Here is a 116,595-nt window from a genome sequence, read left to right on the forward strand (position 1 = left end):
AGACTTGAATGGACCTAACATGAAGACCTGGCATGGATACATGAAAATCCTGAAACGCAGCATGAACGTAGCAGACGACCGTACATGGAATGACCACATAAATACACACGAGGGTGACGAGGGAAAAGGAAACACACGGGCAACACAGCTGGGACGAATTAACATAATGACTGGACAGGAGGAAGCAAACTGAACACACAGAACATGCGACACAAGACTGTCAAAGTAAAACAGGAAACACGCAGAGCTAGGGAGACGTAAACACAGGGGACTTGTCACACTCGCACGCCGAAGACAAGATACTACCAGCATAGTGGGGAAGACACGGGCGAAACCTAAACCCAAAGAGCACTAACTGAGCTTAGAACATAATGCAGAGGGCATGAACACGAGGAGGGGAACATGAGAACAAAAGGACAAGCACCTGCATAAACACCACACATACTGAAAGGGACACAGAGGACGAAGACACAGGGGGAATCTAATAACCGATCAATTACAACAGGGCAACCTAGGACAACTAAATGAACTTAAACATAAACAATAAGACATCAAAATATTAAAAGAAATTCAAAACACTGGGTCAAACGACCCGGGACCATGACACTTACTGATCATTTAGAATCAGCAATTAACCTAACCACACTAACTCCATGTCTGTGGACTGTGGGAGGAAGTACCTGGAGAGAACCCACGCAGACACAGGGAGAACATGCAAACTCCACAGAAGATTTGCTCAGAGCTTCCAGACCTGCTGTCTGTTTACACTCAGTGGTGCAGCACCAATGCCAGGAAGATTATGAAGACTCTCCCACCCCAACGATGGACTCTTCTCACTGTTGAGGTCAGGGAAGTGCTTTCGCTCGCTAACACGCTAACACAGGGAGGAGCTTCTTCCCCCAGGCCATTCGGGCCGTCAACCAGACGTAGAACGGGATTGAAACCCGTGAGGGTTCAGATAATCGCATGTGAAGTAATACTTACATATTAGCACTTGATGTAGTGATAATCATTTTACTAATTTGACGACAGAGAAATAGAAAACAAGAGACAGGCCAAGTTATCAGGCACAGCTTATTCAAAACCAGGTCACAGAGGCAGCACAGGAGCTCAGTTCTTATCTAGTCCCTCCAGCTCCTTCCAGGAAATGAATATATACATAACAGACACAACTTTACGACTATCTGCCTTCCAAAGATCCCTTTCGATGCTAACAAAACTGCACTGACCATTACTGCGTGACCTTTCAGGGCCGGCGGCGCTGCTTACCACAGCACCCAGAGTAGATTGTCTGGGTGTCTGCTTGATCTGCAATCATTTTTAGTGGTAACATTCACATAAATTATCCAATTTTTCCCTTGGAGAAGTCTGAAATGAAATGAAAAATAAGCCTTCACAACATCACAAACCTTCAGCGGCTTTATTGTTGTGGCAGAACAGTGTATGACATGTCGAGCGCTGTGTGCAGTGTAACGTCCAGAGGAGAAAGTCGAAAACAGTCTTTCATCTTTTTGTTTTTGCACTAACTTCTCGGTGCGATGGTCGTTTGCTTTGATGTGAGTAAATGACCTATTACAGACAATCACCTGTGAGAAAACATAATTGTCTGAAGAATTCACGGCGAGTGAGTGGGCAGCAGAGTATTGACACTAGTGAGAACTTGTTTGAAGTCTCCTGTTCTGTGTTACACGTGAGAAAGAAGAACTTCAAGTTTTGTCTTTACTTGATTTTAACAACACTGTGAAGTGTTAGCGCGAGACTTCAGGGAAATATGGTATACCAAAAAAACCCCACACCCAATGAGCTCTGCAGAATAACAGGATTTCCGAGTTATCGGTCCAGAGAACGGTTTTATTTGCAGGTTTCTCTTCCATCCTGACTTGGCTTAATGCGAACCCCAATTTGGTCTTGCTTAAATTTAATGCCCAGAAGTAAATAACAACAGCACGTTCATTACCAAATGGTGTAATGCAAAATAGCAAAGCAGAAGCTGGAGCTACAGCGTGCTCACACTACTGGCAGGTTCAAGAGGAGCTAATAATTACAGGATGCAGCGGTGTGATTCTGTGTTGTGTTTGGTGGAAGAAGGGCGGATTAATGCATGGTAGATAAAGCTCAGACCTCTGGCACACAGCACACCCTTTTACCTTCATTTTCACTCAAACAAATCTCACACCAATTATGGAAAATCCTTTAAAAATCCTTTACGAAAAACACGCTTAACATTCAAGGTTTCAGCACCAATATCAAAAACCTCAGGATGCAACATAAACTTTACATATCTGAGCTGCCACCCAGACCACACTGTTAATGGATAATGACACCGACCCCCGATTGTAACCTGGAAACCTGGTTTAAAAAGCATTGGCAGGAGCTTCCTGCAGCATCACTGAGATCCATACCTGTGCTTTTAGACAACTGGCGACTTTGTAATTATATTATCAATTATTTCCAACAGAGAGAGAGAGAGAGAGCGGTCAGTGCTGGTAAATAACACTCTGCTTTTCAACAGCAAAGACAGCAGAGCTGTTACTGACAGTTACTGTAAATGTGTTACACGGGTGCTGATCTCAGCTTGCATCCATGGCACTGTCAGCAGAAGCCCCACTGTTTCCTTGAGTCAAAACTTCACATTTCAACTACAAGCATACTGTAAGAATGTTGGATAAAAGTATTTCCAAAATGAATCATTAAAAAATTAACAAAAAAACCTCATAAATAATTAAATTCATTACATTAAATAAAAACAAAACATAAGCACGGTGTTAGCACTGTTGCCTCACAGCAAGAAGGTCCTGGGTTCAATTCCACCATAAGGGCGGGGTCTTTCTGTGTGGAGGTTGCGTGTTCTCCCAGTGTTTGTGTGGGTTCTCTCCGGCCTCCTCCCACAGTCCAAAGACATGCGGTTGGGGGGGTTAGTTTAATTGGAAACTCTAAATTGCCCGTAGGTGTGAATGTGAGAGCGAATGTCTGTGTCCTGTGGCAGACTGACGACCTGCCCAGGGTGCACCCTCCCTCTCACCCTAAGTCAGCTGGGATAGGCTCCAGCCCTGCCGCCATCCTGAACAGGATAAGCGGAAGAGAATGGATGGAAATAAAAGAAATAAAATGAATAACATGCATGCGTAAGAGAGTTAAAAACAAAACATGCCAACAGGTAAGATTTATTATCCCTTAACCTGCTGTGGTTACATAAATTGCTACATTTGAACAGGACTTTCCGTGTTTGGGCGTTCATTAATAAAACAAATATCAACAACACAGACAAATCTGAGATAATAATTGTGGGATTATATCTAAAAATGTAGGATATAATTATGGAGGACTTCAGACTAAAGTTTTTCATTATTTTAATCCATGCAGCATAATCACTATAGACAGTAGCAGGATAATATCTGGTATATTTAATGACAATAATTGTGTTCTATTTCATTTAAGTGTGGCACATGGGCTCTAGATGACCAACAGTCTGATATAATGCTGTATTACACCGACAGCTGTGATCGCCCGAAGAAGAAACCTGCAGACCCTTTTTTCTCGTTTTATTTGCTGACTCAGCGTAGCGTGATGTTTGGATGCCTTGTACTGTTTCTTTTAAAGTGTCAACTCCAGGAAGAGGAATTGCTTTTAAGACCAGTATCAGTACCAGTATATTTTAAGCAATGTCAGCATCCAAACCCATTAAGCTAAACTACAGGTAACCACACACGGCCGTGTATTAGACACCGAATGTAGTATTGTACTATAAACAGTTGTTGTACTATTATTCTAATATAATCCAGATTATTTCTGGAGATCATACATTTAATCTGTAGCAGCACATATTCAGACATCATTCATATTTTACATTCATAATTCCTTTCATTCCACATTTGAACACACCAAAAAAAGTTGACCCCTGTACTATCTGACAGCATATTTCAAGAACACAGCTCTCAGTGTGCCCCTCTAATGTGCTATCGTTTATCTCATTTCTCCTTTACTGTGCAAATTAATGTGCAGTATGTTCAGTTTGATTCAAGAAGATTTGAATTGAAAACAGTGAAGGTTTGACTTTAGGTGTTACAATGTTTCTTAAAAAGAGAAAATGTATTATTCAAATCATCATATTTTAGATTTTACATTACGTCTGGTCACATTGTGCCTAGGGCTCCGTCTCTGTAATCAATGTGTCCTATATTTGCATATGAAGAGTCATAAGTCATAAAAATGACCTGAAGGCAAAGGAGTAGAAACCGGCCGATGTGGTCAGCACTGCCTGCAGAAACAGATGACTACACTTGTAGCATGTTCGTGTCTCTTCTCCTTGTTATGACGCATTTCCATAAACCATAAAGTTTGCCCCGGTCTCACTAGTATTTCCATAGCATGCATGTAGAGGGGATCTTTATCACACCTCTCACTAATATAACAGAAAATCAATCCCAAGCCCGTCCTTCAATCACTTCATCAGTTCTTGCACAAAGACGCGAGCCGGCAGCTCGGCATGTTCATTACTCTCAATTATGCTGCTCATTTTTTTCTAGTTATTCATCTCTGTCAGCTCGAGCCCTGTGAGGGTAATCTTTCAGTCACGGACACAGAGATGAGGAAGACAGCATCCATTTGTGTATTCACTCATTAAATTAATGACCAAGATTATTTATAACATTCATTTAAAGGATGTCAGAGTCTAGAAGAGCGAGACGGAGAAACGCAGAGAATTTCAGAGGAAAAAAAACAGCAACACATAAGATTGAATATTTATAACTGGACATTTAAACGGACTATAAACAGTGTGTGGCCTGCAATACAATAACGTTACAGAGGCTAATAAGCAGCATTTGGATGGTTTATTGAAGTCTTTGAATATTTACAGTAGTCTTATAGCCTGAGAGCGCGTCTGATCCCAGAAAGTAAGCAGGGAGAGGCCTGGTTAGTACTTGGACGCGAGACCATCTGGGAATACCAGGCACTGCGAGCTTGTGGGCAGTGAAGGCTCAGGAGGTAGAGTGGGTCATCTACAATCAGAAGATCAGTAGCTTGATCCCCGGCTACTGCACTCCGCATGTCAGAGTATCCTCGGGCAAGATACTGAACCCGAGTTGCTCCCGATGCGTCCGTGTGAGTGTGTGCATGTAAAACAAGGTGCTTAGGTGTCCAAAAAAGTGCTAATATGAATGTGTGACACTGGGTGAATGAGGCTCGTGGTAAAACATGCTTTCAGTGCTCAGTGAGAGAAGAGAACCTATAACAAAGACATGCAGAGTTTAGCAAAGTTTCCAAGTTAAATTCTCTCTTAAAAATTAGCAGCATTAATCAAGAGTTGGCAACAATGTTTATTATAAGCTCGTGGTGAGACAACTCCGCACAGCTGAGTAAATACCCCCTCTGGATGAGAGCCATGTGATATGACTCATAGCTGTTTTGTTGTAAACACAACAGAGTGTCTTTAACAAATTACTGACAAATTCTAATGCACGAATTTGACAACGAAAATGCAAATATCATAATTAAACATATAAATACTGCAATTAGGAATTCTTACTCCAGATTTCTTTCTCAAATATGATCTCAAACTAATGCAACTTCCTGTTGGTCCACCATTAAACGCCAATTCCATTAAGCCTGTGGAGCTGTGGAGGAGCTGTCCTGCAATAGCTACAGTATTGACCAGGCTAGAAAAAGTCTAAGAAAATCTTCCCAGTGAAGATGATGCAACGATGAATGTAAGGGTTTAATAAATAAATGAATGCTACAGGAAAAGAAGGAATGAAGGTCTGGTAACTATGGCAATAGCAAGAGAGTGATATTGCATGTGACGGGAACATGTGAAGATAAAGATCCAGCTTCTTAGCCCAAAGTGGGAACGTGGAGTGTTTCTCTCATTCACATTTACAAAAAAGAAATAAATGAAAAATTACAAAGTAAAACTCATAAGTACGCATGCAGCAGCAGGGACACTGGTAAAGGCAACAAAAGCTTTTTCATTTTCCTTTCAATTTTACAAGAAATTGCTGCAGATAGGTTTCCCGCTGCCCTTGCCTGTGTTTTCTTTGTGTCTCAACAGTATTTTTACTACACAATCTCCTTTTTGTGTTTTTGCTCTGTCATGTTTTCCTCCACCCTCTCTGCATCCTGGCCCTGCTGTGGATTCGAGGTGATGCAGGCCTGGTTATTCTTGGCTCTCGGGACCTCGGTCCTGCTGTGCTGTCCTCTACATCTCCAGTACCTGCTGTGCCCTGATGGCCCTGACGCTCAGCCTAATTGCCACTCCAAGTTGGCTGTGCCTCACACTCCTTTGTCCATCCCCATGTCTACTCCTGCTTCTGCTGGCTCCGTTTTGTATTCTCAACATTATTTTTCTAGTTACCACCACACACTGGTTACAGGCAGCTAAGGTTAGCATAGGGAGGTTCTGCTGTTTTTGCACCCAGTGCATTTGTGCTGCCTGAAAATAGTGTCTGTTCTGTACTTTATTCAAAGACACTGACAAAAAGAAACCAGAGAGCTGACCAATGCCAGGATTCTAGGGGAAAGCTCACTTCAAACTTGGTTTGTGGATACCACTGTGAAGTCTTTAAAGCAACTAGAGCCAGCCTGAAGTAAACACTTCAGGGGTTATCTTGGGTTCACAGAGTAGCTGAAACGCTGCCAGAGCAAACCAGAATAACACTCCACCAGTTTTATTCTCCAAGTGAGTAACTGGTTTATGTGACAGTATAGTTTGGTTGAAATTCAGAATTCATGCATTCATATTTCATGCGGTTTCATCCCAGCTTTATCTTCAGCACATCCCTCCTTCGCATCCTGTGATGAGTTCACGGTGCAGCCGTAAAGTTGTGGCCACTGTACTTAACTAGCTGCCAGTTTTAAACAACGTATAACTTGTTATTTTTTTAATTCAGTGATCACGCTACAGTTGCAGTTAATCGTTAGGTTCATTACAAGGGTCGGCAAGTCTTCAGGAGTGGAGGTGTGGATATTATTTTTATTTTACAAAAGGATGAGAATCCCGTGGTAAAGTGTGTCTGGGACAGAAACCACTGGGTTATGCTACTAACACAACGCAACCGTTTGCACAGAGTGATGATGTCTCCAACCTCAACCTGTCACAGAACTTCAGCAGGTCAACTTAGAGCCTCCTTTCCACCTGTTCGTGTTTCTATGGCAGAATCGTCGTGGCGATGGCTTTGAAGTCTCTTTGGGCTGTTTTTCAACTTTTTTTGTGTTGTAAGTGTGTCGTCATTAGGACAGGGATTTGCGTTGGTGTGTGTGACTGTAGCCTGCAGGTTTATATTGTTAACTGGTAATTATGAGACAAACTGTGTGAGTTCATTTTACAAAATAACGTGAAAGTTGTAAACGAATAGTGTAACAAATTACTTTGTCTGGTGAGTAATTAAGTAAGGTGCTGCATTACTTTTAAGAAAAAACACAAAACAAGGTAATGTGAAATGCATTACAGTTTTTGAGTACCAACCCCAACACTACCAGCTACTGAAGAGGAGCAGGCATGAACAGATTTTGTCATGAACCTGCTGTGTGCCGTTAAGCAGACTTAAACTCAAAAACACAGCTTTATTGCTGGCGTGCAGGTGATACAAAATGAAAATAAACTGGAATTCCTGAACCTAAACATACGGAGAAACACTCAGGAACAAGGGATGCGAGACTTTCACAATAAAACAGGAAATAAAGGAACGCAAAACTGACACGAGCTTGACACGGGAGCGGAGGAAAGTGGGACAAGACAGACATGACAGGCTGGGGAAACATGGGATGACACACAAGGAGGGGAACATGGGCACTGAAGGAGGAAACAAGACACAAGGACTCGCACAAACATATAGATCCAGACACACAGAGAGAGACACCAAGGGCAAAGACAAAAGAGGGAATCTAACAATCAAGGAACTAAACAGGGAATATAGGAAACTCAAAACAGCATAACTAAGACTACTAATGAACCATAACACAAAATGTTACCAAAACACAAGAAACTCACAATGCTGGGTCAAAAGGACGCAGAGCCGTGACAGATTTCGGTGGCAGGTCATTTAAAATGCAACATCAGCAAGCGCACAAGCTGTTTCTGTGCAGTTTGTCACAAAACGTGAGCTAAATTGAAAAAGTTCATGTGTGAAACACAGACGGAGACGATGTAAAAAAGACAGGAGAGGAAGATGACAGCTTATTTTCAAAGGTGAGCACTGCTCATCAAGCTTACGTGTCCTCGTTCGTGTTAGATCAAATTAAATCAGATATTAGAGACGATTTGCAGCTGAATTATGTTTTTACGAAACATCTTGCAAGACAAACTGAAGTATGCCAACTCAGTGTTACTCAAAGGTTTCAAGAACACGCACGGCACTTCAGTGATAGTTTACATTGATCACTTACTGAATACTTGTCGTACTAGTTTTGTAGTTTCTAGTGGTTTTCTAAGTAATTCTTTTCCCCACGCTGTACTAGATGATCTCAGGGCCCCCCCATCTGCTTTACCCCTCGCCTGATCAGAATCAGTGATTTCCTTTAAACGGCTTCTAAATTTCCATAGACTTGCTTTTATAAAATAAAACGACACATGACTTTACGTGACGTCATCTGTTGTGTTTTGACTGTCTGTTTTCAAGCTTCTAGTTGTGTTGTTTATTATAAATGCTGCCTAATTTTTCATTTTTTAAAATCATCCTCCGGCATATTTCTGTGTACTTGGGTGTGCGCGCTTCTCCTGCGACTTTAAAAGAGGATTTACAAAGTGTTTTGACAGACGATTCAAAGGGAAAATTTAAACAGAGCCAAACATTAAAGGTGCTCTTAATATAAAGCTTATTACTGAATCATTGTTATGAAAATGTTGCTACAATTTTTTGCACTTCTAACACAATTATGTTCAAAGCTTACAATAAGGCAACAAATCTCTCCTCTGCTATTGAATTATTTATGTATTGAATGTTAGCAGGTAATTCCTCTTTAAATTCATTACTTGGTTTTATTCTCAACAGAAGAAGAATCCTTAGAGATGGATGGCCACTGTCACATGTTTCTACGGTGACACAATACCTCCGGGCTATTCAGTGCATACAGTGTATGTTGTAGCAGTTCTCAAATTAAACATTGATCTAAGAAAAACAAGAAGAACACACAAGAAGAAACACTCTCTCCTGGGGATTTATGTTTAGACTTGCACAGCCTCGACGCTACACAAGAGGAAAAAAAATCAGCACAGATATTAGCAGCAGGAAACTTATTATGCTTACAAAACACAAGTCTCTGCAGATTTGTCTCTCACCCTGGAACTCCCCAAAACAGGGATAATTGGTTACTGGCATGCCCCTTGTTTGCATGAATATAAGGGTTTTTGTTTTGCTTTTTTAAACCAATTCTTTGGTTCAAGGATATTTAGCAGATGCCTTTTCAGCCTGAGAGGGATCTGCCAAGAATATTTGACCAACTCCCAAAAAAAGCCAGGACAAATATAATCAGTGTCACGGAGGAAAAGAGATGCCAGTGTGAACAATTATGCTGCTATTTCTTAATTAGCCACAAAATAAAAGGCTGCGCAAGTAAATGCACTTATGCATCATGGAGAAGTTAAACCAACCTTTAATTTTATCCCATCTGAGACCAAAACTGAGCCCTGCCATGGAGCTGCACATGGAAATAATCCATAATGCAATTAAAATGACAGCATGACAACTGGCTGGGTGCAAGGCGGGGACCAGGGGGAAAAACATGTCGTGGAACATGTTGTAGAGCAGCACAGCTGAATATGACGCATATGAAGGGAACAGTAGTCTTGGGTCAGGCAGTCCCGAGACATACTTCTTCTTCCTCAATGACAGCTGAGCAGGTGCAGCAATTTCTTATGCAGACTGGAGCATCTTGATATAAAGGAGCCTAAATATATATAGACGAGGAAAAACTCTGCAGGTGTGAAGCGAGTCCGGTCAGCAAATCTTCACTGGGTGCAGGGTCACAAAAAAAGTTTACTTAAAAAAGTTGCAATGTGACATCAGGTTAGTTTCTGGTGTTCTCTGGCAGGGGCTTATATGCATTTTCAGTTTTAGGTTTATGCACAATAGATGACACCGATGCAGCCTTTCATGGATCTTCACGTTTTATCTCAAAAAACAAAAACAAAGCAGGTAATAGGAAACACTATCATTTCTACCTACTTAATTGTGTTGATGAACACACTGGTGGCTTTACACGTAGGCCACGTGTGCAGCATAGGCCTCATGATTTGATTTATACTATGATTTTTATTAAATGTGGCTCTGCCATTCTGAACGATTCCAACAATTAGCTTTAAGAAAATAAGCTCAGTGGAACTTCCTACCACCAGTGTTGGTCAAGGAACTTGAAAAAAAATTACATCGCCAAAAAAGTAATTCAATTACTTTACTGATTACTTTTTTCAAAAGTAATTAGTTACTTAGTTATTTCTCAAAACCATGATACACAACCTGGATATGTTATAACGCAAAGTCTCGGAAAGTCTCTTTTTAAAAATAGTTTTAATCTTTAAATTTTATGCACATTGCATCAAACAAAAATGATATGCAGCCGTCTTTGACTTGAAGAAATGTGTTTAACATTTAAACCTATTGTCTGCATATTCCAGCATAAAGAACAAAATCACGTTTTGTGTTTACACTTTTTCAAATTGATGCAAATAAAACAGCAGAAATAAATAAAATCAAAGATTCAGCAGCTCTTAAATCTATTGTCCCCTTTTAGCAGGAGTGGGGCGGGTGGAGGTTTGCCCACTGCGGTCCTGTCAGTGGGAGGATCCGGGGGTTTCTCTGTGAATGTCACATCCCAGCGTGCTCGCTGCTCACTCAAATTCGATGCGTCTGTTGCTGCCACGGACGTCGCACGCTCGTACGTCATTGTCATGAGACACTCTCCCAAACAAATCACAACGGTTTAGTAACGCAGCATGTTTATAGGAAAGTAACAGTAATCGAATTACTTCTTTTTTCAAGTAACGCGTAATGTAATGTTACTTGTAATGCATTACTGCCCATCTCTGCCAGTCCAAAGGCTGCTGGTAGTTTGCTGGTGAGTCTAAATTGCCCGTGGATGTGAGGAAGGTAAAGTGTATGGAGTAGAGCACTGTATCCATATATGATTAAATGTAGGTTTGGCTTTGAGCTATCAGACTAGAAAGACTGGAACATTGGTGCATTATTGCCAGCCTACAATATTGTTTTGAATGTCTAAATACAGACTACATAGAAAATGTCATTCATTGGGACGACCGTGGGGGTTGGGAAGCGCATCTGTAACCGGAAGGTCGCCGGTTTGATCCCCGGCCTCTCTGTTGTGTCGTGTCCTTGGGAAAGACACTTTACCTACCGCCTACTGGTGATGGCCAGAGGGGCCGATGGCACGATATGGCAGCCTCACTTCTCTCAGTCTGCCCCAGGGCAGCTGTGGCTACAACTGTAGCTGCCTCCACCAGTGTGTGAGAGTGAATGAATAGTGGTATTGTTAAGCGCTTTGGGTGCCTTGAAAAGCGCTATATAAATCCAATCCATTATTATTATTATTATTATTATGTCCAGTAACCAGTTTTAGTCGATAGTTCTCTGCAGGTACACATCTTTTGGGATCAGACCTCCACAGAAGGGTCATATATAGTAGAGATGTAGAGATAAACAGACAAACAGACCCATCAAACATGAGCTGCAATGTCCCTGCTTCACCTTCACTCGAGAACTATAAGGAACCTCTTTACTTCCAGCTTATTCCTGACTTCTGCTTTACAGAAACAACACCTATCATAGTTGTAGCAGCAGCAGACTACAAGTTAGTCTCAAGATCCCTTGAGACCAATGCTGCAAGAATCAGCAAAACACGAGTTGAAGTGTGTAGTCTGACTTTGTAAAGCTATTTACTCACCGTGCCTGTTGCCTGTTTACTGTGTAAGAGGTGAGCTGTGATCTAGGGCATGTGTCAGCTGGGTCTTGTTGGAAATGGATTGTGATGCCCAGAGCTAATCAAAGAGTACCTCTGGAGTCAGGGTGCTGTATGGGCACTGAATTACTGCGAGTTAAATCCTGCTCGTTCTCCTATGTTGTTGTCTGACAGCCTGAGCAGTCTCTGTTTTCATCTGCAAATGAAAATGAAATAAAGAGGTGAGCGGATGGATGCTTGTTGAAAGAGCTGTTATTCTAGGCAATGGTGCTGATGTACTGTGATCATATTGTGTAGCTGCTTACTGGGTGAATGTATAGAAGATGATTCTAAGCGGGCTAATTAGCCGGCGTGCACACTGGGTGAGAAATTACTGAATGCACAATTACTCCAGTTAATATGAAGAAGTTTTATTGTGCATGGAAAGCCCACTGTATAATCCACATCGTCACCATGCACATCAAGGTTGCCACATTACAAAGTGTTCGCTGCGGGTTAGTGTAACCAGTTTCTACCCTCATAATGATGCTAATTAAGAATTTGTAGATACCTCGAGTCAAAATCAGAGCTAGATACACGTGCTGAGGTGCTGGATATGCCGGTGCCTCTCCACTAGGGTTGCCAACTCCCTGAAAAATAAATAAGGGACACCTCGTGGCCAGGGCCGGGCGACCCAGTTGTCTTCACCCTTCCCAGTGTGGTGAATTTTCTAGCTCTTTTTTTGTGTGTGAAATTATTTTTTTTAACCCTTTGACTTGAATTTGATTTAAGTAGATGTGTATTCTTTGTGATATGAACACATGTGAAACAAATGATCATTTAGCCATTTATTTTTAGCTCAAAATGACAACATTAACACAGTAAAACAGGTCTCTTTCTTAAACAGAAGCCTGTCATGCTTAACTTTTGAGAATATAAGTAAATCTTTCTTTAAAAGAACTATGTCCTGCTTAACTTAAAATAATAGAAAACAATAGAAAGAAAAATATTCTTGTAACAGTGCACATTTAGTGCATTTAGTACAATTGGCTTCAGCTGAGGTATTATTTCAGCTTTTCTAATGCTAATCAGCTGCTCCTGTTTGTAAACCCGCTTGTTCCCATGATTACGCATCTTAACTCATCATCATTATTCATCTATGTATTACTTTTATGTATTAGTGATCTATTTGTTGTAATCATCTATCCTTGCAGTCGTTTATTACACAAAATAAATTATATTATCACACTTCTGGCCACATAGCGCTGATATTCACTGCACATGCCCATATTAACTTTTTCCAGCCAGGTGTTTTCCTTTTCCCATTCTTCCCTTTCTCTGAGGGGAACAAACATTGCTGCTCTAATGCTGGGCTCACACTGTGCGATTTTAGGCCCATTTTGAGCCGATTTTTGAGTGATCGGCCCGATTTTGGCCTTCATCGTGCGTCGTGTAGTATACGTGGGGTAACGAGAAGTGATTAACACCTCACGACCAGCTCCCGATCATCAATCGCTCGTGAGCCGCTCACACTGCTCGCGCGCAAACACGTAAACGCCGTGAAAAAGATGGAGCAGCACAGCTGTGCAGCGTGTGATCTGGACACAAGCGATGGAGGCACAACTTGTAGAACTTTGGAAAGCTCATCCGAGCCTTTTCGATGTGGCCTCACAAAATTATCACGACCACAACAACCGTGAAAATAGTTGGATCTACATGCTGCTAAATCACAGCTGCCTGATCATGTTTTTCATTAGCAATTTAGCAAAGTTGATGGTGGTGGTGTGTCTGTGTGAGTGAAAGACAGAGCGAGCGACAGATTTTCTGTTATAACCTTCATGTTATGGAGGCACAGTGTGAGCACTCAGGTCGCATCAGAGCATCGGGCGGTATAGTGTGAGACCTGCATCGTGACATACGAACTTCTAACCCCTGCGAGTCAATCGTGCAGTTTGAGCAGGAGCTGAATAACGCGACTGAAAAAATCGCACAGTGTCTGCCCAGCTTTAGGTGTACTGTCGTCCGAGACTTGCACCGCAGTGTCGGCGTTTGTTTCCCTGTTGGCCATGCTTGTTGTTGTGGTCATCGGTTGTCTTCCGGTATTTTCTCCGTAAGCGACCTTTCCTCGACCAATGAGATGAGCGGTAATCTGAATTGTCATACTCGAATTGTCATAAGTGTGCTGTCAGCTCATTGGTCACAAAGCAGGAGAGGGGCTGGGAATTATGTTTTCAAACAAAGCGTTAATTCCATTAACATTTATAGACTACTTTTGATTCTCACTGTATTACGGGACAAAGTGCGTCCCTTATTAGCTCAATACGGGACGTGTACTTTTGTTTCGAAATACGGGACGATTCCGTATTTTAAGGGACGGTTGGCAACCCTACTCTCCACTAAAGTCTGCTCAAAGATCAATGTTTTTTCCACATTTGTACATGGTGTGTAAGCCAACAGATCGATAGAGCCCAGAGTTTTGGATGGAGCAAGTCAAATGGATGAAACGCTGCTACATAGTTCACCCATCCAGTAAGGAAATGGCAGCTACAGAGAGACGGATTAAAGGTGAGGGAGGTGGAGGCATGAAGACAGGATAAGAGAAACAGAGTATCAGGGCATCTATAGGGGGAAGAATCCGAGATAAAAGGCCAATGAGAGAAGAAACACACCTGCCAGTGTAGCATGTTGACCTATGTTTGTATCAGCCACTAGATGGCACTGTGTTGCTGCAATGTGTGTAATTCACTCGCGAGCAAGAAGCTCCAGAGGAAATGGAGAAGTAGACGAAATAAAGTGGAATCGGAGCAGAGATTGGTGTGTGCGTGCAGTTAGTAAGAAGCTCGGTATACATACAAAAACAACACATGGTGTCAGAGTAGCGGATTCTACGCAATCCCTCGCCGTCGGACAGCGCAGACATGGAGGCTTACGGCGTTCCCACACCGCGTATGGATTGGGACTCTAGCAACCTGCCCGAGGCATGGCGGCGTTTCAAGCAGCACGCCGAGCTAATGTTCGCTGGTCCTCTTCGGGGGAAGGAGGAGGCAGATAAATGCAGCTACCTTCTTCTATGGGTCGGTGAGAAAGGACGGGACGTCTACAACACGTGGACGCTCACCGCAGACGACTCCCGAAAGCTTCAGACGTACTACGATAAGTACACTGATTACATCATACCGAAAGCTAACCCAATCTACGCCCGATATAAGTTCCATGAAAAGATGCAGGGTGAAAATGAGACATTTGAACAGTTTATTACGGAACTGAAACTACTTGCTAAAGACTGTGGGTACCCAAATACAGATGAAATGGTCAGGGATCGCATTGTATTTGCCACTAACTCGCCACACGTCCGAGAAAAGCTACTCAGCCAAGGCGCAGAGCTCACGCTAGAGAAAGCTATAGATATAGCACGATCACACGAGCTAGCAAAGCAGCAGCTAAAAACTATGGGTCACTCCAGGGGCCAAGAAACTGTGCACGCCATCGGCAGGAAATCGCACAGACAAGAATATCAAACAAGAAGCGTGAGACCAAAAGAACACGCTAATGCAACACTAAAACGTGCAGCTATTGTGCCGGACAACACAGTAATAAAGACATCTGCCCAGCAAAAGGGAAGCAATGTGCAAAATGCAAGAAAATGAACCATTTTGCGAGAGCATGCAGGTCAAGACTCCCTTCGCAGACAAAAGCCCACCTCAAATCAGTACACACTGTGAGAGAGAACATAGAAATGTCAACTATGGACACAGATGAGGACCAAGACTGTTTCTACATTGATAGCATCACCATAGAAAATGAAGGAAGAAATGATGAGCAAGCATATGCAGACATGCAGCTTGGTTCCCCCCCACAGACAGTGAGGTTTAAAGTTGACACTGGGGCGCAAGCAAACACAATTCCAGCTAACATGTTCCAGACACTCTTCCCACACGTGACACTGAAGCCTGTCACACACAAGCTCACAGATTATGGGGGACACTCACTCAGCGTGGAAGGAAAATGCCAGTTAAAATGCAAACACAAAGACAAGACCTGCACGTTGGAATTCCATGTTGTTAACACAAGCGCCCCACCTGTATTAGCAATGAAAGCTTGCCGTGACCTTAACCTGGTAAGGATTGTGATGGCAGTGACGGAGGAAAGAGGCAAGACAACCAACAGTTCACAGGCAATACTAGACGAATATGCAGACGTATTCAAAGGGATAGGAGAATTTCCTGGTGAATGCAGTTTCCATGTAAATCCAGACGTTGCACCCACAGTCAGCCCACCTCGTCGGATTCCCATTGCTCTGCGAGCCCGACTCAAAGACGAGCTCGACAACATGGAAAGGAACCAAATCATATGCAAGGTCACAGATCCTACGGACTGGGTGAATGCACTTGTTGTCGTGGAAAAACCCAAGACAGGCAGACTCAGAGTATGTCTGGACCCCAGACCCCTCAACAAGGCTATACAAAGACCCCATTACCCTCTACCCACCTTGGAGGATGTCACCACAAAACTTGCTGGGGCCAAGTATTTCAGTGTTTTGGACGCCAGATCAGGCTACTGGGCCATTAAGCTAAGCCACGAATCATCTCTGTTAACCACATTTAATACTGTGTTTGGCAGGTACCGCTTCCTCAGGTTGCCATTCGGCATAATCTCAGCTCAGGATGAGTTCCAGCGACGCGTGGACGAGACCTACGAGGGCCTGAGGGGCGTGGCAGCCATTGTGGACGACGTACTGGTCTTCGGAGAAACCAAACAGGAGCATGACGACAACCTGAGGGCCATGCTGCAGCGCAGCAGAGAGAGAGGTGTAAAACTGAACCCTGACAAGTGCACCATCTGCGTCAAAGAGGTCAGTTACTTCGGTCACACATTGTCACACGAAGGGCTGAAACCAGATCCACAAAAAGTAAAAGCAGTCCAAGACATGGCGCCCCCACAGAACAGGGCGGAATTGGAAACAGTGCTGGGGATGGTTAATTATCTAGCAAGATTTGCCCCACACCTGTCAGAGATAAATGCTCCGCTCCGCCAGCTGTTAAAGCAGGACAGTGAGTTTGTATGGGACAAGAACCATGACAGAGCCTTTCAACGAATGAAGGAGCTGATCACTAAAGAACCAGGCCCAGTTCTCTCCTTCTTCGACCCCAAGAAAGCGCTACGACTCCAGGTCGATGCATCCAAAAGTGGCCTCGGTGCTGTGATGCTGCAGGACGGCAAGCCAGTTGCCTACGCATCCAAGTCACTTAACAGCACTGAGCAGAACTATGCCCAAATAGAAAAAGAGCTGTATGCTGTTCTCTTTGGTTGCAAGCGGTTCCACGAGTACATGTACGGTCGACATGTGACCATTGAGTCGGACCACAAGCCACTTGAGTCCATACTCAAAAAAACACTAGCATCAGCACCACCACGGCTACAGAGGATGATAATACAGCTGCAAAAGTACGACATCAGCATCATCCACAAGCCAGGGAAAGACATCCCGGTAGCCGACACGCTCTCCCGGAAATCCATAGAGTTTCACGACAAATCACTATGTGACGGGATGGATGCGCAGATCCACTCAGTCCTCAGCAACATGCCTGTCAGTGATCAGAGACTCTCAGAGATAAGAAACGAAACAGCCCAAGATCCTCAGCTCAACAGCCTGAGACGGACCACATTGAGTGGATGGCCTGATAAACGGTCTCAATGTCCGCCTGACATCCAGGAGTTTTGGAACCACAGGGATGAGATCTCACTGATAGACGGGATCATGTTTAAAGGAGAGAAAATGATCATCCCAAAAAGGCTCAGAAAGGACATGATAGAGCGGATTCATTCCAGCCATATGGGTATAGAAAAGAGCAAAAACAGAGCCAGAGACCTTCTGTTTTGGCCAGGCATGGGAAAGCAGATTGAGGAAGCAGTCGGAGCCTGCAGCACATGCCAGGAGAGACAAGCTGCTAACCCCAAGGAACCCCTGTTGTCACATGCAATACCAGAACGACCGTGGCAGGTCATAGCCACCGATCTGTTCACTTGGAACTCGGAAGACTACATCATCATGGTAGATTACTACAGTAGATTCTTCGAGTTGGAAAGACTGCACAGCTGCACTGCAGAAGCAGTGATCCACAAACTAAAGTCAGCCATGGCTAGGCATGGTATTCCAGAGTCGGTGATTAGTGATAACGGTCCGTGCTATGCTTCCAGTAAGTTTCAACAGTTCGCAAAGTCATGGAGTTTCACCCACACCACTACTAGTCCCCATTACCCACAGAGCAATGGTCTAGCCGAGAAAACAGTCCAGACAGCAAAGAAACTTCTGGACAAGGCCAAAGCGGAACATAAGGATCCCTACTTGAGCCTATTAGAATACCGGAACGCCCCCGTGGACAACTTAAAGTCGCCTGCACAACTACTCATGAGCCGGAGACTTCGCTCCATCCTCCCTGCAACACCAAAACAGCTGGAACCCCAAGTAGTTTGCCAGCAAACAGTGCGTGAAAGGAGAGAAGTCTGCCAGCAGCGCCAGCAGACTTATTTCAACAGAGCCGCCCGACCTCTGCCTCAACTATATCCTGGCACACCGGTCCGGTTCCGGCAAAAAGACGGTTCCTGGAAACCAGCTGTGGTCACAAGTTGTGCCGACACGTCCAGAAGCTACAACATAACCACAGATACAGGACAAGTTTACCGGCGTAACCGCCGACACCTCCGCAGAAGCAGGAACAGCGTAGGAGGTGAGGAGTTCATTCAACCAACAGGCATCCGCGATGACAGCCCTGTGGTATCTCAGCCCCCGCCTGTGGAGCCCCCTGATAAAGACATTACAACATCTGGATACACGACTCGTTATGGGCGTGTTACCAAACCAAGACAGGTCTTGGACCTGTAATATTGTAAAGGGTGCAGGCGGATCGCTGCCCTAGAAAAAAAAAAAGGCTGTTTATATGTTTGTTGTTCCAATGATGTCACTAGATGCATCTGTTTATTATGTTTGTGATATAGCCAGTATTGAGTCGAATGCTATGTTATCAATGGATGTGCTCAGGATGTTATTCCTGTAATTTCAGTTGCCTTAGAAATTTTACAAGCCTGAGTTGTGTTTTTTTTTTAAGAAGGGAGATGTAGCATGTTGACCTATGTTTGTATCAGCCACTAGATGGCACTGTGTTGCTGCAATGTGTGTAATTCACTCGCGAGCAAGAAGCTCCAGAGGAAATGGAGAAGTAGACGAAATAAAGTGGAATCGGAGCAGAGATTGGTGTGTGCGTGCAGTTAGTAAGAAGCTCGGTATACATACAAAAACAACACAGCCAGTAAGCCCATCAGTACATTGATTTTTGTGCTTGTTCACAGTTTTAGCTCCCAAAGAAAGACACCTGTCAGGTTAGGATCTCCCCAGAGTTCCTATTGTACAACATCTCCATACAGCACGGACCTTAAAAAACCCAAATATCCACATCTGCAGTGCTTCTTGACATAGAATAGCCCTTTACTGTCACTGTACATGTGCAACGAAACTGAGTGCTCCACACCAACTGTGCCGGAGTTAAATATAAATAGTAGACAGCAGGAATAAATAGCAAACAGGAGAAATATGTACAATTGATATAGAAAAACAATAGAAACAGAACATGAAGACGTGAAATGTCTGTAACTGATTCAATAATAACAGATTCTGAGTTCACACTTAAACTCTAAGCTGCTGTTATTCAGGATGAAAACAGATTTAAGATTTTTGTCCTCGTGGCCATTAGCTGGAAGTTTTGCCAGTGCCAGCACGAGGGGGCGTTCATTCTTGAGCGTAGAACACAGAGGAGGGACAGTTAATGCTGATATAATGAAATCCAGAAATTAACTCCATTGACAAAAAGATCCTCTGTGAGGTTGTCTCACAGTGGCAGAGACTGAGGTTGTTGTGTGATATTGTAAAAGCCACTAAGAACCAAGATGTCTGTGCACTTGTCATTCTTCCGCTTAAGTTTGGCATTACAAATGGTAAATGGACTGGCACTTATACAACACTTTTGTACCCTTATTGAACACACAAAGCACTTTTTATTACAAGCCTAAGTGTCACACACACACACACACACACACACACACACACACACACACACACACTCTTGTCTATGCCTAAGCAGCTTGACTAACACTCGCACACACTTACACAGATACATGAGGGGCAACTTGGAGTTCAGCCCAAGGATACTTTGTCATGCAGGTTAAACCAGCAACCTTGTGACTGGTAGATGACCCACAGATTAAAAAGCTATTTGTTCATAGAAGATTATGTATTCCTTTGTTAGAGCTTCTGAGGGACAACTGAACGAAGGGTCGTATTTGTTTAGGATTTGCAAATAACAAGGGTTCCTGAAGTTTGGCAAGAAAAGCAACAGCTCTGTGCAGTGCTGGAAACCAAAGTGTCAAACTCAGTGACAGGCAGGTACGTTGACAGCTCTCCAAATGTGGGAACATAGTAACGTAATCCTCATGCAAGAATGGAAAATTCATCTCCGTCCCGGCTGAGTGCAGGGGTTGTAACCGAACAGCTTTAAAAACCATTCAGAGAACAATAAAACAGTCGTGCACTTTTCTCAGGCTTCTCAACTTGACCTGTGTGCACTCTTAGGGCTAATAAGCACTTTTGACAGCTGAGTCTGCTGTGGATGATTTTTATAACAATGCTGCAGACAGAGCTGTGACACCAACACGTCATTTTAAATCACTGACACTAAAGCTGGTGAGCAGGTACCAATAGGTGACAAAAAAAACGCAACATATTGTCGAGGGAGGCTGGGTCACGACATATGTGCCCGTTTCAATTGAGATCTGGTGACTGTGGCAGCCTTAGGATATGATTCTCAACCTTTTCATATTCATCATGTTGTCCTGCGGATGGAGACACTGTCAATGGCATCGGGCTCACATGTTAATTGGACGGTTGGTCACCCAGAACAACTGACCCATACAGGAACATGCCGCCAGTTTTGAAGCTTCCTTTTCATGCATTTGTAGCTTTTGGACCCAAAAGTAAATACAGATCAAAAGATGAAAACTAATTGTAAAACCTCACATAGGAAATGATTTTATGTTAAACGCACAAACTTAAGCCTAAAATCCCTTAAACTCTTATGTAAACACCTTAATTCTATGTAATATTTATAACACGACTCAAAGGGTTGAGAGGACGCAGCTTCCTATGTTGTGATAAAAAGCAGGTGAAACACCTGAGATCACCGCCTGGGGTTAGGCTGAACTTGTCCATGTATTAAAGGTGACAGGAGACAAACAAAATCCACATCATCGATCTAAAATCACTTTCATTCAGTAAAAATCATGTTCAGCGCTGCTAGTTACATCAACACAAACGACATCGCAGATGTTTAAAGAAAAAAAAAAAAGCACAGTAAATCCAATGCGATATGATAACATTCATAAGCGTCCCGATTACCTTCTTCACAGCGCATCCACACGTGGGGACAAAGGGAATCCCGGCGCCTCTTTGCGCGTTGTTTTCGGACGAGATCCGCTGTCACTACATCGGAAAAGGTTTTTTATTCCGTCTCAGCAAGTGTTCTCGCCATCCTCTGCTGGGATATGTTCGCTCTACAGCTCTTATCCAGGCTCTTCGCTCGTTTGTCTCTTTCCCCCCCTTTCTTTTATTCACATGATCAAAGGTCTCTGGTTTACCCACTTTTTCTGAGATTTAAACAAAACTGTAACAAACCCGAAACGCTTGACCAAACTGGTTACCTTTGGTCTCAGTTGCATATCCTGTCGTTTAATAATTCGGAAGCTCCGTTCCCAGACCGAGCTGCTTTATGTGTTGATAGGGGAGGTTGGAGAGCATGTGCGAGCTTTCGCATCTGAAATCCATCTGAAAGCCAGTGCGCCTCAACGATCATCCCTCCCTCCTCAGCCTCAGCAGACACGGAGCGCGGACCAATTGAGAGGCAGGAAGAGAGAGAGAGAGAGAGAGAGAGAGGCGAGATGAGAGCATGGCAGTCTGGTGTGGGACCAGGGACGTCAAACACGCAGGGATCAGCAGAGTAAAGCACAGATAAAAAGACAAGGAGACCGTTTGGACACATTTTTAAAGGATGTAATAAAATAAACGTTGTCACCGTGTAACTTCTATATACACAAAGGAAAATCGAATTCAACATAATAAATAATGTCTGCTTACAAATTCAAAGAATTCATAGACATGAGTTTTGTTAATGAAAACCAAAAGACATAAAACAAACCCTTTTGGAGTCATTCCTCCTACAGTAGGTGTCCTCAGTGACACATGCACAGACCAGCCTTGTGAATCATCACCAACTATCACTATCTTATGAGTTATAGAAAGGCCACGGCTCTGGTACCCAGACATTGTCTTAGCGCATGTTAGGAAAAAAAGTCGTTTTTGGTGCATGTGCTCCACTAGATTTTTTTTTTTTTTTTTACCTGGCTACAGTTGCTCTTTTAAAAGCTTTAATTAAAATGTGTAAATGGTTTTACATTTCTGCACACAGACCTTTGTTATAGCTGAGCTGATAGGTGTCCTACCTGGTTGGGTTCAGGTTAAACGCGTTGCAGACATCCTCGGCAATCTGGTGAAGCTGTTAGCACACTAACATCACAACCCTGAAAGACACAGCTTCAGGTATGTAAGCAGAGATGTGGATGTTTGGAGGCCTCCCTCCAAAAATTTGTTTTGGACCTTCATTTTTGTGCTCTGATCCCTGGGACAGGGGTGTCCAACTCCAGGCCTCGAGGGCTGGAGTTGGACACCCCTGCTGTAGCATGTACAAATCCAGTTTTAATAAAGTTGAAACCCTGTATAAAATGTAAGTGCAAACAGAATACACCCAGATTTTAATCACATTCACTTTGATGGCAGCAACATGTCCCAAAAGTCAGACAGTCCTTCTTGTCTTTAGTCTGGAGGACTTGTTGTCCATGTTAATTTCAAATGTTGATTAATCTGACCACGGAAGCATTTTCCACTTCGTCTCAGTCCATGTCCGGTGAGCTTTGGCCCAGCGTTTCTGGATCACGCTCACATATGGTGTTCACAGACGGTGGTTTCTGGAAGAGCCCATGCGCTGATTTCCATGACAGAATCGTGCCTCTCTTTAATGCAGTGCTGCCCGAGGGCCCAAAGATCACAGGCATCCAGTATTGATTTTTTATTTTCTCCAGATTCTCTGACTCTTTTGATGATATCATGTACTGTACAGGATGAGAGAGTTAAATTCTTCACAGGTTTATGGCGTGAAATTATTTCACAATTTGCAGTCAATTTGTTGCCAGTTAATCTAATTGGTTAAAATGATCATCCAACTCTTTCTTTTTAGCGCCATCAAACAAAAAATTGACCTTTTGTTTTCCAGTCCTGGCTTTTTAACTTGTTGCTGCCATTTTCTCATCTCTGTTGTAGATAAAATATCAGATTATGAATTATATTGTCTCTTAACCCACAACAACAACAACAACTCATCATCAAGTTTGGTGATGACACCACGGTAGTCTGACTCATATCAAAGGCAGACGAGGCAGACTGCAGAGAGGAAGTCCTGAAGATGGCAGCCTGGTGTTCAGAGAACAACTTGGCCCTGAACACTAAGAAAACCAAACAGGTCATTGTCGACTTCAGGAGGCACAGCGCTGACTTAGCCCCCCTATACATCAACGGGGAGTGTGTGGAGAGGGTCCAAACCTTCCGGTTCCTTGGTGTCCTCATCTCCGCTGACATCTTTTGGACAGACAACATCACAGCGGACGTCAAGAAGGCCCAGCAGCAGCTGCACTTCCCGAGGGTCCTCAGGAAGTACGAGCTGGACTCCAACCTGCTGCTGACCTTCTACTGCTCGCCCATTGAGAGCCTGCTGACATGCTGCACCACAGTATGGTACGGCAGCTGCACTAAAGCTGACAGAGTGAGGCTTCAGAGTTGAGTCAAGGCAGCACAGAAGATCGTCGGCTGCCCTCTCCCCTCCCTGATGGACATTTATTCCTCCCACTGCCTCGGCAGAGCATCACACATCATCAAGGACAGAGCCTGTTTTTGACCTGTTCAACCTGCTTTCCTCAGGGAAGCGCTGCAGGTGCATCAGACACGCAAGAATAGTTTCTTCCCAAAAGCCACGACCAGCCTGAACTCACACATGCACTGACAACACAGTTCCTTCATCCCTCCAATCCAAGGACTTCCCTCTATAAACCACCACTGTGCAATTCACGTACTTATTGTACATCTGTACAGTGACAATAAAGGCATTCTATTCTATTCTATTCTAATAACAAAGAGATGAAACAGTTATTTAATCACTAAGTCTCTTTCTTTTGTGCATCTGATGAACTGTTTAATGATGAGTCAAAATAATATTAGTTAAACATCAAACTGTTCTTTACATTTAGCTGAGTGATTTCACGCTCCTCCTGATTGTTTTGATGGACAGCTTACAGCTGCCGACTGTATGAATATTCATATTCATCGAGCTATTATTAACCTTTCAGCAACACGATCCCACAGAATTCCCAAATTCCCTCTTTTTTAAAGTTCCAATCACTTTTGAAGTGATTCCCATGTTGCAATAAATAATCTTTGTTTGTAGTCAACAACATGAAGAATAATGTGGGGACATTATTATTTTTACTCTGCTGTGAGGTCGTGAATCTCTGATTTTGGCGTCCGCCGTTATAAATCTGCGACTAAACCGTACGCAGTATGTCACTATATCACGTTACGCGTGTGGTTTCCGTCTGGCTTTGTTTATCAAACACCACCAAACTGTGCTACACAGACCATTTATAGGTTGATTTGTACCCACGAATATATATTATTTGTCACGAATGATTCAAGTAGTCCACGAGAGCTTTTGCTGACCTAGATTAATCAAAATAATTTCAGAAAGAAAAACTCTTCCTGAGCTCTTCCAGGCTTTCAAGCAGCAAATCTCATAATCTATATACTGTCAAAACACAGCTACAATTTATCAAAGAGAGATAAAAGCCCAACGTTATTGTAGCTGAACATCACTTGATAACTTTCTGCTGCTTTAAGTCGAAAAGATTTCTTTTACATTTTATTTGCAGCGGGTGAAAATATAAGTAAACTCCAACAGTCGGCCTTAAATTATGTCGCAGAGTGAAAGCTTTAGTCGTGTAAAGAATTTCTACTCTAATCCAAGTACAAGAGCTGCGTTTCATTTCAATCCAATAGAACAGAGATTTTAGCTATGCAAAGCTTCCCGATATGAAACTCATATTATTGCTTTTTACCGTTTCCCCTTCACATTCAGCCTTCAGTTGAATTTAGAGTGACTCAAGTGACCGTGAAATGGCATTTCAAACTAATATATCGTTGCTCATGACTTATTTTTCCCTTAAAGGTTTGTTTCTTTCCTTCTTTCAATACCATCACACAGCATGTCTAATCTTGTCTTGCAGCTGTGCAGGTTTCTGCTCAAACTGTTAGTTTTGAAAAGAAGCAGCAGCCCATATATAGCAAATGACAGTCAGCTATAAATGCAAAAATGTACTTTTTTCTGGCAGCACATTATTGACCCTTTGCAACCTCTTGTGTCAAGTATCGTCCACATTTTATGTGGGAGAGAAGACGATCGTGCATGTGGGAGTGCTTAGCATCGAGACCGAGTTATGCAGATCAGTCGGTTTAGCATTGTGAGAAATCGCACGATAAGATGTTGCGGTTTTAGGTCTCGTGTTGCGCTGCCAGTGGCAGAGCCGTTTTGTCTAATGATGCATCTGGAGCGCTGTTCAGTGTCTGTATTTCACAGCTTTACAGACCTCAGAAACATATTGATACGAGGACAAAAGGGAAAGGTGAAATCACTGCTGCGCTGTTTGTTCAGAAAGCCAAAAAGGCCCAATTTCTCTGCAGCTTTATTCAAAAAAAGGCTCCATCTGCCCCACGCCATCTCACACTGTTCATTACTTATTAGTCTGAAGAGCTGTTATAGACTTAAGGTCAGAAATTTTCATTCAGCCTCAGCGGAACAATTCAGAAGCTCATGAATGAGTCAAATGTCCTTAAAGAGAACTGATTTATTCATTTTGCCCAAAGTGGTAAAAATGTCTATCGGTGTGCCTGCGCAGCCAATAACATTTAATTTGGTCTGAATATTTTCACTCTATAATAAAAGTATTCAGGGCATGATTTTAGTCTGTTTTCACATCTTTGGATAAATGCTCCAGCAGCTTTCCCTTTTAGCTCACTGCCACCTTTAACCGCTAAAAAAAAAGAAAAAAAAGCAACTGACAAAATCACAGGATTAAGAATACAATAATGGTGACGTCACCCCGGTGCCTGATGGGCATCCATACCATAATATCGGCAGTGTTATGCAAAGGCTTCATGGAAACAGTCTTCCTCTCAATAGGAAACCTTGTTATGTGCAAACCTGCAGTGATGTTTGTAGAGCAAATTAAAAGCCTCAGCCGGACATCTAACATAAACACTTTGTCAGGATGAAATGAAGTGGAAGGTGGAAAATTAGCCCATTACCTAATATTAGACTAACATTTTCCAGCCTTCAACATGAGGCATTTAAAAAGTCTTTTTTCTGCAATTTCTTATTTAAAGGAAGAGATAAGGTGTTTATTTTGGGAGAGTTGGATGGAAATGTTATTACTGCTCTCATGTAGAACTGGCAGCAATCTGTACTGCTTGTTTTCATTCGTGTGATGGAAACAAAGGAGAAAAATTCTCTCTGTTTTTACAAATCCACCTATTTCTTAAAAGGCTTCCTCCCACAGTCCAAAGACATGCAGTTAGTGGGGTTGGGTTAACTGGTCATTCTAAATTACCTATAGATGTGAATGGTTGTTAGACCTGCGACAGACTGGCGACCTATGCAGGGTGTCGCCCTCAAGAGAAGCTCAAGAGAATAGATGGATGCATTTGATCTGTGCAGCTTGTATCATTTTGAAAAGCTGTATATTTATTTTATTTAAGCCCACTGATGTGTGTGTGTGGGAGCCAACAGGAAGTCAGGCTGCTTGGTCGGTCAGAGTGACTCTTATTCATGCATGATCTCCAATGGCTCAGTCACACTAGAGTAAAAATAGTATGACAACCTCCTTATGACTATAGGGAAAATGGGCAGTTGTCTGATGATTGCATTGAGTTTTTTCTTTTTTTTTTCTTCATTCAGTGGGCAAATGCAAGAAGTTGCAGTGACCAACTGGAACACGCAAAAACAACGGCAACTGCACAGGTCGCCTGGTGGGTTTTCAAAACATTTTGCACAAGCTGTTCAATAATTACAGCCAATTTCATGCATAGTCCACCATTTTTAAAAGTTCCAAATTAATGGGACAGGTAACTGACAGGCAGGTGAGGCCTGTAAATGCTAGATTTAACAAAATGCTGCGAAACTCACTGGACAGTGCTTCATATTGCAAATGGATTTATCCCTTATTAAATGCAAAGCTGAGGGCAGAAATACCCCCAGATAAACAGACACTGAGGATGAGGAGGTCGGAGAGCATGTCAAGGGAAAAAATGCACCATTTATTTGATTTTTAAAGGTAAGATTTTCAAATTCATTTTGAGCCTCTGAAAATGCAGAACTGTGTATAAAAATGACTTCGGCAGCTTTAATGGGGACTGTGCCCAGATTCCCTGATGCTATGCTACACTAAGCTAATTGCTTTTAACATTAGTAAGGAGAGTGGTATTGATCTTCTCACACACCTCGGGAGAATAACGCACACTAGCAGCATATACCCAAAGCATTAAAATACTCCCTTAAACGTGCATCTAGAACTCTTTGGAAAGTTTTCTGTGAGAATCAATTTATGTCACTGCAACTCCCCCTGACTTCTGCTCCGCGGCTGCTGGGCAAGCCCTCATCTGGGACTCTCCTCAGCTCTTACTGGGACAGTGGCGCGGCTGCCCCTCTGTTGGTCTTCCATGGTCTCTTGTGTTCTGGGGGCCTCTGGATGTCTGGAGTTTTGATCTCCTCCATACCCACTTCACACCCTGGAGGATGGGGCTGTGGCCCCCCCACACTCCCTAGCAGATCATTACATGGAGAAACCTTTGGAATGCAAGCATGCTGATCCACACAGGTATGCACACATGGGTATTCACAGACGCGGACTAAAGCTTTCTTGGCTGCTGCCTCAAAGCACACTGTGCGCTGTCTATCTTGCGTGCTGCACAATATCGTTTATTATTTAGTAAATATTGATATCTATGACTAGCTAGTTTATTGTGATGGTGCTTTGTTTTCTCTATTATTATGTTGCTCTTTGTTGTTTGCTGTCTCCTCTGTTTGTTTTTTTTGTTGTTTGTTTGTTTTTTTTTCTCCATACAGGTGACCCAGGAGTTCTTTTTTTTTTCTCTCTCTTCCCCCCCCTTCTCACCATCTCTTCTCCCCTTTGGTTTTCTTTCTTTCTCTCCCCCTCTTTCTCTCATTCATTCCCCCTGTCCTATTTATTAAAAAAAAAAAAAAAAAAAAAAAAAAAAAAAAAAGCAGCATTATAGCATTTTTTTGTTTGTTTGTTTGTTTTCAAGCTAAAAAAAAAAGAGAATCAATTTATGAAATAAAGTCGTGCTGACAGCAGTTTATGCTGCCAGTGAAGAAGAAGCAAATCCGAAGCAAAATACTTGATTCCAGTGAATCTGAGATGTTTGGTCTTTCTAGTGAGCAGAAAACCACAGAGATTGCAGCCTTCCTTCATTTCTATTTAAGCCTCTGGGAGCTCTCCACACACACTCCCTTTTCTGTGTCTTCACACACAGCTGCACGCACAGAGCTATTTAAACCACCTGCGTCCGCTAGCTCAAGCTTTACAGACATTTTCTGAGACTATTCCATCGAGTTCAGGGTAATAGAGGAGCAGGGAGACGGTGAACATGTGATCAGCCTTTGCCTTGTGGAGTCACGGATTGTGAACGCACAACACACCCAGCGATGAGAAATTCAGCACCACCTCCACAGCAAAGATCTCATCTGTCATACTGCAAAGAATAAAGTCCTACACTGAATAGATATGCTTACAGGAGATAAGCATTTATGTGTAAGTGTTAGCTCTGTGTGACAACAGATTGAGATGACAAATCCATTTAGGCCTATTTATACTCTGAAGCTGGGCTGCATTTTATTTGCAACCCAAGAGGGAAGAAAAGGATTTCGGTGAATTGAAAATGGAACAAAAGGTGGAAGTGAATGCAAATCAATTCAGGCTCAGCTCTTGGATCCGAGAAGATTGACTGAATTTCACATGCAAACAAGCCGTCACTGATTTTAGCTATAATATCTCTTTAAATACACCTTGAGGCTATCTAAACTGTAGTAGAGATCAAAACAATGCCACTACTGCAATACCACGAGTCATATTTTTCACGAGCATCCCCGCTGATCTCATAGCCTTTTCTTCTACTTGTCAAATGCAGGCCCTGGGCTTCAAGACAGATACGATTGGACTCCACAGCTATCATTGAGATGATGCCATCATGCATGACCAACTGCATTTGTTCAAATTATGAAACTGTGCATTTTGTACTTCTAATTAGATGCAGAGTCTCCTGTGATGAATCCCACTCGACCCGCATCCTCCGACCAATCCGAGGACGTCTGTTTGCGTCATCTTATTTAATGGTGAGTGCAACACGTGTGTATGTCACCGCAAGGTTAGGACATCATCATGTGGCGTGTGTGTCTGTGTTTATCTTGGTGTTTGCATATGGATGAACTTATGTGTAGAAAGTGAGCAAATAAAAAGATTGTCACATGTGTGTGTGTCTGTTTGTGTTGGGTTTTTTCAACCACGGGGATTTACTACTTAAGTAATGCAAGCATGATTAGGAAACATTGCCATCTGGTAGTTTGAGGGGGTGCTGAGACACATGCACACGAGCATGTGCGCTTGCTCAAACAAACACACAACAATGCACACATGCAAACAGGTGCACGAGACGAGACGCGCTCAGAAATGCCATCATGTAATAAATAATTCAAATAAACTGAGAAAAGACAGCTACATCCTTCACTGTCCTCAGATTCTCATCAGGCAATCACACGCCTACAGTATGCTCACAAAACACATACGTAAACATTGCTACTGCGCCACAAGAGGTTTGTCTGTGTCGGCTGCTGATTTCACCGATTCTTCCGCTAATATAAAGCACGGTGCACAGGTACACTGCAGATTTACTTTGATTATCGTTTCCCTTGTGAGAAAATATTCACCATCTTTTATCTCAGGTGAGAATAAACTCACTGTGAGGTCTGCAAGCAAAAATAGATCATTCCCAGGTGATGTTTCTTTAAAATCCCTTTCTGGATTACATTTAAAGCTATTTTATGTCACTTTTTCTTTTTTTAAACTGCTGTCTCATGTGCTAAACAATTGCTGTTATTCATGTGCACAGCAGCTTGGATCAGTCTGACCTTGAAAGCCACAGAGCCGAGTGGATGAACCAAGCTCAGTTGTGGGGTGACTGTTGTTTTTCTCCATGATTATAGATATAATACTTCTTGGTGGTCAGATTTTTTATTGTGATAAAGGTGTCAAGAAATGATACCTTTGGATGGTAGGCAGTAAACCGAGGTATCAGTCTTGACCTCATCTGGGAAATTTGTTGCATTTATTTAATTTCTTAATAAGCAGTGGAGCAAACTTGATTATCACAGCATCTTTAGCTCAGAGACGACCTTTCCCCTTTTCTGCCAACGTGGCTGCTGATGCCTAAATATCCAGTTACGTACATGATTTGATGTCATTTTAATCAAATAGCCAACACATGATTGAAGTGCAGACTTTCAGCTTTAATTCAAGGGATTCAACAGAAATACTGCAATAACTGTTCAGGAATTACAACATTTTTTATACACAGTGCAGAGGCTCAATATTAATTGAACAGCTAACTGACAGCCAGTTTTATGGCCAGGTAAGGAAGCAGACGTAGTACCTGAAGTTGATTTAAGGTGTTGCATTTTTATTTTACAGCTTTTCAATGTAATGAGGATGGAGGGAGGCTATAATTAGTCAGGAAAGTAAACTTATCAGAGAGATAGCAAAAGCTTTAGAAGTTGGCAAATTGAGAATCGGTTACATTTTTATAAGGAAGAAATACAAAAAAGCCTGAGAAACCACAGAAACGATCTTTGGATGATGACGGAATAGTTTCCATTGTTAGGAAAAACAACTACACAAAATCCATCTCGTATCTCCGGACTTAAATCTACAGCAGAAAAGTTGGGAAGAGTTAACTGTGCTTTCAGACTGCTGCTCAGGAAAGTTCATTTGAAATTGCTAATTTCACACTCTTTACCCTGATTACCGATCATGACAGATCATGTTCTCTGGGACCAACTGCGTCACACTCTGATTTTTTTCATAAAGCGACATTAAACAAATATGAGTGTAGTGCTGTATAAATAACTGCTCTTCACACATATGCTCATGTCTCATTTAGAAAGCGCGCGCTGTTTTACTTTTCGGTGTGTGAGGTGTGCTGAGAGGTGCTGCCTACACACTGCTACTTCACTCTCTCTGAGTTTAACTGTCAGTCCTCACAGCAGGATTTCCAGACATGACTCACTGGCATAACCCTGCATGTGTGAACGTGAACACACACACACACACACGCACGCACCACTCATAATTGCTGGCATCAATACAGGTTATACAAGTAAATGTGGGGGCAACACTTTAGTCATTTTTATTCCTGCTTGATGTTCAGTCTAAGCTTAGATGACTCCACACAAACAGAGAGAACCAAACAGTGTGGGACACAAAACTTTCTTTCACATCTGCACTGAAGATACTCACAAAAACAAAATTGCACCTTCGTGGAGCCTGACTTATTCATCAGTCACACATCCAGCTTTTTACAGCAAAGAAATGATCGAACAAATACAAATGTCCTTTTTTCCTTACCTCTTTCAGAAGGGCTGAGAACATCATGAAAAAACGTTACACACTCTGTGCACCATCTGTTTAAGCTCATCATGTCAGGCAGGTGCCTCAGGTCAATCCACACACACACACACGCACGCACACACACAAACGCACACAGAATAAAAACAGCTTGAAAAACAGACATTTCACTGTCTTACATGTTATTTAAAGGGCTGTGTAATATTTAATGAAATACTTCATTTAAGACTTCACTATTTGTTATATTTAACACTCATGTTGAAAATGTTAAATAGAGTGATCTGAGTCATTCGTTTGCTATTACTTACTCTTTTTTTTAAATGTCACTACGATCCTTTTTTCTTGGTAAATAAGTATAAAGTGTAAATGCACAATTTGAGGTTGTTGCAACTGAATTTCCATCATGCTTGGATCTTAAATTTGACCTGGAGTGGTTTGTGTGCCATTCTGATTCTGCAGACCTGCAGTCTGAGAGAGCAAGTAACCATCCAAGAGCCTGACAGGTTTGTTATTTCAATCAGCAGACAGTTTGTCTGCAGCTCCGGGTGAGCACAGCGATGCACAAATAGTTCAGTGGTACATACATGAAAAAAAAATTACCCATATAGTCAGTCACTCGCATGTTTTTACAAACAATTTTGAATCAGGTTAAAAATCACACACTCACGCAGCTGTAGTGTCACCAGTGTGCGCTGGCCGTGTGGAGTGGAGAGTTGTGGACCCAAATGCAGACAAATCACACGCGGAAACGTCGATACTAACAAAAAGCGAGCCGTTTGAAAAGGCTGGTGAAAATAATACAAAACAAAACGTTAAAGGCAAAAGAACATGAAACTGAACAATAACCTAAACTGGGAAAACTAACATAAAGCAAACAAACTGGGAACACGGGGAGACGCGGAAGGTTAACAGACAATCTGACGGACCGAAAGACGGCTAAACACCTAAATACACACGAGGGTGACGAGGGAAAAGGAAACACGGGAACGCAGCTGGGACGAATGAACGTGAAGACAAGACAGGAGGAAGCAATCTGAACACACAGAATGTGGGACGCAAGACTGTCAAAATAAAACAGGAAGCACGGGGACAAAGACACGCAGGCTTGTAATAACATCAGGGAAATAGAAACGGGAGGCAGAGCACGGACATAACTAAGAAACAAATACAGAGAACCTGATGGCCTGCTGACATGAAGGGAGAAAAAGACATCACTGAGACACACAGAGGACGAGGGAGTTGTGGACACGGGGACCTGACTTACAGACTGCACACACAACACCAAAACCAACATAGGGGGGAAGCAGACACAAGGACACACACATGAACAGAGACAGGGACACAGTGGACAAAGACACGAGATGAACCTAATAAACAAGGAATTAAACTGTTCATAAGTAAATTCAGAGACGTAATAAGAATGAAATCTTAACTAACCAGTTACCCAAAAATAATCATAATAATAAACACAACAGACACCAAAACACAAGAAAACACTGGGTCACATGACCCAGACCCTGAACATGCTAAAAGGTTCCTACAGAATCAACCCTAAACTCTTGCATTAGCCTATAATATGCTGCTAATCCAGCATGCTTTACTGAGATCATGTGCGAAACACTTTATAGACAGAGAGTTACACCGCAGCCAAGTTTTAGGCTGTGTGTAGATTCCATTAAACCACTGAGGGAAATCATACTGCGCTGTCTCTTTATTTATGCCTATAAATGTTTGTCTTCATGAATGCCAGCGGTAGAGTGAAATGTAATGTGTGTTGATGGAGTTCATGTCACGGTGGTGGAACGGACTCGGGCGCAGACTGAGAAAGCACGGTTCAACAATACTTTATTAATCCCACTGGTGCGCTATGTACACATGAAGGGGGGGAAACACCAGGGTCCCGGGGATCAATAGGCTGGGGAAACACTTCTTCGCACTTGCTCCGCTCCCTGTCCAAACAATCTCCACACAAGCAGCCCACTCATGCTCACGGGGTCCAGGGGTCACAAAAGGGCTGATCCAGGTAAACCTATTAACACAGACGAGGGTAAGTCGGAGGCAAGCACGGGAACAACAGAATCGCAATGAAGCCAGGCAATGCTAACGAGAGTTACTCAATATTCCAGCGACGAGTAGCTTAAGAAGAGCTGCAAACCACCGGAGATCAGCTGCAGGTGCGTGGGCCAAGGGCGGGAGCCCATTCAGAGCTCCGCCCAGGCAGACAGGTAGGAGAGAGAGAGAGCGCAAGGCCACACTGTGGCCACACTGGGCTGGCCGGGGAGGCACAGGGACCAGGACAGTTCAGTCCTGTTTTTGTTTTATCTATGAAAAGGCTCCAGTCCAGTGAAAGGGTAAGTAAGGTCAGGTATCCTTTATTGATCCTTGCAGGGGAGCTCGTTCTCTCCATTTATTCCATCAGCCCGTCCTAAATGTTAAGAATAGTGGAGTCATCATGGAGCACCTCAGGGCCTTGTGCCTTGGTCAATAACAAAGTGACATTAGGATTAACCTGAAGAGCCTCGCTGTGAGGCTATAGTGAATTTTTTATCACTGCCTCCATCAAGGAGGTTTTTTTCAGTTTGTGTTCGTGTCATTCTGTCTGCAAACACACAAAAAGGTCAACTTATAACTTATAACTTAGAAACTATGACTCTTACAAGTGAAGTGTGCATTGTCAACATATAGAAAGCACCATATAAAGATTTAAAATATTATAGCACCAACTCCATAACCAAGAAGGCCCAACAGCATTTCTACTTCCTGCTGAAGCTGAGAACAGCCCATCTCCCTCCACCCAGTCTCACCACCTTCTACAGAGGGACATCATCACCGTCTGGCTTGGTAACTGCAACGTATCGGATCGCAGTACCCTACAATGGATGGTGAGAGCAGCTGAGAAAATCATTGGAGCCTCCCTCCATCACAGACACTTATCACACCCTCTGCATCCTGCTGCCTTCTGGCAAGAGATACAGGAGCATCCGGTGACCCGAATGACACACACACGCTTTCATGCACCAAGTGAATTTTTGCACAATACTCAGTCTTTTGCACATTTCTATTGCACTGTTGTGTCTGTATCGTTCTGTCTGGTGTTGCACTGTCTTTGTTTTGGTTTTTTGCAGTTTTTGACATTGCACTTTATGTCGTCCTGTGTTGATTGTCTGTTATAAGTCATCTGTAGCACCGTGGTCTGAAAGGAACGTTGTCTCATTTCACTGTGCACTGTAGCACTGCACATGGTTGGAATGTCAATAAAGCTGCTTGCCTTATAGAAGTTTGCACTCTCAGCGTGATCCTTGTTTTATATCAAACAGCTGTTTTAAATGTTCATTGCAATGAATGTGGCAGGTGTAGTCTGCTCTGAGCGTGTTGAGAGAATAGCTAACAGCTCATGTTTGTGCAGTTTGTTTCTTACAAGCTATGTGAATGAAATAAAGTAGCTTTCAGTTTCTTTAATGACACAAAATGTAATGCAAATAGATAAATAACATTAGAGTCTTGTAGCATAGAGGCTTTTTGTATATAAGACAATGGCTACAAAAGTAATGTATATTGATAGTTTCAGGATTTTATTTTATTTTTTTTATTTTTTATTTTTATTTTTTGTCAACATATTATTTACATGAAATTGTGGGATCTTTTTTGACTGTAATTAAAAAAAAAAATCAAGCAAATGCAGTAAGACCTACGAGGCCGATGGGTCTCTTATAAATCTCATAATGAACCACATTCTGCTTTTCAACTCCAACACAACAGCTGTTTTTCTGAAGCTGCCTCTTTCTCCTCTCCGACATGTCGCATTAACATCTGTGTCAGTAAAATATGTTCCTACAATTTCCTCAGGTTGATTGACAGTGCTCTGATGAATGAGTGTTCAGAGAGCAATCGTTGTGAACTCAAACACTCTGCATAAACAGCATTTACAGCACAGCCTGGGAGTGTCGACCTATGACAACGGATGGAAAAAAAAGGCACTTTGTCCATACAAGGAGGCTGGAAATTAATAAGTTCTCCTTTCCTTTTCAGCCTCTTGCATTTAGTCACTAGGATGATGAAATTGTTAAAAAAATATCCAGGCTGATGATATGAAAATGTAAAGGTTAATTTTAGCTGGTTTTAGAGAAAAGTGTGAATTTTGCAGATTTGTTTTTAGATGTATTTGCCATCTGAAGTTCCTGCAACTCGTCTGAATGAATAATATCCCAAATGATAAACGTACAGTAAAAAGAGAACATTGCATTAAAATGGGTAAGCCGCACCTGCTGAGAAGAGTCTGTTTTAGTAATGAATGAAAGCTTAGGTAGGATATTGACATTGGACATGAAGGACATTGTCATGGCAATAAGGAAAGGTGGTTATTTTCAGCTCTCATGAGACAGGAAGACGAAGGAGTTACAGTAAAGTAAACATAAGTGTACTGTACGTGTGCGGCTGTGTTTGTGGGGAGGCGTCTGTTCTACATCCAAGTCAACAACAGCAGCCTGTGGGGTTAAAAACGTGACCTTTAACCTGATCTGTGTGTCTATCCCTGTCTTCCCATTTCCCTGCTGTTTCAAACCTCAAACGAGGTCTAATTCTATCGAGTAATGTCTAAAATAAACACTTAACAGAGCTAAGACTGCTTTCTGTTTATATCACACTAAACGTTGCACCCATCTACACTAGCTAGGAACATTTATAAACTTATCTACCATCACAAATTAAAAATCCCATGTCACTGTTGTTCAAAGCATAATTTACCCCACTGAGATCATAAGCTGACCAAACGAGGAAGCTCTTTACCGTGCATGGAGGGTTTCACCCAAAATCCAGCACCCTGAGACAGCAAACAGCCATGTACATCAGGAAGATGGCTGCAATTAACTACATGCTTAATGAATACTTCAGACAGCAGAAACCTGAGAAAGGAGAGGAGCAGGGAGAAGAACCATCATGGAAGGAGATGAAGTGGCAACATCCAGAAGTCCAAAGCTGGACTGAAAGACACCACAGATGCACTAATCATGGCAGCACAGGAACAAGCTCTGAGCACAAGATCCACAGAGGCTGGGGTCCATCACACCAGGTAAGACCCCAGGTACAGGCTGTGTAAAGATGCCCCCGAGACAATCCAGCACATAACACTTGTAGTGGATGATGTGTGTGCAGCTACCAGCCGAGAGCTGCAGCAGCGGAATGAATAAAGATGTCTCAAAACTGTGATCTGGACCCGCTGTGTCTCATTCACACCACACAACTATTCAGAGGAGACTGTGTGAATCAGGCCTTTATGGTCAAACAGCTGCTAAGAAACCACGACTAAGGAAAAGCAACAAGCAAAAGAGATTTGTTTGGGCCAAGAAACACAAAGAATACACATTAGACCAGTGGAAATCTGTGCTTTGGTCTGATGACTCCAAATTTGAGATCTTTGGCTCCACCTGCCGTGTCTTTGTGCGACACAGAAAAGGTGAAAGGATGCATGGTTCCCACTGTGAAGCACGGAGGAGGAGGAGTGTCCTGTTGGAGATTGTTGAATCAATCCCCAACAGTGGTGACACTGTTGGGGATTGATTCAAAATTGAAAGACACATGAACCAGCAGGGCTACCACAGCATCCTGCAGCGACACGCCATCCCATCATTTATTTTTCAACAGGACAATGACCCCAAACACACCTCCAGGCTGTGTGAGGCCTATTTGACCAAGAAGGAGAGTGATGGAGTGGCCTGGCCTCCACAGTCACCTGACCTAAACCCAGTGGAGATGGTTTGGGATGAGATGAAGCGCAGAGTGAAGGCCAAAGGTCCAACAAGTGCTCAGCATCTCTGGGAACTCCTTCAAGACTGCTGGAAAACCATTTAAGGCGACGACCTCATGAAGCTCATCGAGAGGACGCCAAGAGTGAGCAAAGCAGTAATCACAGCAAAGGGCGTATATTTCAAAGAATCTGAAACTTAAAACATGTTCTCAGTTATTTCAAACTTTTTTATTTACTACATAATTCATTATGTGTTCATTCACAGTTTTGATGCCTTTCAGAGAGAATCTACGACGTAAATAGTCATGAAAATAAAAACAACATTAAACCCATTAACCATTAGCTGCAAACTTTTGACTGGTAGTGTGTGTATATATATAGATATATATCTGTATATATACCTATTGATTTGTCATGGTAAAAATAAAAGCTAGTCTGCTACCAAATTAGCTGATTTCAGTGTTTATGTTATTCTGGGGGGAAAAGCACGCTGCATCAATCTTGTGTCTCTGGTGGTCAGACCAGACACCATTATGCTATAATGGTAGTGTTATTGGAGGAGGGGATGATGAGGAAGATTAAGATGACCATCTGTTGCCTGACAGTCAGCTCAGATCAGCATGTGGATGTACTGACTGCTACGAAGCTTATGCTGAAATGACTAGAAATGGGAGCTAAATGTGTAAAGAAAAAAAGTGTGTATAGATAGATAGATAGATAGATAGATAGATAGATAGATAGATAGATAGATAGATAGATAGATAGATAGATAGATAGATAGATAGATAGATAGATAGATAGATGATACTGTATGTACCAGCAAAATACTGTGAGGCAGCCAACAGGGAGGCTGGGTTTGCATAAAAACGATCTAATCCTCACTCACCGACTGAATAGAAGAAATGAATTATTGAATAACTGAATGAATCAGCGTATTGCTGAGTTAACCTTGAGGTCTCTTACTTTTTTCAAAGGTCTTTAGAAAAGCAATCATTGCTTTACTTTGATTAGAGCAAAAAGATCTTAATTTTAAGACTAACAGCTACAACGTTAACATAATACATACAAAATGTCTGTTACACAAACTTCTCATTAAAATAAAGTCTGATTTCTTGAGCTATAACTACACAAAGCTGGACTTGTGGCATGTTTAACTTAAAGTCACTATATTGTACAATATTCATGTTTAATACATCAGTTTTGTGGGCGTTTTATTTTGCTCCATTTCACTAATCATAAATTAAGCAAAGTGGACTTTAACAAGTATCTGCATGTGCTTCCAAGTCTGACCTCATTTGTCGTTCACATTTTATATAACTACTCCCAAAGTCTTTAATTCATGTTTAGCTTTTGACCTGATATGAGTGATTACTGCATACTTCCTGCCCCATTCAGCGCCTCATGCCAATCTGTCGTCTCTTAATCCAGCCCCTTTACTTCTTTCTATATCCATCTTTGTCTTTTTAAGACCCAAACTCTTCTTCCGATTCTCAGCTTAATCCTCAGTTTTGATTTCCATCTCAGTCGCTGCACAGTTAATCCCTCTTTTCATGCCCCTTCATTCCTCCCGCTCTTTAGGTCAACCTGCTTCTTCTACAAATCCAGTTAGGAAAAAGTTTGAACTCTGTGTCAAAATGAGAATAAAAATCCCCAAAGTGCAACAATTTGCAAACCTCATACAGCCACATTTTATTCACAGAAGAACATAATAAACATATCAAATAGAAAATGAGAAAATGTACCACTTAGGGAAAGATTTTAGCTTATTTGAGTTTCATGACAGCAACACCACGGCGTAGCATTCCCTCTTCTTCAAACAGCTGTCCAGAAACGTCCGGTAGCCATGGAGACCAGCTTCTGGACTTTTGTGATGTTGCTCCATTGTTGTCTGATAGACGATTCTAACTGCTCAACATTCCTGGGTCTTCTTTGATGTAACATCTGGAGTGCAAGCAAGTCACCTAAGCACCCACACTCTTCTACTATGAAGCTGTGCTGTTGTACTAGATGCAGAATGCAGTTTAACATTGTCTCACTAAAATGTGCGAGAGCTTCGCTTGAAAAGAAATAGTCTGTATGGTAGTATATGTTGCTCTATACCACAGGTGTCCAACTCCAGGCCTCGAGGGCCGGAGTCCTGCAGGTTTTAGACGTGTGCTTGATCCAACACAGCTGATTTAAACGGCTAAATGACCTCCTCAACATGTCCTGAAGTTCTCCAGAGGCCTGGGAATGAACTAATCGTGTGATTCAGGTGTGTTGACCCAGGGTGAGATCTAAAACCTGCAGGACACCCGCCCTCGAGGCCTGGAGTTGCCCACCCCTGCTCTATACCTTTCAGCAATGATGGTACACTAAAGCACCTGCATGCTATCAGAGATGCAGGTTTTGAACTGAGAGCTGATAACAAAGGACACAGTTTCACTCCTCTTTAGTCTGGAGGACAAATTTCACATTTTTATTCTGACCACAGCAGTTTTCATTTTTAAATTCTGGCCTAAAGTTTTCTGGCTCTTGTTCACAGATATCTTCATCCTAGCAGAGCTTTAACCTACATTTGTGGATGACACAGTGAACTGTGTTCACAGACTGAGATTGGAAGTGATCCCAAACCCAGGCGCTGATTTCCACGTGATGACAGAACCGTGACTCTTTGAAATGCATCCTTAGGCCCCCTCATAAGGAGCCGATTGATGCATCAAGAAATGTTATGTTGACAAATATTATTCTGCAATTTGTAAACGTAGTTGTGAACCCCCGTCCATCTTTACTTCTGAGAAAATCATACACTTGTTATACCTAATCTTGTTATTGATTAACCCAATTATCTGCAACCTTTCCCTCCAGCTCTTTCCTTATAGTACTACTAACCTTTCCAGCTTTTTGTTGCCCGTCTCAACTTTCTGAGATTTGTTAATTCCATCAAAGTCAAAGTGTTTGTGGTATACTGACCACTCTAAATGTCCTGCAGAGCCACTGACTCTACAAACTGGCCCAGATTTGACTAATCAGTTTACAGGTGTACAGTTTGAACATGATGCTTGTGTCAAACTAAGTAGGTCGTTCCAATCAAATAAGGATCTATTTTTGGTGCATATAAAAGTTGCTGTTGCAGAAAAAAAGGCAAACCTGAAATATACAAAACTCCTTTGTAATGGTAACATAATCTCACTGGATAGTTTTTACTTCAAAGAAGCTTCCCAGTGATCTGAATAGTTTTTATCTCACAGTTAATGCTTCTATAATACTCATTTCTAGAGATGAATAACCGGTGTGGCTTTTTCAGATTTGCTCCTGTAAATGGTGCGAGCTGTACCGCTCTAAGGTCAAAACTTGAGCTTATGAAAGGTCAGGGTTATATCGTTTTATCAGTTGGTTACTTGCTGACATGAGCTCAGAGACAGTTGTTGAGTGCGTTTATGCATTTCAACCTGGGACAGACAATACCGAGGATGTAACTGTCCTCAAAAGAAAAGGTCCAAAAACTTCTTGTTTGTTACACACTGGTCATATTCAAGGAGCTGCAGCCGAGACGGTTGGATGATATTTGAACATGCTGGCGTTTTAATTCAGCATTTAAAGTTCCCTCCATGCTGCTGGATGTTGCTGTTTATGGAGTTTTTCTGTTATAAAAAGACTCTGTTGTTAAATGCTTTAACAATTCAGCCCAAACCATCAATGAATGTTTGAATGTAAAATCTGATCAGTCTATTTTTATTAATGGGCTGTGTGACCGAGGCCTTTAAGGTAGCACTTATTAAATCATTACTATCATTTGACTCAGCTGACTTAAAGAACTTTAAGAGGCAGTTTGGATTGCTACCTTAAATGATACTAAATTACCAGGACTCAATGATGATTTAGATCTTTCGCCATTTCTCTGATTGAGCAATTTTTTTATATGTTGTGCAGTTGTCATATTGGTATTGGGATATATTTATTTATTTATTATATGCTGCCTTAAATAGGAGCAATGACCTGCTGTTTGTTTGTGTGTTTTTCATGAATGTAACTGTCCATTGTTCTATATTTATTAGGGCTGTCATGTTAACGTGTCACGATTAACGCAATTAAAGGTTTTTTTGTTTTTTTAATGAGAGACATTAGTTTACAATGACAATACAATCTGTTCCCCTCACATATTTGTTAGTTTTTCTTACATGAACAGATACAATAATACACACACACGCGCTTAAATAAAATTGAAAAAACAAACAAACAAACAAAACAAAACCTAAGAAGAAACCCAAAACAAACACAAACAACAAACCCCAAAACACACACACACAAAAAAAAAGGGGGGGGGGGGGGTGATATTAATCAGCTGGTAGAGCCAATTAAAGTTTTTAGTGCAATCAACCCGTCTGGAGCGCAGGACGGACAAACTTTGGACAAACTAACCGAAATGAGTTGACAGAGGAATTTCTGGGATTTTGAGTCATTCTGCGCTGAAGATGGGTTGATTGTGTTAAAAATTGTAATTGCGTTAATCATGACATCGCCGCATTAACACGTTAATGTTGACAGCCCTAATATCTATATATTATATATTTTTTGACGGTTTGTTTGTTTTTTAGGTATAGCATTGATGTATTATTATTTTTGCCTATATACATAATTTGAAGAATTAAGTACTATCGGTAATCATCTCCCTTTATTTAGTTATTTATTTATTTGTTTAGATAAATAACAGCAAACCTTTTCAACAACATAATTAGATTCAGTGTTAGTTATTGGTAGAGTCTTTGTGTGTTAACACACAGCACATCACAGCAATTACAGGAAATGGTGAATACGTCTCATTTCAGTAAGCTGATGGAGTGTCTCTACCTGCCTCCCTTCTCATTAAATCCTTTGAAAGGACATTATTTGTGGTAATGAGCAAAGCTGCTGCAAAAATACAGTTTGCAGTTTAATTTTGCCCAAAACAAAGAAGAAACATTTCAGGGTTTTTTCTTCAAAGTATTAAATGTTTTAATGTGGTACGACTCCCTCCATTTGGTACTTTACTCATACTGTAACTAATACGCTTTTATAGCCTCGGAGGGTCAACAGCAAGTCTGAATAATCTCCTGATGTTGGGGTTTATCTCTCAGGAGTGCCTTTGACCCTCATCTGTTATTTATTCCAGTTATATCTTAGCTTCATTGTCCTATTTGTGGGATGCTTTTATGAGTATTTTAAGCTCTGGCAGCCAACCAAATTTCCCTCCAGAGAGCAGAGCTGAAGTTGAAGTTAGGGGCTCCAGACAGAATGGCATCAAAACATAAATAAATAAATAAAAAAGAGAGAATGTGGCTGCATTTAAAAGGCCATCAGAGACCAGTGGACTATCTGGAGAAAAACAGGACCAAGCTCAGCTGCGAGATGAAATCAGTCAACATTTTCCAAACTCTCACCAAAGGGAGAGCAGCTTTCTCTGACCTCTTATTGGGTCGTGCTGTTAGCTGTAGTTTCCCCACATTAGTGAGAGAAAGCAGTGCTTAGTAGCACTCAACCTGCCTGTGCAGAGCTGAATTACATTTAATGGGAGAGGAAGATGCAGACAGCCTCACCTTCTACTGTACACAGACGCTGTCCTACATCACCACATACCAAGTCGGAATAAAAAAACAAACTTAAGGCAAGTTGGTATATAGACATATTTTTATATGCATACAGGCAGTGGGCTCTTAGCCCTCTACTTTGGTCCAGACTGAAATATTTCAGCTCCTGGATGGATTTCTTTGAAAACACCATCACAAATCCCTCTGTTTGTTCAGGCAGTGGACATCCCAACGAGGACAGAATGCACAATGCTCCAAACCTCTGCAGCTCTCAGTTAGCATGTAAAATGCTGTACACAACAGTACAGTTAGAAAAAGACTGAACAAGTGTGGCTTGTTTGCAAAGCTTAGCGGTAAAACCCTCTTCTGTCTAAAAAGAACTTGGCAGCAACGAATCACAAGACTTCTGGAACAATGTCCTTGGGGTGGACAATGCTGAAGTTGAGCACCACGTCTGGAGAAAACCAAACAGGATATCAGCACAAACACTTCATCGTACCTGCTGTCACTGAGTTTGACCATAAACTCCTCTTTGTACCGAAGTATTCTCAGTCCAGGCCTCACCTTTTCACTCACTGTGTGTTAACAGACCTCTCTGCACTGATTCATACTTCTTATTAATCTCTGTCTCTCTTCCACAGCATGTCTTTATCCTGTCTTCCTTCTCTCTTCTCAACCAATCACAGCAGATGGCCCCGCCCCTCCCTGAGCCTGGTTCTGTCAGAGGTTTCTTCCTGTTAAAAGGGAGTTTTTCCTTCCCGCTGTGGCCAAAGCGCTGCTCATAGGGGGTCATATGATTGTTGGGCTTTTCTCTGTATGTATTATTGTAGGATCTACCTTACATTTTAAAGCATGTTGAAGCGACTGTTGTTGTGAGTTGGGGCTGTATAAATAAATGGCCTGCATTTGTATAGCACTTTACACTACATTCAGTCCTTCACACACTGGTGATGGCAAGCTACAGCTGCCCTGGGGTGCACTGACAGAGGCGACGCCCTCTGACCACCACCAGTAGGCAAACATGGAGTTAGTATCTCGCCCAAGGATATTTGGCATGCAGCCGGGAGGCAGCCTGGGATCGAACCACCGACCTTCTGATTAGTGGCTGACCTGCTCTGCCACCTGCCACCCCATAAATAAAACTGAATTGAACTGAACTCAACTGAAATGCTGAAGCAGGACCTCAAGAGATCTGTGCATAAACAAAGGGCCTCAAAGCTCAATAAACTGAAGCAACGTTATAAAGACAGGTGGTCCAAAACTCCTCGCCAACATTATGAGAGACTGATAAGCTGTACAGGCTATTGTTGCTAAAGGTGGCTCTACAATTTAAATTATGTTAGGATGGGAAGTTTGTTTCTTTTTCCCACCTGTAGGTCTGGACTCAGTCTGGTTAACAGTTACATTAGCACCGTTATTGCTTTAAACCTGTAATGTGTAACATGGTTAATCACGGGGTGGCTGTAGCTCAGGTGGCAGAGCAGGTCAGCCACTAATCAGAAGGTCGGTGGTTCGATCCCAGGCTGCATCCTGGCTGCATGCCAAATGTCCTTGGGCAAGATACTAACCCCGTGTTTGCCTACTGGTGGTGGTCAGAGGGCCCGGTGGCGCCTGTGTCCGGCAGCCTCGCCTCTGTCAGTGCGCCCCAGGGTGGCTGTGGCTACAATGTAGCTTGCTATCGCCAGTGTGTGAATGGGTGGATGACTGGATGTAGTGTAAAGCGCTTTGGGGTCCTATGGACTAGAAAAGCGCTATACAAATGCAGGCCATTTACTAAATACCACATGTTAGCTGGATGTTGTCTTTGCTGACTAAGATTCGCTAGGTTTCTTCTTCAGTAAAGTTCACAATGGCTGTCTGGTCAGTTGGTGAAGAGGGGATATATTTTTTAAATGTCTAAATTATTGGGAATAAATAATTCCACTATGATGGTCATTATCTAGTAGAAACAACTGCAAGTAACGCTGTTCTTACAGACTCTCAAAGAAGGCGTGAAATTATTTCTTTAGAGGTAATGTGCTCCTCTTTTCCAGAGAAGACAGTTTAAATAAGTTTAACAGTTAATCATACTTCTTATGAATTCAGTTCCTTTGGTTACTGTTTGAACAGTGAATACAAATAGTTATTTGATTCATTTATTCATATGTGTGTGTGTGTGTGTGTGTGTGTGTGTGTGTGTGTGTGTGCGTGTACATACAGTGTCTCAAATTAATGTGTCATCTAATTACAGAGTTTCAAAATAGCTTACAGCAAAGACAGAATCAATTTAAAAACTCTGTGTATGGTGGAAAAGATGGATGTTTCAGATGAGCTCTGTGATGGTGATGTTGGGGAAATTTTAATGGAACAAGAATGAAAAAGGCTGACTGAGACTTTTAGTAACTCCCATGATGACAATACTGTTGAAGAGTGAACCCCCCCCCCCACCCACCCACCCAAAAAACCCCAAAAGCCTAATAATCAAGTGCAAAGCAGTTAGCACAGCACTGAAAATCTGAACAAGGCTCGTGTAACTGAGCTCATGGGACAGGAGACAGAGAAGCACGACTGAAGAAATAAAAATCAGAAACCATGCACGAGTGCTCAAGTCCTTCCTTGAGCGCCACAGAGTAACACACTTTGTGTTAAATAACAACTGCTGATATAGAGCCCCCTCTTGTGGTAATCATCTAGAAATGCAGGAGCTCATCAGCACCTATAGCTTTCACAAATTCTTTAAATTAAGTTTCTGGTTTTTCCATCATCCACTTGTCTAAAATCTCTGACGACAGCAGAGGATTAGATGGTCAACTCTGTGAATTCACACACGACTGGCAGCACAAGGACAGATTTAACCTGAAGGTCGTCCACTTACTGAAAATATGGATATAAAATGATAAGTTCACCGCACTTTGTCTTGAGTTTTAATGATATAACAAGTTCTCAGTCTTACTCCAACAGGAATGGCTGTTTATTTACCGTTTCTATATCTCGAGGACGTCAGCTGGAAGAGGAAATTTTACAAGGGTTTGTAAGATAAATGTCTTGCATACGTCTCTTCCCCCCCCAAATCTTTTTAATTTATCTTTTTTTCATGCTTGTACGGTTTATTTATTTATTTATTAATGAGACCGGGGGCTTTTTTCTTGTAAATAAATCACAGGAAATCATGCAGCAGTGTTTCCAGCAGTATTGGCCTTTTAATAACAACAATAAAAACAGTCCAGAAACCACTGTGGTTCTTAGCCAGAGCTAGCACATACAGTAGTAGGCCAGAAAAAGGAACAATACAATCTGTAAATACACATAATTGAATATAACAACTAAATCCATGTCGAAAAAACGGTTGAATGAAAATAACTGAGGTCTACTTGTTTCTCTGTTCGAAAGCCGCTCTGTAACCACAACTTTCCTCATCTGTGTTAATGCATCCGTATGAAGCAGGGACACTAATGCTGGAGAATCCACCCTGGTCCTTAGATCAGCAGCTAGCAGGACAGCTCAACTGCACATTTACTGAAAAGCATGAAAATCTGATGGGTTTAAACGATATCGTATGAAGACACGATTTATTTTTGCAAAAATGTCTGGAAAAGTCCAGTTTGAAACTAACTTACCATAAGGTCATAGAAAAAACAGGGGTCAAACTAAAAAGATAACATGATTCAAAACCTGGAATTTCATTAAGGTATCAGCTGGGATAAAGTCTCAAAAACCTGAAACTTTACTCGAAAAAACAAAAACTAAACTCTCCCTGTTTCAAGCCATTAGCCCATGTGGTGCAAAGAAGAAAACATGGATGGTACATTCGGTTGAAATTCTAGACTTCGTTGGCCTCTAACCGTGCAAATATCTCGTCTAGTCCAAGAGAACGAAACCAGCTCCAACCTTCAAGTTTTAAGTGAACGTCTGGTCCACTGTCACTCATACGTTAGCTTTATTAACATGTCGTAGAACATGCACATGACTGCGAGTGTGACGCTGCTGGGGAGTCCAGCATAAAACAAATGGTTAAAACTGTCATTCAGTTTAAAATGGCCATCTAGCATTAAGGCCACTCCATGTAGGATTAAAGGTCCTTCCTATTGGTCCAGGCTGATGTAACACTTGTTTCTTCAGTCAACATTAAGTGTTCAGTCGCTTCTTTAAAGGGAGGGGTCTCGGAAAAAAAGCCTCTGAAGGTGGTAGCTGTAGAAAGCTGAAACAACCCTAAGTGTACAGGTCAGTAGGGGGCCACGTCAGTAGTTCTTGAAAATTTGCGAGTCTAAAAAACAAATCTACTGAGCTACAAGACTGTAATTGAACTCCAAAAGTGACCGAAAGTCCCAAAAGACAGCTGCTCAGCTTTCAGTCGGGCAGGCAGACGGGCAGTTAGGGCTCCCTGGAAAACAGATGGCCAGGTTGTGTTAGCTTATGTAACTGGCCGTCAGTGAAAAAGGCCATCTGACACACTCGGACAGACCATCACGTGTAACCAGGCGAGCAAGTCAGTGAGCGAAGGCGGCCGATAATCGGTCGTTCAGTCGTTGAGACGACGGTCGCACAGCTCCTTGTAGATTCTCTTGCGAATGCGAGGCATGTCGTCCTGGCTGAACAGCAGCGGCTGCTTCACGGAGAGGCGGCGGCAGTACTGGCAAACAGAAAGACGGACAGTGGTGAGGTTTTTCCTCTGTGTTATTCGCCCTCCAGTGAGGGCCAACAAATCAAATTTGTGTAGAAACCCAAGGCAGGAGAAACACTCTATATCTATTTTATTTGCTTTTCTGCCAGGGAGTCGTGAAAGAGATGCATAATCTCACCTCAAGGACGAATACCCCACAGTCGCTGTCGTTTTTCTGCTGAGGAATACCCTGAGGAATAAATCACAGTCAACACTACAAGCTGCAGCTTTTGGGCTGAACTGTTTGCATATATTTCAGCTTTATTTACATGCATGCCACTTTATAATTTGACTTAGGACATACAAAGTGAAAGATTTACGTACAAAAAAAATAAGCAAACTTCAACTTTCCTGAACTACTCTGGGCAAAATAAATAATCTTCCCTGTTTTAAAGGAGCAAAGGTAAGTGGGTGTGTGTTTACACAGGTCTGGGATCAGAGTTACCTTGATTATAGTAATCTTCCAGCCTTTCTGGAAAGCTGTCTGTTTCTTCTCTCTTGCTTCAGACTGAAGGTACTTCATAATGTTCTGATGGGAGGTCACACAGACAGAACCGCTACAGTGATTACGGTGCAGAGATGTAGCATTACAGCACAAGCATGTATTTTAGTACATCTAAAATTCTGCGAGACAGCAAGGTCGGAAACTACATTTATGTAAATGTTCAGGGAACAGAAGATGCTGTGGATTACACAGGTCTGCAACCAAAAAGCTGCATAGGATTTTTTGAGTTTCTTATAGACGTTTACTCACTGAAGCCGGGAAAAATATTGGGAATACATGGGAACATGGGAATAGAGCAGCTGCAGAGAATTCAGCATTAATGATTCAATGGTACAGAAGAGGAGGAAGCAAGAAGAATGAGATGAGTAAAATTTGATTCATCTGACTGCTTTGTTTCACTTAATGTGCCTTAGGGCCCGAAAAAATACGGTATCCGATGATGATTTCTTACATTAATTCAATATTTCTAAGAGCCAGACTCAAGAGAAATACACACAGAAAATGTGAGGAATAGAGGGGGGTCAGTAGGAGGGGGAGGGGACAGTGTGTTTGGCAAAAGGAGCTCAGATGATCGTGTCCACAAAGCAAAAGTTAAGGAAATTATGCCTAGTTAATTGTAATAAAATATGGATTCTTTTTCCATCACTGTTGTGCTTTTTCTTCTCTTCAATGTAGACTCCTCCTGTTTTTATTGAACCCAATAATTTATTTGTCTAAGGAGCAGAAAAACTGGATTCCTGAGATTCCTGCCTCGTTCTCTGAAACTGAGAAAATACGACACAAAACAACATCAACATGCGCGGAGTTGCTCACATCTGTGGTGTGTCTGAACACGATGCCTTGGCTGTCATAGTAGCTGATGGTTTTGGTCGCCATGGTGACCGTGACGAGGGACCAGTGGATTTCTAAATGGATGGGAATTAGCAACAGCCACTTGGAGAACAAGTCGACCTGAAACGACCACACACAGAGTCAGAAAGGAGCGCACTACAGGTCAACAATCGTCAATTAACAATCAGCAATATAACAAACAAAACTCAAATTCTATGATGTAGTTACAGGTTTGAGAGTCAAATGTATCTGAATCACTGTCATTGTTTACATTTCCAATAATACACGAGGTGAAAGCAATCGTTCAAGCCACACATTTGTGTTTTTGTCACGCTGTGTTCTCTGAGGTTCTGGAGCATACTGGTTTGCACCTGACGTGCAAAAGATCCCAGTTGGATTCTGGGAGATGTGTGCCCAGCCTCGTTGTGTTGTTTATGATGGAGAAATGGTTCTGCAGCTTTTATATTTTTACATAACATTTACTCACTGATGCCAGTTAGATATTAAAAAGTAGTTAGGACAAGGACATAAAAATAAGAAAACCCCTCAGCAGAGATGGGCAGTAATGCGTTACTGTAATCCGATTACTTTTAACAAGTAAGGAGTAAAGTAAGGGATTACTATTTCAAAAAAGTAATTAGATTACTGTTACTTTCCTATAAGCACGCTGCATTACTAAACCATGATTCTGTTTATGAGCGTGTCTCATCACAGTGATGTAAGCACCCCCGGATCCCCCACTGACATGACCGCTGTGGACAAACCTCCACCCGCCCCACTCCTGCTAAACAGGTGACTATAGATTTAAGAGTGACAGGACTCAGTGCTGCTGAATCTGTGATTTTATTCATTTTTACTGTGTTTTACTTGCATCTATTTGAAAGAGTGTAAACACAAAACATTATTTTATCTTATGTGCTGGAATGTACAGAAAATAGGTTTAAATGTTAATGAAATTTCTTCCAGTCAGAGAATGGTGCATATAATTTAATTTTTGTTTGATGCATAAAGTTAAAAGATTAAAACTGATAAAAAAAAAAGAGGCTTTTTCCATTTGATTCAGTTTTATATGATGGATTGTGCAGAATAAATAGAATTGGGCTGAAAGGTCTATTTCTCTATTACATATTCAGGTTGTGTATCATGTTTTTAAAAAGTAATAAAGTAACTAATTACTTTTAAAAATAAGTAATCAGTAGAGTAACTGGATTACTTTCTTGGAGAAGTAATCTGTAATTAGTAACTAATTACTAATTTTAAGTAACTTGACCAACACTGCTCCTCAGTTTCACTTTAAGAGTGCAGTGTTCCACCTTTCCTGGAAACCAGGCTGTGGTTTGTATTTAGATGATGGTTCTCAGCAGGAGCACACAGACGCCACAGAAACATTTCCAGTAACTGAACCTAGTTTTCTGCAGCTTCCAGTAAAAACTGATTCCAGTGAAGCCAAATGTCCTTACTTTCTTAGTCCATCTCTTCACGCCATCGTAACCTTTGGCCACAAGCTGCTTGTGGAAAAAGCTGTTGAAAAAATGAACCTAAGAAAAAGAAACAGTAACTTTTTTTTTGAATATCTAGATTCTCAAAAATAACCAGTGAATATTTTTTTAATCAAGCATAACCCTACAAACACACCCAGTCTTACCTTGTGCTCCGTAGCCTCCATAATGAGTTCTCCATACATGTTGATAATCTGACGAAAAGGTAACGTGATATCAGTACTGAAGGTGTAACACAGTTACAGCATCACTAACATTTTAAAAAAATTTAATTAAATTAAAATACTGTATTCCTCTCTTTACCTGATCATTGAGCCAATTCTGTTCCTCCAGTGTGCCGAGGTCCTCCAGCCTTAGTGTGTGTTTATTATACATGACCATGAAGCCTGCAACAGGAGCAGAAGACAGCCCCGACTTGTACCGAGACATCTCCCTTTTGATGTCCAACCCACTAAAACAGACACACGGAGAGAAAGGAATGTTAATCGAACTTCTGTATATGAGGTTCATCTGTTTATTTTACCTTTAATGACAGTCTGAGAGAATAACGCTGAAAAAGACAACAGAAACTTCTAGAAGACGGATGCTAACGTAAGCAGCTCTGCTTCCACACCGATTTGTCTAAATCCTGTTGGAGCAATAAAGCATTATTCAAACAGGGATGGTTTGCCATCAGCATGTTGAGTCTTGAGCCAGTCCTCATTTCTTTATATGAAAATGGACGCAGAGATTCATTGAAACATATGCCAACATCAATGGAAATATAGACAAATCCAGAGTTTGTACAGTTCTAACAAGCTTGTGAGTCAATATTTGGTAAAAGAAAGCAGAAGTAAGCAGTCAATGTCAAAACCCTTAGAAATCCTAGAAAACGTTTGTTCTAGACGTCTTTAAGAATAACAAGAAAGACTCCACGGAAGCAAAATATGAAGAAAGGAGGGTAACACCTCTCAACAACGCGTTTTAGTTTCCTCACTGCAGTTCAGATATTACTCCAACTGTCTCAAAAGTGCAGATTATCTACGTTAATAACAGTCAGGCAGGTGAAATCAAACTGAGTTTGTGCCGACCTGTTGCTGAGGTCACACTTGCTCTCCTTCTTCAGGTGTTCCCGGACATCAGATTCACTGAGAGGAATGAAACTGCCGTATTTTATATAGAAGCTCTCCAGAAACTCTAAAACAGAGGAAGTTGTCATGAAAGTGATTATGTGACCCAGTGTGTTTGCTTTTTAATCCAAGAAATCTCAAAATCTTTTTGACAGTCTTGCCTCCTGGTCAGTTTACCTGCAAGCCTCAGGTCAACAAAATGTTGTCCTAGAGGAATTTATGTTGTTTCAAAATTTTAAAAGAGAAAAAAAAAGAAACATATTGTTAAAAATGAACTTTGCTCATCCTTTTTGTTGAACAGAAAACTACCTAACCAAAAATTGACTATTATACCATCAATCAAATCAACACATGCATTTAGTTCTCCTTCTGGGAGCTAAGAAAATATGTCATGAATGATTAATCATGTATAAACATGAGCTCAGATCAAATGTGTGCACATTAACACTTACTGGACAAGGCCAGGAATGTTTTATGGATCTTTTATGACATAAAAAAAAATGCTGATCCTCTCAGCAGTCGCTTCTTTGTGTGTAAAACATCATTTACCAAACGGAGAGGGTGATGAATATATTCATGCTCAGGCATGGGTTCGCACCGTGAACCCTAAACCACATCTTACCATGGATGGTATCAGTAAGCTGCTCCAGACTCTCTTGATGCTGCATCGTTCCATCTGTGTTTTCTGACCGATTCTCGTGCATCATTTCATCCATCTGGTCTTTCTCCCAGGTGCCAGGCTGACAATACAGTCTGTGGTCACTTAATGCCCAGCCATGTTGGATGCTGCTCACTGTAACAGGGCAGTAGTCTGGTGGAGGAACGGCAGCCGGACGAGAACTTTCCACCTCCATAGTTGTAGATCCACGGTTGTGGTCTGTTGGTGCTATAACATTTCCATTGGACAGCGCTACCAATAAAGCAACTCTGTCTGTTCCGTCGGGGACTTGATCCACCTGCATCTCAGAGTCAAGGTCCTGAGTTGTTCCTGATCTTGAAGCGGGGCCTGACTGCCATGAGATGGACAGCTGTATGTTTCCAGGTTCGGTCACTATCATGTTGTTTTCCTCTCCTTCTTCATCGGTGTCAGACAGGTCTACCGTGTCGCCATTTCTAAGTGGACAATTAACTGAGCTGGGGTCATTCTGGTCCCCGTGGTGCATGTGTGCATCTTGAATTTCCCTCTGCACCACTGACGGAGCCAAGGCCTCGGTTTTAGAACAGACAGCAGCACCACCTGTTTCTCCCTTTTTAATTTCAGTGTTAACTTCCATATTCGATGCGCTTGTGGCTTTCATCATTCCCCTTCCTTGACCTCTAACCACTAGTGACCCCCCGCCCACAGTACCTATCAATCGGACATCTGCGCTCTTGTAATCCCCGCCTCTTTTTTCTACTACATCAGACGCCGCGGAGCCGTCTATCAACACATCCTCCTTTTTATGCGCATCTGCTTTCTCCGGAATGACACAGTTCCTTAGGGATTCTTCCTGCAAGGGGACGGTGACAGCCTTGGCAACAGGCGTATGTGACTGAGTATTAGCCAGTGCAACAGGCATTTGCACCTTATCTTCATCATTTACCTCCCCCTTGGTCAAATCAAAGCTCTTGATATGCGTCAACTGGTCCACTTTCCCTTTAGGAGTGACCCCAGGGTCCCTGCCGGCCACCCTTCCTCTTCCTCTCCCCTTCCCTGTCCCCGAGGTTCTGACATTGTGCCCCGTGCTGTTGGGGCCACAACAGTCACAGGACTTTGGAGTCCTCTTCCTGCCCGATGTGCGGCCATTGACTGGGCCCGGAACAGGTGTTGGTGTCTGTGCAGAAGACCACACTGATTCCTGGCTTGACTTAGTACTTAATGCTTTGGCTGGAGTTACAACAGGCTGCTCTGTATCAGCAGGAGTGCCGGTCTGAGTCAGATCAGAGTTGGACGTAAGGCCTGCGGTGAGGAGTTTAGCAGGGGACTGGGTTTGGTCCTGATCTGTAGTACCTCCAGACGGAGGGACTAAAGGAGGTGCTGTAGTTAAATGAGGTGATGCTGACGGTGTTGTGTTCATTGGGGAAGCAGAGCCGCTGTGAACCATGACGTCCTCCTTTGGCTTCTTAACCCCATCCCAATACCCGCTCTCTGCTCTCCTGTCCTCGCTTCCCTTTTGGTTTGTTGGACCGGCAGTATAACGGCCTTTCTAGATGTTATGCGCTCGCTTCCCTTTAGGTGTTCTTCTAGCCAGTACATTTGCCATTGTTCTTAAGCTTTTCCAACCACGACAGCAGACATGAATGTGCAGGTTGGACACTTTTCTGCGTGTTATATTTCCGCCATGGTCTCCTAATTGGTAGAGAAGAAAAAAAAGGAGAGAGAAAAAGTCGGTTTGTTTTTGCTCTGCGAGGCTCAACTTCAACAAACACGTTTATGTCAGCAGCACAAACGCAGATAAAAGCAGGCCTACAATATAACAACAGGTGGGATTTCAACTGTGGCAAGGAAACCAAAACAATTTAAAAGATGCACACATCGCAGTGCACAGAAAATAAACCAGACATACAAGATGTGCATCAAATAAAATTTGCCCTAGCTTGTCTCACTAGTAGGAGTGTTCCTCGTGCTGTGCACACTGACTGTTTTAGGTCGGGGAGCAGCTGGAAGCTGCTTCTATCTCACCCCATCTTTAGTGTCACCTTCTGTCACACCAACCCTACTGCACGTCCTCCTTCACTACAGGAATCTGCACTGCGGTCTCTTTTCCTCCTGCACAGCAGCTCCATCTTTAACATCCTTTGCCGAGCGCATCCTCAATCCCTGCTTTACACATATTTTTTATTCCTATTTATTCTATTTATCCCCTTTGTATATTTTATTTATATTTGTCTCTGTATTTATATATGTGTGTGTGTATGTGTATATATAACAGTTCTGTAACTGTAACTTCGGTCGTTGCTGTGCTTTTTTTGGAAGTCGAATTTCCCAGAGGAACCCACCCGAGGGATTAATAAAGTTCTATCTTATCTTATCTCTTATCTTATGTCCAAACCATCTCATCTTCCTGACGCTGAAAACTGCCAAATTAAGCTCAACAGAACTCACTAAATGATTAAGCTGGTCTCATGGGATACACCACGGGACTCTCCACCATCTTGTAAACCTTTCTTTTCACCCTTGCTACCATCCTTCTGCCAAAAATCACCCCTGACACTCAGCACCACCCACCCCGCCCTGTCTGCAGTCTCTTTTTCACCCATCTTTTGCAGTGTGCATGGATTTCAGTGGCTGCTCGTGGGTATTTTAAGTCGCCCACCTTCACTCACACACGTGTATCCCTCCAATTCACAAACGTGGAGTGAATTGTTAATGATTAATTTCCAGGGACATGTAAACATCAACATGGTTGTCTTAAGATGACACAGGGCCATTTCTCTACCTGATACTTTACATTTAAAAAACAAAAACAAAAACAAACTTTGAACCTACAAAAAAAAAAGAGAAGAAAAATAGATAAGACCAGGCCACAAGTCAGTGTACTCTAGTTCTGGTCTCGGGCCTGAATAAATGGAGAGTGTTGCATCGAGAAGGGCATCCTGTGTAAAATCTTTCTAAAATCAAACATGCGGAACATCAAGGAGGAGATTTCTATACAGGATCGGTCAGGGCCTGGGTTAACAGCGACCGCTTCCCAGTGCTTGTAGAAACTGGGCTACTGTTGGCCGAAGACAAAGCAAGAGGGAAGGAGGAAGGCATGTTCAGAAAGGCAGGTGTGTAGGAGTGAAAGCAGGGCCTTTAAATGTAGGTACTATGACTAGTAATGGTTTTGACAGTGCAGAGAAGAAATGCTGGACATATTGGACAAGGGATGGAGCTGCCAGGAAGGAGGAAAAGGTTCATGGATGCAATGAATGAGAGGGGTGGTGTGACGGAGGAGGATGCTAGAAACAGGGTGAGATGCGGGCAGATGATCCCTTGCTATATTAAATTGAGGAGCCAAAAAGAAAACAAAAAAACCGAAAACAGGCACTTTGATTATTTGTCTGCTTGGTTACAAAGCATCTAAGTACGTCGCTGTTTGATTAACAGGTGGTTTGATGTTCCGACAGGATTCACTTGTTGTTACAGCGCGCCGTCACTTTTCCCCACAAATACTAAGCACATGACTAACACTGCATGCTACTGTCCTCTTAAAGTTAATGCTGCCTTTTAAAGAGTACCATGTGGCTCGGGGAAACTCTGAGCGTGGTATGAATTAGCAACTACACAGGGAGAAATTGCTGTCGTTACAAATGGCTGGTAAAATTCACTTACGTTATCAAGTTAAATGAAAACTGCTCCGTTAGCTGCCCCAGTCTGACATTTGGGCTCCAACAAACGGAGCAGGTCCGCGCATCATTCAGCAATATAACGCACCACCAAATTATTTAACGGGTGGCATAATATGACGTTGCACAAAGTTCTGCACAAGTTTGTCATTGCGAGCTAAGTTAGCTAGCTGCAGCCAAAGCACAGGCGAAAACACAAAGCAACGACTACACACATTTCCTCCATTTTCGAGAGGAAGTTGGGGGCGCAAAAAGACAAAGAACGAGCTGCGAGTCATTACTCGAAGTCTGCCGGATTTGATGAGCCAAACCACAGCAAGAAGCTACAAGAAACATATATCTACTATACCTTGTCAGTCAAACAACAAACGAGTTTTGTCTGGCCACGATTTGCACAAATAACAATCAAAGCTGTCGTCGCTCGTTGATTGCGTCACGGCTTCGGAGTGCGCTTCGGCTGTGTCCGGAAGCTGTCGCGAAGCATCCTTGAGATTTCAGGTTCTCTCTTCTTATTTCATTTCTACCACGATGTAAAAGACAAAAGCTTTATTTTATTTATTTAATTTGATCCCATTTGTTTTGTTTTTATTTTTATGTTTTATTTTTATTGTTCATGTTCAAAAACTTTACGTCCATAGTTTTTTTTTTTAACTGGGGACATAAAGTCTGTCAACAAAGATTGTGGAAAAAAAGGGTAATGTTATAAAAGCTCCTGTTTTACATTTCATTGTTCGGTGTGTACACTTCACGCGTTCATACCCAGTGTTGGGTAAGTTACTTTGAAAACGTAATTAATTATAGTCAAGTTATATTTTTTACTGTAACAACCACAAACACGTTTATTGAATCATATTTCATAACTTTATATGCAAATATAAGTTGTCAGTTTTAAAATCCTATGCACAAGTTTTGCAAAGAACAAAGTTACTTGCAGCCGTTTGCCTTTTACCCTTTAGTATAACCGTTTCAAACTATTTACATAGCAATCGGGTGTTCTGCATTAGATAAGATGCCACACGGATTATTTGTTTGTTTTTATTTTTGGTCATAAGCAGAGTGCTTGCTGCGAAAAAACGCCGCGTATATCTTGTTTATCATGACTCTGGTTTTAAGTGGCCTATCAACACAATTTAAAAACTGGTATATGTCACCTTGTTGCTTCGTCATCTTGAAGTGGTCATGTAATTGTCTTACCACGACTACTTTATTCTTCCTCAGTCAAGCAGCAGCACTCATGCGATTGTTTTGCCCCCTTATCTCCAGGTGTTGTGCCAAAAAGTGATCGTTGGGCAGAAAGCTGTAGCGCCCAGATTACTTACAGCTACTTCCGTGCAACTGATATAAGATGCTGTAAGCTGAACACAGCTTCAACCGTCTGTTTGTTGAAAAATAGTAACGCGACCGCATTTTCTTGTTAGTAACGGTAACGGCCTTGTAAAGATAGGAATAGTAATTAGTGAGATTACGTTACTGAAAGAAGTAACGTCGTTAGTAACGCCGTTAGAAACGCCGGAGAAAGTGCTGCAACCAGATCAAACCAAAATCAAGCTCTCTGGCATCAACTATAGAAGAGATTATATGATTATAACACAAAGAAGAAGCATTGAGGGGCCATGTGCATGGGCGAGAACCTCCTTCCCTCAACCAGAGGACTGAAGATGAGTCATGGATGGGTTTTCCATCATGACAATGGCCCAAAACGAGCACGGCAACAAAAGAGTTGTCAGGTAGCAGCCAATAAACACTACTGAGAGAGCTTCTGTAAAGAGGAGTGGGTCAAAATCCCTCCTGAGATGTTTGCAAACCTGGTGACCAACTACAAGAAACATCTTGCCGATGTCCTTTCCAATAAGGGTTTCTCCATCAAGCGCTAAGTCATGTTTTGCTTGGGGATGAAATACTTATTTCACTCACTAACATGTAAACCAGTTTATAACATTTATGGATTTTTTTCCTTTCTTTTTGGTTGATTCTCTATCTCACTCCATTAAAACGAAACACCCATTAAAATTAAAAGTTTTGTAGTCGTGGTATTGATGGTGTTGATGATTTGGTGTAAAATTGATGTCATTTTTATTATACCCTAAATTAATTTTTCAGCCCTGTAAATGTTCTTGCCACGAATCCACTGTGAGCCTGCAACTTGAAAAAAATAAATAAATAAAACCAGCTGATTCTGGAATAATCAGTTGGGACGTATTCACTGTGTTTTCAAGGAATAACCGATGTTTAGTAAAACTTGAGCATGTCAGCCCAGACAGAAGTGAATCTGCTCCCTGCCAAGTTTCCTGATGAGCCTGAAGAAGTTTATTTTATTCGATCGATGTAAAACATATAAACGGCTTAAACTGCAGAAATTTCCCCCCTTGAAATATTAAAGACAGCTTGGTTATAAAAGCTGATTAGATGTTAATCAGCTTTTATACATTTAAAAAGCTTTGGACTTACTGTAGTTACTGTTATTATTGATTACCCAGCTGGTGTCATCATGGACAACTGCAGTGATAAAACCGAGAGGATTCGATATCAGCATTTAATAGACTTCAGGGTTGCAGTCAACATTTGCTCTGTGCTTTCACAAACACTATGAGCATCATCATCTTTTATATTTACCACATCAATGACACAACATATTCCATATTTTGATCATCTTTAATTACAAAAAAGGACAGGAAAACAATAAATAAATCTACTAGTAAAAAAAGTAAAAGCTTAAACTACAAATTATGAACAGGAAAAGGTTACATAGGAGAATATTAACTTACCGGTTGCACACCAGCAGTTTCCAACAGACTTAAAGCAACAATCTGACTTTTAACAGGAGTCTGACGACCACAGGTGTAGCTACGTTAGCTTTCATCGTTTAATGACATGGGCGTACTATTATGTAAAAAATTATTCACACATCCCGGATTTGATCGAACAATTACATTTACCTATACAAAAGTAAAAACAAGCAAACAAACAGGTTAAAAACATACGGACAAAATATGAAAATGTCTGAGCTTACATTAAGACCGCACTAACCTCAGAGATTATGCATCGAGATATAACAGTGGGCCTGTTGTTGCTATACATAACTTATTGTACATAAGGTCAGTGCTATGTTTTCTCTACTAGCATGATCAAAAACAACAGACACACAGAGTCTCTGTCCAAGTGTCATGTGGCTCGAGTGACGTGAGGTTTTTAGACTGAATCTCATCTTTATACCAAACGCAGCCGTGCGAGAAGTCTCACTTTTCACAGACATGAGAAAAATAAAACAGGGACGTGGTTGTTGGTGCCAACACAAACTGGCACCGTGCATATGTACAGTTCATATTAAATTCTTACAAAATGATAAAGGCTCATGCTGTTAACCATTAGAGCAAGCCCGCAACCTTCATAATCTTTGCAAAGTGATTCAATGAGAGAAAAAAATATACAAAACAGAAAATGTCTTTAATCTGAGAGGAATCTAAATTTCTGAGATTAATGTTCTTTATGTTATAGTTTAAGTCATGTTCCCTTAGTGCACAGTGGAAGACTACAGAAAAGTGATGGTGGAGGTGCTGCAGCTGGAGCCTGCAAGAAAAGATTGGTACAGGTAAGAGAACCAAAGAGAAACCAATTTTAAAAAAGTGAATGTTTCAGAGAAAAAAATAAATCATGTGCTTATGTGATTACCTATTAAAGCGTTGTGTTGATAGCTGGAGTATATATGGTCTTGGAGACTGCGGTGCCACTGCTGCCCCCTGTTGTTAACACCTGGAGCTGCAGCTGGTAAACGCTGTCGGCCTGAAGACCATAGACGGTCACCGACCTCTGAGACTGCGGAGGAAGAAGAGAGTTCACAAAAAACTAAAGTAAAAGTATAAATAGGATTGAAAGTAAAATGAAGAGGCCAAACCTATTTTTTCTTTCTTTTTAAATGGTAACAATTCCCCTTAGCTTTCACCTCCAGGTTCATCCCTTTAAGGTGCTGCTTACTAAGCCGTATCAACCTATCTATCACAAAGTGGGTCATTATATATATACATATACATATATATATACACATATATATACACACATATATATATACACACACACACACACATATGTATATATATATATATATATATATATATATATATATATATATATATGACTACACGCCTTTGGAACAGAGGATCGCAAGTTCGATTCCTGCCTGGGGCGTCTGTATCCAGTAAGGGTCCTAAGGCTAGACCCCCTATGCTAAGCAAGCCTACCGCAGACATGAGCGAGACAGATAAATATGAAGGCATGCCGGCTCGGACGTCGCCCGGATCAACACGGCCCGCGTCAGGTGTTGAGGAACCAGGGCACCCTGACGAAAAGTGGGCTACTGGAACAAGAAGGCATCGGTGGGCAAGAGACGAAAACAGGGCGTTGTTGGAATGCTACTATGCAAGTAACCCCGGCGGAAGGGGCTACATGAATAGGATGAGGGACCTATGGATTCTTCGATACCCAACATCCACAATGAATACCAAGGGCTCAGAGAAGAGCTCGAGAGGATGTGGAGGGTGAAGGTAACGGTGGTCCCCGTGGTAATCGGAGCACTAGGTGCGGTGACTCCCAAGCTAGGCGAGTGGCTCCAGCAGATCCCAGGAACAACATCGGAGATCTCTGTCCAGAAGAGCGCAGTCCTGGGAACAGCTAAGATACTGCGCAGGACCCTCAAGCTCCCAGGCCTCTGGTAGAGGACCCGAGCTTGAAGGATAAACCGCCCGCAGGGGCGTGCTGGGTGTTTTTATATATATATATATATATATATATATATATATATATATAAACGTTGGTAAGCACTGTAGTTTTAAGCACAGGATATTTCAACAGAGGTAAATTAAACATTTGTTGGGGACTACTTTCAATTCAATTCAATTTCAATTCAATTTCTTTATTGTCCCACAAGGGGAAATTAGTTTAGCAGCAGGATATAAATAAACAGAACAATACTATAAAATAATTATGACAATAATAGTGATAGAAAGTCCTAGGACAGTTATTTGCCATTGAGGAGACAAGATGCAGTGGGGATAAAAGAGACCTGGAGTCTTTTAGGCTTCCTCACAGGTACTCTAAAACGGCGGCCGGAAGGCAACAACTCAAACTCACCGTGAAGTGGATGGTTCACACAATTAATAATAGAATGAGCCTTTCTAAGCACATTTCTATTGTAAATGGCCAAAAGTCCATCTTGCCAGCGCCCTGAAATTTTGCTAGCAGTTTTTACCAGAAGTCCCAACCGATTCTTATTCTTCACCGTCAGGTTACCAAACCAGGCAGCGATACAAAAAGACATCACAGATTCGATAAAACTTCTATAAAACTAAGACAACATCTCAGATGAGACATTAAAAGATCTCATTTTCCTTAAAAAGAACAGTCTTTGTTGAACTTTTTTAGTAGTGGCATCAGCATGAGATTCAAGCATTTGTGTGATGTTCTAGCAGCACAACTAAAAAAATAGTAAACTACAATCAGCGATGTGTGTCATTGATGGGTTTTTAATAGTAAGCTCTGAGGTCTGGTAATGTTTATTATATTTTTTATTGAGTGATTATTTTTTTGTTCATTTCATCTTTGACTCCCTGAAGCTTAATTCTCTAAAAGACAAAGGCAAAAAAGAAACAGGACGTGAAACTCCTTTTTGACTCACACAAACACACAAACACACAAACACACCGTCTCTAGTCATTTTAGCTGTGACGATCTACGCTTTCGCTTTGTCTCACCGGTGCGATAGTCTGTGTCTGGGAGATGAGCGTGTCTTCCAGTCCATCGGCTTTCCCCGCAACCTCTGACTGAAGTGTCCAGGTAAACTGGAAACCCTCGACAGCTGTCGGGTGAAGCGCGTGCTGGGACAACCTCCAACGAAAGGTGGCGAGCAGAGTACCGTTGACCTGTTGGAAGTCTGCGGTCAGTCGTTCTGGACGCAGTACTACCTTTCTGCCTGACAGGAGGCGCTCTGATGCAAAGGAAAGCCAAAACATTATCTGAATGATTTAAAACCAGGTTAAATTAAGGAGTTTGATTCAACTACTTAAATGCAAAAAAGGCTGTTTAGCAAAACTACTTGAATGTTGTGGTTTTTCAGTGCTTGTATTCAAACTGATCATCAAAAAGGTATTTAAAAAAAGGATTAGTGAACACCACGAATACATCTGTAAATAGTTACCCCTACTCTCAGTGTTGCACAGCAAACTTTTGCCTCCTCTGACCCTGACAGAGGAGCAAGTCGGGGTTGTAAGCCAGGCAACAGCCTCTGACCGTGGGTCAGCTTTCAGCGCCACAGCAACCCGGTACTTACAGGCAAACAGCAAACCTGTGATGGTGTGATGAGTGCCCTGGAGAGAGGGGAAATTAAGCCAAGTTAAGGATAAAAAAGGAAATGTTTATAGTTAAAGTTTAAACTGACACACATTTTAGCCCTATTCTTGTCTCCACACGTGTCTCATAAGCAGCTTGTAATATAAAAAGTGTATCGAGTATTTCTTAGAGACAGAAACTACACACACAGACTGAACTGTACTGCACCATAGAAATGTACTTATTTGTGTTATGGTGATGAAATGTGATGTCTAATCCGTGCACACACACATAGTTGCAGTTACAGAATAACAACACATCTTTACAGTGTTACAAACGCACAGATCAGCCCCCACCCGTGTGCGTATACCTGCACCGTAGTTGTTCTCTCCATGCTTGTCACATTAGTGCTGCAGGTATGCGGTCGCCACCTCAAAATGTACGGGCCAGCGTGTCTCTGTCTCACTGTTAGCGAAAAGACCAAAGAGATACGTTTACTTTTTGTGTAAAAATGAATGATATAGGAAAGTCAATGCTTCTTTTGTCAACTTTTTTAACTTGTTATCAGCTTGATTTGAAGAACTAACTGCTGTTTCATCTGTGACTTCAACATTTCAGTGAGTGGAATCGAGTGCAAAAACCAAAATCATGCATTTGAAATTGATTAAGCCTTAAAAGTCAGGGGCGGGAAGGCTCGGCTTACGCTAATTCGAGTTACTATAGTGGACCTGTGGGATTATCTATCACATAATAAAGCTTCGAGCCGACTGACTTATTCAAGTTGAATGTTTTTATATTCTTACCAGGAGTTTGTTCAGTTGTTTAGTGTTTCTAGACCCACTCACCATGCTGAGGCCACTTCCAGAACACCTTCACCTGGAGCTGGTTGTTATGGTAATGAGGGGCGGCGACCTCCAGCCGCAGGTTTTCAAGGGCAACGGGGCTCAGAGGGGTTTCGGGGTGAGGGAGAGAGGAGGAAACCGGGAGGTCAGAGGAAGAAGGAGAGAAAGAAGAGATCGAAAGAGAAGAGGGAAGGGAGGATGAAGAGGAAGAAGAAGAAGAGGGGAGCTCATTGGAGAAATCGTCGCCTTTGGTCGAGTCTGGTCGAGAGGACGGAGAAAGAGACGGAGGAAAAGAACTCAGCGTAAAACTTTACTTTTGTGTGTCTCTGTGGATTACATATTGACCATGTGCATGTTTTGTGTATACAGACCTGTTACACAGCACATGGAACCTATACTGTGGCAGAAATATCATAAACTGGTAATGAGACTGCAGCTGGTAGCTAGCGGAAACACTCCTTGGCTTTATCTGGCCTAACTGACCCTCATTAGCGATGAGCAAACAGCTAATACGCAGAGACTATGTAAAAATATTAATACTCCCAAATTATGAATGGCAGCATGTTCCATATAAAGTTGTATGTGGTTTGGTAATAGAGCTGCAGCTGGCTATAATCCTCTGCTGAGCTGACCCGATAGGTCACCTATAAATACCTCTGTTGCCTGGAAGACCATTAACATCACCAACTTTCCACTGTACTCTGTGTTTCAACAGCGCAGCTGTATGTAGACAGAATATGTCGAGAGTCAGCAAACGAAGCAGCCCTGAACTTACAGGAAAATCATTAACTCAATAACGTATGGCTCTGCTAACAAACAGCTTCTGTAGACTGTGCTGCATAAGCAGTATTTGCTAATTTCATGACAAGCTAGCAATGACATATTCAAAATAAGTAACTAATAATTGCTGGCTTTCTTGCTGAATCGCAACAACACTAAAGTTTAAACTTGGCCAGGAAGGCTGTGTCATGAATCGCTGTGCGGCAGGCAGGAGAAGGACCCAGGATGCAGACTCACAGACACGGGGATAAACTTAAAGAACACAGCTTTAATGCTGGCACGGCAGAATACAGGAAATACAGAACTAACTGGGAAAAAGTAAACTAACATTCGCAGGAAGGCACAGGAAGATCCACACAACATGAGGGACGACGTCACGCTGAACAGAGGGAGACGCAGACAGAAATACACAGAGGGTTAATGAGGAAAGTGGGAACACACGGGGAACACAGGTGACACTGATAATCATAACGAGACAGGGCGGGGTGAACTGAACATGACATGTACGGGCGTGAGAGTCACAAAGTAAACAGGAAGTGCACAGAGGTTCAGACAGGAGGAGAGAGAGCACGGGGAAAACACAGACATAACGGGCTGGGGAAACATGAAACAACCACAAAGGGAGACGAGGGCTCATAAATACATAGAGGGCACACAGGGGGAAGAGAGAGCACGGGGAGAACTTAGACATAAAGGGCAGGGGAAACATGGAATAAAACATAAGGAGAGACGAGGGCTCACAGATACACAGAGGGGCACACAGGGGGTAAAAGCCATGAAGGGAAAACACTTAGGGAACAACACAACAGGGCAACTCAGAAAACATGGCCTAAGCAAGGAACAAAATACAAACATACAAGAAAACTAAGAACACTGGGCCAACATGGCCCAGGACCATGACAGGCTGCATTTATTTAGCACCTCTTATATTTGCAATGTTTATTTCCACATGACAAAAACTCTCCAAAATCCACTGAAGGCTCGATGGTAATCATCCAAACTGTTGATAGAGATGGCTTGGATTTATGGTAAACCATGTAATGCAAATGCACAAACATTTACACCTAGAAATAATTACTGAAAATGAACTACAGCTGTGAGAAGCAGTGGTGCTGCCATGCACTCTCACACACTCAAGTCCCACCACAAAAAAAGCACATTTATACTTGACTGAAATTCAATGAATGCTTCAGACGTTTTGGGAAATATGCTTTCTTGCTGACAGTTGGAGGCTCCAGGATGGCGCTTGCACATAACCCCACCCCGCTGTGCAATTTTACTCTTTTTGCATTGAAGAAATATACTTGGCATTTTAACTGTAAAGTCAAATCACCTGGCCCCACAGGACAGCTGTTTGCTTTCATTACCTGCATGAGGGATGGTAGTGAAGACAAGCTGCGCTCTAGGACTCTTCAGTCTCTTCTGACCCCAGTAGGCCACAGTCTGGACAGAGAGCAAGTAGGAAGTCGCAGGCGGTAGACCGTGCAGCCACACTTCACACTGCGCCTAAAAGACAGGAATAGAAAGAATGATTATAGAGATGGAATTTGTCTTTTTTTTGCACGTGTAGTCCAACACATTAGCAATTTATCAGTCTGTACTGATGCAGATTTACTAGCTAAATCTGGACAGGGATCACGTAAAGAGTGACAAAAACACTAATGATACGTCTGCTGCAGACGAGGTCCATGAAAACCTGCTAACTTTGATACGTCGTCAGCATCATCGCCATAGAAACCCCAGTTGTCTCCATCGTCCCTCCGCAGGACTGACAGTCCAGGCCTGTTCTGCATTAGCCTGCTGTTTGACTGACAGCTCGTTAACAGGCTCTCAGTCAATCAGGTCTGTTTGTCTGCGTGGACTGGTACTAGTCACAACAAAGAGATGATCGCATGATAAATCTGTGTGTGTGTGTGCTTCCTGCACACAAAGTGGGGTAAAAGGATTTCCATTACCTTCGAGATAGACAAAACATATGTGTGTGTGTCGTTTGTGTAGCGGATAGAGCGAGAGACGTTTGGGATAATGTCAGTCGACATTACATGTAAGAAAGCAATGAACTATATATTTAAAAGCACTGATACAGCAGAGGTTTTTTTCACATTCGAGTGCTTCCTCTGAATTCCCCACTTTACCACGAGGCTTAAATGCTAGCTTTCTCCACTCCTGCAGAAATTCCTGATTGACAGGATATGTGTTTTATCCCAATCCTGGGAATACAACATATTGTGCTCGCAGACTGCTTTCTGTGATATGAAAAGTTTCACACAACATAGCTATGTTAGCTATGTTGTTCTGGGTATTACCTACCTGTTGTGATTCTGATTTGTGTGTATGTGTGTGTGTTTGTAGATGCAGCTGCAAGTAGGAAACACTAGTTAGGGGGGGCTCATTTAAATTCCAGACCTCCCAGCCAAGCAGAACAGAGGACCAGACTACAGATAAATGGCTCCACCAGGATCAGTCTGGGATCGCCATCACTATTTAGCATAGCTACGTCCATATGAGTGTGCCGCACTTTGATGTTTATGCTTGAGCTTTTTGTCTGAAGTAAATGTTAACATCGTACTTCAAAAAGAGCATCTAAAGCTGAAGAGTCTCGTACAAGTACTTTGATTGTGTTTACCATTTGGAGGAAAAAATGTTCAGTCAGTGCACAGGCTACCATACCTGTTACGTCAAAGCTGTAATATCTGTGTTATTTACTGTGATTATGGGTATTTTGGTACTGCTGACTGGACTTAACTGCATCATAAGCGTATTTCATCATCATCATCATCATCATCATCATTCCTATAATCAGGATAAGAAAATCCTCCCCTTTAAGTATTACGGCTGCATTAAATATAATTTAAACAGTACATTTTAAAAAATCTTTCACAAGTTAGAAGTCACTGAATTAAGCAACAAAACAGCAATGTGTTACTTTGTAAACTGACTTCATATCCCATCATTCTTTGCATTTCATTCTTGCACCACATGAGTACAGATCGTTTTTAGCATCTATACATTGGAGCTTTATCAATTTTGGTGGAAACGTTTCACAAACATATTTAACAAAGATAAAGAAGAGCATGTTTTTTTTTAATGGCTCATTATTTGAATCCACATCTTGAATTAAGATGCACATTGTGTCATTTGAAGGATGATTCAAAGTCCTGTTAATGTTTGTAACGCTACACCTCAGACATGCGGAGTACATAATGGGTTTTTATGAGTTGTCAAAGTTTGCTACTCCAGCACAGTAGCTGAATCAAATCCTGTTTAAGTTTAAGTGTTTAAGATTTTACTGCACAGGCCTGTAAAACCACCATAGCAATCACAACGAGGACCGTGTATGTGTGTGTTTACGTGTTTACATATTATTGTGGGGACCAAATAAACAACGTTTACTACACTTGTGGGGACCAACAGTCCTTATGGGGACAAAATCCTGGTCCCCACAAGTTTGAAGGCATTTTTAAGCTAAGACTTTACTGATCCCACGGCGGGGAAATTTGTGCATTACCTCACCTGAGGTAGAGACTCACAATGCGGTTTTAGTGAAAGGGTTACAATTAGGTTATGGATAGGTTTAGGGTAAGGGTTAGGGTTAGGCATTCATTTTTGGGTTGGACAAGGGGCTAGGGAAAGCATTATATCAATTAGATGTCCCCACAAATATATGAAAACCTGTGTGTGTGTGTGTGTGTGTGTGTGTGTGTGTGTGTGTGTGTGTGTGTGTGTGTGTGTGTGTGTAAGGTGCGTGTCTTTACAGGCATAATAAAACCTCTCGTGTGCAGCTACACCGCTTGTGTATTCAGGGTATGTGGTGTTATTGTGCGCTGTTATACTTCACAGGAAATATATATGTCCCACATCTTATTCCTATTCAATTCAATTTTATTTATATAGCACCAAATCACAACAACAGTTGCCTCAAGGTGCTTCATATTGTAAGGTAGATCCTACAATAATACATACAGAGAAAAACCCAGCAATCATATGACCCTCTATGAGCAAGCACTTTGGCGACAGTGGGAAGGAAAAACTCCCTTTTAGCAGGAAGAAACTTCCGGCAGCACCAGGCTCAGGGAGGGGCGGGGCCATCTGCTGCCACTGGTTAATGACACTGTACTGAAAGGTGGTTGCTCACATGATACACAATAAATAGGAGTTTGAGGTAGTGAAAATAGAATATTGATCTTATTAACTGATTTTACAATTTTCTTACTTACAAAGCCAACTTTGCAGAAAAGAAAGTCCCATCCATCTGTTATTGCAGATGAATGAAATGCAGCCATTTGTTTATGCATAACTGTCTTAAGGTCCCGTCACCGAACTTCAATAAGGTCTAGACTTTGACTAAGCCATTGCAACACTCCACTCTTTTTTTTCAGCAAATCTATCGTGGCCAATATGGTGTCACTGTCTTGTTCCATGACCCACTTTAGGCCAAGTTTTAGCTGTCAGGCAAATCTGACTTGAGAATATTTTTGTGTACAGAGGAGTTCATGGTCAACTTAATGACTGTGAGGGGCCCAAGTCCTGTGGCTGCACAACAAGCCTAAATCGTCACCCCTCCACCAACCTGCTTGACAGTTGGTATGAGGCGTTTGTGCCCACATGCTGTGTTCGGTTTTTGCTAAAAATGGTGCAATGTATCGCAGACAAACTTTTCCATTTTTGTCTTGTCTGTCCAAACGGCATCGTTCCTGAAGTCTTGGGATTTGTTCCGATGCAATTTTGCAAACCTAAGCTTGCAGCCTTTTCCTGATAGCACTTCCAAACAAGCTACACATGTTCAGTCTTTTTCTAATTGCATTGCCATGAACTTTAACATTTAACATGTCAACTTAGACGTGTATAGTCTGACATGTAGGGTTTGTAGTTCCTGTGAACACTGCACACTCTGACCTTGGAGTGATTTTGCTGGGACGTAAGTGTCTATTCATGGGAACACTGGCAGCTATCTTGAATGTTTTTGTCTTGTGAATAATCTTTCTCACTGTAGAGAAATGGACTTTCAATTGTTTGGAAATGACCTTATAGCCCTTGTTCCAACCATCACTTCTCTAAGATCATGGCTTTTCTTTCCTCTTTGGCATTGTGTTAACACACACCTGAATGCTCCAAACCAACAGACTTCTGCTTTCACAGAGGTGCTCACTCATGCTGATGATTAGTTAATCAAGCGTATTTTATTAGCATCTCTGGCTCTCTTCCACAGTGTGCCTTTGTCCTGTCTTCCCCCCCCTCACCCCAACAGGTCGTGGCAGATTGCTGCCCCTCCCTGCTGGAGGTTTCTTCCTGTTAAAAGGGAGTTTTTCCTTCCCACTGTCACCAAAAAGCTTGGTCACAGGGGTTTAAAATGGTAAATTGCCTGTATTTGTATAGCGCTTTACTCAGTCCCTATGGACCCCAAAGCACTTTACACTACATTCACACATTCACACACTGGTGATGGCAGCTACATTGTAGCCACAGCCACCCTGGGGCGCACTGACAGAGGCGAGGCTGCCGGACACTGGCGCCACCGGGCCCTCTGACCTCCACCAGTAGGCAACGGGGGAAGTGTCTTGCCCAAGCACACAACGACCAAGACTGTCGGAGCCGGGGATCGAACCGGCAACCTTCTGATTACAAGACGAACTGCCAACTCTTGAGCCACGATGGCCCACGATTTAATCTAATTGTTGGTGTTTTCTCTGTTTTCTTTGTATAACTGTAGGGTCTTTACCTTACAATATAAAGGCAACTGTTGTTGTGATTTGCCAGTGTATAAATAAAAATAAAAATGAGTTGAACTGAATTGAATAGCAGCACCTGAGTGCTCTCAGTTTCTGTTAAGACAGTTAGTACCTACATACTGCTGAGGTTGGATTTACCTTATTATGAAATGTGAAACGTTATATTTGAAAGAGTGCACTTTCTTTTTCACCTTTTTCAGAGCCTTAAGAAAACAGATATATCTTGAAACATCATGAAAATTGAAACTGAAACGTTTCAACGTCCACTTACTATATGTTTATGTTCTTGAAATATTCTAAGCAAAGAAACAAGATAAATGACCACATTTTTTATTTGGTATAATTAAGCTTGTAGAAAGTTGACTTACCCCCTGAGTCACTCTGCTGTTGCTCTCCTTCCTACCCTGTGCTGGTGTGCGTGACTGTGCAGGTCGTGCGTGCGTGTTACTGGCTACTGTATGCGTGTGCGCTTGCAGCGTGTGTTTGTGTTTTTGTGCTGCGTGCGTATGGCGAGACATCCAGGTGATTCGGTAGTTGTGCACAGGGAGGTCTCCTTCCTTGGGGGGCTCCCAGCGTAATAAGACCGCCACTGTGACGCCACTCTCCATCGACCTTAGGAGGCAAAATTTATGCAACGTTACGGCGTAAGTGTAAACAGTCCCATTAAGGAAGAAGCAAAAAGTGCAGCGCTTCCCTAACAGTGAAAATGATTCTCTGCTTGTTTGTCAGCTGCTTTCAGCATCGGGTTTACAATCTCTATCTAATCTCTATTTACTCCCTGTATGTATAGACGAGGCTCAGACACTTTATATCATGCTGAACAGAAGCTACAATTTAAGTCATCACCTCTGTTATTAAATGTTATTGGAATATCGCTGTTGATCCAAGCCATGGTCTGAACTTTAAATGACCTTGTTTTGCAGAATGAAAAATAGAGAAGACACCGAAGGATGTAATTGAACAAGGGCAAACTGTAATTTCAGCTCATATACACAATCACACAACAGAAAACGTGTTTTATAGGGCTGACCACAGTTTATGACTGATTTCCCAGCTGCAATGGTAAATAGATGTATTTTAAAGATTATATATAAAATGATGCATCTGATAATCCTTCACTGACATAGCTTTTTAGATACCTTTCTGTGAACTGGGACGCTGATTGTGTCCTATTCAGTGTCTGGTTGCTCACTCTGACATTCGTGGGCGGTTCTGGGGGCGAAGGGTCTGCATAGAGACACAGAAAGAAAAACATATAGTTAGGCAATGTTGCAGTTCTTTTTTCTTTCACTTCACTTGACCCCTGACCTCTGCTGAAGTCGCTGGGGTCCCAGTGAAGACAAGGCCATCACCCTTCTCCAGTTCTCTCTGTCCTCCACAGCTCTCTGGGACTCTGCCTGTCCACTCTTGGATGTTGTCCTCCCATCTCTTTCTCTGCCTACCTTGTCAGCTCTCTCCTGGTGTGTGTAAGAGAGGGTGGGTGAGAGCAGATAATCCAGGGGGAGTTCAGCTGTAGGACCAAACCAGCTGCCTGTGTTTCCATTCATGAGAACGGCGCCTGTGGGCTTGTCATCCAGTCGTTTGATGACTCAAACAATGTTAGTGGTCCCCCCAGCCAATCACAGCAGATGGCCCCGCCCCTCCCTGAGCCTGGTTCTGCCGGAGGTTTCTTCCCGTTAAAAGGGAGTTTTTCCTTCCCACTGTCGCCAAAGTGCTGCTCATAGGGTTTTTTTCTGTAGGGGTTTTGCTGAAGCCTGCCTGTTCTTCAGCAACAATAGACTGCTATGGACACAACACCTTGGTTAACACTGTCACTGACATGTTACTATTTAAGTAGAATTACATAAAATAATGTCAGATTACTCAAAGGACCTTTTGTTTTCTTAACCAAAATCCTTTAGCTCTTATTAAAAAGACATTAGTTTATTTAAAGATTCCCATAGGACACCTTAAAAAAATTCTATATTTGTTCATGTATTTCTTTTTTACAACTATTAATTGTCTAAAAAAAAATCATAAAAATGATTAAAACCCCAGAATCTATAAATTTGTTTTCATTTTTCTATATTAACTGTTAAAGTTTAACTACTGCACACAATCTATCTCTTGCTTCGTTTCACTCACAGCCCTTGAAGTTTTATGTTTCCAGACATCAAATTTGGACAGTGGAACATCCAAAAAGACAAACTGTGATTTTTATTTAACACCAAATTAATGTTAAAAAAGGTAACATTGCACATTGTGTTTTCTCTTTGGCAAAAAAAGGAAAAATAGCACAGTACAAGCTAAAGGCTTAATTTTTGTTGCTGGGTGTTAAAACCTGTTAATTTCTTTGTGTAATTTGTGTCTAAAGTTGACACTTTTGCAATTTAAATTCTGCCAAACTTTTGATATCAACAAAAGGGAAGAGGAGAGGAGTGAGTCCTTTGCAACAAAGACCTTTTACCAGCTTGACTTTCTTTTTCTCGGGGCTAAAAGCACATTTCCTCTTGGTTTGATTCAAGTCTACAGAGCCAATTAGATTTAAAGCATCAAAGGTGGGTGATACTGGAGAAACCTAACGTCCTTTTCAGTAGCTGCCACAACACAGACCAAAGGCCATCACTGCTGGTAACCGTATGAGTCTTTCAACAGTGACTCTGTATCTCATTAGAGCCCAAAATCCCTGATCCTGTATTTGATTAAAACTACAAAATGCATCTGATTAGAACTACATCCCCCATGGCAGGCCTCCCACAGCCCCAGGCTGTGCTTGGCTGACCTAAATGCAAAGATCAAAGTTGGGGCAAAACACTGGAAACTCCATGACCAGGACTGCTTGTGTGTATGCATACGTGGTGTTTTGTGTTACATCTCAGTGCCAGCAGTAATTGCCAGATGAGAATCAAAACATGTTCTTCTCTGAGGGCTTTTCCCATCACTCTCAATGAACTAATGTTTTATGTCATAAAGTGAAGACACCAAGATTACTTTTCTGATCCAAATATCCCTTCGTGATTACTACTGGCAGGTCCCACGTAACACCAACATTTTAACAAGATGTAAAGCGGTTTCCAAGTTTCACTCTGGTTAGCGTCAGGTCACCGTGCAGAAAGCACAACCCTCTTAACATCTGCCAGCTTCCGGATTTGTGACCCCTGACCTCCAACCTCTGACTAATCAGACTAATGAGGTAGAAACAAGACTCTGGCTGCCATCTGATGGTATTTGAAATGTTCAACTGTGGCTCTAACCTTTAACCCTGGTTCTCAAAATACACTCACAAACACACACCGTGTCACAGAAGAAGAACTCAACATTTCGACACTGAGCTATTGCCTCTTGCTTGCACAGATATGGATTTTGAAGACTGATCACCCTTATTTAATTACTTTTTCTGTAGGAAACAGCCTGTTAGGTTTGCTTTGCATTAATACCATGTCTGTAAACTACACCATGTGATGGTGACTTAGAGGAGTAACTTCTTAAAGCCAGTTAACTTAGCAGAGCATAAATCTAGCTTGAAAAGCTAACCTGGTTCTGTCTGATTTACCAAAAAAAACCAAACAATTAGCACCTCTGAAGGTCATTTCATACAAAAGTAAGCCATCTACAGAGAATTCAGGAAGCTACTCTTCCCAGCAAATAGTCCCAAATATAACGCCCTCATAAAACACTAAGCAGTACGCTAAGCTTGTTTAGCTGGCTGCCAGCAGCAGAGTTCAGCTGGTGTTAAGCTTCTGCAACACCTTTGCAAAGAGGTGTTTCTGGGTCGTAGAGGGGCCGACCTCACAAATCTCAGCACCAGTCGATCCAATATCCTGTTGGAAAGTTTCCTCTCCTTTTCGGTTTCAGAGTGCGGACAATTTGAGCAGAGTGCAGGAAATAAAATCGTTTTTAACTTAACATTATTGGGCATCTTATTATCGACCCGTCTGCATTTGATGAAATCCACATTCTCTCGCATTTATTGCACACGCTCAGCGATTCGCTCGTCGTGTCCACAAAGCGATACGTGAACTTGCCTTTTATCACAGTTCTACCTGCAAATATCTTCTGTAAAGCCCAGCTACAACCCCGCTTACAAACCCTGCACTCTGCTTGCCACGGCACAGGTTGAAATGTTTATAAAAATTTCGTCTGAGAGGTGGAAAATGCTATCTCACACTGCTCTTCATAATCTCCCTTAAGTGTTCAACTGATAAAGAACCTTTTTCCACAGCTCCGTCCAACCTGAAGTCATTATTCACATTCAAACATGCTCTAGCCAATCCTGGCAGTGAATTCATATCACTAGCCAATCCTGGCAAAATACCAGTATGACCTAAGTCTGCTAAGCATTACAGCTAATACCTCCTACAGTGTGTGCGTTCGTGTGTGTGTGTGCGCTTGTCTTACTCTCACTTTCACCCAGTCTCTCAGACCTACATCAGGGACTTCACTCTGGCATCAAACCAACGGAGCGAGTCCTTACGCTTTGTGTAAATGCATGCATGTGTGCACACTTGTGTACATTTCGGTTTCCTGCTTGTGTTTTATAGACTGCCTGACAGTTTTTTACCTTATCCATCAACTCTGCGTGAACGACAGAAAGAGCACAGAAAGGGAGAGGAAGGAAAACATCCTGACTTTCTGACTCCTCCTGCGGGATGTGTAATATCTCTCATAAAATGACAAAAAATGAGTGCAAGGATCTGTGTTTTGCTCAGTGTCTCATGACAGAATATCAAAATTCACCGCTAGCTTATGGCAACATGCAGAGGCATCATCACTCACTTTGAGACGCTCATAAAAAACGAAGTATGTGTGCTTACCTTTACTGGAGATGTAGTGTTTGCTGGGTGTGGTGAAACCTCTGCTGCCGTGGCTGTTGATGGCTGCCACTCTAAACTGGTACCAACGCTGAGGTCTCAGATCTGACAGAATCGCATCTTCAGAGAGTGTCTAAACACACAAACGCATGGCACAATACGCAGGCTAGGTTTTTATATTTTAAGACATACAGGGCAGTGCTTACACCTCACCAGGAAGATATCAGATTGGCTCCAAAATCATTCTGCAGCATAACAACAGACCAAGAAATACATCAAGAGGCATGAGGACTATATGAGTTCTGCAAGTGACGATATGATCCCCACAGAGCTCTGATCCCCAACATCATGGAGTCAGACAGGCAAACATACAGAGGGGATCATTTTCAGAGGAAAAACAGTCAAGGCTAATATTGATTGATCTTTTTCTTTACTCCTAGTGTCTGTGCGAGTTAGAGGAATCATTTAAAACTATTTTTTAAAACACTCACTATTACAGACCTTTAAATCTTGAAAAATAGGCTTTTGTTTAAAAAAGAGAATATTCACTGAACTAGTTTAACACTCATAAGTTTTAAAAAGAGCGGTGGGTCTCTTGCAACTGCATGCATGGGCAGCTGGGCCCTGTAATATGAATTCAGCATACCCCGGGTATCCTCCTGTTATCTGGGTTCTCGCACTCTAACACTGGCAATCAGGATAATCAGCTGCTTTGTCTGCAGCTGTGTGAGGTATCTTTGACCCCAGCGATAACGCCGATGTTACCTGGATAAGATAAATTCCCGTGTTGGCCTTTGGTTAGCTTTGGTTAACCCCTGACAGACTGATGTTGTTCTTCTCATTTATATGAATTAAGGTGGGCTAATTAAATGACACGACACAAACTGCATCCTCCTAAACACCTCTCTAATACGATTCTAATCAAAAGCAGAAAATGACTTCTTTCAGGAAGGATTTTTGAGTGTTCAGCTGCAAAAACAAAGTTGTACATCCTGTCAGATGATGTCAGATAAACACTGTCAGGCTGGAATTCCTCTGATAGTGTTGAAATGAAACGGTTTATCCAAACTATGGTTAAAATCTTTAAAGATTAATTTGTTTTGTCTCCTTGACAGTGCAAATGTGACTGCTGCGGCTCAAATCTACTCATCCACAGTCGCACACACACACACACAGACACACACACGCGCACACACACACACAAAGACACGAGCTGCCATCTATTTAAGTCCATAATGAGCATTCAGTCATTCAGAGTCAGCCGGTGGAATGACTGTGGCTGCCTGTGGTTCCTTTTTAAGCTCTGCTTATTTACCTAACCTCACACAGACGCACACACACACACACACACACACACACAGACGCACACACACACACACACACACACACACACACACACACACACACACACACACACACACACACACACACACACAGCGTTTACCCTGGCAGAATGGGAGACTGACTGGGGTGGAGAGGTTTAGACAGCAAGGCAGCAGACTGATGAGGTGGAAACTAAGTCTAACATCCATCTCCATAGCTGAGAAGTTTCATCATTCAAGGCAAATTGAGAGTTATGAGGTAAAGATATGTTACAAACTTTGTGGGGCGGCTCCACTTTTAAAGGCACAGGGAGCCAGTTTCACAGCCGAATGACTCTACAACTGTCCCAAATAATCATCAATAATCATCACATCATGTAACAACCCCCAATAACAGACACAAACATAAGGCTATTATTAGGACAAGTCCCCTCCTTAGTCTATGATAAGTTTACTTCTTAATTGTTATGTAAATATCAGTTTTTCTCACTACTTAATTAGCACATGGAAAGTGACTATTAACCATTTACCATGGCTACAGTAGCCCATGGAGAGGCGTGGTCTTCACTGGGGTGAATGCCGATGTTCCAGCGGGACTGGAGTATGTAAACGACGGGCTCCACGCTGACATTGAACTTCGACACCCACATCACCTTCACACGACCCTCCGAGTCCTCCAAAAAGCTAATGTCTCTTCGAGGCTTCAGAGGGACACCTGCGAGGACAGACCAGGTTACAAGCTAGTTGTTACATATCAGTATAACTCACTTGACTAGTAACATACTGACATTACAATTAGATGACACAGAAACATTTGGACAGTTATGGGAGTTCCCGGGACGACTTAGACACACACTATGATGCATTTTGCCTTATTAAGTCTAATAACTGGGGTCTAATTACTCATTTACAGTCTATCTATCAAAACCACTTGATAGGACGATCAGTAACAGCTACCACATTATGCTTCACACAAACTCCAAAAGTTGCCTTTACCTTTGTACAGATTGGCTGGGGCTTGGCAAGTATGTCCACAGCTATTGGAGCAGCACTTCCTGGGGGAGGGGCAGTGCTGGTCTGACGAGCAGCTCTCCACGCAGGCCGCGGCAAATCCTGTGGCTCGCTGAGGCGGAGGGCAGTCTCCCTGACGAGACGACCTTAACGAGGCCAGAAACTCCCTGCTTGTCACACACTCTGTCTGCTTCTGAGAGTAAAGCACGGTGGGTGTAATTATTATTACAGTTGACACATCACAGAAATAACACACAGTGTATAGGAACACACACGAGGCCACAAAAACACACAGTAAGGGTGAAAGCGCTTCCTGTGGTATACTCCTACTGTCTGTTTAAAGGCTGGTCCAAAAAGCTACATGTGTGTGCTTGTGCATGCGTGTGCATGCGTGTGCGTGCGTGTGCGTGCATGTGCGCATTTCTCTGTTTGTGCAGACAGCTGTAGATCAGGAAAATGTAAACACAAGCTTTCACTAATAGCTCTGAATTACCCTGTGTTCATAACCAGCGAGCCAATCAGCCATCCCGCGAGTAACACGCTTCAGCTATTGTGATGAAAAACTAATCTCTCAGAAAGCCACAGAAACCGGCTTTACAAATAAACAGGCCACACACACTCACACAAAATGCACATAAAACTGTTGCACAGTGTCCTATGTATACTAGAAGTGCACAAAGCTTTATAAAAACACACACAAACGCTCATTTATTGCACAAGGTCAAAACAGCTTTGTGGTGCCAACAAAAGCGTGCGTCTGCAAAGAACGACAATGCCACCGAGGCTGCCGAGACTTGCACAAGAGCACAAAAACGCCACGCACTGTTTCCGTCTTACCTCGCAAGACTTTGGAGATGCCACCTTCCTGGTTTCCCACAGTTCTTTGCATGGCTGAATGCACTACACATAACCCAACACAAAGGAAGAAAACAGAAAAAAACAAAAAATTAATAAAATAAGAAAATATGCACGAGGCACATTTCAGCATTTTAGCACATTCATGTAGATTCCTGCTCAGCACAAAAGCTGGAGGCTCCATCCAAATCGAACCTGCTAACACCTGTAAAGATTCAAATTAAACATCTGTAATGTTTCCGTGATGCAGGGTTTATGTATTTGGACCATTTGATTCTGGTTTATTTAATATTCTAAAGTTCAGCTGACGTTCCTGGTTTTGGTTCTTATTGTTGTGTCTCTGCATTGTGTAGTATTTGTATATTCTGATCTTGGTTTTGTCATCCAGCCTTTATGTTTCTTTTTCCGCCTCCCCCGTGTTCCACGTTTTATGTTTAGTCACTCTTGTCTTCGTATCTGTTTATCTCTTATCCCCTCGTGTTTTGTGTCTCCCAGTCCTCGTGTCAAGTTTGCATGTCTCCATCTTGTTGTTAGTTTCATAGTCTCTAACTCGTGTGTCAATCTGATTAGTGTCAGCTGTGTTCCCACCTGTGACCCGTTCCCGTTCGTTATCCTTTGTGTGTATATGTAGTCTCAATCAAAAGTTTAAAATGGCAAAAAATGCATCGTTTTGCATGGTTGGATCTTAACAAGGTTCCAAGTAGAGCTTCAATATGCAACAAGAAGAAAGGGGAAGGGCGTCTACTGTCTGGAACTGTTGTCCATTTCTGTAAACTTCCCTTGCCATCCATCCCCAAAGGTTCTCAATTGGATTTATATCAGGGGAACATGCAGGATGGTCCAAAAGAGTGATGTTACTCTCCTGGAAGAAGTGCCTTGTCCTTTATGGCGATATTTACTGTAGTGTTGTCCTGTTGAATAACCCAGTCGTTACCACAAAGATGAGGGCCCTCAGTCATGAGGGATGCTCTTTGCAACATCTGGACACAGCCAGCTGCCGTTTGAAGCCCCTGCACCTCCTGAAGCTCCGTTGTTCCACTGAAGGAAAAAGCACCCCAGATCATTATGGCGCCCCCTCCACTGTGGAGCGTAGAAAACATCTCAGGTGGGATCTGCTTGTCATGCTGGTAACGTTGGAAACCATCAGGACCATCAAGGTTACATTTGTTCTCGTTAGAGAATAAAACTTTCTTCCACCTTTCAGTGTCCCATGCTTGGTGCTCGCTTGCAAAGTCCAAATGGTCAGTTCTGTGGCGTTCAAGGAGACGAGGCCTTTGAAGACATTTTTGTGTTTTTGAAGCCCTTCAGTCTCAGATGCGTCTGATGGTTATGGGGCTGCAGTCGGCACCAGAAACGGCCTTAATTTGGGTCGAGGATCGTCCAGTGTCTTGACGGACAGCCGATTGGATGCTTCGGCTCAGTGCTGGTGACATTTTTTGCATCTTCCACTTGAGTTTTTGTTCCATAACCCTCAGGATCATTTAAGAAATTCCAAATGACCATCTGACGGCGTCCCACCTCAGCAGCGATGGCGTGCTGTGAGAGATCCTGCTCATGCAGTTCAACAACCCGATCACGTTTAAAAAAGGGAAAGTTTTTGCCTTCGCCATCATGAAAGTGTGACTACTTGACAGAAAAGGACAATGAATCCACAGATTCACCTTTTAAAGGCAAGTGGTCCTAAACTGTTGATCAGCTGTAGATCAGCCTGTTTCAGTTTAACAGTTGTTTTTAATAAATTGCTCAAAAACATGTTTTGTCTCACTCCCATTTCTTCTTGCTGCATGTTGAAGCTCGACTTGGAACCTTGTTAAGATCCAACCATGCAAAATAGGATTTTCTGACATTTTTCAATTGTTCTTAAACATCAGATCGGGACTGTATTGTCACTCCCTTATTGTAAGTAGTGGTTCTGACTGTTTGGTTTCCCTCTCTGTCAGTGAGTCAGTTTATTTTGTTTTGTGACGTTATGTTGTTGTTTTTGTTGCCTGTTTTTTCAGCATTGACGCTGTGATTTTTAGTTCAGTTCTGCGTTGCTGAGTCCTACGTTTTGGGTCCATAACACTGCCTGCCACACACCTACACCTGCAGATATGACAACATCTGCTGTAATTCATGCACAATCCATTACCGACTCTTTCTGGCACAGAGGAGTGTCTTTTTCGTTCCTGAGCTCCAGAACGACTCACAGAGCAGCAAATTGTTGCTCAAACTCACTGAGAGATGGTTAATGAGCATTAGACGTGTTGGCAATCTCACTTCATTACCTACACCATGCTAGCTGTTTCCAGCCTCCCTGCACATCCAGCCTGACCTGCTAGAGTGTAACCTCTCCTCTACGCCAGAGGAGAATGAGCACATTTCCCAAGCTATTCCTTGAAAATGGCTGAGGACTAAAGAAATATTAGCAAGACAAATAATAAATAACAAAGTGTCAGATGGTTTTAAGATTTGTAGAAGCAGATCTCAGTGTCCATGACTGTAAAGAAACACACGCTCCAGAAGCACGCACTCATCTGGTTTGCCACCTCAGTGAACTGGTGAATGATGGCTCTTACCAAATTAAAACCAGACAACGTATAAAAACTGCGGTTTCACCCTCACCCCCCCTCAGTCTCTCTTTTCTCTCTGTCTGTCTGTCTCCTTCAACTCCCCGGCGTGCCTGGCTTCAATCACTCCTCCGGTTTATTCCAACTCACTGATTCCAGAAGGAGAAACAGAATTAATGAAATGGCATCAGAAGTTTATCTTTGCACAAATTAATGGCTACCCCTGGATGAAAATGTCTTCTGTACAAAGCTCGTCTAGACTGGGTTTATTTTTAACTTGACTCATCTGTCGAGTGATGCTCGTGGATGTGAAAAAAAAGACGAAAGTGTCAATTTAAGAAAGAACAAATTCGAAGCTTCGACTTGATGGTTGGATCTTCAAAATCTCCTTTTATTAATCATATCTGCAGCGTTACAAAACCTGGAGCTCAAATGCTTCATATGAGTCAGTGAGCACATGTGTGCATTGGTTTCCTGTCTTTAAGTCATTAACCTCTTCCTGCTAATGTCACATATCACAGAAGAATACTGATCAGGGATGCAACGACAATTAGTCAACAATTGGAGTTTTCATTAACTGGCTAATAATCAGGTAAAGTGACTAATTAAAAAAGATAACCGCCAGTTTCAGCCTTCAGCTAAGTTATGTTAATATTTTCATTTTTGTAAATTATTGTAATTATTATAAAATTTGTAACCCTGCAACATTCGGCCTTTTTTTTTCTTCTTTCGCTGAAATATTGGATTTTCTTCACTCGACTAACACGAGTAAATGTAAATGGCTGACGGCTTCGCGCAGGCAGAGGGAGTCTGTGTACGGAAGCTGCGACGTGCTTTTATGGGGAGCGAATAAATGTGATAAATTGCTCTTTTAAGAGAGTTGGTTGTGAGTTGATGCACACAATTTGTCTATCTGTCACCTCTGTGTGGTTTTACATGGGGAATCAAGAGATGCAGTTGTTTTGACCTGAGATCTTGGAATGGGAGGAAACATGTTACACAGACCGACCTCTCAATTTATCAACACTGTGGCAAAAATCTCATTTTTTCTACTTGTTCTGTTTGGGTTTGCATTCAGAACAGCTCACTGAATTGTGATGTGATGGTCGGTTCTCTTTACACTAAAACGTGTTCGAACACTTCAGTCATTATTCGAAGAAGCAAACCTCAAACCTCAGCAGCCACCTCGAAGCTTTTGTCTGCAAAGAAAATCTAAGGCAAGAAGAATTACTCATTAGTTATTTCATCGGTGATTTTTCTCCTTTGCTAGTTAATGATGTACTCCAGAAAGGGTGAGGAGACACTAAAATAACACACACACACACACACACACACACACACACACACACACACACACACACACACACACAAATGTAACTAGATCCTTAAGTTTGATGTGTTTCTTCACAGAGCTCCCAGGGGTCTCTTCACTCAACCACGTGCTGCTCTGAGCTTATGGTTGTCAAAATCTCCCCAAACACACACACACACACACACACACACACACGCACACACACACACACACACACACACTCCAGCACCACTTCCAAACCCAGCCCACCCCCTCCTTGCTGCCGCTGATCAGTAACAGAAATATCAAATTTTTCATTCCCCTTCTCCCATTTATTACTCGCTCCTGTTTTTCTCTCCCTTTCTAAGCCACTTATTTTATAATCCTTTCTGTTCTTTTGTTCTTTCCATCCATTGTCTTCACATTATCGCTCTTTTTTTCTCCCACATGACCTCTGCTCCAATCTCTGTGCCATTATTCCTCTCCCCTCTCGTTCATCCTCCAACTTATCCTCTTCTCCTGCAATAAATATCACTGTAGTCGAGTGTAGAAGGTTGATTCGGTCTGGAGCACAGCGGCTCTATACTGTAGTGGTTTACACATTCATTTTACCAGCAAGACCTTCCAGTTTGGTCCCAGGAGAAGAAATCAATTTGGGGTTGCATCAGGAAGGCGTCTGCCAAATCAAACACGCAGAGCTACCTGCTGTCGTGACCGCTCGTGAATAAATACACAGTTAAATCCTACATGTAATGTTGTGCCATGCACATCTGCCACAAAACTGAGAACACAAATGTAGCAAGAGTGCAGCCAGTAAAATAATCATAGCAGGATAACTTGCTACTCCAGTAGAGCTATATATCATTTGAAAGCATGTTGGGCATGCCTGCAAAACAGAGTTTGGGATGTTAACCGCAGTTGTTGTTCACTAGTCAAAAAGGCAATAAGAACTCGGGCTTAGGAACCGAAAACCATGGAGCTAAGCACACGTCCATGACACTCACACTGGGCTCCATGTTATCCACCATGGTGGCAGATGTTGCTGGATCTGCAGTGGTGAAAGTGCAGAGCTCAACAGATGGTTTTTAGGGCCGTCTTAAATACTCCAACCCATGTCTTTTATCATATTCTAACATTTTTTTCCAGTGTTATAGATAACAGCACGGTGGCACAACGTTAGCACAAGAAAGTTCCAGGTTTGAGTCCACCAGCTGGCTGTGGCCTTTCTCTGTGGAGTTATACTCTCTCTGGGTACTCCAGTTTACACCCACGGCCCAGAGACATGTGGTTAATGGGTTCAGGTTAATTGGTGATTTTAAACTGGCTGTTATTGATATTGTTCTGTACTATTAAACAGTCTCTTCCACTTGTTGAATTCCGATGTTTTCAGTCACACAGGTGTGTAAAATCAACCAGCTACCCAGGCACTCTGCCTAACATTTGTGAAGGAATGGGTCACTTTAAAAAGATCCCCAAATAATAAGATGCATGAAATTTCTTCCCTCCTAGATATTTAATGTTTAGTTCAAGTGATTTTATTGCGAGCGTTTAGGAAGCACAATCACACAGCTGGTAGCTCTGCGTGTTTGATTTGGCAGATGTTTACTGATGAAACCCAAACTGTGTCTCCTCTCAGGACTGAACCGGTAGTCTGCTGCTTGTGAGATGGATGTATAAACCGGGAGGTACACGGTGCATAAAAGCAGCAAACCCTTTGCATACTCAGTGACTGCACTGATCAAATGTCCTGTGGGATTAAAGCCAACACAAAAAGTGTGCCTCGGGAGTTTAATGGCTGACCAGCTCCTGTAAGTGTAATGTGCAGGTGGCCCAGTGCTTTTGTCCATATAGTGTAGCTTAGATACACACAGACTGCCACACTGTGTGGAGGGATTAGGGCTCAAATGCAGGGCGCAGGAAGAAGACTTACTTAAGCGAGCCAATGTATTGAGGCTAACGCAGGAGTTAAAAGGTTAACTAAGTCCAAGAGACAGACAGACAAGCCAGGACCAACTATCTGTCTACCTATCCATCTAAATACACACACACACAAATACACAGGGGGCTGATGGGAGGATGACGCATAGAATGCAGGTGAAAGTGATTAACACAGGTGTATGGAAGCTCGTTTCCGTCACAAAAAAAGTATCCATAACTCGAAGTTTTGAGAAAAGTAACTCAAAGTTTCAAGTTAGCGCTGCCAATCGGTAATCTACATGAATGACGTCATTTCCTTGTTACCCGGAAGCTGAAGCCATCAGCTACAAATGCTACAGCTAAGCTACCAGTTTTACAGCCAGTCATGAATGTACAAATTGTATTTTCAGTATTTTCAGTGTGGCTTCACAAATGATGAAATCCTTGTGTTATTAGCTGAATCACAGCAAACGTACTCTCAAAAGCGCCAATTTGTTGCGATCCGGTTTTGAGTGCTCGTTCCTCTCCGCCATATCCTTCCAGGTAACAAGACAATGACCTCATTCACGTAGATTACTGATTGGCAGAGCTAACTCGAAATTTCGAGTTACTTTTCTCAAAATTTCGAGCTAACAAGTTGAAATTTCAAGAAAATAACTCAAAATGTCGAGTTAAGGATACTTTTTTTGTTTTTTGTGGCAGAAACGGGCTTCCATACAGGTGAGACCAACCAGGGAGACAGGAAGTAAAATTGACACAGGATATGAAATGAACATGAAACACAGAGATAAGAAGCATCACATCAGACATGACAACAGGGACAATAAAATCGGTACTAACAGAAAAACAAGAGGAAGCTAAAAGTGCAAAGAAGGAGTGAAAAGTAAAAAAAAAGACTTGAACCAAAACACATTACTAGAAGATCTGCAACACGAAAGATAAATCAAGACTCAAATCCATGACATAAGATCCACAACGAAGATCCGAAGCTAAAAAAATCCCACAATTAAATCCATGTATGAAAACCAGGCACAGGACTCAGAGACTAATGGACCGAAGCTGGAAACGTGTGGCATGAAGGAGCTACACACCTTACACACTCAAATATTCCTTAAATGTAATAAATCACTGAAACATGCATCCACTGTATTTGTATAAGAGGAGCTGGAAGGCAAAGGGACACTGTAGGACTTGAAGGCCACATGATGAGTTACGTGTGAGAGAGAGAACGCAGCAGACGCAGCTCAGGTCAGAGGTCAGCGATGTTACTGTTTAACACAGCAACACGCTGTAACAAAGCCAAGATTAATGACTGTCTAGGTGTCCATGTGTGCGCATAGTTTGCAGAGGAGCTCTTCACATATCTCTGTAATAATTAATCACACACGCATACACCTCGTCTCTCAGCCCTCCTCCGGTCTCGCCCGCTGTTTTACGGCCTCACCTGCCACAATAGAGGGATGACAGCCGCACTCGGCAAGAGGGTGGAGAGGAAATGGGAGAGATGTGGTTTCGGAGGAGGGGGAGAAGTGAGTGTCAGTTGAAAAGGAGAGTGGAGATGAAAGACAAACAGTGAAGCAGGTCCAGAAAAAAAAAGGAGGGCGAGAGTGACAGAGAAAAGAAAGACAGCCACCAGATGTGCTCACTCTGCACACAGGCACTAGTGCAGGGGAGGCAACGTGGAAAACTGCTGCTGCTTATTTATGTGCTCATCCTGTCATCGGCTCTTCAGAGTTTATTTAGCTCGCTGTAACCTGTGGTACAAAGACACAGGTGACTAACTCAAGGAAAAAACAACACAAAGTGATTCAGTGCAACCTGGCGTTGACTCTCCTTCTGCACCGTTCTCCCCAAATATTTCCTTCATTTGCTTTTCAGTTGATGGAGGTGGAGAGCACCATCTTAAATCTTCCACAGCTTCTCATAGGCTTTCAGCTGGGTTCAGAGTCCACAGTGTATGAGTCACACCATATTCATATTCACCAAACCACTCGGTGAGTCTTCGCGTCCTGTGGATGGGGGAACTGTTATCCTGGAGGACGCCACATCCATCATTAGAAATGTTTTATCACTCTAGACTTCTAATGGGACACGTGGACCCGAAACCACAGCAGCAAGACTCATCCCAACGCAAAACTGGATGCCCTCATTTGATTGTTCATATTGCTTTACAGTGTGAATAGAATTTGGGTGATTTAGTTGACCGTTTACACAGTTTTAAATTAAAGTTGATATGAACTCTATAATTTATAAATAAATATGTAAATGTGTTTAACGGAGCTATACTGAATCCCCAGTGCAAGAGAGAGAGAGTGCTTTGTATCTTTATCCTGTTAAAGACATTAAAGCGCCATCAGTTTGCATCACCTTCAATCATCAGCTATTTCAGGAACTTGAAGGCTTTTTTCCAGGTAAAAAATAGCACCCTCTTGAAGTTTTCACCTGAAAGTAACCAAGCTGATTTCCAGCAAAGCTTACCTGTGCTAGACTCGGCCCTCTTAATGACAAACCTTGCTAAGACACATAATAACTTGTCTGTCATCAGGTTAAAGGTGTATTGTCAAATGAAAGTCTGCAAATCACTTCAGAAGACAGGAGGATTCTTTCTTTATTATCTAAATACTGACACGTGCACGCACACATGTGCACACACACTACGGGCTTTGTGGCATTTGAGTGAAAAGCAGTGGAACAAATTCCAAAAATCCCATTGAAAAGCATGTTAGACTTTTTCCAGACTTTTGGAAAAACATGCAAAACAATGAGAGCTAACTTAAGACGGCAGCTTGTGGGAGGAGGGAAAGGGCTGCAAGAAAGATGATAGAGAAACGGGAAGAGACTGGTATGAAGCATAGGAGCGAAAAAAGACGAATGCTTGTAGTTAGTTTAGTGTTTAACTTCTTCACCTCTCGAAGCACATGTGCCCACAAAGGACCTCTGACTGAATACTACCAGAACTTCCTCCCTTTTCCCATTCCCTAACCCTCTCTTTGCTTTTTCCCAATGAACAGATGCTGGACTAACAAATAAAGCATGGACAATAACACTCACGTGTTTGCTGCCTGGTGGTGGTTAAACTATTTAATTTGACAGCTTGATAGAGTTAACTCTTTTAGCCAAGTACACGTTATATATGTACCAACCAGCAACTCTCGACTTGACAGCTATTTGACGTGTTGGCACAGCCAGGATGAGTGATTGGAAATGACTGTGGGAAAAGTGGAAAAGAGCTGAATATCAAAATGTTGCCAGGAAAGGACATGGAGGCTTATATAAGCTGTTGTTTGCAGCTGTTGCACTTCCAAAGTAAGCAAGACAGAAGGATCTCCTCTAAACTCTAAGGAGGAGAAAGGAAGAGTCCTGCAGACTGGACCGTGGAGTCAACTATTTGATAAGTGAACCCTTTACCATAGTCCTCGGACAGGTAGAGCTAACACAGAGAGGACGACCGTTTATGTTCACACACAGCCCGTTTGGATTTGCCAGTCAATCTAACATGCATGCATTAACTTGTGTCTTTGGACATGGAGAAGGTGCAAACTTCACACAGAAAGGCTCCAGATATGATGCCAGCTAGCAATTCGGTGGCATGATTCCCATGACATGTATAACCCATCCTGCAGTGTTCTCTGGAAGTCTCCGGGTTGCAGGGGGGAGAATATGAAACTTAAAGGACGTGATGGAAGGGAAGGGCACCTCATCTGGTCCGGACAGCGACAGACTGATAGCTCTTACTCAAATCTGTGGGTACATGGCAGTTAATGGAGCGAATGTGAATTCTGCAATGTGTCTACAATTTTTCACGAATGCTCTGCAATGTACTGGAGTCTCTACAAATCCCACCTGACCTGGAGAATTGCTTTAGGAAACACCAGGAGATGCTGGAGTACGGAACAAGTACAAAAATGTAAATCTGCCACAGCTCTTATAATTTATGATAGATAGATAGATAGATAGATAGATAGATAGATAGATAGATAGATAGATAGATAAGATAGATAAGATAGATAAGATAGATAAGATAGATAAGATAGATTAGATAGATTAGATAGATAGATAGATAAGATAGATAAGATAGATAAGATAGATTAGATAGATAGACAGACCTACTGCAGTAAAGTCATGTAAATTCAGAGCAATAAATTAGATGGGAAGAATGATGGGATGATCACAATATAAATGAGCTCCTTTGTTCCTCACCAGATCTGTTTATTGTTAGACATCCTACTGTCTTAAACACCTGGTACACATTACTACATCTGCAATATGTATGTGTATGTGTGTGAGTGTGTACTCATAGCTTTGTGGGGCCCAAAAATTGGAAGCTTACTATACTTATGGGGACCAAAATCCTGGTCCCAACGAGTTTGAAGGCATTTTTGAGACTCAAAATGTGGTTTTAGTGACAGGGTTTCATTTGGGGGTAAGGGGCTAGACAAGATATGAATACCCAACATTTTTGTGTGTGTGTGTGTGTGTGTGTGTGTGTGTGTGTGTGTGTGTGTGTGTGTGTGTGTGTGTGTGTGTGTGTGTGTGTGTGTGTGTGTGAGAGAGATAAAAGCAGGAAATAGAAAGATAGAGGAATTGAGTGAGGGCTGTAGTTTAGTTTTTGTGAGCTCCCATGAAAGAGAGCGCACTGACGGTGTGACACAAACCATGTGTGTTATGGCAGCATCCGCCTGGTTGGTGTTTGTCTCCGACAGAGAGACGTATGCAACACACAGATATATATGAAGCTCTACTGAGGTGCATTCCTTTACCTGTGATCTTGTTTCATCACATTTTTTTATTCCTTTGTGTTTGTTGTGTAAAAAGGCCTCAGCTCACCGGAGCTACAACTTCTGAGAAATATAGAGTACTGTGAAAAAGACAAGCACCCACTCCTATGGATGGGAGTATGCTGCGTGAGCAGACAGACTGTGTTACATATGCTGAATGTCAGTAAGTCCATCTTTGCTCAGCTTTGCATTAGGGAGTGAAAAAGCAGCTGAAGGGAGACAAACATTAGTCCCAAATTGTTCCATAAAAGTCTCCATCAAAAGTTACTGAGCATGCTACACTGCCAAAAGGCTTTATGAGATCCTCCGGTCGAACGTTGAAGGTTAAGACTGAGTCATTGTTGTTAGATTTGCCTACCTAATAACCCTAAAATTGGGTTTATAAGCACAAGAAAATGTAGTTCCCGAGAGAAAGCGCCTGAAATCAGACATTCAGAGGCATGTTTTTCCTTCAACAGATCAACGGCTAACGACCAGTGGACTCCCTGCTACTTCCTCCCTTCTGAGTTTCTCATTCTTTTTTCTCTCAGAGTGAAATGATCTAGACCGCAGCTGAATATAGAAACGTGACCGATTCGGTTTTACAATATCAGCTAATGTCAGCTTATATTTTGGCTATAACTGCTTTTGGTTAATAAGAACATTTCAGATCAGTGTAACATCACATAGTTTATCCAGCGCAGAGTACAAATCCTAACAGTGTCCATCTGTCTGTTTTCTTCACTACTTATCCAATTTAGGGTCGTGGGGGAGCCGCGCTCCATCCCAGGGGGCAGGGTGCACTGTGAACAGGTCACCAGCCTATCCCAGGGACATCACAGAGACACAGACGATCGTTCGCTCCCACACTAAGACCTACAGCCAATTTGGGATCATCAATTCATGCGTGTCTTTGGACAAAAAGCAGTTTCTGAAGGCACACATGATGCTGGCTTTTAAGATCAGGTTTCATTTAACTGCAGCTTTCAATTAAGAAGGTTGTGTCTGTGTGGATGCATTGAGAATTTACTTCTGCCCACAAAAGCTAACTGTACGAGCAGTAACTGCAGCACTCAACCAAGACAAAACCTCACATGTGTGGTAGCTGCTTACTTCTACAAGAGCAGCTGTTGAAGCAACACCGGAGAATCAACGTTTTGGGATTTACTTACCTGGATGACTGAGCATGCATCAAGACACATACTGCACGTGCTCATGAGTATGTTTTATCGCCTTCGTGATGTGTCATAAACGCCACAGTCAAGTTGACAGCAAATACCTGCTGAGATTTTGAAACCTACATACTTGTAAAGTGAAAGAAACCATTTTTATATGTTTCTGCTCTTTTTTAGAGGAAAGGACTTTGTCGGGCTCACTGTGATTTTTCAGTATGTGTGTAGATATAGATATATATATGTATCCTGAACGTACGTTATTAAAAATAAACAGTACTGCATTGTTGCAACCTTTTCTGAGGAGAAGTCAGATTATCCCCAGAGTCATGTGGATATATTGAATGTTGCTGAGACGTTTCAGCGAGAACAATAATAGAGACCGTCTCACATTACAGCGACTGGAGTCTCTGGTGTGACCAAATCACTCTCAGCGATCCTTATCTGTCTTTCTGTATCTCACAGTAACCCGTTATCATGATCAGGGGTTAAACATCAAACCAGAATAGAGCAGACTAGAGTTCTCTTCATTTTTAGCAAAAACCTGTGAAGCAACAAGACGTAAACTGTGCAGCGTGCAACGCTCCCCGGGTGCATAATCAATAAAAAGCAGCAAAGTCTGAACATCTCTCAAACATCCAGTTAGCAAATACGCACACCTTGAGTGCATTAAACACTGCTGGACTTCTTTCGCTATGCAATTCGTTATTTTGATTAATCTTGGCAATTACGGCAGAGGACTAGGATATGTGCTTTTCTGCTCTAATTTATTTTGCTTGGCCTACTGCGGTGACTTTTACAAATTGGGCTGTATCCACTTTCAACAGGCTGTAAAACAGTAAGAATTAATAACTTTGCAATTCAAACAAGCAAGAAGAGACACGGTGCACGTCTGTGCAGTATCACGCTGTCTGAGAGGAAAACTGCGTCGACCTCCGCCGGCCAGTTTGAGAGACTGCCGCAATGCCGTGCCGGTATTCACACGTGTACAACAGCAAAACACAAAGACGTGGCTTTAAACTTCTGTTTCATATTTTCTGAAACGATAGGATGTTTCTTTGTAGAAGCAGCAAACTGGGAAGAACTGGAGAAGTCGAGACAAAGGAAGGGATTAGTGTGGGCAGGTCAAAGGAACAATATCTGTTTGTGTTTTTTTGTTTGAGGTGACGGCGGGGGTAAGTGTAGTTGAAAGTTGATGTTTCGCTCAGCGTGGTATCCCCTGCAACGGTCTGGTGGTTGAGCTTTCAGTGGGGGCTCTTGGCTGCTGTTGACACTAACCCCCACTGACCCCATTACAAACGCATACACACTCGACTGAAATACACGCTATACAGAAAAGGCCTCTCGCTGTGCCTGTTTGTACCTTTTCCATTATCCAACTGTCTTGTGAATTTGTAGCAAAGCTTGGAAATGTCGTAAGAAGTGAAATACTGCTCAGGTGTGCTTCCAGCTAGGTTGAGGCTTTTCGATTTGTCTGAACTCGAGCGAGGAGTTCAGAAAACGCATCAATAAAAAGTTAGTCTTTCGAGAAGTCGAGAGTGAGTTACGGTCAGTGAGTAAAAGGTCGTGATGGAAGGTTATTTGAAGGACATTTTTCATGTTTTGTTACTTATAGCAAAGAATCATTATCTTTGTACCGTCCTTAGAGTACACTTTTCTAAGAGAGCACTGCACAAACGTTTCTCTTTACTGCAGTGACCACTGTCAAAGAAACTGTCCAGATGGTTTTGCACGGTGCATCAAAATCCAACAATACGTTCCTGCATTCACATTTCCCCCTAATTTCGAGAAGATCACCAACACCACCGGCTGAAAAATGCCCCAAATCGTGACAGAGCCTCCCCCGTGTTTCACTAAAGGCTGTAGACACTGGCTGTTCTACCTCTCTCCACACCTCCTCCTTCAAATTTGGATTCATCGCTCCATATCCACTGCTGCCACTGAGTTTTAGTCCAGTTCTTGTGTAATTTGGCATACTGCAGCCTTTTCCCCCTGTTTCACTTCCTTAAGAATGGCTTCTTGACAGCCACCCTTCCACTGAGACCATTTCTGATGAGGTTTTGGCGAATTGCAGATAGATCAACTGAAGTTCCAGATGCATCTCTCTGGTTCGGTGTCAGGTCTTTGCTGGATTCTTTCCTATTTCTTAAGGACATGACTTTCAGCTTTAGATAAAGTTTTCAGGCCTCCCACTTGTTCTTTTGTCCTCCACTTGTCCAGTTTCCTAAATTTCTTTAAGGACACTCTGCACTATTATTTGACACACTGTGCTGAGATATGTCAGGTTTTGGCTCTTAAGGAATCTTTTTGCTTTTTGCGTTATATTTTGGTATTTTTCATAGTTTCAACAAAATAAATTACAAATTATGTGTTTTGTGATAAACTGCTAGTAACAACGTACTTAAACAACATGCTTGAATGATTCACGGGTGAAACAAACAAAACCACTCCACTGAAAATGAACAATAAAGCAGCCAAAGTTCAAAGAAGAACTTTGAAAGATCTCAGAAAACCTGGAGAAGTCTGGCTGCTGCTGGCTGGTTGCTCAGGACTTTTGCACAGTGCTGTGCATTTCCCTGGATTTAGGTTTTTAGCATTTAGTATTTACACATTTAAAACATGATTATTAACATCCAAACCGTGGAGAACTAGTTTCAGTCTTGTGTGTTGGCCTGCTATAAGACTACGATGGGAAACACTGCTGTAGAGCGGACAGACTGGCAGCTAAAAATACCGGGCACGGAAACGCTTCCTGAACCAAACAATGAATTACCACACGTGCATGTTTGCACACACACACACACACACACACACACACACACACACACACACACACACACACACACACACACACACACACACACACACACACAGACCCTGAGCCTACTGACAGTGTAAAGTGAATAAGCACGTTAATTTTTGCTCCATGGAGGATGGATAATGGGATACAGAGGAGAACATTATTTGAAATGAAAACACAACCTGTGCTATTACGAAAGCAATGTGGAGGCTTAAAGACTCCACAGGAGAGTGAATGGATAGGGACACTCTCACCAAGTTCCTTTTCATTTTGAGGTGGGCCACTATGAGGCACTTGGCCTTCTAACGTGCAGTTGCACAATCAAGTTTGTTGCTACAGACTCAGGATAGTTTACAGTATGCTCTTGTACACACCGAGGACAAAAAACACGTGTGCATATTTTTCTGCTCATTTTCAATTGACGCTTCCAATGTTTTAAATGTGCCAGCTAATCAAACCGAGATAATATGCTGAAAAACGATATTCAGTAACACAGCCACAAGCATGCATGTGTTGAGTTTAAAAGGCTGCTTTAATCATGTGACAGGAGGCAAATCTGTGCCAAACGCATTTAGTACAACTAGTGCAAAGATCTCACTTCCTCTGATCTTTTTTACATTTTTGTCTTTGGTTTGACTCTGCGGTCCTCACCAGAGACGGGCAGCAACGCAGTACTTTTTTCAGGTAAGGAGTAAAGTAAGGGATTAGCATTGCAAAAAAAAGTAATTAGATTACTGTTACTTTCCTATAAGCATGCAACGTTACTGCGCTACTAAAGTGTGATTTTGATTTTGAGAGTGTACGACGTTCGTGGCAGCAACAGACGTGTGCAGATCAACAGTGGATAATATGGAGTGATGGAGAGAGTACGACCGTGCAGCGTTTAAAGCTTGGAAGTACTCAGAATACTTTGAGTTTGATTCTGTAAAAAGCGACAAAAGCATTAGTGTCCACTGCACACTCTGCGTGGGAAGAAAACGTCTTTGTACAGCGAAAAATTAAACTTCAGCTCTGAGCGAGCAGCGAGCACGCTGCCACAGGAATGTGACATTCACAGACATGTTGCTGTGTTTTACTTGCATCTATTTGAAAGAGTGAGTGTAAACACAAAAAATGATTTTATTTTAGATGCTGGAATATGCAGAAAATAGGTTTAAATGTTAAACACATTTCTTCAAGTCAAAGACTGTTGCATATAATTTAATTTCTGCTTGATATATAAAGTTAAAAGATTAAAATTAATAAAACAAGTTTTAAAAAGAGACTTTTTCATATGATTCAGTTTTATATAATGGATTATGGAGAAAAAAATTACAATTGGGCTGAAAGGTCTGTTGCTTTATTACGTGTTCAGTTTGGGTAGCATGTTTTTAAAAAGTAACAAAATTACTTTTGAAAATAAGCAATCAATAAAGTAACAGGATTACTTTCTTGGGGAAGTAATCACTAATAAGTAACTAATTACTTTTGAAAATAAGTAATCAGTAGAGTAATGGGATTACTTAATGGAGAAGTAATCAGTAATCAGTAATTAATTACTTTTTTCAATTAACTGGTCCTCACTGCTAACTCTGGAGCCAGAGTTTTATGCAGGTGAAGTTGATTTACGGCCCTGCAGAATCTCCATAGACCTTAATAAATGCCATCATTTGCATTTGTACTTTTATGCTATCACAAGACAACTGTAACTAAACTGTTGCTATTAGCAGTGGCTAGTGGCAACTAGCACTAGCTAGTTGCTGTAGCTAGTTGTTACAGCAGCTAGCTACAGCAACTAGCTACTGCAGTCCCACTTTGAGAAAGTTAGATAAACTTTACTATTACCTTCTGATTAACAGAATCCGACTGATACAGGATTTCTACGGCTGATATTTAGAAAAGATATATTATATTCAATCATTTTTTTCTTTCTGATACGCAAAACATAAACAGCCCTCCATTAACATTTGTTATGTGAAGTTATTCATTTACTCATTTCCACGCTGCCCGACTCGGCTCGGATTAGCTGGTTTTTGTGTTTGCGATGTTTTAAACACAAGTTGTGAACAGATACGTGCAGACTGCCCTCTGGTGGACAAACTATGCAACATCAACACTGATAACAGGGTTGAAGGATGTTTCTCCTGTCTCTTCTTTACTTTTTAATTTTCATTTATCGACCATTATGAAGGCAGATACCGCTCAAAAAACAGGCAGATAGATAAGATCTGCTGAGGAATCAGTTGTGCTCCATTGTAGATGATTTGGTCTGTGTCAACACAATGTGTAGGTAATTTTCAAGGAAGGTGTTTTTGGCAGGCTATAGCTTTGGGCACTGCGCAGGGTATGCTGCTAAAAGAAGACGAACCCGGGCATTCGCTCCTATTTTGTTTAGGGGTTAGGACTGTTTCTTGATGTTTGAGGTAACGGGACAATGAGGGGTTGGTTATATGCTTAATGTTCCTGGTAAGTCTTGGACCAAATTAACAAATTGGTATGATGTCATAGCCCAAGCTTGTGAGTGTGTGTAGTATTTACCTGAGCACAGCGTCTGTGGTTTTCACACCAAACCAGGACTTGGTCACTCTGAAAAGAACAGAGAGGATGAGGAAGGATTAGAACAAACACAGACAGAGAAAAATAAATCGTGACGTGTTTCCTTCCCCACATTCAATCCCTTTATGTGTGACTACTGCATAACGCACAAGGAGACAGAAAGCAAAATATTGTTGCTTAAAAGGTCACTGACAAAATTACATAACCAGCCATGCGAACAGACACACTCCACCTTTCTCTTATTTAGGTAATTATCCTCTGGGTGAAAAATGACTAAACATTCTAGGTTTGCGGCTGCAGAACCAGACAGGGACAACGTCACTCAGCGAGATGTATGGTTATGTGTGCATCTGTAAGTGTGAGTGTTGCACTCTTCATTGCTGAGTGAGTCAAGACCACCGGTAAACACGGCTGCTGTAACCAATATGACAGCGGTATCCGACATGTCATGACCACACGGACAAAAATAAAGATCAACCAAACCAACCCACCCTTATCACACAGAGTTTTCCCTTATTTGACTCTGTGCACCGTCTAGACAACAACTATACAGAACTAATGAATCTATTTATTTTGTATCATTCATGCAATGACACTTCTATAAATTCATAAGAATGGGCGAGAGGCTACGTACACACTGGGCGGGCTGCCAGTCTTCCATCATACCTTATTTTAATGCGCACTGTCGATGAACGGGTCTGTTTTCGTACATAAGGCACACCGGATTATAAGACACATTAAGCAGAACAGTCAGACCAGTTAAACTTACTCAGCTCATTCTTCTTGCTCCTCCACTTCTGTACTATCGATTCATTAATGTTGAATTCTCTTGCAGCTGCTCTATTCCCGTGTTGTTGCAGTATATTAATGACTAACCTCGTGTTCTGGATGGATTATCTCAGTTGTTCTCCTGACTGAAGTTTGGTCCATTTACAACATCCTGCCATGCGATTGCATTTGTCCCTAACCATCGGGAACCCTCATGTTAACTTTTATCGAATGGAAAAAAGTTAGCGTTCATCCTCCAGCTTCATTGTGTTTATGTTATGCTAACATAGCTGTGTCGTTAGCGATCACGTAGCACATCATTATATACCAGCTAGCCCAACTTCAGTAACCCTACAAACGTCACTGCTGTTTAGTTTCCTGTCTTCATTTATGTTGGAAGTGATAGCAGAGCTGTACGTTTGAATTTTTCAGAAATCTCTCAGTCAGAACATGCTATATCATGTTTAGGTGGAAGCTAGCGAGCTAACTTCCTGCTAACTTCTAACTCCGTTAAATTCTGTTTTCATGGATGCCTGGATGTTAAACTTAATTGTTACACCTGGTAAAGCAGCAACGCTGATCATTTTATTAAAGATGAAAGAATTTAGACAGTTTTTAACTCTCAGTGATGCTGCAGTGATCATTTGACTTTGGAACCTGAAGTAGACGGAGTTTTGGACCCAGATTGGGGTCGCAGCAGATGGCCCCGCCCCTCCCTAAGCCTGGTTCTGTCAGAGGTTTCTTCCTGTTAAAAGGGAGTTTTTCCTTCCCACTGTCATCAAAGTGCTGCTCATAGGGGTTCATATGATTGTTGGGTTTTTCTTGGTATCTATTATTGTAAGATCTACCTGTACAATATAAAGCGCCTTGAGGCAACTGTTGTTGTGATTTGGCGCTAGAAAAATAAAATTGAATTGAAGTGAATAGATTACTCCGCCAGGCTTCTGACTACGGTAGCCGACAATCCATCAAGCGGTGCGGCTTCGTAGCTTACCAAAGTCGTACTAAAACATTTTTGACGGATTTTTGAGTGTCGTGTACCTCATAAAATCGGTTCGAGGTCAGTGAGCACAACCAGAATTCATACATAAGGCGCACCGGATTATAAGGTGCACTGTCAATTTTTGAGAAAATTAAAGGATTTTAAGTGCGCCTTATAGTGCGGAAAATACGGTACTTTGGATTGAACGTGGAGAACTATTATCCATGAACACAGTGTGGCTGTTTCACAGTGTGGCTGTAACTACTCACAGACCCCCTTTTGAGCCCTTAAACTGGCGTAAAAACAAACTATTAAGTTTTCATTTGGCTTTTCTGCAATAATTCGAGGATTTTGAGTCATTTTGATGCCTTTAAATAGCAATTTCTACCAGCTGTTTTGAGCTTCCTTTGGCAGGATAGTCAGTTTTGGCACAACAGGCGGCCCTTCCCTCTGAAATGCTTTGTCATCATCAGAAAAATCATGAAGCCTTTGTGCACCTTCAAAACAACTATTATAATACTTGTGTGTAACTGCCTGTTGTTATGTGGCTATGCCTTCAGAGAGAAAGACTGAGCCTCTAGTGTGTGTTGGATAAGCCCCCTTAACAACTCTTAAACCCTCTCCTGAGTGAGCTGTATTTAGCCTGAACCAGCTCAACTCTTTGCACACACACACACACACACACACACACACACACACACACACCCTTTTCAGGGTTTTAGGTTAGCATTTGTTCTTCTGGTATTATGAGGGCTATGGGGTTATAGTTAAGGTGACAGTGCTGGGGTTAAAGGTTAGAGATTAGGAGTTAAGGGATTTCACGGTACCGAAGATGCTGAACTGACGCTTTCGCTTGTAACGCTCAGAACGGATGCACATTGTTATCGATGGATGGAGGGTGACTTGTGCAAGCACTAAGCCTGGAAGTGAAGAAATTACTGCCACTAGATCAGTCATGGGTGATGAAGGTCTTAAACCTGAGACAGACTTTGAAATAAAGTGTTCAGACAGGCCTGTCAGACAGTTAAATGCTGACTATAAGACGGGGAACACAGCTCCAGATTCTTGTTTTACATCTCCAAAACCAACAAACCGCAAGTCACCTCAGATTTCTAAAGAGACCGTCCATTGAGTATATGTGTGAAAATGATTAGAGCCCCAAATTCGACATAAATTTTGTTTGCCTCATTCCTCTCATACTCTCACGCCGTGCACTGCTACAGCTGCTTACTGCCTCACTTGTCCAGCTGTTGGCAGGAGTGAAGAATTGGTCAGCTTTCAAGAAAAAGACACAATGAATAAGATTGAAATGAAGATTTTGAGCTAAGCTTGAGCAAAGCTTCAAGGTTTCCCAGTATCTATAAGTATCTAAAAAAAAAAAGAGGTATTCCTGACCTCTGACATTATATCTCCGTGATCACTAAATGACTAATGACGGGGCAGACACCCTTGGCTTAATAGTAACCTGTGCTGGAGGTTTAAAGGGATAATGCTGCTGCACACCAGCCTTTAAACGGCACAGAAGAGAGAAGGAAGGCGGAAGCAGTAGCACATTACAGTAATTGTGTAAACCCCAATGAATAGATTAGCAACAAGTCTGTGGGGAACAATAAATGCAGAGAAGAACAGATGAGGCAGAAACGAAGGAACCGGTGTCATGGTACCGCATAGAGACACGGAGAGAAACACTTCCCTCCTCTGCTGACTTCTAAGCTTGCTAATACTGTCTGCAGTACAAAAACCCTGTTGCTATGGATACACATCTTATAGTAGCTTCTTCTTCAGTCTCTCAACATTACAACTTTTCAAGATAACATCTCAGACTGATTCTGTTTGAAAACACAAACTGAATGTGAGCCTGGAAGTTTAGACAGGTTCACTTTTACACTCAAGTTAAATTTATTTAGATCGCAACAATTGATTTACAGCAACAGCCGCCTCGAGGCGTTTCGTATTGTAAGAGAGAGAAAACCTCCGCAATCTGATGGTGGGGCGGAAGAACTCCCTTTTATCAGGAAGAACCGGGCACAGGGAGATGCAGCTGAATGACGATGAAACAAAAGGGAGTGCACACTCTGAATCTACACTGAAGAACATAGGACGGCTAAATATCTATTTCTGCATAAATTCAGCGTTGCAACATTGAGGTGTATCATTGAAGTGTAAGAAAATATGCTTCCATTCAAAAACAAAACAGGAAAACCCTTATGTGCCCTCGCAGAAATACTACATGCACTTCACAAGGCAGGTTTGTTTTTGTGAGTTTTACTGGCCAATATTAAATCTTACTCTGTGAAACATTTTTGCTCGATGAGTCCGAGCTGTTATGCTACCACGTACCCAAAAGGCAACTCAGATATCCATTAGTGCAATCAGTTGGTGATGTTCAGTGCTGCTACCTGCTGCTAGGAGTACTTTCTGATGGGTTGTATAATTTACCACTTTTAATACTTTTGGCTGTCGTTCTTCACATTTCCCAGAAGCTCTTTCCGAAGCTGCCAGATGAATTTATATGAACTTTTGGGTATTAGGCTAGTTTTTAGCAAGAACCTAATAATGACAAGAGTATGGGTGAGAGAGAGAGCGCTGTTATCTGGTCTATTAAAGCTGCTGTAAGTATGAACCTTCCATTTCTTCCCGTGTGATTTCTGAACAGTGGAACAAAATGATAAGTGCAAATCTGTCAAGTTTGTGCTGTTTTCTTAGCAAACACACACCATGGATGGATATCGGTTGCTACGAAGTATTTGATGTAGGTATATAGGTAGTCCAAAGTTTTATGTTTTTGTCAACATCACGCTGCTTTGTGCCGCTTATAGATCCTTAAGCAGGGTTGTTTGAACATTCATGCACCATCAGAGGGATTACGGAAGCGGAGGATTAGCCTCTTTTGGTCACCCTGTCACTCCTTCTGTGTTTCATTTGGACTCACTGCCTTTCCAAGTCTCTGCATTTCTGCCAACTCCTGTAAAAATGACAGGAGAGGACTTAAAAATGACACCGATGATAAACTATAGATTTTCCAGCGAAAGTACCGAGGACAGCTAAGTATCTCCAGATTTTCACAGAGGAGATATAAAGCCGTGTTCCCCCCTGCTGGCCTCACATCTTCATCCTCGCTCTCAATCTTTTTCACGGTATCGTTCTTTTTCCTGTCTTCTTCATGCCATAACATCCTTCCAGTGTCAGTCAATCCACTTTAGAGCCTTCTGTAGTCTACACTCACACATATGGATTCACACACATATGAGCTAATCCCAAGTCGATTTCATGGGACATATTTGCTGTCAGAGCCAATTAAGCCAGTTTAGATGGGTCTGTGTGCCGTATGGCCATTAAACGGTGGTCAGAGTGAGGTTTCATAGGGTCTTGGTAAGTGTATGTATGTGTGTCTGCGGCAAAACAGCTGCACATGTTAAAAAAAAGTCTGAGAGAGAAAGAGGAGGTGGACTTGCATGAGATGACTAGAAAAGGAGAAAAGAAGCTGGATGTGGGCGACTGAGAGGAAGTAAGAGAGAGGGAGGATACTGAAAAGAATAAAGAGACAGTCAAAAGAAGGTGAAATGTGGAAATAAATATTAGTTAATAGGAGGAGACTGGAAAGGATGGGGAGTGTTGTGAAACAGGATGCTGTTCATCTGGCTAAAGTTTCTTCTTCAAGGATATTTTATAAATGAAAAGCCAACATTCAACACAACAAATCCATCAAGACGGAATATTGTAAAATAAAGATACAGACTTCACAAAAAGGCCTCCAGCTGCTTTTTTTAATGAAGTCCTACAACAAGAACCCATGCTCATATATATATATATATATATATATATATATATATATATATATATATATATATATATATATATATATATATATACACACACACACACATACAGTGGGGCAAAAAAGTATTTAGTCAGCCACCGATTGTGCAAGTTCCCCCACTTAAAATGATGACAGAGGTCAGTAATTTGCACCAGAGGTACACTTCAACTGTGAGAGACAGAATGTGAAAAAAAAAAATCCATGAATCCACATGGTAGGATTTGTAAAGAATTTATTCATAAATCAGGGTGGAAAATAAGTATTTGGTCACCTCAAACAAGGAAAATCTCTGGCTCTCACAGACCTGTAACGTCTTCTGTAAGACGCTTTTCTGTCCCCCACTCGTTACCTGTATGAATGGCACCTGTTTGAACTCATCATCTGTATAAAAGACACCTGTCCACAGCCTCAAACAGTCAGACTCCAAACTCCGCCATGGCCAAGACCAAAGAGCTTTCGAAGGACACCAGGAAAAGTATTGTAGACCTGCACCAGACTGGGAAGAGTGAATCTACAATAGGCAAGCAGCTTGGTGTGAAAAAATCAACTGTGGGAGCAATCATCAGAAAATGGAAGACATACAAGACCACTGATAATCTCCCTCGATCTGGGGCTCCACGCAAGATCTCATCCCGTGGGGTCAAAATGATCATGAGAACGGTGAGCAAAGATCCCAGAACCACACGGGGGGACCTGGTGAATGACCTGCAGAGAGCTGGGACCAAAGTAACAAAGGTCACCATCAGTAACACACTACAACGGCAGGGAATCAAATCCCGCAGTGCCAGACGTGTTCCTGCTGAAGCCAGTGCATGTCCAGGCCCGTCTGAAGTTTGCCAGAGAGCACATGGATGATACAGCAGAGGATTGGGAGAATGTCATGTGGTCAGATGAAACCAAAGTAGAACTTTTTGGTATAAACTCAACTCGTCGTGTTTGGAGGAAGAAGAATACTGAGTTGCATCCCAAGAACACCATACCTACTGTGAAGCATGGGGGTGGAAACATCATGCTATGGGGCTGTTTTTCTGCCAAGGGGACAGGACGACTGATCCGTGTTAAGGACAGAATGAATGGGGCCATGTATCGTGAGATTTTGAGTCAAAACCTCCTTCCATCAGTGAGAACTTTGAAGATGAAACGAGGCTGGGTCTTCCAACATGACAATGATCCAAAACACACCGCCCGGGCAACAAAGGAGTGGCTCCGTAAGAAGCATTTGAAAGTCCTGGAGTGGCCTAGCCAGGCTCCAGACCTCAACCCCATAGAAAATCTGTGGCGGGAGTTGAAAGTCCGTGTTGCTCGGCGACAGCCCCAAAACATCACTGCTCTCGAGAAGATCTGCAGGAGGAATGGGCCAAAATACCAGCTACTGTGTGTGCAAACCTGGTAAAGACCTATAGTAAACGTTTGACCTCTGTTATTGCCAACAAAGGTTATGTTACAAAGTATTGAGTTGTATTTTTGTTATTGACCAAATACTTATTTTCCACCCTGATTTACGAATAAATTCTTTACAAATCCTACCATGTGGATTCATGGATTTTTTTTTCACATTCTGTCTCTCACAGTTGAAGTGTACCTCTGGTGCAAATTACTGACCTCTGTCATCATTTTAAGTGGGGGAACTTGCACAATCGGTGGCTGACTAAATACTTTTTTGCCCCACTGTATTGCAATAAAATAAAAGACAAAAAAAGCGATCTTAAGTTTTTCCACTTGTTGGGTCTTAAGTCTTAAACTTTCAGTTCTGGGATCCGCAAGAAAAATCTGTCACGAGAGACCCATCAGAAGCACAAGACTGACCCTCGGAGTAGGAAACACTTGCGCTAAAGGACTTCCACATGGTTGCTGCTGCTGATCTTTGCTGAAGGAAAAACAACCTGATATTAGCCTTTAAAATAAAACACGACGACGCGTGCACGGTCAGCGTGCACGCACGCAGCTGCACACACCCGTCAGTGTTTGAAGGGGAGAGAGATATAAATCACACTTCTGCCAGATGCAGTGATTAAAAAAAAAACAAAAGTGTGTGCAGGAGAGACAGAGGAGGAGAAAGTGTGTGTGTGGGTGTGTGCTGTGGTCAGCGCTTGTGGTGAGGTGCAGTAGAAAGTCTCTTTAACATCAGGCATTAACTCTGCTAATCACACCCAGATGACCAGAAGCAAACGCGGTGATGGTGTACGGCTTGTTTGTGTGATGAATATATCATGACTAACGTCCACTCAACACAATATAAAGTTCTTCCCAAAAGAACAGCCTTGAGGTCCGAAAGCTTCCCGACAGAAGCCCCATGACTCATTGTTGTGTCCACCTTCGAGTTCGTGGCGCCCTACATCCTGTAAACAACAAGCGTCAAAACAAAGGGGATTTTATTACATTCCCAAATCTTAAAGCTTTCTCCTTCTCCTTCCGTCAGAAACTGGGGTTTAGACGAGAAGACTGACAGTATTCAAACTAGGAAGCTCGCCAGTGAGTTAGCGCAAAGAGCGTAAAAACAAAGAAAACCAACTGTCTGCCAACCTGTGTCAAGTCTAGTCAAGTCAAGTGTAGGGCTGCCACGATTAGTCGACTATCAAAATCGTCGACGACTGATTTAATAGTCGACGCGTCGTTTGAAGCTTTGTAAGATCCTGAAAGACGCAGGAATCAGTAGCAGGATTTAAGAGTGTAATAACAGACTGAGACAGAAGATGGCAGCACTGCATGTACAAGGATGCCAGCTGCCGTTAAACCCCGAAGAAGAAGAAGCTGTGTCCCGGAATTCATAGCGCAGCCCAGCTCAGTTTCCAACAATGCAGCAGCTAGTTAGTTCTAATATTACTCTTATTATTCTTTCTGGGTCACAAAATAAACGTTTAACATATTTTCAGGCGAGAATGTAGCTGTGTAAACCTCAAATATCTGCTCAGTTTATCAGGACACCACATATTTTCAAAAGCGCTCCGACGTTTTCGGAGACGTCTGTTACCCACTAGCTTGATAGCTAGCCGGGGGCTAGGCTAACTAGAGCCGTGAGAACACCGGACTCCCGGCAAATCATTTTCAAACCCACCGCCGTCCTTCGCATATCAGGTTAAACATGATATATAAGTCAAATTTAATAAACTATCATCTTGTCTTTATTTTTAGTTAGCACAGACCTTAAACACTTAAAGCTGTAAGCTAATGATAGTTATATAAGAGCAGATGCTGCTGGTGCAATAAGCTGTACGTTTTATGTTGAATGGATGATGATCTGATTAATCGACTTCTTCCTCCTAGCGTTTTTCCCGCTCGGTTGCAGGGTCCACTTTTCTGCAAAGTCGTCTCCACTTGGGTCGGTCAAGGGCGTCGGTCAGATCGGCTTCGATCTTCTTCACGTCGTCCTTGATTCGGTCCATCCATCTCCGCTTTGGTCTGCCTCTAGGTCGACGTCCTTGGGGGCTGAGCCGCAGTGCTGTTCTCACCACTGAGTTCTCATCGCTCCGTACCACATGTCCGTACCACCGCAGCCTCGCTTCTTGCATCTTATCTGTGATTGGCGTGATTCCCATCCTCTTTCTAACGTCGGTGTTCATGACGTGGTCCCATCGTGTTAGGCCTAGGCACCATCGCAGCATCCGCATCTGATTAATCGACTAATCGCAAAAATAATCGCCAACTAGTCAACTATCAAAATAATTGTTTGTGGCAGCCCTAGTCAAGTGGCTTTATTGTCATTCCAACCATGTGCAGTGTTACAGTACATGGTGCTACATATAACAGACCATCAACACAGGACAACATAAAGTGCAATGTGCAAAAATTGCAACAAAAAAAACAAAGTGCAACAATGTGCACAATGTGCAAAAAAGAACTTGGAGTATAACGGTGTGCATGTGTGTTTCTGTGGAGACTTTAGAAAGTTATTGTTCCTAACACTGAAACACACCTTAGAAGGCAGGTTATTGGAAGAACTATCCATCTGTTACGATCTATTACAGCCAATTCGATTAATGAACCACGGAGAGCATCCAGCAGGAAAAGCAAAGTTGCAGTCGAGCACTGTGGCAGCGTGCCACCTGTTGATTCTTCAGATATTTACAACCTTACTGAGTAGTAAACTCGTAGTTTCAAAGCCGGGCAAGCTGGGGATGGTCTTTTAAAAAGTGATCTTGTGAATCTCACAAGACTCCAGTTGCCTTGCAAGGTGAGGCCATACCCAAGCCAGTATTTGCTCTTTGTTTGTCCCAGACGTACGTGTGACATTTATCTCCTTATCAATGGAAAGGAGTAACAAGGGGGAAAAAAGGATTTAAGTAGCACATATAAAATATCACGACAGTCTAGATGTGGCAAAAGAGTCTTTCTTTCCAAAGCTGCAACAAAGCCATGCCCTCAGAGCCTTGCCATTCCAGCTGTGATTTACTGTTTTGGAATTTCTTGTCCTGGTTTCAGGTGAGAGTCGCTCTTACACTGCCACAACTTTATCACCATCTATGCACTGATCAAATGACAGGGCAGTCACAAAGCTGCACTGGCTTTATCTTTGAGGCGAATCAAACAAGCCTTTGTTTCCTGCCGTCGCTCACCTGGATGCCTGTCTCGCTGCATGTCAGTCTACTTCTATAGCCTACGTATCAGTTCACCGAGTTGTCTGTCTTCACCTGCGTCTGTCACACCTGCTTGCCTGCTCTCCTGTCTTTCCATCCCTCTGCCCATCTTCACGCTTGACCGAGTCTGCCCACCTGCCCTTATCTCCTCGTCTGTCTCCGTGCAACCTGACCTGACCGTTGTCTCTGGTCTTTTTCAGAGCGTGACTGGTTGGCTGACCGACCTTTGGGCCGATTAGAGTTACCTACCGCAGCGTAGTCGGGACAGACAAATGCACGCATGCGCACACTTAGACAAGGATGCACAGAGAGCTCGTTTAACCTACCGCCGGCCCTTATCCCATCAGCGCCACAGCATGTGAGCGTCTAAGAACACGGGCTAATCTGAGCTACTACGTATGTGTAAAATAATTCACCTCTTCGGGCAAGACGGGAGTTTTTCGCTTATTTTAGGAGCTTACATCAAGGAGGAATCTGGGAATATGACAACATACCAACATGTTTATATATATATTTAAGTGTGCTCTCTCACACACAAAAGAGCTATAATTACACTATTACGCCATACAAGGGAAAGTAGTGGAAAACCCAGAGACGCAGCATAAAGAGAGGTGTAAATAGAAAACTGGTGACTCAAATTCTAGTGGCTACACACTAGCCACACACACACACACACACACTGAGAAAGAGCCAAAAACACAAAGTTCACCCACATGAAGCCAGAGGAAGCAATGTGTGTGTTTGTGTCTGAGTGTGGTGACTGAGGAGGATGAGTAAAGCTCGGTTTGTCTTTACTGATGTCGTAGTTGCTGGAACTGTTATCTAAAGGCTTTTTTCTTTTTTCTAGAGGGAATGAATGCTCTAACATACTCCTACCCATCAATCAATCCGTGTGCTCTCTAAGCTGTCCTATAATAGTTTCGAGGAGTGATGCAACTCTCCAGGATGTGGCTGAGAAGAAAATTTGTTTCCTTGTTTCCTCAGAATTTTGATGTGCTTTTTATTTTGGTTTAAACACACAGACTCTTTTTAAAACCTCTGAGGCTCTGCGTCCTTTTCCTCTCCGATTTCTTCTAATCACAGTCTGTATATAAAAGATGGATGTAGTTTGTGTCGTCTGGGTTTTTTGGAGCCAGAGATGACCGCATTTAAACGAATGTATAACGTGCTAAATTATAAGTTGATGCTAGCAAGCTCAGTTAGCAAGGTGGATGTGGAGATAACAGCCAGTTGGTGTTGGTGTATAAATAAATCAAGAATCAATCAATAAAATCAGTGCATTATTGATTAATCTCACATTTATTTTTAATCAAACAGACTCTACAAAATGTGTCAAAATAGAAAAAAATGTCAATCCTCACTGTAAAGATGTTAGAAACAGAAACGAACAACAACAATAGGGCTGCCACAAACGATTATTTTGATAGTCGAATAGTCACTGATTATTTTTGCGATTACTCGATTAATCAGATCATCATCCATTGGACGTAAAACGTACAGCTGATTGCACCAGCAGCATCTGCTCTTATATAACTATCATTAGCTTACAGCTTTAAGTGTTTAAGGTCTGTGCTAACTAAAAATAAAGACAAGATGATAGTTTATTAAATTTTAATTAAATTTGCAGATTGTTTCGGTGGAGTTTAATAAACTCCTTGCTATCTAAAATATAACAGGACACCGGAGTAAATTCTGGAGCATCTCACACTTCTGATGATCAGCTGTCTGCTTGACGTTTATTCAGCTGTGTAAAAACTATAACTTTAATCTCAGCCAAACCGATTTACTCAGGAACAAATAAAATACTGAAAAAAGCCAAACAATAACATTTTTAAGTTATCTAAGTGACTCATATATCATGTTTAACCTGAGTAGCGAAGGACGGCGGTGGGTTTGAAAACGATTTGCCGGGAGTCCGGTGTTCTCACGGCTCTAGTGAGCCTTGCCCCCGGCTAACTATCGAGCTAGTGGGTAACAGACGTCTCCGAAAACGTCGGAGCGCTTTTGAAAATATGCGGTGTCTTGATAAACTGAGCAGATATTTGAGGTTTACACAGCTACATTCTCGCCTAAACGTTTATTTTGTGACCCAGAAAGAATAATAAGAGTAATATTAAAACTAACTAGCTGCCGCCATTGTTGGAAACTGAGCTGGGCTGCGCTATGAATTCTGGGACACAGCTTCTTCTTCTTCGGGGTTTAACGGCAGCTGGCATCCTTGTACATGCAGTGCTGCCATCTTCTGTTTCAGTCCGTTATTACACTCTTAAATCCTGCTACTTATTCCCGCGTCTTTTGTGATCTTACAAAGCTTCAAACGACGCGTCGACTATTAAATCAGTCGTCGACGATTTTGATAGTCGACGTAATCGTGACTAGTCGACTAATCGTGGCAGTCCTAAACAACAATCTTTATTATTATTATTTTAACTAACTGGTTAATACTTTTGGTATACACCAAAGTCTTCTACAGCTCAAGCTAACATCCTCAAATGATTTAAAAAAAGCCAAAGATTTTTTATTTTAATCAGTTATAAGAACCAAATTTTGTGCAGCCGGACAAAATGATTCCAAGAGCCAGAACCATTCAGGTGGCCGAGCAGGAGCCTGACAACAACGAGGCTGGGCAGACAGCTGGTAACAAAGGAGACAAAGAGCCCCCCCCCCCCCCCCCCAAGAGCTTGGTGGCTAACCTTGAGGCCAATAACAGTGAGGGAGCCAGTGACAGGTATGAAAGCTTTTTGAAGGGCAGAGGAGACGCCTGGAACCCACAGACTGAGACCTACACCCTCAGAAAACCCTTTTCTTCTCTTTGCAGCAAGCTAACAACCATTGTACTGGTAGAATAAGGAGAAAAGACTGGAAATCCTCAAATTCAGGGAGGAATATGTCTACCAGGTCTATGTTTTGCTGTTTTGTGATATGTTGGAATTATTAAGACGTGAGGACCCAAATGCAAAATGCTAAGAGTCAGACGTCAATGAATAAAAGGCGAGTGATTTATTGAGGGGATTAAAGTCCAAAAAACAATAAATCCAACATCAAAGTTAAACAGAATTCCACAAAAATGCAAAGCTACAAAACACAATGGATCAAATATAAACAGCTTGGAGCACCAGCACAACTAGGCTTCAATAATATCAGAAAAAATGAACTGAACAGAAATCAGAAACAACCTGACACAATTCATGAAACTAGGGAAAGTAATAAAACCAAAGCAAAAGACACAAACACCCGACTCAGAAGCTGGTGCTGAAAAATCACCTGGTTTCATTTGAATCACTGAATTTGCACATTTGATTCTTGCACACTGGTTCATAAAGTTTAAACCAAATGTTCCCTTTCTCACACCTCTGGTCTAGAACACCCACACACACACACACACACACACACACACACACACACACACACACACACACACACACACACACACACACAAATGCAAACATCTAAACGGTAAAGTCATCCAGAGGCCACCCTCATTACTCAATGCACAGGTGGCGAGGGTCTTTTCTGGATGGACAAGGACCAGACCAAACCTCGGTTTTATATGTGAGCATATGCAACCCCCCCCCCCCCCCCCCCCACACACACACACACACACACACACATACACACTTTTGTCTGCACACCTCAGAGCCATTGGGGCTGAACTCTGTGGTTAATGACTTTCCCACCCACTACACAGCATGCACATGTTGAAGCCGTTAACGATAAGTGGCTTTTCGAACTTGGTAACGTCCTAATGTCCCTGTTAATCTCACATTCCTCACTACAAAGGCCCCAGTACACAGCACAGCAATCCCTGCAAGACGAGCCATTTTGTGAACTATTAAAAACCAATAACCAAAGTTTTTTTCGGCCTACCTTTGCCCCACTAGAGTATTGACACGGGCCGACTTCAATCTGAGCAACATCAACATCATTTGGTCAGAACTTCCTGATGAAAACCACGTGGAGAACAACAGTTCAAGTGTAGATCACAAGGTTGTTGTTGTTTTTGCTTAATAGTGCAGCACTCAGCTGCTTTACTCTGCACTGCACCTTTCTCTTTTGGCCTAGCTTATCCAAAAATCATTGTAACAACACAGCACTGAGGGAAAAAGACAGGAGGGCAACATTTATTAACAACTTGTAAAGTGCACGTTAGAAATGGCTGCATTGTGTATTTTCTACAGCAAGACAGTCAAATATCACGATCTGTCCTAACTGACACACTGAGTGAAATTAGTACTTGTGGCTAAGACTACATCTGGAAATCACCTGCAAAAATCATTCTGTCCATGTTATAATTTTACATTTTAAGGTCACACCTTCTTCTTTTAGGCATAATTAACAAATGCACGGACTGGTTCAATATGTTCCAATGAAAAATGTTTAGACTGAGCTTATGTGAATATATAAAGTGACATATTTGACAAAATAATAAAACTGTGTTATTGTAAAGTGACCACAAACAAAACCTCGATATTGATTAAGACTGGTAGCGCTGCGGTGGACCCCCCCCTCCAAAACAAACAAACAAACAAACAAACAAACAAACAAACAAAAACAAGCAGTAATTGTAAACATTCAACATAGTACATATATAATTTTACTTTTGTACGTTATCTCATATTAGACCAACTGGACTGGGTTTTCACATCAAGGATTAAATGTTTCTCTGTTCATTTCAACGGTTTCTCGTGCGTTTTGTAGGCTATGACACCGGTGCTCGTGCGGAAGGTGACCCTCAGGTGAAAAACACACTAAAACAAAGGATTTGGGGCAAAATGCTTGTCCGTACCTGGAGGTGTCTGAAAGCAGCGGTTAGCTGGGTCATGTGCAGAGTGAGGCACCTGGATGTGCATCTGGCGCTGTTCGTTTTCTCCTGAACATCCTCCTGCTCCGGCGAACTCCTGCGAGCACAAGTCACCGCCAACATCGCGCAAAGCAGCACCAAACCGGCCCGACGAACTGACATTACACCGGAAGCTAATACAAAAACATACACAACAACAACAAAAAGATTTTTCCCTCTCGTTTCCTCTTGTTTCGAAGGCGTCCTCCTCTCTCTGACTTATAAATTCAGAATGAAAACATCCGAGCGCCGCTCGTGCCTGCGCGCGAGTAGGGAGTGGAGCGCCTCCGCGGACACTCCCACCACCGGTACAAGTGCGGCCACGTGGAGTTATAACGTTCTTCATCCTCATTATCCTAAATACCGTCATCATCCTCGGCAACGTCGTGCACAAGCGGCAATAATTACTATCGCCGCTGCTTCTTCCGATGATCAGGCCAGTGGCATGCGCGCTTCTTCACTTTCATTACGATTTTTTCTATTTAATTTTACAGTTTTTGCATCATTTGTTTTCATAAAATTGACCAGCAACCCTCAGCGTCATCACACGCACCAGCTGTTAGTGCTGTAGGCGTCAGTGGTCAGGTTTACTTCAGGCCAGCACTGTGGAGAGACCAGAGCGGGGTCTTTTTTAACGTGTTTCTCCTGGAAAGTTAAAATTATGACGACAAGAAGAAGAAGAAGAAAGTGGTTGATTCCACTTGGTATTCAGCTTGATATTGTGCATCACTCTCATCACACTGAAACACGTTAATTCTAATCCAAGCAAGCATCCAATCAGTTTAATTACATTTTTATTATCATTGAAACGTTTATTGCTTTAAAACATTAGATATGCACATAAGTATATTTAATCATTTTTATCCCTTTTTAATATTCTTGCACGTGTTTGTAGGTTCAGGTGCGGAGTTATCGTCATTATTGTTGTTGCTTCACTCATGGTTGTGCTTAATTTTATCAGCTTCACTTCCAACATAATGATCTTTATTTTCATCATCACCATCATCATCATCACCACTGTTCTTAGAGTCTTTTTGACGACCACTTTTATTCTGCTGTGAAACAAAAACAAGAAACAAGAACACCAAGATAATCTTGCTGTTGTCATCAGTGCTCTGATAGTACTGCCTTGTTATGAGGGCAGAAACATAATAAACAGGCCAAAGTTTACTTTAATGTTCTGTTACATGGTTGCAAATATCAGGCATGCAAACAAAGCAAAAGGAGCAGAATGAAAGTCCAAAAGTCCAAAACTAAGACTAAGGAATGCAAGAAGGCGATAAGGACATATAGACGATCTGTCAAATGCTTAGTGGACAAGTGCTGGTGAGGAGAGAGGCGGGTGGATTAGGTGACAAAGTAGCACAGGTGGTAAAGGCAGAGTTTAATTATCTGAATAAATTCCTGGTCTCTCCCGTATCACTGATATACCTTTATCATCAATACTTTTCTCCCTTTTCATAAACATCTTTTTATATAATCATCATCCTCGTCCTAAAAAAACAAAACTGAAAATTACATTTAAAAAAACCTCAAACTGGATCCATCTGACATGAGGAGAGGTGCTGCAGTGAAGTAAGAGAAAGCATTTATGGCCTAATGGTTTGCATGGCAGGGTATAGTTTTAGGCCTATTAACACTTTACCATTACTACTATGAAAAACAACCTTTCCTTTATAGTCTGGGAATGCTCTCCAAGGCTAATTACTGAACTAATAAAAGCGCCTTTATTAATGGGAGCAAGAATTAAAGAATGTGTTGAGGTAGGTGTCTGTCACACAGCCAGTCAATGTGTTAGTCACCACTTTCTGACAGAAACCACGGAGCCAAGTGGGGTTTTCTAGGACCGAGGCCAAGTCGAGATGCTGAAGACAGAGAGTTGAAAGCCCTGTTTGTTTATATGAGAGCGTAACCCAGCCGAGGAGTCATCTCTGCTGGCAATGAAAAGCAGAAAGAATCACCTAGCTTTTGATTTAGATGAAATGGACTTGTATAAATATTTAGTAAGTACTGGCAGGACTGTTTTTGACCCTGCTGTATAAAGCAGGCTTCTCATTCTGTGTCGTACGGAAAGGCATACATACTGTAGGTTGGTGTAATGTCTTGGCTTATTAACCATTTTATGGTGATGTATTTATAGACATTTGCTTCTTTTAGTAAAACGAACAGAAAAACACTAAAAGATATTTCATTTATTTTCATGTGATTTATCTTTAAAATCAAAGAAATCCAAACACTGCAGAAATCTGAGCTAGCATTGTTTTTTTGTAAGTTTCTTTTTTAGCATTTCTTCTTTTTGAATGTCACTTAAATGGCTCATTACTTAAAACTACTCGTTACAAATTCAAAGCTCAGCTACTAATATGTATAATGTGTTTGATCATTTCAATGAAAGATCAATATTTCTTCCCAGTTTTTCATTTGAAGGTTTCAAGGAATGTCTTTCCAAATGTCCAAGTAGATACAGATTGATGATGGTGAGAGAAAGTGAATGAGTAATGTGGTGTGTGAAGCCACACTGTCCATATCATTATATATGCTCACACTTATCTCAGACAACCTAAACAGCTGAAGTGGTTTTACAGAAAGTGTCAAATCAATTTCAGCAGCAGTTTCCTTTTTATCTACATCTAAAAATAACATTTATATAAAACACCCAGCTCGTGTTTCTGAAGAAACCATTAGCGGTGTAAAACCTCTCACCGACACATACTCAAACATCACACGCGTGTGCATGATGCACATTCTCACACACCACAGAGGCATTCACCGGCTGCTTAAAGCTACTCGATGTCAGAAGCCATACGTGTTTGAACAGAGTGAGAGAAAGGCAGAGATACAGAAAGCTAGCAACAGGTAGAACAAGTGTGACACGGAAACATTAGACATGTTTCCATTTGTGTAAGAGTCATTTTTCCTCTGTCAGTGCGCCCCAGGGCAGCTGTGGCTACAATGTAGCTTGCTATCGCCAGTGTGTGAATGTGTGTGTGAATGTGTGTGTGAATGGGTGGATGACTGAATGTAGTGTAAAGCGCTTTGGGGTCCTTAAGGACTAGAAAAGCGCTATACAAATGCAGGCCATTTACCATTTCCCTTTAATGTTCACAAAGAAGTCAGAAGTTTTTTTAACACTAACGGAATCTGTGCCATAAGAAGCCCTCTGACGATGAAGTCTCGTGAATCTGACATTCATCGTACCACATAAACACATTTTATCCCAACTAAACCCCTTCAAAATCACCTGCCTCCATGGGACTACAAAACAGAGGAACCGTTTCCAGTTTCAAAGCTAATCTTCACGTATTTAACATGTCACTGATCTAATCGAAACACCGTCATCTCCTGAATCCCTGTGCATTTAGCCATTACAGTCGCAATTCCATGTTGTTATCGTTTATGTCCAAGACTACAGAAGTGGTCAGAGATTATTCCTGCAGCTGGCACTGCTTACAGCTGATCTGACGCTGGTCGCTGACTCTTCAGCAGCAATGTTTCTCCAACTATGGTCCAGCAGGCCAGAGACAGTTCATTACAAACGCCCAGGAACAAAGACAGAGTCTTTTTCTTGAATACAACAGTCATACTGCACCATGAAAAGCCTCTGTTGCAAGTTTGAATATTGCGTTCATAACTAGAATTTTTTTTGTACCTAAAACAACTCATTTGAATAATAGTTGATGGGATTGCTACAAAGCAACATATCGCACTGAAGTATATGTTATTGTCAGATATAGTCTCCATCATCATCATCATTATTATTTTTTATTATTATTATTATTATTAATATTACAGATTTTATGCCTAATGGCATTGACGGCTGCTCTCTCCATGTCTTCAATGGATCTTGAACCCCTCTGTTTTCCTTATGTAGTTTCTTAGCATGATGGCTTTCCTGCAATGTCTAACATATTATGAACTACAGTTGTAAATATATGATAATAATCTGGTGCAAATCCTCTTCAGGTTCTGTTGGAAAATATCTCGGTCAAATTCAAACTTAATGATTTTAAAAAAACCTTTTGATCTTGAGTTACTTATTATTTTACAGATTTTAAAATAGAAATTGACTAATATGTAATGCTGTGTTATTGCAGATAAACTTGTTGGTCTGGAGCAGCCCTCAGCTGTAATGCATTTAGAAGCAGATTGAGCACATGAGCTGCTGTGTGTTTGAATCTCATGTATTATTTTATGTAGCACTGCCACCTGCTGTTCAAACAGATGAACTACCAGATAAAGAATAAAAAAATACTTTACAAATCAAGCCTCATTCGTCCCTCCATCCTTACAGGCTCGTGTGCTGTTGCACCACAACTTCGTCACGCTTTGTTTCCACAAGAAAACAGTGACAGAGCTGGGACTAAAAACAACTCTCAATGCAAAAAGACTGATGTTAAGAAAATTAATCGTAATATTCTGTTATTAAAACACACTGATACTTAAATGACAATGCAGAAGTGAAATATGTCTTAGCTGAACACAGACCTTCCTCTCTCTGCTCAAGCTGTACAAAACCCAAATAGGGTGTCCCTGACATGGGGGCGCTCCTGTGATAACCCACAGTAGAAGACAAAGTGTTGAGTGGAAGCAAGTTTTTAAACTTAGAATCAAAAGGTGTACTTTATTTTTTCAGTGATAGAGAAGCATAGAGAAGGTCACATGGAGTTGCACCGTCTTTGTGGATCTAGAGAGAGGATATGATAGCTTGCCAAGAGAGTCTTTTTCCGTGGCCTCTCCAAACTCCTCCCACACCCGAGGTTCTGCCTTAGCTACTGCCCGATCCGCGTTCTGGTTGGCCTGTTGTTACCTATCTGCTGCCTCCAAAGTCCCACAGGCTAACCAAGCCTGATAGGACTCCTTCTTCAGAGTGATGGTTCCCTTCACCTCTGGTGTTCAACATCTGGTTCAGAGGTCACCACAACAGACACCAACTACCTTGTGGCCACAGCTCAATGCAGCAGCTTCAGCAATGGAGGTTCTGAACATGGTCCATTTGGACTCAATCTGATGATATGATTACAAAATCGATCATCAACCAGCGGCCTAGGGTGTCCTGGTGCCACATGCACTTGGTCCAATACATTTTGGGGCATGTATTCTGTAATGGAATACATTTTAAAAGTAACCTTCCCAACCCTGCCAACAGTAATTGTTAAGATTGGCTAGTGATTGCTTCACAAGACTGGTGTCCATCACACATTAGTAATATAATAAAAATATGATATGACCAACAATAAATTTATTGTATTTATAAATTTAATGTACTTAATTAAAGCATTTACAGTAGTAAAATTTAACCCCATCCATGAATCGCTACCCAAACAGTCCTGACCCGCGACAACATGAAACAGGAAAGTACCGCAGTGTAATCCATTTATTTCAACAAAGTAACTGTATTCTGAATACCACCCTTTTAAACGGTAACTGTAACGGAATACAGTTACTCGTATTTTGTATTTTAAATACGTAACGGCGGTACATGTATTCTGTTACTCCCCAACACTGACTGTTGGCTACAGAAATGCAGCCTAACAAACCAGGTGCAAAGTCTCATTGACATTAAAATGTGTTTTTAAAGAGGTCTAGCCAAGAGAGCAGCAGAAAATGAAAGAAATATAACATCTCAGTTTATAAATATATTTAAGGGACCAGAAGGACTGGATTAATGACAATAAGGGTACAATTATAGAGTCATAAAGATACTTCAGGAACAGGTCTTTTTTTAAATTTTACATTCGCTAAATGAACTTGCTATTAGCATTAGCTACAACTCCCAGCTGAAAACAAAGTGCCGTACGTACACTTGACATGACAAACAAAAAATGGGAAGCGCATTAAATTAAATTAAAACAATAATATCAGCACATTAGATTAAATTAAAGCAGTAAAATAAGGGTCAAACAGCGTTATAAGCCAAGGAATGAAGTGGGTTTAAGACTTGTTTTAAAAATGGACAATGAAGGGGCCTCTCTAGTGTGCAGGGCAGGTTATTCCAGAGGTTAGGAGCAGCAATAGAGAAGGCCCTGTCCCGTCTGAGCTTCCTCTTGAACCTGGGTACCTCCAGAAGCAGCTTGTCAGCTGACCCGAGAAACCTAGGCATTCAGTAAGGATGAAGAAGCTCAGAGAGGTAAGGTGGGGCAAGCCCATTTAAGCACAAGGAATCACAAGGTCCACTAGGACCAAACACAATCACCTCTGTTTTGCTTGGTTTACATTTTTAAAAAATTAGGGCCATTCAAGTTTTTATTCCAGTGTGTGAATGTGTGCATGAATGGGTGGATGACTGGATATGTAAAGCGCTTTGGGGTCCTTAGGGACTAGAAAAGCGCTATATAAATACAGGCCATTTACCATTTATATCCTCTAGAAATGCCAAAAGCAGTTTAACAGATAAAGCATCTTTCTGCTTCAGAGGCAGATAAATCTGGCAGTTGTCGGCATACCAGTGGAAGGCTATTCCATCCCTTCTATGCATGGCTCCCAAAAGCTGTAAATACAAGGGAAATCCAGGGGCCCTAAAATTGAGCCCTGAAGAGCAGCAGAAAATTACTCATACCCTTAAAAAGTTAACACTAAAAGTTATGTCAGACAAATAAGACTCAAACCAATTCAAAGTAGTACCACGAATGCCTGCAAGATGGTGTAAACGAGACAGTAAAATGTTGTGGTCTACAGTGGCAAAAGCAGCTGCTAGGCCAAGGAGGACAAGAACAACATGATTACAAGAATCATAGGTAACGAAGCTATCACTAAAGCTCCAAGATACCATTCTCATCGAAACAACCAATCAATTAGGAATATACATTTTCTCTATAATTTTAGACAGAAAAGGCAGCTTGGAGATAGGCCTGTAGTTAGCCAATACAGTGTGGTCCAGGGCAGGTTTCTTGAGCAGAGGTTGTACTGCATGCTAAAAATTAGCAGGGACAACTTCGGATATTAAACTGGTGTTTGACAAAACCCTGCCCTATGCTAGGCAAC

The 116,595-nt window shown here is 42.0% G+C and overlaps 3 protein-coding genes across 5 annotated transcripts in view; all 3 read right to left on the reverse strand.

Annotated features, from left to right (window-relative positions):
• Positions 1–21,740, reverse strand: part of pde4ba (phosphodiesterase 4B, cAMP-specific a) — a 215,680-nt gene extending 193,940 nt beyond the window's left edge. The window contains exon 1 of the mRNA XM_085436058.1: positions 21,332–21,740. Coding sequence (XP_085292184.1) covers positions 21,332–21,347 — 16 coding nt within the window. The 5' untranslated portion in view covers positions 21,348–21,740. The remainder of the gene's footprint in view (positions 1–21,331) is intronic.
• A 24,482-nt stretch (positions 21,741–46,222) lies between these two features.
• Positions 46,223–56,389, reverse strand: LOC146689918 (uncharacterized). 2 transcript variants are annotated; one of them, XM_085436969.1, is made up of 11 exons: positions 56,312–56,389; positions 52,277–53,983; positions 51,832–51,861; positions 51,616–51,721; positions 50,849–50,996; positions 50,692–50,739; positions 50,507–50,584; positions 49,029–49,166; positions 48,156–48,239; positions 47,850–47,900; positions 46,223–47,680 (listed from the first exon to the last, which is right to left on the reverse strand). In XM_085436969.1, the coding sequence occupies exons 2-11, from the start codon at positions 53,736–53,738 to the stop codon at positions 47,570–47,572; spliced, it is 2,256 nt and encodes a 751-aa protein (XP_085293095.1). In that variant the 5' UTR covers positions 53,739–53,983; positions 56,312–56,389; the 3' UTR covers positions 46,223–47,569. The 2 variants fall into 2 exon arrangements, with proteins under 2 accessions (XP_085293095.1, XP_085293094.1); XM_085436968.1 differs by lacking the exon at positions 51,832–51,861.
• Positions 56,390–59,465: 3,076 nt separating this feature from the next.
• Positions 59,466–109,867, reverse strand: anos1b (anosmin 1b). Of its 2 annotated transcripts, none has more exons than XM_085437146.1 (15): positions 109,561–109,867; positions 94,613–94,660; positions 77,592–77,654; positions 76,740–76,947; positions 76,274–76,458; positions 74,425–74,554; positions 70,771–70,858; positions 70,000–70,243; positions 65,270–65,408; positions 63,126–63,380; positions 62,651–62,745; positions 62,156–62,318; positions 61,707–61,939; positions 59,632–59,775; positions 59,466–59,529 (listed from the first exon to the last, which is right to left on the reverse strand). In XM_085437146.1, exons 1-14 carry the CDS (start codon positions 109,735–109,737, stop codon positions 59,635–59,637), a joined length of 2,169 nt encoding a protein of 722 aa, XP_085293272.1. In that variant the 5' UTR covers positions 109,738–109,867; the 3' UTR covers positions 59,466–59,529; positions 59,632–59,634. The 2 variants fall into 2 exon arrangements, with proteins under 2 accessions (XP_085293272.1, XP_085293271.1); XM_085437145.1 differs by having other exon boundaries at positions 62,150–62,318.
• Between the last annotated feature and the right edge of the window lie 6,728 nt (positions 109,868–116,595).

This window comes from Copadichromis virginalis, linkage group LG17, assembly GCF_057382275.1.
Source record: "Copadichromis virginalis isolate Kocher_CV1m ecotype Utaka linkage group LG17, C_Virginalis_male_GT1.1, whole genome shotgun sequence".
NCBI classification, from domain to species: domain Eukaryota; kingdom Metazoa; phylum Chordata; class Actinopteri; order Cichliformes; family Cichlidae; genus Copadichromis; species Copadichromis virginalis.

Excerpts from the sequence above, each read along its gene's own strand:
- LOC146689918 (XM_085436969.1), bottom strand. The coding sequence starts at position 53,738 with ATGGTTCACAGCGGCTCTGCTTCCCCAATGAACACAACACCGTCAGCA. Across the intron at positions 48,240-49,028 it reads TGTTCAGACACACCACAGAT|AACATTATGAAGTACCTTCA; the intron begins GTGAGCAACTCC and ends ACCTCCCATCAG. Across the intron at positions 47,681-47,849 it reads GTGGGGTATTCGTCCTTGAG|TACTGCCGCCGCCTCTCCGT; the intron begins GTGAGATTATGC and ends TCTGTTTGCCAG.
- anos1b (XM_085437145.1), bottom strand. The coding sequence starts at position 109,737 with ATGTCAGTTCGTCGGGCCGGTTTGGTGCTGCTTTGCGCGATGTTGGCG. Across the intron at positions 94,661-109,560 it reads CTGCTTTCAGACACCTCCAG|AGTGACCAAGTCCTGGTTTG; the intron begins GTACGGACAAGC and ends TGTTCTTTTCAG. Across the intron at positions 74,555-76,273 it reads CATGGGCTACTGTAGCCATG|ACACTCTCTGAAGATGCGAT; the intron begins GTAAATGGTTAA and ends TTGTGTGTTTAG.